The sequence below is a fragment of the Aythya marila genome, assembly GCF_965140915.1.
Source record: "Aythya marila genome assembly, chromosome: 3".
Taxonomy (NCBI): Eukaryota; Metazoa; Chordata; class Aves; order Anseriformes; family Anatidae; genus Aythya; species Aythya marila.
In genome coordinates, this window is record NC_139044.1 from 6,277,821 (window position 1) to 6,421,999 (window position 144,179).

The 144,179-nt window shown below is 38.9% G+C and overlaps 2 protein-coding genes across 7 annotated transcripts; one reads left to right on the forward strand and one right to left on the reverse strand.

The window, feature by feature from the left end:
* Nucleotides 1–31,072: 31,072 nt before the first annotated feature.
* Nucleotides 31,073–60,133, forward strand: FANCL (FA complementation group L). 3 transcript variants are annotated; one of them, XM_082756738.1, is made up of 14 exons: nt 31,073–31,236; nt 33,332–33,385; nt 34,392–34,452; nt 35,539–35,595; nt 37,906–38,003; nt 43,411–43,507; nt 48,331–48,399; nt 56,220–56,370; nt 57,294–57,377; nt 57,997–58,042; nt 58,132–58,213; nt 58,991–59,107; nt 59,458–59,529; nt 60,001–60,133. In XM_082756738.1, exons 1-14 carry the CDS (start codon nt 31,121–31,123, stop codon nt 60,034–60,036), a joined length of 1,140 nt encoding a protein of 379 aa, XP_082612864.1. In that variant the 5' UTR covers nt 31,073–31,120; the 3' UTR covers nt 60,037–60,133. The 3 variants fall into 3 exon arrangements, with proteins under 3 accessions (XP_082612864.1, XP_082612865.1, XP_082612863.1); XM_082756739.1 differs by having other exon boundaries at nt 31,097–31,236; nt 33,327–33,385; nt 34,373–34,452; XM_082756737.1 differs by having other exon boundaries at nt 31,103–31,236; nt 33,327–33,385.
* VRK2 (VRK serine/threonine kinase 2) lies at nt 59,677–106,578 on the reverse strand. 4 transcript variants are annotated; one of them, XM_082756736.1, is made up of 14 exons: nt 106,232–106,578; nt 96,052–96,107; nt 95,459–95,528; nt 94,570–94,657; nt 94,323–94,431; nt 92,812–92,904; nt 83,266–83,398; nt 73,474–73,594; nt 70,420–70,478; nt 67,971–68,149; nt 63,782–63,955; nt 63,282–63,452; nt 62,479–62,570; nt 60,188–60,326 (listed from the first exon to the last, which is right to left on the reverse strand). In XM_082756736.1, the coding sequence occupies exons 1-13, from the start codon at nt 106,353–106,355 to the stop codon at nt 62,499–62,501; spliced, it is 1,449 nt and encodes a 482-aa protein (XP_082612862.1). In that variant the 5' UTR covers nt 106,356–106,578; the 3' UTR covers nt 60,188–60,326; nt 62,479–62,498. The 4 variants fall into 4 exon arrangements, with proteins under 4 accessions (XP_082612860.1, XP_082612859.1, XP_082612862.1 ...); XM_082756735.1 differs by having other exon boundaries at nt 62,479–62,573; XM_082756734.1 differs by lacking the exon at nt 62,479–62,570 and having other exon boundaries at nt 59,677–60,326; nt 63,282–63,449.
* Nucleotides 106,579–144,179: the final 37,601 nt, after the last annotated feature.

The following is a 144,179-nucleotide window of genomic DNA, read 5'->3' on the forward strand; positions in this document are numbered from 1 at the left end:
AAGGACTTCTGTTGCAGCAAAGGGACTTTAGTTTAGGTGTTACTGTGTGGTGCTTTTACTTGGGTGGGCAGCCGAGTTCCAGCCCGGCCGCTCTCTCACTCCCCCTCCTGAAAGGGAAAGGGAGAGAAAATCCGATGCCAAGGGCTCAAGGGCTGAGATAAGGACGGGGCGATCACTCAGCAGGTATCGTGATGGGCAAAGCAGACTCAGAGTAGGGAGACAGTAAGATTTTCCCCCGCCGGTGCACCCTCTCCCACCTCCTCCCCCCGAGCGGCTCAGGGGAGCGGGGCAATGGGGGCTGCGGTCAGTCTGTAGCGCTTTGTCTCCGCCGCTCCTTCTCGGTCGCTCTCTGCCCCTGCTCCACCGGGGTCTCGTCCGTGGGCTGCAGCGTGGAACCCTGCTCCACCGTGGTACACCATGGGCTGCAGGGGGACAGCCTGCTTCACCGTGGTCCTCAGCACAGGCTGCAGGCTCTGGCGCCTGGAGCACCTCTCCCCCTCCCTCTTCACTGACCTTGGCGTCTGCAAGGCTGTTTCTCATTCCTCCCTCTCTCCCAGCTGCTCTTCCGCAGCAATTTTTTATTTATCTTTTTAACCTTTCTTAAATCTGGCCTCTCAGAGGCGCGCGCAAACAACAGCGCTTCTTGGGCTGGCTGTGGCCAGCAGCGGGCCCTTCTCTACCATGGCGCAGTTTCTGGATTCTTCTCACAGAACCCACCCTGATGGCCCCCCCGCTCCCAAAACCTTGCCACGTAAACCCAGTACATGAGGCAAGAGAACTCGGAAATGGTTTGAAAGAGATTTATAGCAGCATGACAGAACATGGCACCTCCCAGTACAAAAAAGACAGCTCTACAGGAAATGATCGGTTGGCAGATTGAAAACAAACAGAAGAATGTGCTTCTTCATACGTCAGGCACGGAGCTGTCGGTCTGGCTGCAGACATGGGAGATGCCAAAAAGCGCCTCACTGTAGAAAACACCAAAAGCTGCACGATGAAGAACTCCTCAAGGGCCGTAGTGAAGAAAGCACCCAAAGCTGCACGATGAAAAACTTCTCAGGGCCTGGAATGAGAGAACAAAAACACCAAATGTTAGAAGACGAAGCACTTCTCAAGGGCTGGAAGGTGAAAACAACACCAACATTGGCATGATGAAGAACTCCTCAGGGAAAACGCGGAGAAGAACCCCAAAGGCTGGATGGTGCAGAACTCCTCAGGGCCGCAGTGAAGAAAACACCAAATGCTGCTCGACAAAGCAATCCTCAAGGGCCAAAGTGAAGAGAACCAGAAAAGCTGCACGATGAAGAGCTCCTCAGGGCCGTAGCGAAGAACACACCAAAAACTGCTCAAGAAGGCACTCCTCAGAGGCTACAGTGGAGAAACACCAAAAGCTGGACGATGAAGCTTTCCTAAAGTGGAAACGTGGTGAAGAGATCCCGAAAAGCTGAACGATGAAGAACTCCTCGTGGGCCGCAAGGAAGAATACGCCAAAAGCTGCACGCAGAAGCATTCCTCAGGACCTAGAATGAAAAAAAAAAAGCACCAAATGTTAGAAGATGAAGCACTCCTCAGGGGCTGGAAGGGGAAAACAACACCAAAATTGTCGTGATGAAGCCCTCCTCAGGGAAAACACGGCGAAGAACCCCAAAGGCTGGATGGTGCAGAGCTCCTCAAGGCCGAGTAGAACAAAAAAACACAAGCTGCACGATGAACTCCTCAGGGCCGTAGTGAAGAAAAGACCACAAGCTGCACGATGACGCATTCCTCCGGAGTCGCAAAGTGAAGAGAAGCCCAAAAGCTGCGCGTTGAAGAACTCCTCAGGGACCACAAGGTGAAGAAACCCCAAAAAGCTCCACAAAGAATTACTCCTCAAGCGCCACAGTGAAGAAAATGCAAAAAGCTGATTGATGAAGCACTCCTCTGGGGAAACGTGGTGTGGGGAAAACCCCCAAAAGCTGCACGATGAAGAGCTCCTCAGCGATGTAGTGAAGAAAATAGCAAAAGCTGCTCAGGAAGACACTCCTCAGAGGCTGCAGTGGAGAAACACCAAAAGCTGGACGATGAAGCTCTCCTTAGAGGAAACGTGGTGAAGAGATCCCGAAAAGCTGAACGATGAAGAACTCCTCGGGGACCACAAGGTGAAGAAACCCCAAAAAGCTCCACGAAGAATTACTCCTCAAGCGCCACAGTGAAGAAAATACAAAAAGCTGATTGTTGAAGCTCTCCTCAGGGAAAACATGGCGAAGAACCCCAAAGGCTGGATGGTGCAGATCTCCTCAGGGCTGCCGCGATAAGAACACCGAAAGGTGCACGACGACACCCTCCTGCAGGGTCACCCAGTGAAGACAACACCGAGAGCTGCACACAGCAGCACTCCTCAGGGGCCACGAGCAGCGCAAAGGCCGCGCCTCGCCTGTGCGCCACCATCGCCGGAGTGCCGCAGCCCCAGCACACCCAGCACTATGTCAGCCACCCTGCCCTGTGACATCTCTGCTCCATCACGGCCAGGCGCCGCCCCATTGGCCGCCTGCCTTGGCGCCTCTGGGCGCAGCCAGTAGCGAGGCCGCTGGCGCTTGTTGCTAGGCAGCATGGAGCTGTGGCAGCCGATGGGCGCCAGGAGGCCGCAGGGCGGGGCTGGCCTCCCAGGGCTGAGGCCTGGCGCAGTGCCTGGCAGGAGCCATGAGGCTTTCCTGACACCACCTCCTCTTGGAGCTCTGCCTCGCCTTGCCCCCGGCCCTCCAAGAGGCACGTTTTGGCGCTAGGAGCACACCAACTGCTCCAGCAAGGTGGCGGCAGCATTGTGCAGGGCACACTGACATTGCCCATCAGTCGATCCCTCCTCTGTCCCCGGTGACACAGAGTACACTGCCCGCTTAGCCGTGCTGCCCACAGACCTGAAATTGGGTCCTCAGTGTCCTGCAAGGGTACAAACCAAAGCCAGTTCTGTTGACACAGCCCACAGGACTAAACTCGGTTAAACCATGCACCGTGAGAATGCCAGTCTCTTTCTTCCTCACCCAAACTGCCCAGTGCCATGTAGTTTTGGCATCAGCTTCTTGCAGAACTGGATCTTCAGTGTTCGTGCAGCTCTGCAAAGCTTCCGCTCTGCAAACTTTTGAGTCTGTGGACTGTGGAAGGACCAAGGCCCCGCTACGCAACTCGCCGTTCGATGTCGTCTTCAAAAGCAGGGGTTCTTATCGATGCAAGCCAGGTCTAGAAAGACTGCATCTTCCTGTTTTCAATTGTTAGGGGTAATCCAAGTGTGAGAAGCCTGTGGAAGCATTGTATTAATGGAGCCGTTACTCCAATAGGTTAAACAGAAGATAGAGAAAGCTAGGCGTTGTGGGGCTCGTTTCCCAGAATTGTAGGGGTTGGAAGGGACCTCCAGAGATCATCGGGTCCAACCCCCCTGCCAAAGCAGGTTCCTTATAGCAGGCTGCCCAGGTGGGCGTCCAGACGGGCCTTGAATATCTCCAGAGAAGGAGACTCCACAGCCTCCCTGGGCAGCCTGTCCCTGTGCTGCGTCACCCTCACCGTGAAGAAGTTCTTTCGCGTAGTGGTGCGGAACTTCCTGTGCTCCATTTTGTGGCCATTGCCCCTTGTCCTGTCCCCACAGACCTCTGAAAAGCGGTTGGCCATATCCCTGTGTCTCCCACACCTCAGGTGTTTCTAGATAAGATCCCTTCTCAGTCTTCTTTTCTGCAGGCTGAACAGAGCCAGGTCTCTCAGCCTTTCCTCCTAGGGGAGATGCTCCAGGTCCCGTATCCTGTCTGTGGCTCTCCGCTGGACTCTTTCCAGGAGATCCCTGTCTTTTTTGTACCGGGGAGCCCCGAACTGGCTACAGTACTCCAGGTGAGGCCTGACCAGGGCAGAGTGGAGGGGCAGCATCACCTCCCTTGACCTGCTGTCCGTGCTCCTTTTAATGCAGCCCAGGATCCCGTTGGCCTTCTTGGCCACCAGGGCACACTGCTGGCTCATGGCCAACCTGTCATCCACCAGGACCCCCAGGTCCTTCTCCGCAGAGCTCCTCTCCAGCAGGTCATCCCCCAGCCTGTACTGATACATGCAGTTGCTCCTTCCTGGGTGCAAGACTCTACCCACTTGGTTTTTTTAAACCTCATCTGGTTTCTTCCTGCCCAGCTCTCCAGCCTGTCCAGGTCTCGCTGAGTGGCAGCACAGCCTTCTGGCGTGCCGGCCAATCCTCCCAGCTTTGTGTTTAATGCTTCTGAGACAAATACCTTCACTGGGTTTAGTTTTCAGAATTGCATGTTCCCTGTCATTACTGTTGCTCCAACAACTTCAGTTAGAAGTGAAATTTTTAAAAACTCTTGAATTGCTAGAAGCCTGTTGGATCCCAAAATATATCATTTAGTCGATAGTATTGTTTTCAATTAATACAACTAAAAGCAATATTTATGTTTTTTTCCAGAGTTAACTGGTAAAAAAAATCATAGAATCATAGAATGGCTTGTGTTGGAAGGGACCTTAAAGATCATCTAACTCCTCTGCCATATACATGGATGCCACCTACTAGATCAGGTTGGCCAAGGCCCCATCCAGCCTGGAAAGAAAAAAAAGAAAAGAAAAGAAAAGAAAAGAAAAGAAAAGAAAAGAAAAGAAAAGAAAAGAAAAGAAAAGAAAAGAAAAGAAAAGAAAAGAAAAGAAAAGAAAAGAAAAGAAAAGAAAAGAAAAGAAAAGAAAAGAAAAGAAAAGAAAAGAAAAGAAAAGAAAAAGAAAAGAAAAGAAAAGAAAAGAAAAGAAAAGAAAAGAAAAGAAAAGAAAAGAAAAGAAAAGAAAAGAAAAAAGACCAACTGGAAATAACCAACAGCTATTCTTTCTTGCATTCTTTATGATAAATAACAAAACCCCACTAATGAGGCTGTTTATGCTTAAAAAAAAATAATAAAAAATCAAGGTTGCAAATCGTTATCAGGTTGACAGGACAACCATTCAATTTGTCTTCAATCACTACACTCAGAACAGTTCTTGTTTATAACAGAAGATCTTACTTCCCCTTCATGTAACGTAGGACAATTTCTTCATAAACTAAGGTAAATTGTCTTATGGATATCCCTGGAGTTGTTCTGGATTTATAATAATGTAAACTATGTACAGAGCTTTAGCACAAATTTGTGGCTTATACCATTTTTATATGCAGTTTTTGCAATTGTGTTTTCACATGATTTGCCACACTCGGAGGGCCAATGGTATGAATGTTGCAGGCAATAGGGAAGTATTCATTCTTCCTGATTTTCAATAATAAACAGAGAATGCAGTCTTAGTGAGGAGGTTAGTCTCCAAGGGCTTCCTGTATAATCAATGCAGAGAGAAAGGCTCCTGCACAGTGACTGAGAGCACCTGGATTAGGCTTTGGTTCTGAACTGCTCTGTGGAGCATCCTTTCACTCTTATACGCAACGAGATCGCCTTCCCCCCATCATAAATTTGGTTCCCAAACTTAGATGAAGGTGAAAAACCTCCCTGGAGAACCTATTTTGTGCATGGTTTTACTCTACATGACTAGTGGGAGAATGCTTTTTTATTTGGGGGAGTTAATTTGGACTACTGTGTAACTGTATTTAAATCTTTTTCCAAGAACAGCCTTTTGCCTAGTGTCCTGAAGAATTTATTTGTTTTCATGAGTTTGTCTCAACCTTCAAGTTATTGTAACAGTTTTGTGTATTTAATATACAGTCTGTGTTAATATCATGGACAGTTTTATAACAGCATTATAACATACACCGTTCCCTCTAGCTTTTTATGGACATCTACGCTTCTGCATTAAACTACTGTAGCTTGTTGAATTTACAGTAGAAATCAAGAATGAAACCTGATGAAAAGCCTTTTAAATTGTGTTGTATACATCCACTGCATCCATCTTGCAAAAGGACTAAAATGAAGAGAACTCTTATGTGATAATCCCTAGCATCGTATCTTAGCAAGAGTACAGAATTACAATTCTGCTGGAAAACCATAAAGGAAAAAAGATTGTAGTACAGTAGGAAGGCTTACTTTATTTTTTTATTTGAAGTTAAGCTTAATTATTTATATTTTCTGGGGAAAATAAAAACAAAATGATAACTATGCTTTCTTTGTTTAACAGAGGTCTCGTTTTAGATTCCACAGCATGAAAATATAACAAATATGTACTGAATAGAAAAATAAAAGCAGAAGAGACCCAGAAGACAGACTAATAGATAAACAGATAGATAAATAGATACCTCCTTCCCTGCCACAGCCCAAAAAAATACCTAAATAATGAGGAATTGTATAATTACAAAGCAGTCTAATTATTTATTGTCCTCTGTACATATATTAATTCTTAATTTGAGAATTCCTACATCATTTTAGTGTAAGATTTATGCCCTTGACAGAAGTTATTATTATTGTTCTAAACAAACAGAAAAGAATACAAAAGGTGGACTGTTATTTTTAACTTACTAATGATCTGAATTTCTACTGAAGAAATATGAAAGATGACACAAGTTACACTTCACATTATCAGTAAATACTACCATAACATCACCACAAGGCAACACAGGTTGTCATATCCAGTTACTATTTTCTTAGGAAATAAATGACTTCTGGTTATCATGGGCCGATGTGACATGACAGTGTAAAATCATATTCCAGTCTGTGGTGAGCAAGATGATAACATATGTCACCACTCTACTAAACCTGTGAAAATCCCTTGGAATTTCTATTTATTAAGCTTCATGTTCACCCAGTGTGCAGTATACAGTTTCTCCACTGGCTACAGTAAAGCACTGCTTACTGTTAATTGCTTATATGTATTCCATTTCAATAGCAATCAACCTTACACAAACTAGTGAAAACTCTCCATAAGTAATACTAAGAGCATTTTTCAAAAGTACTAGTATGCTACCAAATTAACTCAAGGAGAGCTCTACAGCACTCTGTACTTCCTGTTTGTAGTCTACTAATTCAACTAAATTCAGCTGATAATTAAAGCACAGCTGACCCATACTGAAATTATAAAACTACATTACCTGCATTTAGGTTCTATTTACATAACATCTCTTATCCTCTTTATTACTTTATCTCTCAATTTTTCTATTATTTATCTTACTACAGATGTTTTTAATGGGGGATTGTCATACTGAAGAAATAATCTGAAGAAAACTATGACTACACTCTCTATATAATAGATGGAAGCAATTCCTGAAGCATTATCTTTGTTACACCAAAAAAAATAATAAAATAAAATAAATTAAATTAAGATCTCTGTGTTCATATAAAAGTCTAATACCTCTAATACCTCTCTCGACTTTTGCCAAACTAACATCCTGTAGCGACAAGCTCCACAGTGAGAAGCATGTCTTCTGCTTTAAATTTCACTGTGTTCTTATCATACATGACAAGACCCTATCAAGACATTATTTCATAATATTTTATCGTATCTCTAATGTAGCCTTTCTGCAAAGCTGGTGATGCCATTTGTTTCAATATTTTCTTTTCATCCTCTGTCATTCTTGCCAAATATAACTGAGTTGCTTCTAATTTTGCAAAACTTCTGTTTGCAGTTGGAGACCAGGTCCATACATGGTGTGTTAAGTGTGGAGGACAACTGATGTAATGACATTAGAGTTTTTCATATTATGGTCCCTTCCTGTACCAAAATTTTCTGCTGTAGCTACATGCCAGGTGGAAGACTTCATTGCACTCTTGGCAATGCTATTTAGGTCCTATTCCTTTGATACATTTAATTTAGAACTCAGTAAGGTGTAAAAATAGATTAAAAAAAAAAAAACACCTTGCAAAGTACATTAATTTGCATATATCAACATTGAATTTAATCTGCCATCAGGTCGATCATTTACCTAACTTGTTTATTTTCTTCTGAAGCTTCTTATTACCCTCTCTGGACTTGATTAACCTGCATAATTTTGAGTCACCTGCAAATGCCATCACTTCAGTGCTCATCCCTTTTTCCAGTTCATTAATAAATATATTAAGCTATGCCACTCCTATTGCAGAATATCATGGCACTTGGATGTTAAATTCTACCACAGTGAAAACAGAGAATTCAGTTCTTCCTCCTTTTTATGTCTCCTAGTCAGATTGATTCATGACAAGAACTAGGAAACCTTTTTTGACTGCAAGTTACAGGAACTTTGTTGAGCATGAAATTTCTAGTTGTGCCTCTGGCTTTGGGACTAGTTAATTTTATTTTATTTTTTGAGGGTTTGAAAGGTTAGACTTAAATGATTAAGCAGTTTAGCTTTATCCACATTTTATTTTGTTCAATGAGTTCTAGCAGACAAATTGATTTGGGAACATCCTGTTGTAGATAAAAAAAAATGAGAAAAACGCAATTTCTGCTTACCAGATCTGGTTCATTTAAGTGTAGTATTTATATTATACTAATTTTAGTGTCTGTTATTCTGAGAACTTTGGATGTGTCAGTGTGGGTCTTTATTTAGAAAGTTTGTCTGAAAGGGTTATTGAATTCCTTCAGTTTGGGTTGCTCCCCTTATTTGTCATTTACGTTTGAGAGGACACTCAGCACACTTGGAGGATCTTTTAGCCCTGCAAGGTTTCATTTTCAGAAGCAAACAAGCAACCTGTTTCCCCACCTGACATGTAATTGCTCCCTAGGATAGTCTGGCAAGCAAAATCATTACCAGTACTGGGAGGCTAAGTTTCTTGTTCCTGTAAGGAAGGATTTGCAGTTGTTCAAACATAAAAATTCTCTGTATTTCTAACTAGCAGATTTCCTTGGTTCTCTGTCCCTTGAGAGCAAGTTATCAGTTCAATGAGGGCTATAGAATGGGCCATAATACTACTCTGAAAGTAACCAGACTGTAGACAGGTATGTCAGGACTACCTGTCTTTCCCCTGAAAGATGAGACCCTGCTCTGCTGGTGTCCTGCTATGCCTGAAGATGAAAGTGAAATTAATAGCAACTTTGGAGCCTTCCACTATCTGAATCAAGATGAGTTTTCTGAAGCACAAAGATATTTTGGAAGGTAAAAAATTGAATGAATAACAGAGGATGGAGGGAATTACTTAATCCACTTGCTGACCTCCCTAAAATATTCTGGGAAAATTTATTGAGTTTGCTGAAGATTTAGTAGAGGGAGGTGACTGAAAGCTATGAAAGTTTCACTGATTCCTTAAAATTGGAAACTAACCCTCTAAGTTAAATTAGTATTTAATTTCACATCTTGATGCTCTCCTATTCCTTTAAAAGGAATCTATATTATTATTTTATCAGGAACATGATTTACAATGTTACACATGGGATTAACATATCCATCTGGTAATTATGTAATTTTCAAGTAATCCAAGTTATAGAATTTTCTTCCATGAAAGTGACTTTTGGATCTTTTGGAACAACTGAAAGCTCAGTATGCAGAACAGAAATATTTTTACACGAAGGATCCTTTTAAAACGAGTCTCTCCCTCTTTTTGACTAATTGATTGTATACAAGATCACTGCTAGAAAAATTCTAGTGAAAAAGTCGCACATTATTTTTTGTTGCTTCTAAATTCCCTGGAAAGCAGCTTGAAGATATGTAAGCTCATTTTTTTTTGGCCACCCGATGATTTAGGATCATCTCTTCATATGAGAGGAGGCTGAGAAAGCTGGGACTGTTCTGCCTAGTGAAGAGAGGGCCCATGAGGGATTGTATCAGTGTGCATAAATACCTGGCCGAAGCAAATGAAGAATAAGGAGCCAAACTCTTCTCAGTAGTGCCCACTAACAGGACAAAAGGCAATGGGCACAAACTGAAAAGTTTGGAACTTCTAATCTGCTTAACTGATTCTTTTTGAAGTAAATCCTTCAAAATTTCTGAGATACTTTCATACATTTACAAAATTTATACCAAATGCCTCTTCTCTGTGCATAAAATTAGTCCAATTATACAGGTCCAGTAATAAATTTAAACTGCCAGAATCTCAAATCGTCAAATCTATATACCTCTCTCTCTCTTGTGAAGAAGTGAGAAATGAAAAATCCATCCTTTATTAATTCAGCCAGTAACAATTCAGTTACTTGTGTCAATGTAGTTAAATCCCCAAGACATGATTTTATGGGTAAGAATTTAAGAAACACTTCAATAAAAACTAATGCTTCATTATTTTTTCCAGTAAATTCATAGAATAAATTTCTAATTAAATTATTAAGCCCTTAAGTCTTTTGTAAAGACTACCTTTTTCATAACAAAAATGATGAAAATGTTTCAATAATACTATTTATTTATTAATAATACTATTATAGTATATATTATTATATTAATAATACTATTTATTTATTAATGGGATCTTTATCCCATTAGTACACAAGACGTGTTTTTTGATATATTATTGTTCAGAGTATGAAGAAGAGACTTCTCACTTGATTCAAAGCAACTTCAGAGACATCTTGAAAGCAGAACGCAACAGAGACAAGCAATGTTTATGAGCTAGAGGAGCATGTGCTACCAGAGTCAACTTAAATAAGAGGTATCATCTGCTTCTGGTGATGAAAATCTTTCTGTAAGGTGAAATGGGCTACATTCTGTTTCTTTTAATCCAAAGATGAGATGGATTTGAAACCTGGCTCCTTGATGCAAGGACTCGCCACATGAGATAATCTCCAGCACATTACTATTGGCAAGCAGATCTTTCACCCTTTTTTCTCCATGCATTACAGAAAATATTAAATCAGTTTGGTGTCCATAAAAACTTTTGATCCTACAAATAGCCTAGGGTACTATCATTATCTTCAGGAGAACCATTTGTAGATCTTCAGTAGGTAGCACTAATTTAATTTCTTTGCTAGAGAAAAAGTGGCTGATTTTCTAGATCAATATTTGATTGAATATGTTTGAAATGTCAGCAGATAAAGGCCCCTTTTTCTGGCCCAAAGAGTTTTTGAACCACAGAGGTATACTGTTCTAGCTCCCCTGGGATCTGACTGCAAGGAGGTCTCAAAGATCTGTTAGAAACCTTCCTGCTGTTCCTTGTGTTCTTCCAGCAAGACTTTCTAAAGGTTGAGATGAGAAGAAAGAAGATCAAGAACCAAAATGTCTTTATATCCATTTTTTAATCTTTCCTGGTGCTTCTCTTAACTAAAAATAATCGTTTATAACACGAGTTTACAAAAAAACTCCTGTAATAGGATCATGTGAAAGTTAAAAAAAAAATTGTGAGGGCCAGTCCTTCAGATTTGCTTTAAGAAGATGCTCCAACAACTTTTGCAAACCATCGACATTTGAAGGGCTTTTTTCTCTTTCATGACACTAATTAAAGCAGAATATCAATGTATCATCATCTTGAAAGTGATATATTAAAGAGATATGCTCAAGGCTGAAAAACCAGGGCAACGGACACATGTTTTAGAACTTCAGAAGAAAAGTTGCCCAGTTATGTTAGATAACTACAGAAAAGCATAAAAGCAAAAAGATATTCTTAAACAATAGTAAGAAATACTGTTGAAAAGATGGCATGATGTGAGACCCTGAGTTAATATATTCCATATAAATTCATGCCAAATACATGCACACACAGACATCCCCCTCCCTCAGCCCCATATAGAACAGTGCTCACGTTCACGCTGTTCAACTGAAGAGCTTTCTTTAAATCTTCAGCACCAAGAAGTACCTTTTTCAGCGACACAATGAAATATTGTGGATGGAAACTTGTAAAATTGAGATAAGGAAGGCATCTAAAGGGCAAGTCATATTGGCCATTTTGACTACATACATAGTTTTAAGTTACATGATTTACAGTATATGTACTTCTACATAATATGACTCATTCATGGTAACATAAAAACTAATTTAAATAAGAGAAAATTGATGGATATTTCTTTTATAAGATTGTATTTAGATCTTTGATTTTATTTTTAAAACTAAGTATGTTTAACTTTTTAATAATTTGTGTACACGTCTTCAATATAAAAATTAGAGGGAAAACTCTACCAACCAAAGATAGTGAAAGCATGTGGTGTTATATCCGTTCTGATGATAGCAGTTCCCACTCATCTGTAGTAATATCTAATATCAGTTTTCTGCCATCCTTATAAATCTTACATTATTTCCATTGGTCCAAAGCACCATGCTTTAAAAATACCTTAATTTCAATTACCCAGAATTTGAGCAACATAATATACTGCTTTAATTTATTTCACTATGAACAAAAACATATCCCTGTAAGCCAAATATGTGTAAGATACTCTAGTAGCTGCTTTGTATATCATTTCAACAAACTTGGGAGAGACTTTAAGAAATACAGTTTCTTTTAGAAGCAGCAAAAATGCAGCTACATATCTGTATCTCTTGTGAAATACCAAAAAAATCACTACCATTCTTGCACCTACCATGTAATTTAGAAAGCTGCTCTAGCAACACTAATGCCTTATATGTAAATAGAATGTTGGCTACTCATCACTTCCTAAGGAAAAAAAAAAAGGAGCTTTGCCACCCACTATTTCTGCATCATACTGAAATTACGAGATTATATCAAAAACGCCTCATCCAGTTGCTGTACCAGGTTCTGCTAACTGAAACCATAAGCCTCCAGCAGCGAAGTCAGAAACCCAATAGTCTCTGCATGGATCAAAGTAAGCCAAACAAAATCTATGTTTTGTACCTGCTTCCAATGTGTTTGGGAAGCACTGTTAATGAAAAATGAGGTTGATGTACCTATTGCACATTTTTGGATTATTGTTCACTCCCATCAATCTGAAACCTAATGAAACAGAGACCACCTACAGTGGAGGGATATTGTGTCCATCTGACAAACTGCATCCAATTTACTAACTGATGGGATGGCATAAGCTGCCACTGGTCATATGATTTTCAGCTTCTGATTGGTCATACATTAAGCATTAGTAATGGGGCATTGCCATTTCCACTATCATTCTCTGGCAAGAGTAATGGTATTACACAGTACACTGTAATTCTGTGATAATGATAGCATGCAATGTGCCGTTTTCTCCCACTGCGGACACAAAAATTGTAGGAGACTTGGCTTCTACAGACTGTCTTTATGGAATTAACAAAGAAATATGCTTGCTATGACATATATTGAATCTTTTTAGTGCATTTCTGGGTAACTTTATGGGCACATGTGTTATGTATGTCACAACCAAACTCTGCAGGAAGAGATAAAATAATGCACACATCACACAATGGGTAACAACAATGGGCAACCTAGGCTCCAACCTGCACAGAACAAATAAGTTTTGTTTTGTTTTGTTTTGTTTTTCCAAAGAAAAATGTTGACTCTCCAAGTGGAAGATGCCTTTGTTTCTGCACCTGTTTTGCTTAGTATCTTGTTAAGCTGCTTCTGCTTCTACTATTTGTCATGCTAATAGGCAGAAGCAAAATAGGAAAAAATTATGATGGATATTAGTCGATCTTCTTGTTATTGCTAGATGTGATTATTGCTTTTTCCTGCTTGGGTTCCCTCAGTGTACTCCTAACAGAGTGCAGCTTATTAAAAAGCTCTGCTGTTTAAATTTTACTAGCATAATAACCAGTTCTCTCTTTATGGCTGTTCTGAAGTCGATTCGCTGGCCACCTGTCAGTTTGTGAAATAAATGTTAGGTTTTCCTAATGAATATTAAGGTTCTTCATGGATTTTTCTCCCATCATATCTCCCTGAACTTGTCCAGTGCTGTGTTCATGCCTGTGATTTATGCTTAGCAGGTGTTTGTTTGCTATGGGTTTCTAAATGTTGGCTTCCTACTGTAAGAAAGGAATGGGAAGGTGGGAATGGGTTTATTGTATTCTGTATATTGTTCCACAACTGTGAAATGGATTTCCAGCTGACACTCTATGTGCTGCTATGTATTAAACCACAAAACCCCATCTATATCGGCAATATACGAACTAATGCACGGGAATTCACAGTTAAGACTGAAGCTCCATTATTAACTCACTGTGTTGTACCTAGGTATTGCTGTACATATTGTTTTGATATATACCAAAAGCACTGCAATGGGTAAACAAAAGCAGATGAGTTCACAATACAACTTCAGCCTTCGCTATGAGATTCTGTGCTCTGGCAGTTTTATTCAGACCTTTTATACTCCCTGAATTTTATATTTTGCTATTTCAGTTTTTCAGCTTTAAAATGTTTGTTGAGGCTATCTGAACCAGTAAAACATATCCTTAGAGAACTTTTGTGTAAGTAAATACATAAAATGTTTAGCTAAATTTTAAAAAAGACATTATTTATATAGTAGTTTGGATTGGTCTACCATGCTAAAAAATACTGCAATTAGCTAGATTAGAGTGACCTAATTTTAAAATGCATACTAGATATCTGCTAAATTATAAAAGCTCTTGTCAGAGTCGATATGGTGTGTGTTATAAATACTTTTTCCCCTAATTTGTATAGACATTATTCACTTTGGGGAGGATAACTACTGCTGGCAAGTTGTGGATTGTTAAGCATTGCTAACAGCACTGAGCTGTTTTCAATACTGTATCTATACAAACTGTGGAATACTGCAGAAATCATACTTTTCCACAGTGTTATTTCTGAGCTTCTGAGGCTGACTGTGTCACCTCCAAGAAAGTTATCCAAAGACTCACATGTCAGCAGAAAAAAAATGATTGTCTTCAGTGGGCTTTGGACTAGGACACATTTTAATATACTTTTCAAAGATGGGTTTATACATGCACAGTTCCTCTTTTTCCCCAAAGACAGATCCTACTTAACCTCTGAGTTATAATTTACGTATGTCCTCAAGGTGCACCTCTTTTCCCCAAGCTAGGCATTTTTTTCCAGTGCTGCTGACTAAGCATGATCTGGGGCTTCCTTTTATTATTACATTCTTGTGTTGCCATTCATGTTCCCTGAGTAGTCACTGGCATGCTCCAGTTGACTCTTATGGTTTTATAATATTCTAACTTTCTTCCTGGTGACATATAATAGCACTAGTATGCCATAAAAGGGAGAGAAGATATACCTTAGCTTTCTGCAAAATATGTCAACCAACCCACTGCAAGATCCTGCAAAACCTGCAACTGGTTATCACACTTAGTACCATGGACTGGCTTTGATTCACCTTAACATCATGATTATAGAGGTTTAAAGCAGCTTTTCACCTGAAATTGGAGTGAAAACTGAAATCATAACAACAAAAGCACTACACCTAACGGTGCTTGTAGGACTGTATTTGAAGTTTACGTTTAAAATAAAATAACCTTGGATCTATCCTTTGCAGGAATTCAGTTATTAGTCTTTATTCTTCAGCTATTCAGAGAGTGTTTGGGAAGTTGCAACGTGTATCATTTTATTTATCCTACGACTTTGCTTCATATCATTGAGATATACACTAGAGCTAAGATTGGCTGTCATTTGCCAACAAAAGGTTGTTATTTTTGTTGTTAAGTGTCTGTGTGCTGTTTTGACAATAACTCTTCTGTTTTCATGTCTTCTGTGCTTAAACTTCATAGCACATACTAGATAATTTAGTAGATATTCTGAAGACTGCTACTTATCAATATCTGTTGGCTCCATTTTGTAACTCTCATTTGAGGAAGGTGTCATTTGATTTATTTCTTTATTTGGATTTTTACTACTCTATAATAAGAGTACCCAGTCAATGCTCACAGCTCTACTGACAACCTTTTAAAAATATGCACATAAATAAATAGAATGTCCAATTGCCACAAGATCCATCAAAGAGTCCAACAACATAGATATAACAAAAATAATTTGTCCTTACAAAGTGACTGATAGTTGCAATGACCTCTCTGAAACAGAAGCTGTAAATCATTACCATAGCTCCATAATGACATCACCAATCCTTTCCACATGTTTTCTTAGTGGACAGAGAGAAAGAATAGGGCAGATAGATTAGAAAAAGTATGATTTTATAAACCGAGAGAATGTACCTTGAAACAGTTCAGGATCACCAGGGTTTGATATGAAAGTGTATTAGAAATATCTGAAATTGAACGCTAAGGCAGCTTCTGGAAGCTGCTGCTTGTCTGGTACCTGCCTTCCACTCCATTCAGCTGGAGGCCAGACAGATATGAACATTTTCAGAGAACAGAGCTCATTCATTCAGCCTATAAATATGGTATGGCTTGAAGCAGCACAGAAGTGCCTTGCCCATTGGTCCCTCTTTCCAGATGCTGTTACTCTCTTAGGGACACAAATTCTTAACACACACCTTTCCTCTTCACCACAACATTATTTCATCTTCTGAAATAGCACAAGATGAAGTTCAAGGAATGTAAATGGTCTTCTTATGGGATGATTACAACCTCATGTTTTCTACGTTATTTCTTTGCAATAGTTTCAAAACACAGCTCAGAAGAAATCCTTAGCAGCTTGTACTCACAAGAGGCACAGATTTCTCAGCAATTTGCAATTATCCTAAAACTAAAGCTATACGGTAATATTTTAAAAGTTTACAATTTGCAGTCTATTACATTTAAACAGTCTTCTATTAGATGCTGCTAATACCAGTCAATATCCTACACACACATCATATATCTGCATATGGAAACACCCAAGGATGGCATTTGCCCTTCTGATTGTACATTTTTTTCATTACTGTTCATACTACCAATCACATTAAAGCATAAAGAAGCACAGCCAAACTCTGTCCTGTGTTCCAGAGCCAGCCTGTTAGGGCTTTTCAGTGGGGAGAAAAGAGGTCATGGGGTACAACAAATGGCTAAGCATCAGATGGTACAGTGCATTACATGCATGGCATCAATGTGAAATTAAATGATATTGTACTTCACATTCTACTTTATTTCCCACTGTTGGATAGAGCAACTACAGGTGTGGACTTTTTTTTTTTTGCAAAAATACATCTTTTTTTTTCACCCATAATTTCAGCTGATTAAAGGCAGGTAACTTCTGTGCTGGGTACTTCAGTGGAGACTTGAGCCCCATCTAAAAAGCAAGCTATGAAATTGTGTCTATTAGCACAAGCTCTGCAACACATTAAGATTAGTATATGGACTCAGGCTTGGAACTAGTTTGCAGATACAAACTGATTTAGAATGCAGATAAGGGCTTGTGTATGGCTGTAAAATACCATATAGGTATATTGGTTTAACCTCGCTAAGTACCAAATGGATGCTTCTAATACCTGTCAGGCAATTTAAAAGAAAGGAATCTGTAAGTAAGAGATTCTGTTTATGTCCCTCTAATCATTAGTCTTAATCTGGCCTATCAATTTCCGTGGATTTTCCCATAATTTTACTGGCGTAAAAAGTACACAACCATGCTTATAATAGACCTAGTTAGCATTGTAAGAATATTAACATGAATCACCTGACAAACGTAATCGGCATATACTTGCGTGTTTTTGTAAAATCTGAATTCTGGTATTGTACTACAATGGAATCATATTTTTCTCGTAAAGACTGCAATAATGCTATGTAGCTCTTGAGAGAGGAACTTTTTTCTATAGTGTTTGAATCACCTTGCTTTTAAAATGCTGCTAAGTGTGAAATTAGTGTTGTCCCTCAAAGTACATGAGAATAATTGTCAGTAATTGAACATATTTTGGGGGCTAATTATATAAGAATTGATATTAAAAGAGTACTACAGAATTGATTGAGTTTTGCAGTTCATATTTAGTTTTCAAATTACTAGAGTTGAAAGGCTGTGGTAAGAAACAATAAAAATCCATTCAAAGCTGCTAGAGAAAATTAAGGTTTACTAGTCCTTTGAAAGACAAATGGTCCAAATGATATAATGTACAAAGGACAGTAAAAATGCTCTTCGCATTTACCATAGATTTAAAATATCAAATATTTTAGGATGCCTATCTTGAACATAGCTATTTTTTGCAATGAATTTCTGCTTAAACGATTGTTTTGTTTTGTTTTTTAAAAGGATAAAACTTATACTGTCCTGGAAGAAAGGCCTTTTTAAAGTTTATCAACTCCAGAATTTTGTCCAGGATCCATTAGAGTCAGTATGAGAGGTGAGAGGAGTATAGCTTGTCATGACCTTGATCCAAGTTTCTGAATCAAAGCAGGAGATTCGTTTTGGGGAGAGTTTTCAACCACCACTTGTTCTAATTATGTAGCATCAGAAATAAATGGAATCTTGGAAAAGTAGACCAAATGAACTTGTTTCATCCTGGAAGGAACTCTGCAACCCCAGAAGCAATTGAAGCATTCTCCTGGAAGAAGTACTGTAGAAAAACATCAAAAGGGAGGGGAATCATCTACACAGTTGCAAGCCATAGGGCCAGAGTGTTCCAAAACCTGCTGTATATTTCCATGCAACCAGAAGTAGCTGGAAAATGCTGAATAATTAAAAAAAAAAAAACACACACACAACACACACACACACAAAGAAACATTGATCTACCCTAGAAAGATCATAGTACAGAAATATTGCTTTTTAAAACCAGCATCATGAAAAGACCACTAAACAGTGTTTTGCATATGAATATGAAAATGCAGAATATTCTAGATGACAGCTCACACATGGAACTTTCAAAAGACTGAACCAAAACAATTTTATTAATTTTTGCTTTTTAATTGCAGCTAAAATGTATTGCGAGGAAGATTCTATCTTTTTCAGGTCTTCCCTAAAAAATCATTTGCTCTTTATAAACAAATCTAGAGGCTTATGAGAATGATCGCAGATATTTTTCATTTAATGAAAAATGGCAACTCTAGAAAAAACATATTATAACATTTTAAATATTTATAGATTATCTAAATATTAAAAAAATCTTGTAAAAATAAAAAAGATCTGCTTAATTTTGGTTTCTATGTACTTGTTTGGAGAACAAACATCTTACTATATATCATTATGATTTTACAAATTGTTCTTTGTCCAGCAAAAAATTCAAAGTTTACAAAAGCAAATGGCATGCCTGGGGATACACTCAGAGAGCCAAATTTAGATGGCTACGAAGAAATTGAGTTAATTATTCTGTTTCTATATAAATATTCAAACCAGACCCTTGAAATACTAGTTTGCAATGCTAGAAATAAAGGCTACATGTTTGGAGAGGTATGTGAAATACACTAACTGTAAAAATACGAAGAAAAACCAACAGCTACACAATGCTCAAATAAAGTGAGAAAATAAAATGTTCAAGAGATGAAGCCAAACTGTTCTCTCTACAGAGGTGATGCCACTGGCTAGAGTTAAAAAGAGTGGAAGGGGAAACATTCTTAGATATAATAGCTATAACAGATATAACAAATGCATATGATCAAACAAATTTGTCTTCCGAAATGGATGTACAAGCTACAGTTAATGAAACTGATGAAGCTTTTAATGGATTGGGCTGCATTAAATCTATAATGTATCACACCACTATAGGAGCCAATGTGCTTTCTGAAGTAGATGTTCCACATAAAAACCATGTAACATTCAGACATAGAATACAAGTTGAACTCCACCAGAAGGCTGGATCATTTTGTGTCAATTCAGACACTGCTAACTGGGTTCATATCATGGTCATTGTACAAAAACAAACAAATGAACAAACAAAAAAGACAAGAACTTCAGAGATAAGAACGATGAGAATAATGCAGTATACCTAAAGTAGCTCCCTAGAAGATTAGGTAAAGAGGTCGCATCTAGAACTCAAAAATGCAAGAGAGCATTTAGTTTGGGATATCAGCTAAGGAGCCTGCAAGACCAACACTATAAAGAATTTGTTCCTTCAACTCATTTTTCAGAAGAGATGCATAAGAATGCATATGTTTCACAATTCCACCAGCATGTGATTTTTATGAATGTCTTGACTCATATACTGGAGGATGTGGACAGAATGGAATCAGCTAATAACTACTGACCCACTGAGAAGTGAAGATGATCAGATCCCAAATCAGGATGTTTGATTTCTGTAAGGGACACAGAACATTAGATTGAACAGAAACACACTTCTTGGTCAGCCTAGAAGAATTTAGTTATGGAGAAGAAAATAGCAAAAAAGACCCAGACCTGACCCTCTAAAAATGGATTTACATGTATGGATGGAATACCCCAGAACAAGGAGACCTGATAAGGACTGATGGGCTTGTTCCCATACCTGAAGATATTCATCCATAATTTGCTATGGTTAAGAGATTTCTTCAGACAAAAAATTGTGACAGTGAGTTGAATGGCAGAAGAAAAGCCTTTGGAATACAGAAGACACTATTACAGAGGTATCCTTACTGATATTTTTTTGGTATTAAGCAAGATGTGCAATCTCAAATGTGTTATGGAGTATTTTAATACTTATTGACATGAGCTTCTAACGCATATAAAACAAACAGAAACCTCACACTTTTCCTTAGTTCAGAAAGTTTCCTGCCTAATGCCTGAGAAGTCAGGATTATTATAAAAAAAAAATCCCATATACAAATGATTGCTTTCATAAATCCTGCTGTCCTTGCTCATGGTTTATTTTATATTAAAACCTCTGTTTTGAAAAGTAGGTGGAATATTTGATTTTTTCTATCAATCACCATCACTACCATTTTAAAACATGCTTAACTGAGATTTGAATGTTATGTAGCTGGTAAGAATCTTTAGTTCTGTGAACGTTACTTTCTCTTTAGCTACCTTGGAAATATGAGCCCAAGGTCATTCTAAAAACAGATTTTCCTTAATAATAATGCTTCCTTATAAGCAGCTTACACTCATTAATGAGTAGTACAACAGAACTGCAACATTTCCCAGTTTCACCATCAGGTCTTTTGAGCTTTCAGTGGCTTCAAGGCCACGTAGTTTGAAGAATGAAACTTAAAAGATCAGCCTCAAAACCTAGTCCTTCCATATGGCTACACTCTTAGCAAAGCCTCTCTCCCTTTTCTTTGTGATCTTTCATGACTTAATTAGAAACAACTTTAAAAGGCTTTTTTTTTTTTTAAGTATAGTAGTATAACATCTGCATTTTCAGCAGTATGCTATTTAATCACATTGGGTTATAAAGTGAAATTTTTAGTACTTAGTGTAATATCTTGTAGAACCCATGCATTCGGTTGTTTAGTGTCCCTGACTCATCATCTTATAGTTTTTCATCAACATTTTAATAGCCAGTCTTAAAAATGTAATTTGATGGATAATTCTCTAAACCTGTTTTAGTTTTGTTGTTTCTTCAAAAAGTTGTGTCTCTGCATGTTTTTTTTCTGTAATTCCTGTACCTGAGACTAATTCAAAGCATTCAACGATGCAAAGATAAACCCAGGGCTATCATACATTCAAAAGTTGATAGTGCTGGGTGAGATCGGATTGTAGAAGAGTCTGATTCTTAGGTAAGAAAACTTTGTTGAATGTTACGAATTTCACCTTTAGTTGATGCATGTTTATTTGTTATATACTTAATATAGGCTATGTTATGTCAGTTTACATTTAGGCATCTGAATTCTGTTTTAATCATGCCTTAAGTCCCCACATGCTTTATTCGATCTAGCATTTGCTGTCTGAGTTAGTCATTTTGTTCCTATGTAAGTTAGTCACTGACTGAAAATCAGTTATCTGTAGCTATTTTGCAGCAGGTGACTGAGTAGAGTGTTTCTTTATTTGCATTTTCTGTTAATTTGACAAAAATAAAGCTCAATACAGTAAAGTGGGGTCTCCATAAATCTTAAAGAATTCTAGATCAGAGCTCCCCTGAGGAAGCTATATCTGGAGAGCTCTGACATAAATTCCCAAACTATATGTTTACTTAAATATCTTCTCAAGTGACTCTTCTTTTTTGAAAATGGGGAATGGCTAATCATACTTCAACTAGACTGTTTAACATAAGCAAGTTATCCATGAGAGTATATTCCTTTCTTTTCTGGCAACTCACAAATAGTTATCAGAGGAAAAAGGGGACTAGGCTGGTTGTAAGAGCCCAGAAGAGAGCTCCGCTGCTGTATCTTTCCTTTGAGACTTCTGCTAGTTCTTAAAGCACTGGGAAACACTGAAATACAAACTACTCCCTGGACTCTGAGAAAATGCCAAGAAGACGGTGGAAAAACTAAAAATAGTACTGATGTTGAATTATTGCCAACATCTAAGATACCTGAACTACAAAAAGTTCTTAAAAAAAAAAGTTAAAATGTGTACTATTGTTAATGAAATTCCAGAAAGATAAAAGATAAAGAACTTGAAAAAAATAACAATAGCAGGAGAGGAAAGATGATATAAATGCTAAATACCTAGCATCTTTTAGGGAAATCTTTCCCTAAAACTTGAAAAAGTATTTTAAGTCCTGTTTAAAAAGTGACTATGTAGTACTGGTGCTTGCTTATTCAATAGCATTGCATGCTATGGAGCCATATGTGCCTAGCTGGGTTTTTAAACCACATTCCAAAAAATGCACAAAAATGTGATGGGATTTTCTTCCAATATGTGGGATTTTTTTTGTTGTTTGCATTTTGTTCTTTTAAACTGTATTGAAATTTCTATTACAAATTTAATGTTACACCCAGAAATTTCCCATGCTTCTACAGGAATAAGGGAATGAGCTAGGGGAAAAAAATCTAAATTTTGTCTACAGCGATTTGCCTTGCTAAATTGCATTAGTCACAAAAGACAGACAGGCTCTTCTGCAGAGTAATACAGAGCAAGAGCCTATTGTTAAGTGCTTTAAATAACTCATGAAGGGCTGTGTTCCTGCTATACAGACATTAGCTTGACAGTGCTAAGTTACCATATGCCCCCTCTCCCCCTCCCCAAGAATAGGATGGAAGCACTGGAAGCACTGACACTCTAAGACAAAATGCCTATTCTCTATTTGGGTGTTGAAAATATTCAGTCTGCAGAAACATGGCCTTTGCAGATTCTGGATAATGAACCTCTCCTTTGAAGAATTCCACCAAACCTGGCCAACCGAAAGCCTCAAAAATTCATAATACTTCCACAGCAAACTGTGTAAACTAAATTAACCCTATCTATTATTTTGGGCAGAGTGTTTTTTGTTTGTTTGTTTTGTATTTCCTGTATGTGTGTGTATATGCATACCCTATCAGATGACCAGTCCTCATTTCTAGATAGCTTTGTTAGTGTCTCCACATGCCTACCTCACACTTCTTTAAGCAAAATCCTTAGACACTTCCCTTCCTTGAAGCACCATTGGACTGAATATATGCTTTTGACCCAGAAGTGGTAATTATGAAGTCTTGCTTCAAAGGTGGAAGGACTCTGTATTGCAACTTAGGTTACTAGTTAACTCTTTAAAAAGTAATGATCAAAGCCATTGTCTGAACTCAATTTTATTACACATGAGCAAACCGGGAATAAAGCTACTGCAGTCAGGTTAAAGTCAATGAACTATATCAGATTTATATTGGCTCAACTGATATCATAAATTGGTCTTGTAATTGGACCTTTGGTTTTAAATGTAACACTTGCAATTGACTGTTCTGCCCAGGGAACAGACAACTGTGTTTTGGCAGAGTTCTGAACTTATTAGAGATAGCTGGGAGAGGGTGACTACGTGATGAACATCCAATTCTATAAAATGGAGATCAGTACCACTAGAAATAGGGAGGTGCTGAATTTGAGGTAGATGATACTTAAAATCGTGCCCATATTAGCAGCATTCACAAACCAGAAGGAGTGGTAAAAAAACAAAACTGTTGGTAATGAAAGTGTGATGTCCATGTCACTTTTCCTTTTTTTTTTTTTTCTTTTTTTCTTTTTTCTTTTTCTATTTTTTTTTTAACTTTAGACTAGTGGTAGTCATATTCAGTTGACTGAATGCTCATTTGCATCTGGGGTGCATCACAGCATGGTCTACTGGAGTTTAATCCAAAGGGTATTTAGTTCATGTGCTTCCACACCGTGATATGAATCAAAGTACAGAATACAGGGACGATCAGAGATTTGCTTCAAAAGCACATTGTTGATCTGAACTAAAATGACACTAAAAAGAGAGCTTATTTGTAGGTTACACTGAAGGTTTTATATATTCAGTGTAAACCCTCTCCCAGTAAGGGCCTGAGTGACTATCTGTGTTCTTCCCTGAAATGGGGGCTTGTGACTGAACTGCTTTTAAACAATGAGATGAAATGATCTTGTCAAGATCAAACTATGCTTGCTGTTTTTTAGCCAGCTAAAACTAATCATGTCCTATAATAACAGTATATAACAACTCTCAGGACTGAATTGTTCCTAAGAGGAATTATTTGGAAAGGAGCAAGTACTTACTGAAAAAAAGTATTAACTCCTCTGCTGACCTTTAAAAGAAAACATCAGTTGCAGTATAGATAATTCTAGCTCAGATCAGCTAATCTGGCTAGGTCATGGGCTGAAATACGGGTTTGCTCCCTCTTCTGTAAAACCTATTTTCAGTGCACATTAACACCCTAACGTGTTAATAGGCGCTTTATGCCCTTTCCACAGCTCTTCCTTGTGGGCCAAAACAAGTCGTCCTACAAGTCAACTTGCAGAAGAATCCATGTTACTGGACAACAGAAAGTGTTCAGGGGAAGGCAAAAACAGTGAGGAGTCCTTCATATAGACAGACATTCACGTGCTAACTAGACTGTTGCTCACACACCTGCAGCACCTATCTCAGCTCTGGATTTCTGTTTCCAGAGTTTTTTGGAAAAGGCATCATAATTTTCTTCAATCACTTTAATCAAATATTTAAATCAAGTTGAATGGCTTTGCCAGAAGTAGGATCCACTGTGTTTCTTCACCTAGACAAACCACATGAGGAAGCCCATTTTGGCATAGAAAGGACAGTCAGAGGTCAACAATGACCTCAGCATCCAGCACTGCTGCCTCAGAAAGCAGTATCTGGCCACATACTGAGATTAGGATACAAATCTGCAAGTTAAATGTACGCTGCAAACACACCCTAAATGTAATTAGCTCTTTTGTTTAAGAATAAACTGACTCTAACCACTTCTTGGGTATGTGGTTCTTCCAAGACAAAAAAGCAAATAACTCAGTTACATTTAGAAAAATGGCTTTAATGAACAGGAAAATGGCATTTAATCTTTTGGTGCATCCTGCATTTTATGAGTAAATTCTGTGGGAAACTGTGTAAATGGAATGTAATTATTTTTAAAATAGAATCCTTTGTTATTAGCTACATAACTGTCATGTGTACATAAAGAACCCTGCTGTACAGACAAAAGACTGGAAAAGTTTCCTGGAGAGTTTCTGCTATTGAAAGAATAAAAATTGAAGCAGTGGGGTGAACTTTTGGTTCACAGACTCAAACACTGAATGTTAAACCTGGCTGAGAGAAAATCACTTTGTTCTGATAACCGGATTACTTAGAACAAAAATAGAGGAAAATTAAGAACTGAAGAGCAGAAAATTAAGGTGGAATGCAATTTAAAGAGTAAGTAGATGATGTAGGCTTTCATTTTCATCCCCCCCAGTGTCCAGCTAATTAAAATTACAATCAAAATGAAAGTCTAAACTTGTAAATATCTTTAGCTAATGATTTTGTCTTTTTAATCATCTTCACATTCAAAGACTTTATTTTATTCATTTAGAGCTTTACAATAAAATGAAATTGTTTTTCTCTAGTAAAATCCTTTTAATTTTCTTTATCTGTTGCTTTTTACATCATACATTATGTATTTTTCTTTTTTTCTTTCTAATTTCTGCACAGTATTCTCTCTACTTTTATAGTCTGCTCTCCTTATGCATTTACTTAAAACTATTATAAATCTGAATGTAATAAAGTGGATAATGTAAACTTTTTGCTTTCCATAAAAGCACTAGAATCACATATACTGGCTTGAAAAACAATCTAGACAAACACTACATTTCTTCCTAAGGTACATATGCAGATACAATGAATTTCTAAGGCTCTGATCACATTCAACTCAAAATTTAGACAGAATAGTAAGTATTCAAGTTTCTTTCTAAGACACAGAATGGATTTGCCCTGATTTATAGACTTCTATCCATGAAAAATGGCTGGATTTTCTGTGAGTTTTCAGGCAACTCTTTCAAATGGTTCAAGAATTAAATGTAATTAAGGACATCTGTAATATACTAGGCAACATTTCTGACCTTAGTGTTCTTAAAATTAGTGTTTGGTATACTTGCACATACCAACAAAAGGGGAATACAGAATGATTTTAAAGAAGCATATAAATTTACAGCCTTTGTTTTGCATCCTTATTTCACCTTGAAATCTATAAAAACACTTAATTTCACTTAAAAATTTACTTTCATTATGTAAGCTTTCTGAACTCATTGTGAAGAAGCCTTGAAGATATAGACAAATGATGATCAGTGGTATGTCTCTGTCTTCATGACCATGCTCATGTTGGATAATATGAGCATTTTTATCTTATTGTGCTAGAAAACACTGATCACAATGGACGCTAGGGTTGGGACATAGCAAGTCAACAATACATCTTAACACACTAGGAATACAATGTCATTTACTAACACTTCAACCTCAGTGCTGCTTTGATTCAGCTACACTGCAATCTGAGGATTCTGAACTGGATCAAAGCTATCATGAAGTGTCTGTCAAATATTTTGGGGGTTATAAACTTCTAGCTGGTACAATGCAATGTTTTAATCTACAATTTGATTTTCTTAGGACATCAGCATTAGACCCTGTCTTGCAACATAATGATCAGTTTTGTATTTACATTGGCGCATATATATACACACCTCCACTGAAATATTCTCAGTTGACACCTACAAAAGCAAGGCCAGATTTTGGCCCAGAATCTTTTGGAATCTCTAACAACATACATTCCCTGGTTCTGAAAGGCAACTTTCATCTGGCTGCTTGGAAGATCTCCAACAGTTTGTGCTCTGCAAGGTTGGAAAGGGATTAACTGTATACTCTTGTGTCTTTAGAATCAATACAACATATGGATTGGCTTCAACTTCTGGTGTTGCCACTGCCTGCAAAGGGAGTATTTGTACAATTCGAGACGATGGAATTGAGCTTAAAGTGTCTGTACTTTATGCACAGAAGTTAATTTATGTGAATGCATTAATGTTTATACATCAGTCATTTCACTGGGTCATCTGCCAAACAGAGTGCCAAGATTTTGTATATATGTACGAAGATGAATTTGAGCTTTGATAGCCCTCTAGACCTAAGACATTTTAAAATATCCACTGCTTACTTAACCATGTACAATGATTTTAAATACCCTGAAATAAAGTATAACGTAAGACAACTCTACACTAATCACTAGAAATATTTTGTAGCAAAAATTTTGTGCATAAAACAAAGCAAGGGGGATACATGCAAACTGCCAATAACAGGCAGCGTGTCAGGACTGTGGTGTTATGGGAAGCCTGGTGGTTCTCACCTGTACTCTTCTTAGTGGCTGATCTAAGACCTCGCTATTTCCAAAGAGAGTAGTAAAGGTTGTGGATCTGTCCTCCTGATGCTTTCTTCACGTCAGCTCTAGTGCTTGCATCGTAGCTTCAGCAAGCCAGGCCAGCCTAAAACAAATTCATGCAAAAAGCGATCAGTTTTTGATCAGCAAACAAATCCAGTTTACAAGGAAATCAGGAACTGGAATGGGTGTAGGTGAGAAGGGGCTTCACGGCCAGGAACAGGGTGAAGGGACAGAAGTATCTTTTACAACAATGAGCCAGCCATTCAGCTGGAGATGTACAAGAAAACCTCTTTCAAATCACAAACACAGCCTGACGGTTTTGTCACAGAAAGTTCAATCTAGTCCCAATAGCTGCTACCGTGTCTGAGTTGTGCTTTCAAGCAGTGAAAAACTGAAGTTCAAGAGAGGGAAACCCCTTAATCCACTGAGGATGGAGTTTAAATACTATTTTTTTGTCTAGGACCTTGGTTAAGTTTCACCGTTCCTCAGTGGGTTCTGATCAGATACAGATACTTATGCTTCTGGCATAGCTTTTAGACTATCGAGTTGTTCTGACTTCAGTGAAAAAGGCATCATTACAACTGTTGCCACCGGATTTACATGATCACCAGGTAGCAGCAGAGAGGTGCTCTCTGAAACAATTATGTACTAAAATACAGCCTGAACTGTGAAAGTTTGAAAACACTTGATTGACAGCTTTACACTCTTAGTAACATCGACCTTCAGTGGCTTCAAATACTATTGTAATTTTTCAATTTGCTATTATAAAATCCAGATTTCATAAACATATTATTATCTTTCCATTATGATTACTTACTCCCTCTGAGGTCTACAATGCTTTTCTGTAACATCTAAATGGAAATGGGATTAGGATGAGATTCTGTCACTCAGGGGACTTGTGGAAAAAGGTGGGGATATACACAGGTCATATCTTAGGGGCAAGACAAATAAAATGACACTGAGATATGATGAAGGACAGCAATAACAGTATTAGCAATTTTGCATCTTGTAAAATTGATTGGTTTATGATGGAGATACTAATGTGGAGAGTAATGCACTGTTATTTTCTTGCCTTTCATAATATCATTAGATAAAACAAAATTAAACTTAAAAATAATTAATGGAAATCATGTCATTTTCTTAGGTTACTAAGTGGTTTTGCATGAATTATCTTTTGGGAACATACTTGCTGTCTCTGTTTGTGGGATAATTTTACTAGCAAAACCTAGCCTATTAAATATTCAGATAATATTGCTTTCAAGTGTTTGGTCTTCATACTGCATATTTTGTCACTTAAGTCCTTTTTTTATTATTCCTAATAATATTAATTGGCTGAATACTGTATTTGAATGGACAAAAAAAAAAATAATATCTTTTATGATTCTTCAGGGAAACAATGATTGTAATCAGATTAGCAAAGGTGACCTGTGGCTGCAAGATCAAACCAGGACTCTTACCTTTGCTGTAAGAAGGGTATCTGTCATACATCTTTCTTGCTGTTATCTTGTTACTTTCCTGATTTAAAAATGCTAAGGACTGTGTTCCAGATCAAAGTAACATGATGCTTCTCGTAGGCTAAACTGCTTTTTATAAGAAAAGTGTAACGTATACTCAGAGGAAGTTAATGATTGTAATTGCTCTCTGGATCCCTGTACTAATATAACTTTAGGTTCTGATATTATATTTTGTTTTATTTAGACATATTAATCTATAATTGCACTTGGCTAGAGGAGCTTGACATTTCTTTTAATGTTAGACACTAAGATAAACATGGCCAAAAGGACAAAAAAAGTCGTCTTCAGTTTTGCATTTGGTGTAATTAAGAAGTCTTTGTACTTGGTAAAGCATAGACATATTTCCAACTAAATAAGGTAACATCTAGCATAATAGATATTGAGATAAAACAGCTCAAGAAATATTTTGATCAAAATAAAGTTAATTGCATCCTTTGTATTATTTATTAACTATGAAGCATTAACTTAAATGCCTGAGGTGAGCCACGTTGGGTAGAAAAATGGATATGAACTGCTTTAAGGAGCAAACTATGGGCATACAGATTAACGTTATGGTATTTAAAACCTGTTTGTGCATATACTCAAAACTTCTTTTTTTTTCTTGATTTGCTAACTGAATCACACATTGTTCAGAGTTCTCTGAAAGAGAAGAAAAAATGACCACCAGAGCAACCCCTTGTTCTTACAAAGAACTGAACTGCTAGAACACATCTTTCTCAGTAACTGATAATTTGCTGAAAGTCTGGAACTGATCGGTGACACTTGCAAAATGTAAAACTGTGTTAACCAGCATACGTTATAACCTTTCATTAGTGCATATTCTTAAAACATTTACTGCAAAGAATTTAAATGGCGAATCTTGGGATCCTTCTTCCACCTCTCTGTTTGTGCGCAGTACACCTGATGCTCGGGCAAATCACTGGGAGAATTTACATAAAGGACTGGCAGTTTGCCAGCATACAGAAGGAATACAACCGATTTTTAACATCTATCTCAAATGAACAAGCAAAGCCTCATCTTCATTCCTTGCCCTCATGTAGCGGCAGGACTTCTAACAGCCACTATAATGCCGTACGAATTAAGGGAGTTCAAATCATGTCCCCTTTTCACAGATTTATTTCCAAGCTACCCCCACGTACAGCTCTCCCAAGGTAAGGGCCCAAGACCTAGGGGTACAAACACTTCTTTCACTTCTCTCCCAGCCCTGCAGGAAGAGAGCCGCTGCCAGCTGACATACAGACTGGGCAACAAGATGCTGGAGAGCAGCCCCACAGAGAGGGATCTGGGGGTTGTGGTTGACAGCAAGCTGAATATGAGCCAGCAGTGTGCCCTGGCAGCCAGGAGGGCCAACCGGATCCTGGGGTGCATCAAGCACGGCATCGCTAGTGGGTTGAGGGAAGGGATTGTCCCGCTCTGCTCTGCACGGTGCAGCCTCACCTTGAGTACTGTGTGCAGTTCTGGGCACCACAGTACAGAAAGGATGCAAAACTGCTGGAGAGTGTCCAGAGGAGGGCGACAAAGATGGTGAAGGGCATAGAGGGGAAGACGTGTGAGGAGTGACTGAGGGGAGACCTCATCGCAGTCTACAGCTTCCTCACAAGACGGACTGGAGGGTAAGGCGCTTATCTTTTCTCCTTAGCCACCAGTGATAGGACTGAGGGAATGGTGTCAAGCTGAGGCAGGGGAGGTTTAAGCTAGACATCAGGAAGAGGATCTTCACTGAGAGGGTGGTCGCACACTGGAACAGGCTCCCCAGGGAAGCAGTCTCTGCACCAGGCCCGTCAGAGTTTAAGAAGCGTTTGGACTGTGCACTTAGTCACGTGGTCTAAAATTTGGGGTAGACCTGTGCGGTGCCAGGAGTTGGACTCGATGATCCTTATGGGTCCCTTCCAACTCGGGAAATTCCATGGTTCTACAATTCTATCTGCTGTCGGAGAAAAAACTCGCAGCCACTTCTCCTTCCCTGGGCCTGGAGTGGCCGAGCTCCTGCTAACACCGCCTCCCCGACACCTGGCTGAGCCTTCCGCACTTCTCCACAGCTTGAGCTGTCCGCGAGGCCTTCGGATCTCTCCAAATACGTACAAAAAAACTCAAAAAAACTCAAACTGCCCCCTCGCCTCGCCTGCCTCGGGCGGCACCGCGGGCTGCTCCGCCACGACACCGCCCCCCTCAGCGCCGGGCTCCCCTCAGCGCCCCAACGGCCGGCACGCGCCAGCCCAACGGCCCTTCCCGCCCAAACGCCCGCGCGTGCACCGCCTCCCCCCTCACCCCCCCTCCCCATTCCCCGTGTGGCGCCTGCGCCGTGCGGGGGGCGGGGCGCTGCCGGCGGCGGCCGCGTTCGAACGGGGGCGGCGGCGCGGCGCGATACGGGGCGATATGAGGCGATATGAGGCGACACGGCGCGATATGGCGGGCTCGGCGGCGGCTCTGCTCCGGCAGTGCCCGCTGCTGCTGCCTCAGAAGCGCGACGGGACGGCCTACGAGGGCTTCGTCACCGCGCAGGTACCGCGGCTCGGCGGCCGGTAGCCCGTGAGGAGAGCGGGCGCGGCCCCGGGCGGGAAGCGCGGGCAGGGTTTGAGGGGAAGAAGTGAAAATAAAAGTCAGGAACTGGGCAGCGGCACGCTTGCACGCTCCGGAGCGCAGCAGTGCAGGCAGCCCTCAGGAAAGCCTCGCTTTTAACGCCTGGGGAGCGTGTGTTGATGTGCACGCCGCTCACTGATGAGCCGGGGTCACCTCTGAGGCAGATAATTTGTTTTTGGCGATGAGGATCGCAGGGAGGATGAGGCTGGAAGAGGCCTCAGAAGATCCTCCAGCAGCGTCACCTGGAGCGGGTTGCGGTTGCTTTTTGGAGAGATTTAGATTTCACAGTCTCTCAGGCAGCCTGTTCCAGCATTTCACTACCCTTATACTGCTAATATTTTTTTTCATTTCATTTAAGTGAGACTTCCTGTATTTCAACTTCTACCCGCTGCCTGTCATCCTTGCAGTGTGCATCGCTCAGAAGAGCCTGCCTTCACTTTCCTTACTCCTCCTTCCTCAGGTGTTGGTACTTACTGGCAAATCTCATCCTTTTCCTTCCCTGGTCTAAACAGTCCCAGCTCTCTCAGCTTCTTGTTTGAGAGAGACTTCTGGCTCTTAAATCACCTTCACTGCTCTTCCCTGGACTAGCTCTAATATGCCCCTGTCCCTCTTGCACTGGGGGTGCAGCTGAGGACCCAGTGCTCCAGGGGCTGCTCCCACTGCCGAGCAGAGGGGAGGCATTGCCCTCCTTGACCTGACACAGTGCAGGAGTCCCTTTGGCACAGGGTTGGTGTGGTGTCTGCTGGGACCTCTCTAGCTGGTCAGCCTCCCCGATGTGTTGGTGCATGGGTTTAAATCCTCTCCTGCTAAAGGACTTGTCACTTTCCTTTGTTAAGTCTGTGAGGTTCCCATCACCTCGTTTCCCTAACCTGTCGCATCCCTCTGCATGGTAGCATGACCACATCATGTATCCATTGCTCTATCAAATTTTCTGGCCTCTGCAGACTTGCCGAGTGTGTCCTGCTCTGTCCTTCAGGTCACTACCAAAGGTTAAATGGTGCTGGCCCCAGGACTGACCCCTGGTGCGCACCACTGATCCCTGGCTTCCAGCTGGACTCAGTCCTGCCTGGGGGCACTTGTGCCACCTTTCAGGCCACCTCACCGTCTGCTCAGCTCATCCTTCTTCAGGGGGATGTTAGGGGAGACAGTATTGAAGGCCTTGCTGGAGCGGAGGTAAACCATTAGAGAACTGGTCATTTTATTATAACAGGGAACCTGTTGTTCATGCCTTTCTGCTGGATAAATCTCAAGAGTCTGTAGGTGTAATTCAAGGTACACTGAGATGAAATGCCCTGAAATAAAAGTTTTAGGATAAGTGCCTTCTTCACTTCAGGGAGGTGTTAAACCCTCTCAAACCTTCTTTCTTTCAGTCCTATTTTGATCATACTGTAAGAAAGTAGAGGGAGGATCACAAATCAGGATAATTACTGAAAATACAAGTGGATGGTGTTTAGGGGCTGCATCATAAGGATTGCACTAACAAGAAAAATGTATTAATGTAGTTAACATAGTTGCAACGAAACATAACGTAGTTAAGTTTAGGTTTCTAAATCCTTGTAGAAAATGTTTTGTGAATCAGTGCCCGAGTTCTTTTTTAGTGTAGTACTTCTGTGGTAAGTGTCTGCTCTTTTACTTGAGTCAAAGACAGACTTTCATATACTTCAGTATGACTTGGCTTAAAGTATATTTCTTGGTTTTGCCCACATTTGGATAGTGTTTTTATTCTAAAGCTTATTATTTTTGCTTTATGAAATGTGACGTGCTGAAGAGTTCTTACTGAGTATTGTGAGTTGCAGAGGTCAAGAGTATTTCAACTTCAGAATTAAAAACAGGATTATTCCTACCTGTCACTCATGCTGCTTTTTTTCTAAATGAAGAAATTCTGAATAATATTCCTGCAAGTCAGACAAGAGAAACTTTCTTGTTTCGTAGTTGATACTATGGGGAATACTTCCATCAAGTGTCTATTTTTCTTTGCTTGCCTTCCTATTAACTAAGTGCTTGTTTTTAAGGGTAGAGACTTCCATATCCGGATACTGCTACCAGTAGATCATCAACTGAAAGATGCAAGGTAAGATAGTTTCACAGAGAAAAAAAATGTGTAAGGAGATATGAAACCAAGCTTATTTTGATAAAAGCAGTGATGGATATGAAACTGAATTAGTATTTTTTTCCCAGTATGAGCGTTGGCAATTAATTTTTACTGGTTTCAACTTAACCTTGCAACAAAATTGTATAGCATCAGTGTTAATAAACGCTGATAATAAGTGTTGCCCACATCAAAATATTTTGTTGTTAATTAAGTTTGAAACCTGTTGGAATTAATTGGTTATATTTATATATAAACCAATGTACTTGGGGAAAATGCTCATTTAAATCAGACTATTTATATGTCACCATTTGGGAAACAGAAAATTCAGTGCAAAGTTATAAATTAAAGCAATGACTTACTTGAATTTTAAAAAAAGCTGCACTAACCTTATTTTTTTTCTGGTTAATACCCTGTTACTGAACTTTAAAACCCCTGTTCTTAGTGGTGGGATTGTTTGTCAGAGTGATGTTGGGGGTCCTGGGAGGGGATTGTGTGTAGACATGCATGCGTTTAGGCATGCATTCATCTTTATCTTTGTATTGTGTGCTTCTGCCTAGGCCAGCCTGCTGTAAACCGAACTGTTGTGGTATTAGACAGCTTAATTACATTCTAGGTCAGGTAGTTAAAATTGCATTATAGGTAACTTTGACATTTCCAGGATACCATTTTTAAATATTGGTACATTTTATGAAGTCATATTAGCTTGCAAGAATTATGTTGTTGTTTTCAGCAAAGAATAGAGGTTTTTATAGGTAAATGTCTGCTTAATTTTTAATGGGCCTTGGGTATTGACATTTGAAAATTTTAAATAACTTTGAATATGAGTGCTCAAAGAAATTTGAAAGTATTGTTTACTTCCTTTGTGGTTTCTAAAGAAAAAACTATGTTGTTGGACGCCAGACTTCCTGATCCTTTCTAAAAATCATGTACTGTTAATTTAAAATGAATACAAAGTTTTCTTTGCAGTTTTCTTTTGTTTGTCTAGGATAGAGTGTAGCTGGCAACTAAAGAAGATACTGCATGGATATCGGCATATTTTAAAGCAGGTATGCTACTTTTAAAACTGATTCTGTTAAATTGATATGTATAATGATTGTAAAAAGCTAGTACTCGTACACCTATTTTAAGTGTTAAAGAATTCTCGTTTCGCTGCATAGCCAAGATTTGCTATTTTGAAATGCCTGAGTATTTGCAGGCTAATGTGAATTGATATTGATAGTATTTAGAAAATACTTACATTTAAATTTTTTAGCAGTGGTGTGTTTTTTTTTGTTTTTTTTTGTTTTTTTCTAAGATTAGGATAGAATTTTTTTAATGAATTGCAGATTACATCTTACTGGGATTTTCTTTAGCATCTCAGTTAGAAACAGATGTTTTTCCTCCTTTTTTACATATGTAGATGTATAGAATTCCTTATAAACTATTCATAATACGTGGATGAGAAATTACATGAATTATGGATTTATCCAGCTTGTTCTTTGTTGTAGGCAGTCAAGAAATCTAAGTTAAATCTCTGTGTCCACATGAAGCTTTAGAGCAAGGATACAACAGCACTCCAGTCATGAAGAATACTTTGTTTTTAAGAAGGCATCTTTGCCACATGTGCAGGTTGAGAAACTATCTCACCGACTGTGCATCCCTTTGTAGAACAAGGGTTGTGACTATAGAGTAACCAAAGGTAGAGAGCTGAAGAAATTGAAGTGTAAATATCTGCTGCATTTGAAGATGGATAAGGATCCGTTAAACCTCTGCAGCATCTGAAAGCAAATGGCTCTGGAGAGTTCTTAAAGAAAATTTAACCAAAAACCATTCTGAGTGATGCAAAAGCCTCTGTTCTCACTGATGAAGACTGAAGTCTTCATAAATGTCTTTGTAAATACATGAAGTGTGAAGTCTTCACAAAATGTATAAATGTTATGTGACATTATTTGACAAAGGTGGCAGAAAATTTTCACTGAAGTTCCCTATGCTCTGGGAGTTTTGTTCTTTAATTGCTGGATTTTTTTTTTTTTCTTTCTTTTAGTGGCTTGATGATACCAGAAAAGTAGATGGAAATTTTAGATGGATATTATTTACCATTACAAGTTAAGAGATGAAAATGCACTGATGCTCTGTTCTTCTGTTTCCTCCAGAGGCTGCACAGCTGTCCAGATCTTGTCAGTTTTATGGTGGAGCTGAAAACTATTTTGGTAAGTGACAGAACATGTATGTGGGAGAAGGGTTGTTCTCATAGCTTTAGGTTTTACTATGATTTTTTTTTTCAGTTTACCGTTTAATAGATGGATATATATATATTTTTTTTTTTCCATAGGGGATTATGTATGTATGCTGTTCACATAATGCTTGTATAAATATCCTTTTAAGATTTTAAGCTACTGTACTCTTTGGAAATTGGACTGTTGCAGAAAAAAATAAGATTTGGGCAAGTGATCTCAATATGTTCAGCATAGAGCTAGCCTCTTTATAATGATTTTCTTGGAATTCTTGGTGTTGTCCAGATGTTTTGTTTGTTTGTTTTTTAAAAAAAGGGGGCATATAATAATACAAGGGGATTACACGCTATCAGTGGGTTGCTAAGTGTGTTTTCACCATTGTGGGAACTTGATGAATAAATGTAGAAAACCTTTTCTTTAATATTACAGAGATTTCTGTGTATTTTCTGTTAAGAGTTTCTAATCTGGGTTTAGAAGAGGAGCAAAGTCTTCAGTTAACAGCGTGAAACTGACCATTTCATGTCTGTTGCTAAAATATTATAAAAGCGTTCTATGCAAAGAATACTTGCTTACAGCCTACTTAACTTAAAAATAAAACACTAAGTTTTATTCAAAACAACAACAAAAATACTTTTCTAGTGTTTTACTACTGCTCTACAATAAGAATACCTTTCTTCAGTACTGGTTCAATTCCTGCCAAACTGGATTATGCTGAAGCAGGCAAAGGCACTTAGAATAAGACATAAAAATGTCTACATGGTGCTGTTTTGGAGTATTTCACAATAGTTGTTCCAGTCTATTTGCCTGGATACATAAGACCTCAGAAAATGACACTGCAGAGGAAGTATAATTCATTCAAAATAGTAAAGTGTTTCATACCATGAAGTGAACCTGAGCGCACAAAAAAAGTAGTAGAGGACAAACTTGGGAGAAAGGATTGATGTAATGGCATTATTTTAAATTTATTTTATTTAAATTATAACTTCTTGTTTTATTGTAATTTCTGTATTATCTGTGTATACAAACAACAGAAAATAATTTGTTAGCTCTTAATTAAATCATAAAGTTTACCTTATTATACAAGTAAATATCATAAAGTTTACCTTATTATATGAAGACACGTCAAAAAGTCTAAAATACTAAAGCAGATATATTGAAGTTGGTCACAGTAATTGTAATAACAAATATTTTGCTAATTGCATTAGATTTTTTTTCTTGAAATTTCTTGAGATTTTTATTATTTTCAAAGTTTAAAACTTTGTCATCATAGTGAAAAATTGTTCATTATATCCTGTTGGAATACCCATTTTTTCATTTTATGATTTCACTTTCAGTGTTTATCTCGGTGCAGAATTCAGTTTAATAATAATGAAGAAAACCTTGTTCATGGTGACGTTTCAGTGTTTTCCATGTCAGTTAAGCTGTGCTTCTCTTATCCTCTCGTTTCCTTGTGTTTTTTTTTTTTTTTTTTTTTCTTTTCCCTTCCCCTTTCTCTCTTTTTTTTTAATTGTTGGGCCATCTTGCCATCTTTTAGCACAAGGCTATACTGAGACTGAGTGGCACTGGTAGGTGCTCTTGGAAGTCATCATTAATAATCACTGTAGCTTTGGAAACAGCTCTCACTTTATATGACCTGTAAGCATAATTTGAACCAAAGCACACTTCTCAAGAACAAGTAGCACAATGTGAACATGTGGAACATATGGTTTGTTTTGTCTGTAATCTGGTGTTACCTTTTTCATAAAACTTTTTTGAGGCTTTATAACATACCTGATAGGTGTCTATACCAGAACTTATTTTCTGGGATCCTATCATATTAAAACTGAGAAATTGAGTATTTTTTGATTGAGTATGTTAAGTGGTATATAGTTGCTTAAGGATAATGTGGGGGATTTCATATATGTGTCTTCTTTTGTGGCTGTGATGCTCAGGAAACAGCTGTGGGCTTCACAGAACCTTCTTTTAAAATGTTCTTTCAGACAAGATGCTTGGCTTCAAATTTATTAGCTTGAAAAAGAGGCACATTTGATATTTGCATCTGAAGACTATGTTGTCAACATCTGTGTTTTTTTTTAAATTGCAGATGTTTTCATTAGCAGTATCTGAAGTAATTTACCAAACAGCTTTTGTCTGCTTTAGCTGGAGGCTATAACAAAACAAATGCAGTGTACAGTTAATTTTACATAAGCTTAATATTTTTGAATGAATTGTGAAAATCACATGACTAAATAGATGCAAAAATATTGAAATCTCCCTTAATGATGTTTTTAATGTTCTTTTAAACAGGAAATTGCTTTAAAGAACACAGAAGAGCTGCATATACAACGACCACCAGAATACTACTCCTGTCTTGTCAGAGATCTAGAAATACTGGGTTGGAATAAGTATGTTTATTTTGTTACTTTATTTAGAGATTATCTCTAAAATATTCTGTTCTTTGGTATACATGGATCCAACATATTAAACATAATTTATCTAGTTAATTTGTCTTATTCAGAAGCCTTTCTTGTTTTAAAAGACAGCTGCTTTTTTCATTAAAAAAAAAAACAAAAAACCTGTATCAACTGAGAGCATATTTTCAGTATCAAGTAACTGTGCTGAAAGGTGAGAGGCTACTACTAAGCAATTGATTCTTCTTTGACCTATTACTATTGGCATAGTAAACATATGCAATAAAACGTTTGTAGTTTTTTCCATAACTTCTATAGAATTTTGGGTATTTCTGTTGTGTAGTGAAGGGTAACAGTGATGTGATTATGGAGTCAGTTATAACTAAGTTATAAAAGTTCTGTTCATATGTGTTTTTTTTAAATCTATAATAATTTTTAAAGAACAGTTTTATCTTGTCTTCATAGTGCGAGGGCCTCCTTAGACAAAGTGAAAACATAATCCACAAAAAGGTAAATCTAGATTAACAAAAAAAAACAAACAACAGTAGAGGAGATCTTGGAAAACTGTAATTCCAGAACTATAAAACAGCTGTTTCTGAAACCCCCAGAGAGAAATTTACCATGTTTCTTGCTACCCAGATGGATTCAAACAGATCAAAGAAATCAGGGCTAATGAAAAGCATTCCTTAGTCTCCAAAAGGTTTTCTTGATTCAGCTGTGCAGGGAGACCATGTTTGGTGTTTGAGGGAGGTGTGTCCCTTTTGAGGAGGGTTGATTACTGCACAAGTGGAGTGCAAAATTCTGCCACTAGGGTGTGTAGGCTCAGTGCACTCAAGAAGAGGTTTCAGAGGGTACATGCTGTAGTAAAAATTCAGCATCTGTCAAATAAGAGGTGGAAGTTTAAAAACTAGAAGTGAGTCTTTTCACCCACGCTTCAACTGTCATTTAGATACCGTGGGAATGAAAGTCAAATTAGCAATGGATATTATGGATATTTGTCTTTGTTGAGGAAAGAAGTGTACACGTAGCTATTTCTGAGGACCTTCTCATTAGGGTCTTGAATGCATTCAAACAGATTATATTATTCACAGTCCAGTATACCCTCAGAGAAGCTCATTGAACAAACTTAATTTGACATCCCTACACAGGGAAACAAGATTCTTGTAGAAACCTGAAGGAACACAGGGTCAAGTACTCAAGGTCCGTGTGGAAATTTTTTAGAAGTCTGCGGTGCTTCCTCTTTTTGCTGACTTTTAGTAGAAGCTCTAGGAGACTTTTATGGAGTTGAAAGCAGTTTCTATATAGGGAGGCATGAAGGAAACATTCGTGGGCTGTTTTTAGTTTTACTGATAATATAGAATTAATTTGGGTGCCTTCTTTCAATAAGCAAAGATGAAAGTTTGTGTAAGACAGTTTTGAATGAGAAGTTCTGTTTTTGTTTTACATGCTGTAAAATGAAAGCAAGTCTGCTTTTCAGCTTTCAACAAGACAAATCTACTTTTACCTTTGTCTTCAACAGTGATTTACCAAGTGTTTATTTTACTACATGAAATAAAAAATTAAAAAAGCCTGGTGTTGAAGAATAGTTTTTGAGTTTTCTCACCTGAATTTTGTATAAATAAATCATGTGTAATTAACATTAAGTGGGAACTTGCTTTGAACACCCACTTATTTAAAGGTCTAAAACATCCTTGTTAAATCAGCTGAAGCTTTTCAGTGATATGCATTATTCTTTTCAAATTTCTCAGACCTGAGTGTGAGAATATTAGTTAAACACATGGGAAGTAAGTTCTGAATCATGCCTGCTGCTTGCTCCCCACACCCAAAAAAAAATCCTCCAAAAAGCCCATGCCAGCAAAACAGATCGACATACACTAATATACTTATATTTTCAATTATGTTTACTATATTTATAATTGAATATAGTACACATATAGTTGAATGTATGTTATATATAGCAAAATATAATACACTTTTGAAATACGATTTAGTAGCTTATCTCAAAAACAGTATTTCTGACTTGAAATGCATACAAAATATTCAGTAGTTTGCTGTTAAAAAAACACCTCAGTGCTTTATCAGACAGCATGCTTCTAAGACAGAATGTGTTTTCTAGATTAAGATGATTTTCATGTAGACGCACAGCTTATGTTGCGCTTTTGTCCAGCGCAGTCTTGTAATTCAGTAAATGTATGTCTCTTGATTTACTTGTGTTAGTGATAGTCACTAATTTTGGGGGTGGGGGGTTGATTATTGAAGGGGCTAAGCTTTATATAAGTGATAGTATCTGCTTTAGGATGAGTTGGAGGGAGGATAATCTAGAGAGACAATTTGAAGTGTATTAGCAAGTTACACCTCTAATTAAAAATATAATGGACTGCAGAAAAGGCTACAACCTAGACTGATTTGGGATTGCAGGTGCTGTGTGTTTGCAGATTAAAAACATGTTGGTATGGTCTTTAAGCCGGAAACTAAGCCTTCCTACAGCCAGGAAGCCTCAATCACCGCTCATACCTTAAGAAGCCTCTGGCTTTATTATTACTCCTTTTAGGAAAAAGAAAAAAAAAAAAAAAAAAGTGGCTTGTTGTGGATGCCAGGCTTTTTCCTAGTAAGTTTTGTGTCATGCTGGAAGCCAATCCAGATCTGACTGCATCCAAATTCATCTTGAAAAATTTTTGTTTGAAAGAGAATCGAAGCAATAGTATATAGTCCCTTACCTCTGAAGTGAGTAAAGAAGCTTTTAAGAATAGCACAAATTTAGTGTGTTTGAATAATCTAAGAAATATGGGAAGTTTCTCAAGCACAAATTGCATATAGTACCTGGAATGATTTTACTCCTTTTTCCTCCCTACCTGTTGAAAGTAAAAGCAGTAATGAAGGTTGCAAATTGGCTGGCTGCTGTGATTAGACATCACTTCCTCTGTGATATGAAAAACATAATTCTTTGACCTAATTTAAGTGTGTGGCACACATTGTGTCATATTCAAATACTTGGACACAAAAATCCTAGTTGGATAAGTTTTAAAGTTTTACCAAATTTCCTCCACCAAGTGCTGCCCTCCTAACAGCTGGGGAATTCAAAGAAGAATTCTTCCTTCATTTTAAGCAGATCAAAAAATCCTGGTGCAAATGTAATTAGTTGAGGTGGGAGAAGGGTGCATATGAAGCAACAGTAATACTAAAAAAGCTTTTTCTTTATCTCATAATCACACTAGCTGAGTCCATGACAGTGCCTCAGGAAGGTAGATTCTTGACTATTAAACATCGGTAGGACTTGTTACCCTCACGTGGGTGCATAAATGTTGCTAGCATCTCTGGAGTCCATGGTGTGTGAGTCATCATCCAAATTTTCTCAGGTCTCAATGACATTTTGATTTCTGTTTGATATTTGCCAAGTTTTTTTCACAGAATGTATCTTCTTTTGCATCCTCCCTTTCCAAGGAATCCTGCCTTGTCATGTGCCTCCATGAAATACCATTTGTGTGTTATGCTGAATTACAGTACTTTGGAGATTTAACTGAGGCTTTCCATCTTTATGGTCATCCCATTCTTTTATACGTGATAAAATGATGGAGCCTACTGAGGAATAAAGGTTTATATAGCTGAAATATCACCTATCTAAACAATTCCTTCTTTTATTATACACTCGTAAGAAGTTCATATGACTTTTACAGACTTGTCCAACTTTCTCCAGTGCTACAGAACTCACTTTTTCATCTTTTCTTATCCAAACACTGGTAGAGTGATGTTGCAGAACAAGTAGCCACTGAGCTGTTGAGTTCTTTTTTTCTGTCCTAAATGGAAATTTGAATCCTCCTTCATTCCACGGAGGCAGTTTATTGCTTTTTACAGTCTGTTGAGAAGAAGGAAGACCAGCAATGAATTTTTTTTCTGGGCATTTCTCAACCCCATCTGCAACAGTAGATGGAGGAGTGTATTATTAATTAGTTTTATAAAGATAAGAAACTTTGTGATATAATTTTGAGGTGAAGTTTGAGAGAGGTGGGAGTAATGATTTGTCCTCTTAGAGGAGGAATGCAATAAATCTCTCTAAATAAATTGTGTTTGATTGACTGCAGTTTTATCAAGACTTCTATTTCTTTAAACTGTTGTAGGAAAAAGGAGTGTCAAAATACTCCCAGGAAACTGTAGGACAATTTAATATTGCATTAAAATTATTCAGCATGAAATGTGAAATAATATCTCTTTCCCTATTTACTATCATGATAGCTTTTTCCATATGTATTTTTCAGTTCCCTCGTATTGAGGCTGTGTATTCATGGAGATGATTTTCTTCTTTTCGCTTCTTGCCTGGGAATGTGCATGTCTTTTGGTCTTTTGGTGCAGGTCTACTTTTTCTTGTATAGACTTCTACAACTGTGTATCCAGTTTCCGCTGAAAGAGAACCATTTGTCCCAGCATGCTGGCCAAAGTGACTGGGCTAGTATGTAATAGTTTAAAAAAAAAAAAATGTTACTTAGGTCAGTGAGCAGATGCTTGGTTTGAACTCTGATGGGCCTTTCCATCAGTCTGGGTGATAAGTTGTGCAATAATCTTAGACTGCTTTTTATCTTTACACAAGAATGGTATAGTAAAAATGTCAAAATATCCAGATATCCAGTTCACTGATAAATATATTTTTTAAATAGAAGTTTGAACCTTTTTGGCAGTTGCTGAAGCTACTCAGCAGAACGTATTTCAATACAACAATGTATTTTACAATGGTATTCATCTTCATTGTTGTGGGAAGCACAAATCAGTGACATCTTAAACAAAAAGTCAGTGATTATGTCATAAGTTTTAAAACTTATTTACATTTAGTATGTACTTGCTACTTGCTTGGGTGCATTTACACTGTGTAAAACTGTCATGAAACAAAGGCAAATCATTGTAAATAACTCATTTTGTACCTGTTCCAGTACTCTTTTCTGTAGAAAATCAATTTCAGCATATGAACCAATATCCACTGAATTTTCCACAATAATAATATTGATAATAAAAGAGAACTTCATTGAAGAGAAAAGCAAATCAAGAGCATAAAAGTCTCATACTGTAAGAAACTGCAGAAATGGATCAAAGATTTGACAGGAAGTTTAATGTGTACATAAGTAGAGGCTGACAGGAACATGCTGTGCGTGTCAAAGGTTCCAGTGATGGAAAACTGAAACATAGCGCTCACTGACCACAGCATGAGCCTTGACACACATTGTAAATAACCCAAAGATATATGACTGCATTAAGCTGTAGACTGGTGTATTAACAGCAGTAAATCTAGAACAGCAGAAATGGTTGGCATATAGGACTTCCTCTGATTAATATTTGTAACAGACTAATAAGAGTATTGCAGACCTTTCAAGCTGTAATTCTTAAAATACTGTTAGAGTTTTCTTTTCTCTTGTAGAGTTGCATATGTGGATACTAGTCTTACTACAATCAAGCTAAAAGCTGAAGACTCCTGTGGTCGACAACATCTGATCACTCTGAAGTTAAATGCAAAGGTGAATTTATATGGGAGAAAATATTTTAAGGCTTCCTTGAAAAAGATGGATTTTTTAATTTATAAGGATTTCAGAGTTGGTTTGTTTGTTAGTATGTCTGTTGTAAGCATAATGTGTTTTTTGCGTCTTTTTTTGAGAAATTATTTTATAAAAAATAGAGTTTTCAGACTTTATCTGCATTGAAAATTTGTAATACATTATGCTTATTCCGTAGGAATCTTTCTATATGAGGCTGTGCATTATATGAAAAATCATTTATGATATTGCAATTATTTTTCTGTATCACAGACAAAACAACTTGGAGACTTTAATTCATTATTACTCAGTCCAGAGACCGAGCTTCTGACAAGAATAGAGGATCTTGGGTTTCTTTTTTAGCAAGTCTTACTGCTTCAGCTGTAGAGATTAAGGTTTATGATAGACTGACTACAGAATTGAGGTTCTTATATTAAAAAAAAATATATTTTTTTTTAGTTTAAATAGCTGGCTGATTTTGACAATGTTTAGAAACCAAATCCATGGCATGCGTGGAAGCAGTAAAATTTTAATTTTTCCTGATACCTGCAACAGAACTCAAACTGTAATATTTCTGTGTAGAATTTCTCATTTTAAGGCATGAATCTTTAACAGATATCCAGTCTGTACAATGACAATTGTATGGTGATTGCTGTTATCTTCAGTTTAGGGAAAAAAGTGGATCCAAACACTACCTGAATATTGAGTTTTGGAACTACCCTTGATCCATCCTGTGGAACGGATCTTGAAGGGATGAGGACTGGGCACTGTGTTGTGAAATTAAATTTCACCTTCACAGACTTCCTATTTTCCTTGGAAAAATGGAAAAACAGGAGTTTTTTAGTTTTATATAAGACAAGTTATTTTACCTTAAAGGGAAAAAGGAAATGTGGTTGCAGAAAAGGACTTTTTTTTTTTTTTTTTTTAAGTATACTTAAAATATAATGTGTGTATATTTACACATACAGAGTAGTGAATTAAATAATTTGCTAGTCGTTTAGTTGTTAAATACATTATGTTAATAAATGATGGAAAATATATGCCAAGAAATGAAATTGTGGTCTATTTAGTATGCAGGAAGAAAAACCAGACTGTATTGTCATCGTTTAGAAGGGAGCTGTTACCCCCATACTTAGTATGATATTAGAAATGAAATGCAGCCTGTTGCCCCTAAGCTTTTTCTTAAGTTTATGGTGACTGAAGTTAAGTGAAATACTTTTAACTGTTTGTAAATATAGACGTGCAGAAACAAAATACAGTCTAATACCCATTTTTACCAGGTAGCTCAAACACTTTTACATGTTGGTTGGTTCTGTTTATCTTTAATTCATCATTGTTCCATAAGGAGAATTGAGATTACCTCTTTTCTGTTCTCCTTAAAACTTGCACATTTTCTTTATAGTAATAAAATCTGTGAAGTTGAGACTCCTAATAGCAGAAAAAAGCACCTTCTATCAACTAAAGATACAGTATAATAAAAAGACTAGATTATCCAACTTGTCTGCTGTTACAAGTAATCATCAATCTTTTCTTTTTTCCCAAGTGATTTTTATGATGAAAGGATCAATTGTTTGTCCTTTTTAAACTGTCTGGCATTTAAACTTGCCACAAGAGAAAATTTATATGTGAAACGTGGTTTTGTTGACATGGGGATTTGATTTTCCTTGATATATGTATTTCATTCATTTGAAAAAACTTCAAAGTATTTTTTTTAAGGGTTTTCTTTTGATAACATGCTTTAACAAAATTATGCTTATTATTGTTATGTTGTTTCTTTGACTAAGGTTAGCAAGAGAGCTAAACCTCTCCCCCAAGCATATGTTGCTGGCTCTTGTATGTGTTCTGGCAGGTTGGTTCGTTCAGCCTTGTCCTTGTGGATGCCATATAATAAGAGGAGTTTGTAAGCATGCTGACGATAATTTCAAGAAAAATCTATAAGTGATTTAATAAGTTATTTTTCATAAAGTTATGTATTCAGGTATTCCCCTAAATATCCCTTCACTATCATTCTTAGTGGTTTGGATGTGTTTTGAGGACTTTTCTTATGCTTTGTCAAATGTTTCCACTTGTTGTATGAATGTGCTTTGTGTTAGGAATTGTCCTTTAAAACACTTGCTCTCTGTAATCTGCGTTTGTAAAGTATCTAGGAAACTTGGTGCCATCAAAGTAAATCCAGAGGAATTGAGAGTGTCTTATCATAGGTATATTTGTCAAGTCATCTGCTATGAAGTATTGACTTCTGTAAATTAATAGGACTGTCATAAGAGGATATATTGTCTAATTCTCAGTTTACAGTTTCTGAAATAGTTTTCAGTTTAGTTTGGCTGAAAATGTCTGTTGCGGAAATCTTTCTCCATTCACAGTTTAATTCATAATCTAGAGAAGTTGTCTGAAAACGAAGTGTGCATTTTTGCAAGGTATGAAACCAAGTACATTTGTTTTATTTATCAGATTTCCTTTTGCATTGCACGAGAAACTCATATTTTAATTCTTGGAAGTGGGTTGGGTGCTTGCCATTTCAGATCCCAAGAACTCTAATAGCCTCTGCAATAATTTGCATGCCATGTAGTAAATGAGATGCTTTGATGGTAATTAAGTGAATGGTTTGGCGAGGGTTATCGAAAATATTTTTTCTAGATAAATTCAGCTGCGTGCTCAAAAATACAGAATATAAATCTTTGCTTTAATAATTGCTTAAATTGGTTTGAAGAATAATAGGATGATTTCTAACATACAAATTTAAATGCAACTAATGGCACATTATGCCATTGATATGCTCTGGTATACTGTTTTAAAATACTGTCTTCTGGGGAGTCACTTGCCTTGTTTTATACAGGATTTCACCCTGCATGGTCTAAAAGCATTACACTAGACATGTGTACAGAATCACTATTGCATGGTGCTTGGCAATTAGCTGGTGCACATTACAATATTATAGTGTTAAGCAAAATTTGACTAAGAATGCAGATAAGGTGCCGTAGGTATTTAAAAAAAAAAAAAAAAAAAAAAAACATTTGTAGAATATGTTAGCAACTACTTGTTCAAAGGCATCTGACAAAAGAGTACATAAATGAATTTACTTATCAAGAAAGTAAGAACATAATTGGCTAATGCTGCTGGTATTTTAACTTGGGTAGCTCTAAAACTAATCCTACAGAGAAATTGGTCTGTCTTAGTTTGTTCTAGACATACTTTTATGTATTGAAAACAGGTTTATTTTTATGCAAGCACTGAAGTATTTCATGAAAAATGATACCAACATTACAGTAAAAGAAACTGTAATAGCTTTTGTGGCTGTACGTTTCTAAATTGTAACTGCCTCCTGTCCAAATTAGTTGTTTCAGCTCTCTTGCTCTGTCACTGTTATTTAACTTGTCTGCCACCAATCTGATAAAATAGTAAATATTCAGGTAGTGAAGTTGTCTTCAGAAAGTGGATATCTAACAAAAAACAGAAATGAAGTTGTACTAAAAAAAATGCATGTTTAAACAAATTTCTGTGGAATGCATAAATCCACCAGACTATTATTAAAATCAAGTGCAGAATGGATGCTCTGGGGAAGCTATGTCTTTTTTGCTCCTTGCCATAGAGGGCAATTGGAAAGTAATTACTGTGGAATTATACTGTATATAAAATGAAAAAACTTTTATAAGGTTCCAGTAATTGTCAGGTGTCTGGTATATAATGACATTATCTATACATATAAATTTATTTTGGGTAGAGAATGGTTATGGGAGGCAGCATAGCTAAACTTAACTTTGTTTTTATTTCTGAGGAAGTTGGGGCTTTTTTCATATTTCTCCCCAAGTAAGATTTTCTATAACGTTCTCTTGCTTTGTCAGTTTATGCAATACTAATACAATTTTTATAACGCTACTGTGTCTGTCATTGGTACAATTTGAAAGGTCACATAGGACTAAAAGAGGGAATTTCTCAGATGAATAAGATTTTGTGTAGGTGTTATTTTTAAAAGACACAGTTTGTTTGTACCTAGATGGTTCTTTCCTTTGCTGCTTTCGTTTTCAGAAAATACTTTTTCTCCACAGGGTTGATATTGGGATAATGAACTGTAATATTTTTACACGTGTAATGAATGGTAAATGGTTATTGTTGGATTTATCAAACCTTTTATTTTTGTAGCTTTGATTTGCTTAACAGAACTATTTGTTCTTTTCCTAAAGGATGCCTTTTAATTTGGGGCAGGCAGAGTGAGGGACCTGTTAGTTTTAATTTTGTGTGTATGTTCATTCATCTTTTTCTAAAAAGTTTTGTGCTTATTTTGCTTTAAGTTTCAAAAGAAAAAAAAAGCGTTCCAATCAGAACAAATATTCTAGTTCTAATTATTGACTCATTAAGGACTTTTTTGTTGTCGTTGTTTTAAACTTTTATACCCACTACAGGTAATTGAGGAACAAGAATGTTGCATGGGTAACATTAAGCTTCTATTAAAAAGATGCCGTCAAGATATCAGGAAACGTTGTAAAATTTTTTTTAGTATTTGGTCTTTTTAATTTTAAGTTCTTTTTTAATATATCTTTGCAAACACTGAACACAGGAAACTGTGATTCTCCTGCCACTATTAAAATCTGTTATAAAAAAAAAAAAAAACTGTTTACATGTAGTTTTCTTTAAATGATAATTATCATTTATAACTATTTCTGAAAATTCCTTGCATATTTTTCCTTTGAGAGCCAAGTTCGCAAGATGCTCAAAGTGCTCATATTTCATTATCATATTTGGCAGCTGAGTATTGGTCTGACTTTAAATCACATTTTAAAAAAGAACTGTATTTTTCTTCTGTTCCTCAGTATCCAACAGAACCACCAGATTGCCTTGTGGATTTTCCTGTTCAGTTTGCTATTTCCTGGATGCCACAGGTAAATTGCTGTACTATGCATCCTTCTTTAGTAATTATGATACATATGCGAAGGTAGGTGGCAATGATGTGTTGGACTTTGTAGCTCCAGATTTTTTTCCCTATGTGTTTCCCCTTCATACCTGCTTATGTAAAATTGAACTCCATATTCCTTCTGATACTGTTTTTAGTATTTTCATTGCCATTTAGATATACCTTGCATGTTTTATACTTTGCACTCATATTGGCTGTTTTTCTCATAAGCTGTTCATACAGATGAAAATTCATATCTTTAGAAATTATATTGGGTAAATATATGTACAATAAACTTTTTATATAGAAAGAAGCACCTTCTAAAGCTGACAGCCTTTTAGAAAATTGCCAGTCCCCCAGTTCATTATCCTATATAGTTTCCATGATGTAATAAAACTTCCTCAGTTATAGTCAAAAGAACAACAAGAAAATACTTAATAGAATTCCAATTTCATAGTGTAACAGTTACTGTCAATACAGAGAACCAAGAGCCATTGTCTTTTTTTTAATCTTTTTCTTTATTTCATTTATTTCTCTTCCTTAATAGAGCATGTGTACTTGATTAAATGGATTTAAATGTGACCACTTAGTTGTAAGTTAATTTGAATTATCTGTAGAAAATAGTTGATGTTTAATTTCATTTAGTTCAGGAAAATAGATTTTATATAAGTGATGGTATTTCATAAATCTAACTCTTGTGAGGATTTCTGACCATCAATAAAGCTTGCCTTGGTGCTATTAAATTTATATAGGGAACATGGTTGAAAATTTTGCAATAATTTTAAGATGAGCATATAATTTTTACTGCAAAGCTCAAGGTTTTGTGTATCACCTTAGATCCTTCAGTTTGAGAGCTTGAGGAAATAATTTCAAGAATGAACCATTGCAAATGAAAAATGTGCTTGTTGTCGTGTGTCATTTTAGTTTTTGATTCTGTGCTATGGTTTTGAATGATTTAAATAGATACTGTTTTTCCCTTAGATTGTACTGGATTTCATGTACTACAGGCAGGATTTCAAGTACTGTTTCTTACCTCCAGTGTTATCCATATATCTAATATTATTTTATTAATTTTTATATCAATGCAATATATGTTGCCTCAAATTAACAACATTTCAAATATCCTTGACAGTTGTTGCTGCTCTGAGTTTACTGTTAGTAATTTTGAAGCTACCGGCTGGATTTATGTCTTAATAAAATGTTCTTGAAAAACATAATATGAAGCAGCATTCTTTGACAAGTTAAAGATGTAAGCAAATACATTAATATTGACGCTATAAGAAAGTAAAAATCTACTGTTAAAAAGTGGCATTCCAGAGCTTGATATCTTAAAATCTTTATACAGTTAGAATTACCTATGGGTAATGTGTTTGAAAACACAAACAATAGGTGTAGGTATGTAACTGAAGACATGTTCTGAAATCATAGGATACAAATTCCAGCTGCAGATAATCTGCTATAACGTGGGACCAAATACCAACAACCTGTACATTATGTTGATAATCTTGTTTCAGTTGTCCAGTCCTTTTTCAAAATTAACCTTGTATGTGAGTGACACGAACCCAACACTTAGGGAAAAAAAAATAGTTGTAACAATTGCATTTCATACACCATTTAAATTTGATTTATTCTCAAAATGCATGGAAATCATTATAGTGAGCAATCTTCATGCCATGGTAAAATAAGGGTTAAACTTGGATAAAGCAATTTAGCATGTCCTCAAGTGGTTGATATATTATTTTTTTCTGTTCCTAAAAGGGAAACAGAACACACTATACATATCTTCCAGTAAAATAACATGAAGTTTTGATGGGTCTTTATTTTTAATATTTGTTGGTCATCTTTAAGGTAAAGATTGACAAGGCTTAACTGGAATTGTGCAATTGCACTATTATAATATAAACTCCTGTGAAAGAAAGTATAAATAGATTTCAGGTAATTGATTTTTTTTTTTTCCCCCTGCTGTTGCCTATTTCAGGTTCTTTTCAGTGCTCATGGACTTTAAACTTGAGGGGTTGTTGGGTGTCTCTTTTTTTTTTTTTTTTTTTTGGTATAATAATAGACATGGCTTTATGGCATCCATATTAAAAATGGGTAATTTTCCTTATGGTCCCTGTCTTCCTGCTGGGTTGATAATGTTTTGATGTATTTTTCTTTTGCTCTGATGAGAGGTCTGCTGCTGCTGCTCTGACATATTCATTTGGATGAATAATTATAACTTGCACAATGTCAAGCTGAAGATGGTAGGGTTTTGTGCGTCATGACAAGCCTAGTAGCCAGTGCAGGTGTCTCACAGCATGATCAGCAACAGCCAGTGTATTCTGGCTCAGAGGAGACATTTTAGAGTAGTAAGAAATCAGCACCAAGGGCAATGCTGCTGCTGCTGCTGCTACTGTTATAAGTGCCAAATAAATGCAGAGTGCTTCTCAATGACAAGTGCAAGAACATCTACTTATTTCAGTTACATTCTTTTTCTAAATAACCAGATAAATGTGCTGTCTAGAGATTTTAGCATAAACGGTAAGCATGGTTCTGCAGTTTCAGAGCATCTATAATCTGCTGCCCTCACGTCAGGGTATTGTTTCTATACTGACCACTGCCCACCTGGTTTGCTACATGAAGGTCAGGAGAGTGGAAATTAATGACTAATGAGGTCATGCAGCCAGCCAGCCAGCAATGAAACAGTAATACAAGATTCAGAAGGTATAGTGATATGAATGAGATTATTCTTTAGTTATTTTGATGGAAACACAGTAGAATGTATCATAATGCTTTTTTTTTTCTTTTAGCAAAAGAGCTTCACAGACCTCAGTTTTCTATGTATCTATCAATACAAAAAATGGAGATGGTTGACAAGTCACTTTATAAAGATTTGAGAGTGCTGTGTCTCAGTTGGATTTGTGCTAAAAAGGAGGAAAATTGCTAAATTTCAATTTATGAGTAATAAATAGTAGTCCAAACAAATCTAAAGAATCATACATTGCTTAGATAATATAGGCGATCCCTTTGCCAGCCAAACACTGTTCACTTTATTAAATTTTATTTTATCTGTGAATGCATAGAACACCTAAAGTTTAGGCTGCTTTACATTTCCCATTAGGACGCTTTGCAGTTATTTTAATTTTGCTGGATTCCTAAGGATAAGCAAATTTTGTGCTAGGAAGAATTAGCAAAAAACAACCAAACAGAAAAAAATCCACCAAACCTCACAGTAAAGATAAATCATATTTGTATATTTTTTAAACACAAGTTTTATTAAAATGCACTGTGTTTATCTTAATTTGAACATTCTTACTACCATTTGGTTAGAATTCAATCCATCCAGGATTTGGAGTGGTTGTTTAAAGTTTGGCAAGAATGTTACCATGTATCATGTAGCACTTCTTTAAAGTTATTGGCTCTATAAATAAGAACGAAGAGTAGAGTGACTTTTTTTTTTCTGTTCCTTCTTATTCATTTAATTGAAGGGAAGAGTGTAATTTAACTCTAAGTGATTGATAAGCTGAGTCTTACAGAGCAGTGGTTGTAAACTTGGGGAAAGTGTTTGAATTAGAATAAACTAAAAGAAAGAATTAGCACGAGGACCAGTGATGAGATGGAGATGAGAGTGCAGAGGACAGGAATGGGAACAAAACCACTGCAGAACTACATGACAGTTCACTGGTAGAAGAGAAGTTATTATGATGAGGCCAGTCTGCAGATGCCGAAAGGACAAAGCTTAGGGGTAAGAGGAGCAGCAATAGAATATGTTGCCTTCTAGGTAGGTCCAGGATATCTGATTTTTACTGACCAGAATAAGTGCTTCATCTCCTACCAGTTGTTGAAATAAACGGAGGATACGTATAGTCTGATAGGACAAATAGTAAAAGTTCGGTCAGTTTTCTAAAACTGCTAGGGAACCATGTGAAAGTCAGTATGTTTACATGTCTGCTTTCCTGTAAAATAACCAATTTAGTTAGCCCAGTGTCTACACCTACCTGTTTTCAGATGTTAAGAACATAGAATCATGGCCCTATAAATTAACACTGAATTGTTCAGTCCAAAGGATTGTATTGGTGCATTGTGTAGCAGTATATGTCAGATTTTTGTCTCACAGAGCCTAGTATAACTAAAACTTTGAAGCTTTGTTGAGAGAAAACTGGCTGCTGAGTCACACTGCATTCCTATCATAAGTCATCACTGATTGTATTATTTGTTTTCTATACTCACAACTTGATATGTGAAAAATCTAGAGAAGTGTTGAGTGTTTGCAGCTATGACTATGGTCACTGGAGGTGATGCTTTAATGCAAAGAATCCTTTAAAGCCTGCTGAAGGGATTTCAAGCTGAGTATTCCAAACTAAGGTTTTCTCAATTTCTTATTTTTCTGTATGGAAACTCAGAGCGAGGTTTTCTAATTATGCATTTTGCTGGTAAAATCAGTAATGTTTTTGGGCTGCTCAGTTTCTGTGGTGGTCATTAAAGAGAGCTGAAGGGAGCTGGATCATTAAGTCATGCAGTATCTCTCTGCCAAAAACTGACCAGGCTCCCACCTGAAAGTAATGGGGTGTCCTGGGACTGGAAGGCATTGCCAGGACCTCAGTGCTGCGAGGGAGAGGAACCCAGCTCTAGCTGTTGGCTTTGTGTGAGTTCACATTTGATGGGCCTTCCACCAGCTCTAGCTCTAGCTCCCTTGTACAGCTACTGTAATATAACTGTGGATAATAATCACATCCCCTCTTAGGCTGCTTTGCTAGTCAAAGCAAGTGAAACTTTTGACTTTTCCTAATGATGGACTCTCCATTCTTTGTCTGAGAAATGTTTTGTCTTGGATCTGATTTGTTCGTAGCTTAAGGCAGGAAGGGACCTCTGGAACCCCTTTCTCAAGCCGGGTACCCGGAGCAGGCTGCCCAGGACCATGTCTGGGTGGAAATATCTGTTTTCTTGGGAAGATCTGGTCAGAATCCTGTGCAGTGTTTCAGCTTGAACTGTGCATTCACTAGTGTCTTCTGTGCTGACTTCATAAATCCCCTGTCACCCTACAGACTGAGGGAGCATAGCTGCAAAGGGATCACTTTCCAGCCAGTGCAACAGATGTAGGCAATCCCATAGAAATAACATGGTTCAGTTAAAGACTGTGATATCCACTTGCACAACAAACTACGTTTAGGTTTTGTGACTGTTCTCATGCTGGTAATAGTCCTAACCTCTGCTAGCTACTAATTACTGCTAGTGTGGGAAACGGATGTCAGTGCCTCAGTAGTTAGAAGTAACATGCAAGGTTTATATTAGACATTAAAATTATCTTCATTTTGTTTTAAGCTGTTGTGAAAGATTAAACTGCCACAATGTTCTTTATGTTTTTATAATGTATGTTTTGCCTGACGGCCATGGAAACCTAATAATTACAGAGGATGGTGTAACTAGTTTAGTTTTGCTAGTGATTTTTAGAGTCAGGTGGGTAGCCAGTGATGACATCCTGAAGTATGAATGTCTTATTTTTCAAAGAATATTTTACATATTTCATACAAATTCTAAGGCACTTGTACAAAGGTTACCAAGAAACTGAGAGTTTGTGCTGTGTAATATTATTAATGACTATCTTGGTGATGTGTAGATAAAAATAAAAAAATAAAAAAGCATGATAGTATTTTAGAAAAGAGTGTTGAGCAATGACCAAAGATCAGTTGGTTAATCAAATAAAAAGATAAAAAGGAATGTTACAGTTTTCATGGTTTGCATGACAAACATGTGATGTATTTAAATAACTATAGATGCATTTATGTATATAGCAGGAGACAGCTGGCTACATCAATGAAGCATGCAAATAAGATCAAATGAACAGTGCATTTAAAAAAAAGATTTAACTACCTTTTTAAGGAACATCATTGAAAAATTACAATTAGTATTAAAATTAATTGGATTTTAAAACTTATCTGTGGGTTATAATCCCTTGATGTTTCTTTTTTCTAGTGAAACCCTTTGAATTCCCAGAAGATAAAGATAAAAATGATTATTAGAGGATTTATCTGTATGTGATATAGAAAAATGTAAAAAATCAAAATGGAAAGCAACTGTTGCAAGTACCAGAAAATTATGCTATTAATTTAAGTGTCATCAGAGCACAAAAGATCACATTTCAGGACTGTGTGAAAATTATTAAAATACTGGAAATAATAGTACTTAAGATGAAGATATTATACTCTAAGATGTGGTTAAGTGACTGACACTATTATATCACTTCAGGTATTATAAAAGTAACAAAATGCTTTTAAAGATAATAAGCGTTACATTTTGAGATTGGCAGTATTCACACTTTTCTGCTTAAGTGCTTTCCTACTTTAATTTAATAACAGCAGGAAAAAAATGTAGCATTTTATTTCTAAGCTGCACCATTTCTTTCTAGAATATGTATGCATAAAATATAAAAACTTACTACGTATAAAAATCATATTTTTCCGATGGAGAAATAAATAAATATATATATATATATATGTAATTACTTCTTTCTGTCCAGGTGAGAAAGGTAGAACATAATCATTAAATATTAAAGGAGACAATTTCATGTATATTTCCTGTTACTGTTATTTGTAGAAAAATACCTCTTCAGAACTGATCGTTTAATTTTCTTTTTCTTTTTTTTTTCTTTTCTCCCTACTTGATCTCCCTTCAGTGTCTTCTTTTACCATTTTTTTGACACCTTCACTTTTTCCTGTTGTAGCTTCATCTATCTGTGTGAAGCCTTGTTTTGACTGCTTGGTCTGCTCCCACTGGTCTGTTCGTGACACTTCCAAATTCCTCCACTCATTCCATTTTACATCAGACTCTAGCTTACTTCAGCTCAAAACCTGTATGGAGTTTTACTCCAAATAAAACTCATCTCTTGCCTCCTTGCTTTCTTCACCTGTTCTTGGTTCCATAAATTCAACTTCATGTTTTGTACCTCTAGGCATCTGCATTTTAAAAGGTGTTAACTTGACTGCTGAGTGTTTTCTCTACTTGAAGAAGCCATTTCCTCTAGAAATAATTACTTATTTTTTGCTCAGTGATGTTTAAAAGACTTTTTTTTTTTGCATTGCTGTTCTGTCTGTTGTCCTGTATAATCACAGATTTTTTGATTCCATCTAATCCACTCTCAAATATTGAAATCCCTTGAGTGTAATCCTCTGATTATTGCATGGTTTCTCCTTCTCTTACCATATTTACATGGTTTGAAATCTAATGTTAAGTACCTGGCTTAATGCTGTTTAATTCTGAGACCTTTATGACGTTATTTGGCTATATATCATAGCTTTTTTTTTTTCCCAATCTACCTTAGTGGGCATTTCTTTGTGTTACATCCTATTGCTCAGATGAACCAGGGACAAACTATCATAATATTAGAAGTGTAATGGTAGATTTTTCTTCTTAAGTAAAAATCAGCTGATTTTTACTTAAGCTTTACAGTAGTTTGTTACAAGTTATAATGGAAAGGAATAGTTGTTACCATTTTTTAGAAAACTTTCCTTAAAAAGGGAGTCTAAAATACTTTCAAATCCAACTATAATGTATGCATATCACAACGTGTTAGAATTACCAGGATTAGCGAAATTATTTGTACTCAGGATACAGATACACTTAATTTGTGGTATTTCGATTAAAAGAAAAAAAAAAAAGCATTATTATATAAGGTTCAACATTTTTGCTAACATACTATTATTGGATGGATACTAGATTTTAACTCCTGTTAAATTACCTACAGGTTTTTTGTTAGTTTGTTTGTTTGTTTTAATGTTCTGTATATCCATAGGTAGAAACTATATAGTATGTTTAAATTTCTTCTTTTCATAGAACTCCTTAATAGACATCCATAATCAGTTCCTGGCAGCGTTAGAATCACTGAAAGAATTCTGGGATGCCATGGATGAAATTGATGGAAAGACATGGGTGCTTGAGCCAGAAAATCCCACACGGAGTGCTACAACAAGAAGAATTGCAATAGGTACAAAAAGATTTGAAGGAATCACATGGGTTTTAGAAGTAAAACTCGGGCTGTTATTTGCTCTGCTTATCTAATCAGGTTACGTAAACTAAAAGTAGGACTTAAATACAAAGTTAAGAGTTGTGTTATTTAAAAACAAACAAAAAACCCACATTCTATTAGAATACAGAGCCTGCTTAGAAAATTGTTACAACTTTATGGTGTTCAATATAAAGGAAAAATTCTGCAGGAAAATATTGTGTATCTGCAACTTATGAGCACCTAGCTAGAAAAAATGATGACTTTTGTGACACCTCTAGGAAATTAGTATTTGTAAAAATAGAGCTTAAAAGAAGCCCTTGTCTCATTCACAAATTCCAGCATTTAGACAGACTTACTATATTAGATGGATCCTGTCCAGGAAGAGTGAAAGGAGAATTAGAAGGAAGTCCAAAGGCAGAAAAGCTAGGAAGGTGGGTTAGGTAAAGAGTGAGGTGGAGAGATTTACTACATTGAATTTACTGCTTAAACTCCTTAATACTGGCTTTGCTCTTGTCTTTTTGACTATAAAAGATGATGAGGAATTAATAACATTTACATCTCTATTACCTTTAAAACATCACTAATACTTCAAATTGATTATAACATTAATTTAATTTCATTATTCAAAAATAAAACTCTAAGTGTTAAAACTAGTCTTATATTTTTTCAGTAAGTTGATATTTTTAATTATAGTCCACTGAAATTTAAATAGAAAAACTTTATACTGATGTTTTGTACAATTAATTTGGATACCTACCAACTTCTTAATTATTTGTAGTAATGAAAAAAAAAAAGCCTGAAATAACTAATTTAAAACTTTTCTAAAATAGTTAATGTTTCAATTTTTAAGTAGTTGATTGCAAAGAAAAGCTTCACATATGAATTGCTTTCTCTCATTTTAGGGAACAACATTTCAGTGACCATAGAAGTAGATCCCAGGCATCCAAACATGCTCCCCGAGTGTTATTTTCTTGGAGCAGATCATGGTAAGCCAGCAGACACACGCTGTTCATTTCACTTTTAGAATCTGATCTCTGGTGTGCAGATACTAGTGCAAGCTATTCCGGGCTCCTGGGGTAAACTCTGCTTAAGCGGAGCTAGGAATTAGGCTATGTGCATAGGAGAATTTTACACAGTAGATGCTGTCTGTTTTTTTAACAGCCTAAATACCTGGCATGCTGCTTTGCACTGAGTGATGCTTTTCTCAAGTGCTTTCCTAACACAATTCACAGGGAAATCTTTATCCTACAGATGATTACCCAACCATGTTTATATTTTAATATAATTTTCTTTATAAAAGAATCTACTACATATGTCCTAGTATTATGTGAACATATTTATCTTTTATTCTACTTCCCACAGTTTTTTGCCAACTTCTTACGGGGAAATAAATAATATCTTCAATAGTATGATATTTTAAAGGCTAGTATACAGAATTTTTAAAACTAAGGGCAATCATTGACTTAGGTGTCTCGAGTAATTAAAAAAAAAAAGCCAACAACAAAATACACCTTGCCCTTCAGTGCTGAAACATGAGGTAGAATTTGGCAGGGGACAGAAGAGGATCCTAAAGATACTATAATTATTTATGTACATTTTTTGTAGTGGTTAACCCTTTGAGAACTAAGCTGAACAACAACATGCACTTGTGGTAAGCATCTTTAGTAATACAGGTTTAAAACTAAAATGGTGTTTGCTGTTCTTAGTGCTGACTTTTTTCTCCCTCTCTCCCATTTGCAGGGACCCCAAAATCAGTTTATTACAGAACTTGAAAGACGTCTTAGAAATTGATTTTCCATCTCGTGCAGTGCTAGAAGAAAGCGTAAGTTGCTTTTTGTTAATGAACAGTTGTTATTTCTGAGTAAGTAAAATTTAAATGGTCATTTTATAACTGCCAGCAAAAATAAGAGACTTAGAAGAGAGGTAATTGGATTAATATATTGTCATAAGGACTTCTGAACTTCAAGCAACAATTGTCAGAGCTTGTTAACCTTTGATTAGAGGTGCACACTTTCCTGTGGCCTTCATAGCAGTAAGGCGATTAATAACAGGCTTCACTATTAAAAGGGAAAGAGGAAGTTCCAGAGTAGCTAATGAGATGTGGAAAAATCCAAACATTCTGTTATGGATGTTGATGACTTAAGTTCTAATTAGGTAGAGCTGCTTAGAGGGGACAAGAGGCCATCCAAATACTGGTGCATTTCAAACAAACTTGGAATTAATTTTTGACAATGCTGTAACACTGGATTACTAGCTTGGCTTTCACTCGTGACATTTTTAAAGTAATATCTGACTGCAAGGTTTTGTGTCTAAAGCCCAAATACAAATTGTGTTTGATGAAAAAGAAATGGTAAGGCCCAAGAGCATGAAAACACTTGTCAAACTAGATGTAATGCAGGGAGAAGATAAAATATATCCAAGCAGTCTTGTATGTCCAGCAACTACTCTAGCAGTTAAGACCATAATGTTGTAAACATGTTTAGTGATTCTAAATAACAAAAAATGCAAACCCAGAGCCAGATAGATGAAAATGTTTCTCTGTGTTCCATCCCTGGTTCTTCCTTTCCGTTCTACTGTAAACTAACATGTGTGTTTTAAGGATTTTACTAAGGACTGTGGAATCTGCTATGCCTATCGACTTGATGGCACTACTCCAGATCAAGTATGTGATGATCCCCGATGTGGACAACCTTTTCATCAGGCTTGCCTGTATGAGGTAATTAATGGAACAAGCTTGTTTGTTAACACACTGACAGATCCTAAAAAATAAGCATTTCACACCTCAAGTTTCAGATGAAGCAAAATCCCATAAGGATTGCTAGAAAAGCCACTGTGCTTTCTCTTGTGTTCTAATCCAAAATCATAAAACAAACAAACAAACAAACAAACAAAAACCTCGCTGTGGAAGGGAACCTGCCCTGCTTTATGGTTATACAGACTGGCTTGGCATGCACCAGGTCAGATGTATATAAAATGAACTCTATTTGCAAAATCCTGTGCTAATAGACAGTTCTTAAATTTGATATGAAAGAAACGTGAATTTTAATTCACTTACTTGTGTTACAGTGGCTACAAGGTCTTCCATCGAGCAGACAGAGTTTTAACGTCATCTTTGGTGAATGTCCATATTGTAACAAGGTAAGGAAATCCGGTGAAAATGAGTGACTGAATTAAGAGATGTATGCTAGCTTTGATAAAATCAAGCCATTGTAAAAAGGCTTTTGTAAAATACATTTTGCAGCTTTTATCTTCCCTTTACTCAGTGGGGTAAAGAGAGAATAGTTTAGACTTCCATGCAGTTAACGCATTGGTATTTAACTAAAGATCTTTGGAAACAGAGAAAAGATTTTATGATAACAAGTACTTTAGCAACATACTAGTTTTATAATAATCAAATACTACGCTGTTATCTTTAATGATACTTCTTTTAATGTTGCTGTAGCAAAAAATTAATTTCCAAAAAAATGAATCCCAACATTCATAGTACAAAACATCCCAAAAATAGTTTAGTGCATATGGAACTCTATTCAGTGCAGATTTTGAAAGTTTAGGGTAACTTGCTTTTAAAAGATGTATTTACGTTATTATTTTAAAAATCTATTTTCCAAGCCCCTGACACTGAAATCTTCCATGAAGAAACTTTGAGAAAAACAGCATGATGGGAATACTGCTGCACTTAAACAGAAGACAATGAAACAGTTACATCAAGTAAAAGACAAAGAAAGCCATATTAGAAACAGAAGCGCAAGTATAGCTATACTGTAGTGGTATCTTTCGTCAGTAAATGCAATTCTAAATATAGTTGATATAGAAAGACCAGGTTCTTGCAATGATACTGGATGATCTGTAGTAAACAGCTGATATTGGTTGTTCTTTCTGAATTCTGAGAATGTTGCTTGGGGGTAGAGTGGTGGTAATTCTCTTCCTGTGTCTTTCTGCAGGAAAAAAAAAAAAAATACAACCTTGGTATTTGAATGAATGAGATGTGAATCAGATAAGGGAAAAAAAAAAAAAAAAAAAGATGCCAAAGATCTGGGTATTTAAATTATTCTGAAGAAAGCAATGCAATTCTGACAAACTCTTAACTCTTGGATTTGCAGATGTATATTAAGTGTATAACATTAAGTATGGTTAAACACCATTTAAAGAGAGAGACTCTCTCTTAATTAAATTAACAGCTGAAAATCTTCTATATTTATTTTCCCAAAAATGTTAATATATTAAAAGTCTTTACAGTGTTCTTATTAATAAAGACTGGAAACCCAGCCAATACTCTGAAATTTGATTTGCTGTTTCAACTTGTGTAACTTTTTGCATTTTATAGTGAAGCTACACTTCTCCTGATTTATGATAGATGGCATAAATATCCTATTAGCATGTTCTCTGCTGCAGTTGGATAGGGTGGTTGGATTTTTAGGTCTACGGAAGCAATGGTATCTTTAGCTTACCGTTTTGATTTTTATCTTTGAAATAAATCCATAAACACTACTATTTGTTCTGTCACGAATCCAGAACTTTAAATTTTACCTTTATTTTCCACTGTGTCTGAAAAATGTCTACCTTTGGTTTCCTCTCCATGATCTCACTCACAATATATTATTTTTTGTGAATACATCCTGCTTAATTTCAACTATAGCAATATAGCTTTGTTGGTGAACATTTGTAATCTAATTTGTATTTTTCTATTAGAGATTTCCTGTCTTCATTATCAGCTGCCTTATTCCTCTTTCAGATTAATGACAGACGTGAAAAAATGGGCACCCTCTGATAGACAGATACTATGGTGTCTGACATAACACTAGCTCATAAGTTTTTTCTTCTCTGGTTTTTGTTGTTTCTGTATTCTTTTCTAGACACTACTTGTCTTTCACATTCTCTCTTTCCCAGTTTGCCAGATGTCCTGTCTCTCACAAGCATCCTACTCTTTTTGTCCTACTCCTCTCATTCAGGTGTTCCCCTTGTGGCACAGAACTGTTTCTCCTTATTGTTTATACCTAAACTGTAAGGGCTTTTCAGCAGCATCTTACAAAGCAAACCCACTCCATCTTTCTCATCTTCTTGTTATTATCCGAGCAGCTATCTGATGTTTTACTGAATGTACTTCCCTTAAAAGATAAAACAGGGAGAAACAACTTTCCCTCCAAGTTCTGTATTCAGACCTTTACCTGCACCATCTACTACTATTAAGAGCAGGGTGGCCATCCCATCCAAGCGTCTAGGCCACAGCAAGGTCCCTGCAGTTAACTCCTCCAGGTGGGTGCCTATCAAAACTGCTGGGATTTGCTCTCTGGAGAACACTCGACAGACACTCATTACTTCAGCTCCTACATTAGCCATTAGTTTTTTTCCCTTTTGTGCATGAAGTATCCTCCTGAATTTTCATAACTTTACAACTATAAAATACAGTTTTCCTGTACCAATCCCCAAAATTACATGAAAGAAATTAAGAGGAGGTCTGCAATACGAGACTGTCAATCCTGCCCCTTTTTTTCCCATCTCCAGTTTTTCATTTCAGTCTCTTAAATGTTATAGGACATCCATTTTAACTACAGAACTATTCTACATAGATGAAGCATTATTAATCATACTGGAACAGTGGATTTGCTTTTAGAAAGGCTAAACCAAAATGCAAATAATAATCTAATATGCAAGACCTGTGATCAGTTCAATTTCTGCAAAATGTATTTTTTCTTCTTCCCATAAAGAGGGAAACACAAATCCCCACGTTACACTCCAGTGTGAAGAGCTACAATCCATGTGGTGTGCCTGCTGTTCAAATGAACAGAAGTTACAAGGACACCAGCTCTTTTTTTTTTTTACCCTATGTAATGCTGTAAAGCCAAATGTGCCTCTCTTTCTGCATCTACACCTATCTTAAGGAGTAAAAGTAGCTTTTAAACAAATTATACAGGAGGAAATGCCACCTTTTTTCCTTAATATTTTTAAAAATTTTATACTTAAGAACCATGAAGCAGCACTCAGAATATCTTCACAGAAACAACGGTACTGTGTCAAAACTCCAGAGACTTTTCAGAATCTGACTACCTTGCTACTAGCCAAGACATCTCCAGAAATTGTTCTGCTCACCACTTTACTGCCTGATGCTCTCAGGTACAGCTGTGCTTTTTCTGCTTCACTCTCCTAACTTGTACCGGAGTCTCCAGGCAGTGATCAGCAGACTGCTTGAAGCAAAGAATTTTGTATTAATAATAAAGCTGTATCAAAAGTTGCATTTTTGTGCTTATTAGAACTTGTCTTCATTTAACAGTTTATTTTCTCTATAGGAAAGAAACAAACAGCTGAATTTGCTAAGATAAGCTCTGTAGAAAACAAAGGAGCACAGTATGTTCATTAAGATGTACCTTATTTTGCACTAGTTTTTACTAAAACCTTGATTAATATTTTTCATTCTGTAGAAACCCATTCAATACTTTTATGCAGTAGTTACTAATAATATTTGAAGTGAGTCAGTTAGCTTCTAAAATCCTCAGATTAAAAAGTCAGAATTCAGGAACTTAAGACTGCTATTAAGTTTTCTACTATGTAGAAAACGTAACTACTAAAAGTTTCTATCAAGAAAAAAACAGGGACAAAAAAAAAAAGAGATTGTTTCCCAACACTTGTATCTGTTGGGCATGCACACTGTTCCAGTGCTTTACTACAAAGCTATAGAAAAAAAATAAACAAATGTTAATTTAACAGCTGTGTGACCAAGCAACCACACACAAACTTCTAGTGCTTGTGGCAAACATCAAGTTTGCATACACTTAGTTTCGGGTTTGTGTGTGCTGCTGGTTTTGTTTCTTTGTTTTTTAAACTCTATTTTAATAAAGCTCAACCTTCTTTCTCCACATGCCACACCTCTTCAAAGGTAAAACCAAAAAACTCACCTTTTCTGGGTCAGGCTCCTGAATTGTGCTGTTCAATTTAATTGGCTTCTCCTCAGCCTGGAATTGCCTGCGTGGAGCTTGGGGCCTGCTTGGATAGTTGGAGTCTTCCTCTTTCATCTTGATTTGCTTCTTTTGCACTGGTTTCCGTGAAGGCTTTGGTAGGTGAACCTGCTGATGGACAGACAGTAATTTTGTATGCTGAAAAAAAAAATCAGCAGGATTTACCATTTTTACAGGTACCACTCTGATATTTGAAGGTTGGAAACAGGTAAGGATAGCGTCTTGACTGCACTTACTACCTGGGCTACATAAGAAGCTTCCAAATGCTTCAAATAATACAAGCCATTAAGCATATGCCAGCTTCTGCTGGTCTGGGACTTAATGCTTGGCTTTTCTCAAGCACTCTTTTCCTCTGCCCTTCCCAGGAGCTGGACACTGAGCTAAGAGCACACGAACTCCCAGAAGATACCATGCATTTACAGCCATGCCAAAATCCTCACCTGCTGAGGCTCTGGTTGGGGAAGCATTCGGTGTAAGTTACTTGGCTTTTCTTCATCTGGGAGTCGTCTGCCTGTTACCGCAGTACAGGCCTTGTTTGGGCGCATGTATTCGTTCCCTTCCATCTTTTTTTGCTTCTGTTGAACTGGTTTTGGCACAGGCTTTGGTAAGCAAACCTGTTGATGAACAGACAGCAATTTTGTTTAGTAAAAAATATCTCCGTATTTTAAAAAGAAAACCGTTCTAACTTCACTTCAGTCCTGAGAACACAGAATGAGAATAAGCTTATATCTTTCTCAGAAGAATTGTTTTCAGCATTTTAGTTATCAATAAATGTCTTTTCCAAGCAGTACAAAGTTAGAGCTATGCTGTATTTTGGGAAGTACAAAATAAACTTGAGCTATACATTTCAAAATATTCATTAATAACCTTTATTGGGAATGAGGCCAATAAGTCACTGTTTGTATTATTAAGTAGAGCTGAATGCATTTCATATCACTGGATTGAGTCAAATGCAAAACTGTCTAAAAGATAATCAATAAGTCTTTTGGCCCAGGTAATCTAATTTAAGAGTGAAGTCTTATATTCTACAGTCTTCTGAAATGTAATTGGGAATACACAGTAAATAGTTGCTTGAGTTAATGCAAGTTTTTCATAGTGCTGCTCTAAGCACTGGGTATCAAATGATGTCTGTTTTTGGCTTTTGTAACTTGGAAGACAAATGTAGCCAAAACACAGGCTGTATGCCACATGCCTTTGGTACTTCTGGCACGCTAATAACTCTGTAACTGTAATGTTTGCATATGGTCCTGTGTGCAGCAGCTGTATCTCAATATAGCAGCTAGAAAAGAAATAATAGGCTTCTTTTTCTTACTGCAAATTAAATACATGTAGGAGATAGAAATTGCACAACCCAAATAGCATTGAAAGTGCCAGTAGGCACTTCATAGAGCTGAATCCAAAAAACCTTTTGAGAAAAAAATCCATAGTTCTATTCTGTGAAAATTATTAATGTTTAGAAACAGAAAGGTGTATCTGTTCTGAATGCCAACTCAAGCTAGTTTCAGTCAGTCTACCTCAGCACATAACACTGTCCAGAGCCCTGAGAAAGGGAATTACATAGGCAAGGCTCAGAGCCACACTGACAGTTAGCTGGGTTTGGGTGCCCAAGCTGTTTTCCCTGCATCGTGGCATCATACTGCATCGTGTAAGAACTGCTGATCTTGTTGACAGCTAACCCTGCTATCTCTACAACATACACATACTTTAAATTACAAAATCGCTTTCAAAAGAGGACTTATAGCACTTCTTAATATTTATTGTATGCTTAAAAATTACCATCGTCCATTACTAGTAAAGTGACAAGTCAGTATTGTAATTATTTTTTTTAATATGAAATTTACGGGATCTAGCAACTAGTCAGCTGGCCTTACCATACTTCATTTGGCCCTGATCCTAGCACTTTCACTGTAGGTGAGAAAGCTGAGAATATTTATCCAGTGCCAAAAACTGTGGTAAGGAAGTTTGAGAATTAACCTAATTAATATTTTATCATCTTTTTGATATGTAACTGAAATAAAGTGCTAGTATGTGGCCACTGTTACACCTTTTATGTCACTCTAAGACAAATTTGATGTACTATACAGGAGCTACATCTTAAAATTCAATTCTGTAGCAAGTCCTCACATCACCTTCAAGGAAAGCTGGTGTTACAGGATCTTCTTGCTGGTACTTACGGGTGTTTACTGGTCCTCAAAAGCGGATTAACCTAAGATCACCTCTTTCCTGCACCAAACAGGTACAAGCGGAATCAGACAGGTTGTCTACAGTCTGATTCTGCTCATAAGCAAGAAGTGAGGAGCCAGGGGTTGGTTTGTAGCAACTCCCCCTATTTTTAGGTTGCCTTTTTAATAGGAGGAATATCTGGTGAAAAAAAAGGAGAGGTGGAAAGAGAATGCAGAAGTGTGAGATGAAAGGAGTCAGAACTGGAATAACTGCAGACAGCGTCACAAGGAGCTGCAGTGGGAAGTGCCCGCCTGCCATCGAACACTGTCAGGACTGTAGCACCAAAGTGCACCAGGCCTTGAATACTCTCCAAAGTCAATAGCTACAGATTGAATATTGGATTTTCTCAAAATAGCAATAAATTTAGAGAAAGTTCAGTTACCTGCTCTCTCTACTCGTATTTAAGTGCCCTTTAAGTCCTTTGAATAACCCTAAAAATTTCCTTTCTACAGCTGTTTTGCAGTGACTGTTAGGGGAAGCTTTTCCATGTAAGCAGCACAGCTGGCTGAAGAAACATACTCGAGGAAAAAGAATAGGTGGTCACTGGAACAGCACCAGAATTCTTATTATTCCAAAAAGTACAACAGTCAACATAAAAAGTTCTCTGAAAATGTGATGATAGGTGTCAAGATCTAGCAATATGCAGACTCTCTCCCAAGTCTTGCTGGCCACAAGAAACAATTCTGCTTAAGCCTACAGCACCAGAGTGCCAGGAAGTGACACTCCACAGTCGTGGATTTTTCAGTAGGGTTGTGCACTTGCAAACAGTACGTGCTACAGCAGCTTTTACAGTCCAGAGGTTTTATCTTTTATGCCACCATGCTGAACAAGTCTTAGACCAGGCAATGAGAAGAAAACAGTTTTACTATCCAGTATCCAGCCCTAAGGAATCAAAGATATGTGCACCAGAGATCCAACCAGATCCACTGGAGATCAGTTATCAGATACCTGATATTTCAATTAACTTCAGAAAACAGTACAAACTGGAGAAAAAAAAATCATCTCAAATTAGTGAGGACAACATGGTCACCATCACAGCAAGGGAAATTCTGTCATGGAAATAGCTTTTGGTTTCGTTAAAAGACAAAAGTGGTAAAAACAGAAAAGTCAATAAAATTGCTAAAATAAGTATCTGTAATTACCAAGATCAAAACCCAGTGCCTTTTTATTAAACATGAACTTTTGTCCTGCCTTCCGTAATACGTAAATAGTGCTGACAATTGGTTTGTGAGGCACTTGCTACAATAAAATGTAATTGTATCATGAGAGAAAGGTGACAATCAGGAGATCATGAAAAAATTACATATTCTCACTGGTGGTTAATTAGCCATGCAAAACCCCCTCAAACAGATATTCTCTTCTATTAGGAATGATTACTATGCAGGCCTACAGATGTCAATACCACAGTCATTCAAATACTTCTTTCCCTACTAATTGAAGGTTGTAAAGCTCTGGTGCCAAGGTTTTGCTTCCAAAGAGCTAATTTATGACTAGAAGGATATTTTATGTCTTCAGTTGCAGCAGCTACAAAACTCAGCAAATCAGAACCATCTGTGCACTGATACTTGAATCACCATTCATCTCGCAGCCTATCAGTCACATTAGTTTGCATCCTGCATTCTTGGCTCACGTATACTTGTGATGGTCCAAAGTTCACCAGAAATATTAAAAATGAATGGTACCCTGACCCTGCCTTATTGCACACGCATCGGAGACAGAAATGGGGCTTTTGCATACGGGTAGTTTCAAGGCAGAGGTATGCCGGGACTGACATTTCACAGCAAGTCCAGTAAGACTGCTAATTACCTCAATCTCCACTTATTAAAACACGGTGTTAGTAACCATGTAGCTTCAGACTTAAAGGTACAAAAGGAAAACATAACACGATAGCTGTCAGTTTTCAAATTCCACGTTAGTGTATCACTGCATACCAACAACGCAGTTAAATCCCAGAATAATACCTCCTTCACATTAGTGGCTGCAGGAGTATAAAAGCAAATGACAAAGAACAGCTTGAAAGTAAGAAAATGAATTAAATGCTTTCACTAATAAAGGTAACTTTGCTTTTAATCTGGAAAGAAGGAAAAAACTGGCATTCAGGCTTTTCTTCAAGATGTTGGTGAACAAAGTCCTTGACTTCCCCATTATCCTGAAAGTAAATCATTCTCCACAGACCTACTACTTTGAAGTGAGAGGCCGTAGGTCAAAAGGACTCATGACAGTTCTTCCTCCTTAAGGGTTGACATCCCACTTTTTAGCAAAGCCAGGGGAAACAGGAATTAACAAACACGATGTATTTAAGGCAAAAAGAAATGCTGTGTCAGTCTCATTTTGCAATATTAAACTACTTCCTCTTCTACAAAAGAAAAGGCAACAATTTCGGAAATAATCCCAGAACTCTCTTACTTTTGACGCTTCAGCAGTACGATTTCGTCTGCATCCTGCAGTGGAAAATTCCAGAGGGCCATCGTAGCGAGTTCCACTTGACTCTAATCCATCCAGCAAGATTTTCTTGAGCACTTCATACTTCGGCTTTTCATCATAAGCTAAGTCATAAACACATGCCAAGAACTTGGATAGTTCACCTGTGGAGTGTATTTTAAATGTAAATTTCACTTGGTGTAGACCTAGAACTTCAAAAGAATTTAATTCCAAAATGGATGCCAATCCTATGCTGCCAAACAAGATGACAAAATTTCAGCTGAAGACAACACTCAAAACAGAGCTGACAGTATCTTGTCTTTACAAGATGAGAAAAGGAAAAGATAGACTTGGATAAACAAGCTAACCCTTAAGTGCTATCTCTTGTTATGCATATGCAGTAATTTGTGTGGTACTGAAAGTTATCCAAACATAATTAATCAAAACACTTCATTGACAAATACTGGACAGTTCTGTATAAAACAGAAGCAGTTTCTATATGAAGGATCGTAATACCACTTTAAATATTAAATACTCTCAACAACTCTGTTTTAATCTGCATAGATATTATTCTTAGAATACTTTGGAGAATAGGAGAATTTTGTTTTTACTTCTAATACTCTGACAAATAGTGGTTTTGTTTACATACTAATACAGTCTAACAGCAGCATTATTTTGCTATCACTATTGAGTGGTTCTAGAAACAAGGAAACCACTGAATGTGCAGAAATAATGCTATTAGGAAAACATGGGGGGGGTGTGGGGTGTGCGGGTTGTCAAACTTTTATTTCAGTTGAAGACCCAAGTGTATCCTAAAACTGAAGTGCTTCACCAGATATTAGCATCTGGTAAAATCCCAGAAGTAAACATTTACTAAATATGTATGTACATCGTGAATATATTTTATGTAATGTGCCCTGCATTCCAATCATTCAAATACAGAAATGTTATGAAAATAAGTAAATAAACCTAAATAGATCCTGACCTTTGAAGGAAATGTGCTGTTTTCCCTAAACAAAAAGGGGTTTTCCCTGGACTACTTGTGTATTTCACTGAAGAGACATACAAGACAAACCATGCCTTCATTTGCTTTTTCAAACTCAAAATACTACGCGATAAAACTTTTGTAGACAGTTCCTTCTGCTGTAGGACAGGTACTGGTTCCTGACACCCTGGATTTCATGTGGCTGAGATCTTCTAAGTCACTCTATCGCATGCATCACAGATGAGATTGATTATGATTTTTGCACTGCCACTCACGAGGGCTGAAAATTTAGCCCGCAGTGCCTGTATTATCTGCTTAGTACTTGCTTATGGGACAATGCAGGAAAGCAGCAACAGAAGTTCCTGCAATAAAAGCATTAAGTATCCTTAATCACTAAGTATCATTAAGCATCAAGAATCATTTATTGTAGAGTGACCAGCGTTCAACTCATCCAGAAATTTACTTTTTGTCCCTGCAGTAAACAAGCCTTCAGGTTAAAAATGCTTAAAGTATAATAAGCTTGTACATGAAGGGCACGATCCACTTCCACTGAAGTCAGAATTGTTAGTCCAATTAAATTACACCCTAAATTAATGAGCCTGACATACAATCTAACAGTGAGTATTACATAACTACCCTGTTATCAGCTAAATACAGATACAGCAGGCTGAATTCTTATGCTGGACATACATGGATCCACAGAACTTCCACTGTAGTGCCAGATTTTACACAAACAGGATAAAGGAAAACTGCTCCAAACGCCTCCATTCACGAATTACATATATTTTGTACTATTTGTTATCTTAATACCCTATTTAATACAGAACATATCTTTGAGCATTGTAGAGATTTCTTTACTAATTCCCTCGTCCCTCAGCTTTTAATGCTCGTTATCAAACCTTGTATTCCTGGATTTGGCAAGGGACATATCCGAACCTCGTAAAAAGTTGCTAATAGTGGAAACCTCACCCTGGTCTCTTCCATGTGCAGGAAAGAAGTCACAGCTACCTTCTCCTCCGAATTGAACTGGCTCAGCAAGTAAACACAGGAAGACAGAGGAAAGAGAGGGAAGCTTAGTGGAGGAGAGTAAGGATGTGGACAGGACATCAAAGGACTTTGGGAGCAAGAAAGGAAAGGAGAAGCTGAGCCCCGAGTTTGATTTCTAGGTTAGACAGAACTGAGCTGCACGATAGGAAAGTCAGGTGCTACTGACTCGGATACTCTCAGTTTGTCCCCAGATCAGAGACTGGTAGCACTGCGTGACTCATCTGAACACATCTGCCTAAAGGTGCAAAGCATAGCAATGAAGTTTAATAATTGAAATTCAAGAGTTGGTTAAATTTCTGTTACTTTTATTTTTCTTCTGCTTCTCCCAAATAGAGTAAGACATTTAAGTCTTTTTTGTAACAGACTGAAAAGCTATATGGTAGACACTGTAAGCACACTTACTACAGCTGCTTCCAGAAGAATTCCATTCCATCACTGAATCTGGGAGCTCATCCATAAGTCTGAAACAACATGAGAGTGCAACAATTTAATGTGGTTTTGGAGCAGGTGATTCTTCATTTGGGATTTAGGTAGACAGCAAGTCTCAATTCCAAAGGGAGTGGACCTCCAGGATAGCTAATGATTCACAGTTCTGCTTTTAAAACAAGATCTCCCCTTACCAGCTATATTTTTAACTCTTTAGAGACTGCTGATTTCAGCAAGACCTGGCCTGCAGCTACGACTGCACTTTTAACATTAAGTTTTCCTTCATAGATGTTTTAAGCTTTCTAGAGAGAGAAAAGAAATTCCTTTGAGCTGAAATAGCTTGTTCTGATTTCAGCTTAATGATTAATATTTGTGTTTTGAAATTTAAGAAGCAGTTCTGGTCTGCCTAGTAGTAATTTAACATCAGATTCTTTCTGCCATATAGGCTCACTGGCAGCTGGGTGATGGCTGTCAAAATTACAAGCAGGCAAGGCAGGGACAGAGAGAGGGAGAGGGAGGATAAACCTCTGTGAGTCCTGTGCAAATAAAATAAAATAAAATAAAATAAAATAAAATAAAATGCAGGGGCATAGATCTAATTCCTATCCAAAAACAGATAGCAAAGAGAATTGGAGCTCAGAATGAATCACACCCTAAAAGATAGGTGAAGTAATACCAGCTCTTATCTTTGAGCAGGCACGCACCCCAATTTCCTAGCACCTGGAGGAGCCTGCAAATACACCAGCCCTCTTGCTCTGAGTGAAATCTATTAGTGCAGCCTAGCTGCTGATGCTGTTAAAGGATCCTTTGTTTTGTTTTGTTTTGTTTTAAGGAGTCATAAAGGTCCACCAACAAGGAACAGGATACATTCTGAAATGCATAAATTGGGGTACATAGGCTAATAATCTTCAGTTCCATAATCTGGTCAGCCAGGCATTTCAAATTAATTGGTTTGGCATGCAACAGCTTCCCTGAGACCCGAACTTCAGCCAAGCTCTGCCAACACACCCCTGAAGGATGGAATCCACCAGGCACGCCTTGGTCTGAGACCTGCTTCTGTGGTAACGAAGGGATGCTGCCAAGGTCAGGCCTGTGAGTCCCACCCCGTGAAGCTATCTCTGTAGGCTTGGCATTTTGTAGCAAACGGAAAGAGGAATGGGATTATTTAATGTACAGCTCCTTGGAATGCACATCTCCACACTGCAGTCACTTTGTTTTCCTATGCAATAAACACAAGTAATCTCAAGGAAAAAATTACACAGTTCATTAAAAAAGTACTTTAGTTCCTTTTCTTATTCTTAAGACCTTGCACTCCTGACAATCTTTCAAACCAGGATCCAAGGCTAGATGGACCTTTAGTCTCACCAGGAGCTGTTCTTTAATACCAGAAGGAGGTTTTTCAATTTGGGGGAATTATATATTTAAATGTACACATTTTCCTTTTATTTAGCTTAAATTCTAATTCAAATGGAGACTCCCCTCCAATTGTGGCACGAACATTTCTTATCTCAAGTACACCAGGAGTCCTTAAATACCCTCTTACCCATGCACAGCGGCCTCATCACCCCAGGTACTGGCAGCAAAGACTTAAGAGCCTGTTAGGAAGGGATGAGACCACCAGTGGACAGCAGAATTTGAGGTCCTGCTCTGACTCCTGCTTTCCAAATTCATCACCCTTCCAGGCCTAGCCCTGTCTTCATCCCAATCACACAGACTCACAGCAAAGGGCTGGTGTGCTCAGAAGTGATCTGCCTGTGCTGGTCACGTACTTAGAAGTGATCAGGTAAACACCTACACAGTGATGACTATTTCCAGCCTTTAAAAACAGCACAGGCACTCAGAAATAGGTAAGTTAAAGGGGAACATTACCTGATACCAAGGAACTTGATTCATTAAACTAAAAGGATGTTACTGCTAAATCTAATCTATCATTTTCTGTACATTTCCTCCTAAGAACGTTTGCCTGGCATCCTGAGAATGCAAGCAATTGAAGGGTTAATTGCACAGGAAGAATTAGCGAAGCAGCTTGATTGATTAAATTGATTTAACATTGAATTGTATAAGTGTTACCTTGCAGGGGGTTGTGTAATGATCAGAAGTTCTAAAGGAGAAATATTAAACATAACATACGATGTCAACATTTACAGATGCAATCTGTATTATCCACAGTCTGCAGGCTAACCTTTTTCTCTGTTGAGAGCTGATGCCACACTGAATTTGCAGATTGATTTCTGTGGATCAGCTATCCCTATTGTGTACCTCTGTTGTGACTTGCCCTACTTAAAAGTTTGCTGCCTTCTCCAATTGTGATGTTACATTTATGGATAACTACTCTTCTGTATAGCCTTCTACAGGCAATGCTGTACCACATACAATTAACTCTCTCAAGTCCCGACTGTGAAAGCAGTGAAAGAAAACACTAATACACTCTGTTGCTTTAGTAAGCTCTAACGAGTCATGCTGGGAAAAAGAAAAGATTTTAAGCAAATTCTTTAGTATTTTGGTATTTAAATGTTTGTAACATCAGTAGGCTTGTATAACATTAAAAACCTACACAAAAACATCTAAAAACCAGGTATCAAATAGCAAGTTAAATATATTCAATACACATCTGAAAGAAAACTTCCAAGAGATTTTTGTACCACAGTCTCTACAAAGCACCCAAGAACTTCAGCGGAAACCTACAACATCCTTCCGCATGTGCAGTAAGGCACGCACTTGTTCACAGATGTGTGCTTTAAAAAGAGCATTGAAAAAATACCTGGCAGACAAAATGACTGAACTCTGCAGCTGAGTTTCGTATCTCCGCAGCAGTACAACGTAAAAATGTGCGAGAGGGTCTACATGCACATGGAGTTCACGTCTTTAACTGCTTCTTACACCTCCCTGTTCAGGAAAATTGTTTTAGCTCTCTTGTAAGGTGATACTCTACAGGATGTAAATTGTCCTTTTCAGACCTGTTTTAAGTGATGAGGATGTTGTAGGGCTCTGGGGTGGTACATGCGTGTGTACGTGTGGGTTTAGTTTTACTTTGTTTTCGCAGTCTGGACAGCCACGGGGTCCTTCAGGTTCTGCTCCCAGGGTAGTTTCCCACATAACCATTGCAGCATGCAGTAGCCAAGGATTTCAAGGTCACCTCGTCTGGATGGGGCTAAAACAGAAAGGGGGAGGAAAAAAAAAAAAAAGATGAATAATAAGAACCTCTTCTTAGGAAACAGAAAAGACGTTGATTGAACTACTGTCGATGAAATATGAAAAAGCCAAATGGGCAAAGTGTTTTGTTTGTTCAGCTGTATTAGGCCTAAAACGCCCAGGCTTTTGGCCACAGTCCACAGACAGGCAGTGACTTGTTGCTGTTGAAGTAAGGGTCACTTTCCTCACCTCCTCCAACTTCATCCTTCCTCAGTCTGGCCTGTCACATGGACTTGATCCCCATGGCCTCTGACATGATCCAGACAGCCCATAACTGAGTACCAACACTTTCTCAAAGAGCCAAGCAGTAAAACAAAGAAATAAATGTCTGCTGCTAAATTGCTAACACATGTTCCAGGAAGTCCATGGGGTCCACATTGGTCATGCAGGGACCCCGTGAGTGCAGACTAAACACTGATGGCCTTTCCTGTTCTCCTACAGAGCTATTTGAACTTGGAAGATATGACAAAACTGCCATCTAGTGTACGTTTACACACCAAAGTTGTCTGCTTACAAGTACTGTGAACTGTTTGTTTAGAGAGAGCTGTAGCCCAGGCTCAAATACACTTATGGTTTAGCAAGTCCTGGGTAAACTTGCCACTACCTGTTTCTAAAAAGGAAGATATTTCAGGAAGAACTTACTCTCACCCCGCACACCCCAAACACATCTATTAACTACAGAATAAAAATATAGTAGATATAATTCAATCAAAAATTAGCCCCATCCACAAACATCTCCTGTGCAGAAAAATAAGTAACTGAAGTTAATCTATATATTGACTTTTCCAAGGGAAAGGGAAAAAAATGTGATACTAACACATTTGCTGTTGCTTACTGCTAGTCAGAGGAAGCCAAACTTGAAAAATTTGAACAAGGAGGATTTTTTGCAATGTTTCTGTACACATCTGACTTACAGCCTATGGTTTGCAGGACAAGACAACACGGAACCTGCAAAAACACAAACTGTTTATCAAGACTAAAGACAGACAGATGTAGAAGTTAAATTTATGCTTTTCCAAAATGAGTTTGAACTTTCCAGGAATGAAAGAAGATTTCAGATTTGCTCCACACTTCTTGCCTAGAGTAAAGACTGGTAGTTGAGCACAGCGCTGCTAATCCAGTTGTAAACAGATATCATATTTTATGGGCCTTCATTAAATAAATTCCAGAAAGTCACTCAGCAAACTTATCTTTTAATTTAAAAAGTCATCTGCTAAAAGCTATGGTGCCAACACATCATAACTGTTTCTTGTTACCGTACACGCATTATTGTGAAAGCAGAAGATAAGTTCTCATGCATTCTCTATCTGAACTGCTATTAGACCATGGGATTATTAAAGGCCCTTCAATCTAACAGAATGCTACACTGTCCCTCGGGGGTCGTTTATTTTCTGCACTAGATTCAACAATGTCCTAATGCAAGACTTGGCTCTCGTATTAAAATAAAAACGCAATCTCTACCACTTGCTGTTCTGTAGTGATTTCTTCCGCCATAAATCTCCTGTTAACCGTGGAACAAGTCCATTCATACACATGTGTTCACAACTCCTTTTTCCATTATGGCAATTCCAGATTAGAACCATATAAGCTAGCATTTTTGATTGCAGATCCTCTAATTTTCACTCGGTGCTTTTCTGGCACCTGCTTGCGTAAGATGGGCTACGTAAAGTGGCCTTCTGAGAAAAACTGTCAGAATTACAATAGGACACTGCTGTCCACTGAGGGACTAATTGATATAAATCTGTAAATAATGCTAAGTCAATTAGGCTTCAGGAGCTAACCTAAGGTTTTCTGACAAAGCAGTCCCCAGAGAATAAAGTTTACTTCCCAGTCAGAGTTTGGCCACGACTAATTGCCATCTTCCTCCCATCCAGATCTTCCAGCCCTTCCCCAGATAATGCTAGAGCAAAGCGACCACCAACGGGGAGATGGGTGCAAGTAAACCTTCGCCAATACGTTCCTAAAGCCACGGCACTCAGCTGAAAAAAATACACACACACGTGTAACTGAGCCATACATCACTCGAAAATAAAAGGGGAAATGTTTTACAGAGAGATGGTAAATTCCCGTATCACTTTATCTCCCAGGTCACTGCAAGTGTTACTGCATAAAGACTTTTACATGTGTTTTTCATAGATCCACATGAAAATGTCAGCATTTGATTGCTTGGTTGTACAAGCTTATTCTTTCTCTCTGCTTCTTTCCCAGCTCAGTACTAGAGATGCTAACTTCCTCAACTTTTTAAATCATTTTGATTCTAGTTATAAAAAAAAAAAAAGGTATTCAAACAGCTAATTTTAATGAACTAATATGATCTATAACCGATGGAATAATTAGATTTTCACCCAAATAAAGCACTGATCTATAAATTTCAACTATACGTTTACTTGAAAAACAAATCTGCTAATATAATTGGAGATTACAAGAACCCTTGGTAAACATCAACTGAGAGATGTGAATCTGGCTTCATTTTTAAATGCAATAGCCAGGCAAAAATACAACAATTTTGCTTGATAACTTGGCACCATTACAAGAGCATATATTCAAAATTATATTTAAATCAAATTATGTTATTTCACTGTAGACTAAAAATCTGTAGTTTTTTCTTTCTGTATATATACTTGATTTCTGGTTTTCTATTAACTAAGATTTTTTATTATTATTATTTTAGTCTCATCTGAAATACTACTTAACAGGAACATGTTGGCAGTATTTTATTTCACAATATTTTATAGTTTAACTTTTTAATTTGAAGATTTAAGGCCAGATTCTGTCCTCACTCCTGCCAGAATAAATCAGGAACAACTCCACTGAAGTTAATGAATTAACAACCACGTCAATGAAATCAGAGTCAGGCCATAAAAAGTTTTATACACACTACAAACATATACTCAACATGCAGGCACAGGGCTGAACAATAACTCAGAATAACGTAACTGAAGCAATTCACCCTGAGAAGAAAATATATTGTGTATCTTCGTATGCTGGATTTGGCAGCTATCTGAGCCCTAATATAAATTCAGATTACTATTTCAAAATAGAACATAAATGATACCACAGCAGCCACGCTATGCTCTCAGTGCTACACTGCTCCCAAAAAACTCATCTTAAACCCATGTAAAATGGGAGTTTTCCTCCATGGCCCTTATTTAGATAACTTTGTCAAGCCTTTTGTAGAGATCTAGGAGGCTAATGAACAGAAGATGAAATGTTTTTTCTATTATTTTAATTAGCACTGTTACATTTTACTTTCACCATTACTGTTTCTTTAGATTGGGAGCTTTTTGTAAAAAGGATCGTTTTAGTTGCTTGCATTGTGTCTGCATGCAGTGGAATCTCCAATTCCCACTGGCATTACAGCACACAAATTCATATTAAATCACGAACAAATATAACTTATAGCAGAGCCATTAATCCAAATGCCCATAAAGGAAAGGAGCATTAACATGACCATGGAGAAATATAATTATGTTAAAAAATGTCTCATCATAACGTTTTAATAAATGAACTGCGCGTGGTACCATTTATTTATTTTTTTAACTTGAAGGTGAGAAGATAAAAACAGACAAACACAAGATTTGCCAAAAATCAGTTCCAGTATGAGTGGCAGGTGGAAAGAGGAGCCCAGAAGACGTAATACCGAGGTAACGCTTCCCCAGCATCCCGGCCAGTCTCGCGGAGTTCGTTGCAGCAGTACAGTGAATTACTGAATTGAGTGGATAGCTACAGGAAAAAGGTTAGGTAAATACAGTAAAAGAAAGAAGTTAAATGAGTTTTTATGCCTGCAGGCCATTCTATAGGGAGCGAGCCAGCGGGGGCCGGGAGCAGTCCCTCCTTGCCTCATGTTCAGTTCTGCACCGTCAGCTTGGCGCTTTGTTCAAGCACTCCCCGACAGCAACCACCACCATGCAACGCTGGAAAGAAAAATAAATCCAGTGCAAACACAGCGCTGCCACAATTGGACTACAACCCTTCCAGATAACTCAACCTGGGGCATGGCAATGAGCAACTTCCTCTGTGCCTTTGGTCCCTGTCCCAAACCCGAATCCCGCAGCTACACGCTCAGCTGCTTGGATGGCTGACCGGCACGAAGCGTGCTGCAGTGCTGGCAGGAGCTCCTGAAGCTCTTGGCCCACCATGGGTGGTCAGAGGGGCCAAAATCAGCCTGGCAGTCCTGAGGGTTCACGTCCTCTTGTAGCTGGAGCACAGCTGGCCAGCAGCCCCGGCCTCGGGATGCTTAACTCGCCTCGGGAGCCACGGATGCAGCAACACGCCTGCTCTGCCCTGCCGCGTCTGAGCTCACGAGCACAGGACCTCACTGCAGAGCCTCCTAGCTCCTCGTGCACTGCTGGTGTCCGTAATGCTCTGCTGCAGCTGCAAGAAGAGAGCGTGGGCAGGATCCTCCTCTACACACAGGCAGGGAGCGGATTAAAAAGTAGGACTGGTGAGATGGGAGGTGCTGAAGAGGGCTGGGGTCCTGACTCAGGGATTTAGAAGTTTACGTAGTGGGAAGATGTTGGGAACTTCACCATCAGGTCTGAGAGGGAGACAAAATGCTGGTGGCAAGAGGTGGGCTACCTGGTCAGATGGAAGAGGTCCCAAGGCTGCACTAAGGAGAACGCATGGCAGGGGCTGGGGACGGGAAGCTTTACTCCTTCTTTACATCTGTGTGGAAAAAATATATCACACAGGTGAGGGGCTGGCAAGCAGCCGTGAGGTTCACTAACTATTTGAATTCCTGGTGTAGAGCATGAGAAACCCAAACTAAAGAAAACAGCCAATTCCAAGCCACGCTCATCAGCTGTGCTGGAAACAGTGATGCTCATCTTATTTTTGCTACTTCTGGCCATTCTTGGCAGGACAGATAAGCTTGCAGAGGTGGTTTCAAGAACCTATTCAATCTTTTCTCTTCTCCTTGCTAAAGCCTGACTCTTCTTTCACTTAGAATGACCTTCTGCTCCCTCTTCTGCTGCAGACACATTTCCAATCCAACATTCAGAAACTAAAACATCTTTTTATTTATTTTACACTGCAAAGTTTCACCCATTTTTCACCAGACCAGTTATATTTTCCTTTTATTTTTGGATTTACAGTTTGTCCTGCACACAGTCTTCAGGAAGCACATACCAAATTGCAGCAAATCAATAATTCATTTGACCGACAAAAAAATGCAGCAGGCTCCCTCTGACTCCTAACTGTACATGGACAGGCGCCAAATAAACCTCTTGATCCAGAGCCACTTAGAGCTGAAGTTCCCTAGAAGCCATGCAGGCTCAGAAAGAATTTGTTTCCAGGCAGAGGTGTTTATATTCCTGCACATCCTTCCTCACAAAATGAAGCCTGCAGGTATTCCAGTCATCCCTTGAATGTAAAAGAAAAGTGAAAATGGACAAGCGCTGGGCTGTGTTAGTATCAACAGTTCTGCCAGACCAGTGGGAAAAGGAGAGCAAGAACCGCCGGGCTTGCTCCTCGATCAGCCCGATGCCTGCACACCCCGAACAAACACAGCACACGAGCATCTGGGGGGACCTTGAGGCACGTGTGCTGCAATAACCCCATGTGAAGGGCACAAAGAACTGGCTAAAATGTGGCATCACAGATAGCTGCAGCTGCCTGCCCCGAGGCAGGACATGAAAATACACTGAGACACCTTTGTCTCAATGAGAGCCACTCAGAGAAAACGTATTTGCCAACCACCAAAGTAGCCCTTACTGAGGCAAACTTCTTCAGATGCTCTGCTTATCCTTAAGCCTGTCAGAAGGCACTCCTGCTGTCTGAAGCAGCTTTTGCTATTTTAGATGTCAGTATCAGTCCTGCAAGGATTTTGGTAGGCGCCCTACCCAACTCAAGAGATGGCAGAACTACTAATAGTTACTGTGAAACATTTGTTAAAAGGACGGGCAGAGTTATCCCGAAATCTACGGCAAACAGATATATGCAGGAGGGTATTCATAGACAGTTCATACTTTTATGCTCATCAATGATAGCAAATTAAAACTGGTCTTACACACTCAATGCACAGGACTAGAGTATTTAAAAAAAAAAAACTCAATATGTTAAGCGCAGTATATCTCCAGAGAAATTAGGTATTGACTGCATGCCTCAGTGAGTAGAAAATCTACAAAAATCCATAAGAGGCATTGATCCAAATATTACATTTTAACACTAACTATGTAACAATTTTTTAAATGTACATTGGGTGCAGATATAATTCTCTTTAATTATCAATCAACAAACAAAAATGTAATACTGTTTATACAGTATGGTCTTTAAAAATGAATACAATGAATACGCTAAAATACTGTGTGAAAACTAACAATGCAGTTGCACCGTAAGGAATTTGCATCAAGCTAAAAATGGTTTTAACCTAAAAAACCCTGTAGAATGATGCCTTATTTGGTGCCACTTACTGGCCACACGTTTGCGAAGAGACCCAGCCACTGAACACGGAGAGCTGATGGTGTGGGATGGCAAAGCCCCAGCCTGGGCCCTGGCCTGGCACAAAATGAACCATGGGTACGGGCAGGATGTAACCGAGGTCGCGGTGAACACCTGCAAACAGGTGCCCTGACACGGGGCATGTGTGAGCTGTGCAAAGCTTGCAACACAAAGGACGAGCCAGCACAAAGAGCCAGGACACGGCAGGGCAGCTGCTCCCAGCCTCTCCCAGCTCGTGGGACCCCTTCGGCTCCCACCCAGCCAGCAGCCCCAGCAGCCCACACCAAGCTGCCCTGGCTGCAGATGCAATTCACATCCCCCTCGACCCTCACTGGAGGCTGTCAGATGAGCACAGACCCAAAAGTGAAACTTTCTGGGTCTCGGTGGACTGCAAAACTACAACCAACGAGCTCCACGGCGAGCTTGGGGAACAGACACGAATGCAGCTGGGTTAATCTCTCGATTCAGCCACGGAAACTCGTTTTGATTTAAATCAGTGAGAAGTGGTTGCGTTTGATTGGCGTTATGCAAGGAGGTTATCATACTCAAGCATTGCCAAGAGGCACTTTTGTAGGCAACAAATTCATAATTTTAAGTTTCAGCATGTACCACAAATCCTTGTGTATATTCAGGTAGCTACTTTACCAGGAAAACCAGAGCAAGTCAAAATGTTCTCATTTGTCTAGCTCAATACAGAACTGGTACTGTATAGGGGTTTTGAGGTTTGAGACATATTTATGTTGCTGCATAAACTCAGGAAAACGCCCCCTGGAAAGGATCTCATTTATATAAAATAACATTTAAAAAAATTTGAACTCTATTCCAAGAGCATTAAAATAAATAATATTCCATGCTGAAAATTTGGGTAACAAATTTGAATTAAGGTTGCCTACGTGGCTGTAGTTTGCCAACAGTGATGCAGTCTTCAAACACTTCAAAAGAGCACCTCGTCTCACTTTGTACTGGAGACTGTGCTGAGACTCAGTCACAAGTCAGGAGTACAGGAGATTGTTGAGAAGCCCTTACAAAACTGTTGGAAGATTTTTAGCATCCTAAAACATCTCTGCAACTCTGAAGCTCACAAGAGATGAGATGTGGGAAACCAGTCACTGTATTTTGCCATCTGGGCCCGTGTAATCTCTGACAGAAGTCACTGCAGATGCAGATTTTCCCCGGGATGTTGAGAGACCTGCTGCAAATGAGAAACTGGTAATTTGACCTTAATGGATTCAGGCTGTTACAAAGTCAGAGCTGAGGCATTCAACATGCACAGTTTGGATTCTCTGCAACATACCAGATCTGAAATTGTGTTCTGCAGGCTTTTCTGACAGGAACAACAGAAAAATCTGCAGATATTCTGTTTGCAGCTATTAGCAAGCATAAATTTTTCAAGTGTAAGATGGGGGAAACCCCCCTCCTGGCAGCTACTTTGCTGAATATTTTGTGTTCTGGAGTCCTTTAACTTGCAGCAATTTCACCATGGCTGTAGCTACTTGAGGGGGGAATCTAACCCCGCAGCTTACTAAAGAGAAAAGCTTAACTTACAGTTGAATGTGCACACTCTTTGTCTCCCACGTCTGTTAAATTTTCCTATTTTTTCAAATAAAAAGAATTACCTGGCTTATAATCATAGATTTCTCAACAGACACCTGTCTGCTAGACAAGCTAGCTACTGTAACCATCCGACTGCTGAATCCCAAAGTCTCCAGCCTCCACCTATTCTTCAGACAGTGCCCACATAAAACGCTAGCACCTAGCCACATCCCTCACTACCAGGACAATAAGCCACTGTCAGAACTCCAGAAAATGCACGGGATGCTTCGGTGGGCTACAAGAGGCTGGAACAGATGCCCTCTTCACCACTGAATGTTTTTTTGCAGGTGAAATCATGCAATTGTCTTAGCAGCAAATACTTGACAGTCTTATTTCATTTTTCCTAATGACCAGAGTTAAACGATTGCAGGTTTTAACAGCGCCGGCAAATTATCAAGACCCTCTACATTACATGGTCAATGGTCCTTTTAATAGAAAAAGCAATAATATACAGTTGTTTGTGCCAACTAAAACTCGTTAGAAAGTATTAGTTTAAGGTAACAGTTCAGCAGCTATTAACAAGCACAAATTTCTACAGTTATCACTTGTGACACTATGATCCGAGCCAAACTGGCAACAGCAAACCATTCCTTTTGTTTTAGAGGATCTTGGGGTGGAGAGGGGGGAGTAAGGGAAAGAAAAGTTAACAAAAACACTGTTTCATAGCAAGAGTCAAAGTTTTTCAATAATCACCATTTTTTCACTACCATAACATTAGAATTGACTTTTTGTCTTGCTGACATAGCAACTAAGAAAGTTGTGTTGCATTGACCATATTGATTGTGAACAATGCAGCCATCAGTGGGACTTTGCACCATATATTTTCGATATTGACCTCCCATTCCCTTTTCCATGGCTCTGTGGGTCTGCTATTGGATTTGGACTGCAGTGTAATAAACAGCTAAGGTTTAATTAATGGTAAATGAATACAAGACATAGGTTATGACTTTAACTAATTAGGGAATTGTTGAATTAAGTCTGCCTTGGAATGCAAGGCAGTACAATCAATATCCAATAAAAGGACTATGTATGTAATTTACCTGCAAATGTGTTTCCAATACCATCAAAGTGAGTTTAAATAAGTAAGATATATGAAAGGCTACTGGAAAAAGATTTCAAAAATTTAACACTTTATGGCTTCCGAGAAGGTTTCTCTCCTTGCAGAAGGAATGTCATCTTGAAATATCCCCTTATAACACAGATGGTGACACTCAGACACAGCTCTCCCTAAAGGACAGTGCAGACCTGAAAACGTTTTTCCTTGATAATACAGCATTAGCATGTGCTGCCTCTGCAGAGGACAGCGAACACAAACCAGTACTCCCAACGTGAACCAATTAAGTTCATCGGCAAGCTTTTCTTAGGGCATCTTGGTGCACCTTCCAGTAGCAAATGTGCAGTGGCCTTTGGGTTTTAGTCGTGCTGCCCCCTTCCCCAGCAGCACTGAAGAAGCGTTCGCAGGTACAAGAGGAGGTCACCACACAAGGGCCCAATCAACCTCACGCAATCCCCAGGACTACTTCTATTGTATACATCAGCTCTCACAGCCTGATTACTCATGCTGTAATCACTCCTCTGAAATACAAAAAAGAAACCTACCTACTCCCTTGTGGGCATCTATGCTGGTAAACTCTATTGTCCCATTATGGCCCTTCCTAGGATTTTCCTGATACTGTTTGTGGTTCCCATTGGGACAATATCTGTAGGAAAGTCCATAATCTGCAAGATAAACCTGGAAGACATGAACAGACAAATGAATAATGCTTTTGTCCTTTGAAAGTATAACCTTTATAATTAAGTCTTAAGAAACTGATAGGTTAAGGACAGCCTTAGATCTAAATTTTATTAAACCAAATGGTGCCTTAGGATAAAATATGTACAACTAGGGGCTATAACAGCTGCCCTCCCCATTTAAATCCTTCCACTACCATACTCTTATCTTATCCCAGAGTCGAGCACAATTTCAGTCTTTTTATTTTGTTCCTAAGCTCTCTGCTCTCCAGGTGGGCATCTAGACATCATAAAGCACAATATGCCTTTTATGTATCCTCGTGCTGCTTATGGGACCCCTTTCTCTCCTCACTTAAAACATGCTCACACACCCCTCCTCAGATCTCCCATCAGCTGAGACTGTACAACTCCATGTCAGCAGCACCACACGAGAGCCAGGAGCAGCGAGAGGCTGCAGCTCCCCAGCACGCAGGACGCCAGCGCTAGCAGGGCCCGTGGCCGCGGGCTGTACCTGACTGCGGTCTCCTCTTCTTGGATGTCACTGCCAGCAGCTTTGTGCTGGCAGCAGCTATCTAAACAGAGTGAGTACAATAAAACAAAGCAAAACAAACCAGCCTTGAAAGCAAACCTAGTAAATCACTCCTGAATTTAAACTAAACTTGAAGAAGGCACAGAGACAAACTTCACTCCAAGTTACTCTGAAGCAAATCCAGAGGTAAATCAGTGTACAAGTGTAAAAATAAGAGAGCCCTCACTGGGTATGAGGTAGCACACCAATGCATCCTGCCACACGTTCACCTTTCCATCCTGGCACAGGTGATTTTTTCCCAGGTGCTTGGCTATAGCTACCTAAATAGCTCTGCACTGGGAGATGCACTTCGACAGTCGTAGCACTTCACTGTGAAGGTATCAACTGACTTAAAACTTACAGCCACGCTCGCTTCTGTGGTGTTTGAAACTGAAAACTGAGCGGCTCAGGCGAGCTGAATTACAATTCCTGCTCCTCTGCTGCCTGTCAAGACAACCCCGAACAAGTCATGCGGCTCCTGTTTCTCTCTAAGCATAGCGCATCCGTGTCAGTTCTGCCACTTGCAGAATTTAGATTAAGGACACGTGTCCACTCTGTGAAGTTCAGATTAACATGTTCTACCCTCCAACGGGGGTGGACTTAATACATGCACATGGTCAATTACCGCAGCGCAGCTGACAAGCAGGAACTTGTTGAAAGCAGCTGGAATTTAATCACAATCTGTCCACCCCATAATACCCCATAGGTTATTTTCTCACTCTGTCGTTTTCACACTCCCACCTGGCCTTTGACCCCTTTCATTGACCAGTTCTCACATTAGGTAATTGCTTTAAAAAAAAAAAAAAAAAAAAAAGTTAAAATAAATATCCAAGTATGGTACTTTCACTGAAAAATAAAATAAAAATGTTACAGACTGCTGTTACACTGCCAATGGAACTGAGCTCTGGGGCAGAAGCAGAACCACCTGAAAGCACAGAGATCATTTCCACTAAATCAAGTTATAAAGAAAAACTTTTTCTTACTCTAATCTTCGTTTTTGTTCTCTTCAGCTAAAAGATAGTTTATCCTATAAAAGTCTACAATAAACTCCTCTAGCACTCACTTTTAATTTAATTACATCACTCCTGGTAGAGGAAAAACAAACAAACAAAAAACCCTCAAGAAAACACAACACGTTATTTTGTAGCACATTCTGTTGAATTACTGATTCCTGTTTGTGCTCCAGGCAGCTTCAAATCCTGGGATGGCTGGTCTCTTGGTTTTACTGTTTCTGCTGCAGGATCTGTGCTTATTTGGAGCGTGTAAGCTGGGATGCAGTGCTTGCTTCCTGCAGGTTGATGGCTTTTAAGATTACTGATGATGTTTTTCACTTGACAGACTATACAAACCGTGATACAAGATTAAAGACTGTATGCGTATTGAGAAAATCTGGGACAAGGCATAAACTTTGTTGGGTTCACCAATTTGATTTTCTCCTGCGTTTACTCTCCTGCATATTCCTGATGCTCTGGTACCTGTCCTAATTGAGCCCACAGCCCGTGTGAGAGAACTAATTTAAAGTACCATAAAGCCAAGTTTTGCAAGACTTCTGCCTCCTTTGTGGGCTGGGAAGGAGAGCAGGCCAGGAGACGTATTCTTCCCCGGCTACGTAGCACATTTTCGATTTTGCTTGACTACCGATTGCTGGCATGTACAGCCGATCAGGTACAAGAAGATGAAATCCAGAGGGGGATTTGAACCTTTACAAAGCCAGGCTATGCCTTAAATTCAAATGAGATTTTAACCATTAGAAGAAAACAGCCTAAGAAAAGCAGCCCTGACAGCTCTCTGCTGCTGCCTGGGCTGCGAACGCTACACAAGGTGACAGACAGCAGCCCAGCCTTGGTGGGCTGCAGGAGAGTAGCCACAAACACTTGCTAGTTAAACCTGAACCTAGTAATTAAGTTACCAGGTCTCATCCTAGTAACTACATACCCTTGATCTGCTTTTCAGCAACAGATATACTTAAAAAAATCCATCAGTAGTAGTATCAGCAAAGCAATTTTGAATTTCTACTGAAAAAAAACCAACAACCCTAAAAGCAGGAAGTAGTTTTAGATTACCCTGTCTCGACTGAAGGAGGTAAGGCATGGAAACTAAGCAGCAATGACTTCTCGAAGCCCTGCACAGGCAACACCTGGGAGTGCAGCAGTTTGCTCCTGAAGCTGGGCAGGAGTGCCATGGCTCAGCGTGCTTCTGGCCGAGCCACGGAGCACTGCTCCAGCTCTCAGGCCAGAGTTTTTTCCATAATCACACAGTGCTGGTAGCCTCTCAAGGGAAAGCCCCCGGCAAAATGAAACCCCTTTCAGCCTGCACAAAACCAGCAATGCCCTGCTACAACCTTGCCACAATCGTTATTAGAACGTCTACATTATTTTAAATTACCATTAATTTCATTTCATCAATTCTCATTATAGCCCTTTCATCATTAAAAAGATATATAGTTTTTTATAGCTAGTTGTCACTTTTTGATAGTGTAACACTGCGTGCCCTTCTGAATTTGCTCAGAACTTGGTGGGTAGGGGTAGCTGAATAATTTGTGTGTGTGCATTTTAAGGAATATAGGGAGAGGGAAAAGAAGATAAATATTAAAGAACATTGAGAAAAATGAAGTCAGCATTAGCATGAGTTTCAATAACAAATATTTTCATCTGCATGCTTTTTATAGTAACAACAAAGCAAATAAAAAGAAAACAAAACATGCAGAATAAGATACATAAGACACTTCAAACAAGAAATTATATCAAGGATGATGAAGGTGCAAGTGACAGAAGCCTCGAACAGCTGGTTTTAGCTGTGTTACATTAGACACTCCTACCCCCGCACTTTCTTATTTTATCTCTGTTGATTTTATTCACGGCTTTTGTTTGTTTGTTTTTTAAACGCATCCCAGTTTGCACTAGACTCAGCAGTGCCTAGCATGGTCTGTTATTAATAGATTTTGTTATAGATTAGGAGCCAGATTTCTAAACTCTTCGCACTTAATTTCATGCAAACATGAACGTGCCATCTTATTCAAGCAAACAGCCACACAGGCACAAGTAATTATTTATGTACACAAGCAACCAGCTGTAGATTTGGTGGTCTTCTTGTCCTTTCTGTGTGTGACTCCCTCACATTGCTTTAGATGTAAGGTGCTCAGTACCTGCTAGACACACAAAATTCTTAAACTTGTGTATGTTATAACACAACTGCACTAATTTGGGAAGCCACAGGACCCATGCTTTGGATTCTCATGGTGTATTCTTTATCTGGCAGTACACATATCAGGAGCTTCATTGCTGAACAGCTGACAATACAGAGATTTTCTTTGGATGGTTTCTTCCCACTGGTTCCATCACTAAGTTTGTGCAATGCACTGCAAGTAACTAAGTAGATACCAGCTAATATGATGCAGATTGCTGATGGCCAGAGAGCTGTGAGCTTCAGCTGGACCCTACACTACAAAAAGATGGGCTAAAGCAGGTCTTCGGACTGAAATCCATCTTGGGATAGGAAGTTTTAAGTGTAACAATTAGGACAGAAAAAAAAACCAACACAACAAGGAAGGAGGAAAGACAAACATCTGTGCCTGTAGAAGACCACTTCCAACTCTCCTCAGCCTGTTTAATTTCTATATTCGGGGCCTAGCATGTTCTCCTGCTTAAAGAAAAGGGTTTGGAGTGAGGAAGGCTCATTGTTTTTTTCTCAGCTTTACACTGTTGCGCACATACACAGAATGGAACCAGGCTCTAGAAGAAATACAGGGAGATAGAATGGTAGAGAAATGTACGTGCACAGAGAAATCAGAATTTATTTTGGCAAAGCTGTAAACATAAACCTAGTGCTGCGTTATACAAGGTTCCAATGCTTTGTTAAATGTGTCTGAATCTTGCCAAGTTGTAGCAGGTAAAGTTGGAAGAATGTTTTGACTAGAATGGTGTTTATTGCAAGTTTTAAATAAAAAGAAGTCAAGTAGACTCAGAGGACTGAATCTGTTTAGAGGGAAATATTTGCAATGGCTCATCATCTCACAGGCTGGACTAACACTAAATCCACAGAATAGAACAGTAATGTCAGGGGCTTTGTACAAGCTTCAGACTAAACAATTCAAAGACATCCTTCCAGCTGACTACACCTCTTTCAGACTTTAAGGAGTAAGTGTCAATTCCACCAATCTAAATATTTTTGAAATACCTTATTTTAAGAATACATCACGCTCACCATAACATGCTGAAATTGTGCTTGAACCTATCCTTAATTTTAATCCACTTCTCAAATCCTATCCAGGAAACAGCTGCCTTTGTAGACCCATTTGGCCACAAAAACGTTCAATGACACTGCCAAGCCCTCCATGCAGGCCAAGTCTAAAGCTGTTTCTGGGGTGCCCAGTCTAGGTTCTTGGCTCTCCTTTTCTTCTGTACCCATGCATTTTCATTCCATGTCTTTTTTCCTCTTTAAAGCCAAGAGGAAACAGAGCTACAAGTTCCAGTGCTGAAATCAATTCAAATCCAAGATGTCTGGGCCATAACCACCAGAAGAAATTAAACCAGTGTGAGCAACTTACTGCTACTCCAAAAGTAGCAGTAAGAGTGATGAAAGAAAATTTAGGGCGTCTCATTGCAAAGCTACATCTCAAATCAGAGGAGTAGCCAATGTCTGTGTGTCAAGCTCAGCTGTTTCTGTATACCTGGGTACTGTATCCTTCCTAAAAGGCATGAAGGGGAACAGAAAAGATTTCCTTTTTTCTCAGTTCACCTGCTCCTTAGCAGATCTGTCATGCTGGACTGAAAAGCAGGAATCACAGTGATTCATCTCACAATGAAAAATAGCTTAGAGTTGGAATTGTTTTCATGCATGTTTTTTCCTGTATGATCAATGCATGAGCTTTATATCTTCTGCACTGCTCCACTGAAAGCTGGTCTTAAATTTAAGATTTTGAAATGTTTCTTTATTCTTCCTTTTCCTTCAAGACCATCTATGATTAATGTCTGGGAGTTTTATTCTGTAACTATCATGTCTAAGAAAAACTTAAAAGCAAAACTGAGGTGCAAATCTAATTTTAAAATTTACAGCTTGAAAATGCAAATACATGACTTCTGGTAGAGTCTTGAGAGTCTGCAACACATCTGCCCATACGCTGCATAAAAAAGAAAAGCTACAAGAATTGTTTTGAATAGGCATTCTTCCAAGCCTTACTTCATTTATTAAAAACTCCAATTTTAAGCATTTCCCTCGTGACCACTTGTCCCTTTTAACAGTATCATAATTTAAATGTGTTTAGTGGATTCATATTCCTCTTTTAGAGTCTACTCCAGTAACGCTTGTTCTGTTTTATCATACAAACAGTTCCTACCATGCACCAAATCATCTTCAGCTCGCCACAACACAGAGTGCTTCACTTGTTCTGTAATTTATAGGTCTGATCACTTCAAGTTTGCTTTCAGGCCTCTCCTAGATTCATGGGCTGTGTACTTCCCTCAGTACATCACTCCTATTCTGTCAGTCATTGTGCTGGGTCCATGTTCAGAAACATATTGACTAGAGAATTGATCTTTTGACCTGTAACTCGCTGAATGGCCTCGCTCCCTTCTATTGAATAGATCTGCAGCTAGCTGCTCTTTGAGGTCAGTTGATTCTGATCTTCTAACTATTTCTAAACATCATTTGGAGGTCACAGAGTGACAGGACCTTTACTTTATTTGTTTCTCTGCCGTGCCACACAAGGTAAGGGATAGCAATATGGATTTCACATGTTATTTCAAAAAGGGGACTATGATATTTATTGACAGTGGTGTAAATTCACTAGGTTAATTTATAGGAGAGACAGCGTAACAACAGCAAGTTTAACACAGAAAAGTAATCTTTTCTGGAACTGAAGGACATCAGTGGCAAATTTGCATCTAGGACACACAAACAGACACTAAATAAACAGAAGCAAAGTCAGGCTAAAGGTACATATGCTTTTTTTGAACAGATTTCTGTCTCTTCACCAAAACAGAGAAATCTGAATTGTATTTCCGTTCCTTTTTATATATAAAAAGAGATTATTTATGGGTTCCATTTAAAAACTAATATTTCTGTAACTGACAGCACACTTCAAATTTATTTTCTCTTAAAATCCTAAATCCTACAGAGCAAGAATCCCCTCAACATAAAATTCATAACAAAAACTCACCAGATGAATTGTTAGCTCAGACAGCTTTATTATACTAACTTCCCCAGGAGCCAGAGGTCTCCCAGCTTACATTCTCTTCCTGAGTTGGAGTTTGCCATTGGCAAGATGCTCCCACTCAATATGAAACTAGCTTGACCACGTCACCACCCAGATCCATTGTTTTAACCAACCAGACCAAGGCTATCTAGCTATCTACCATTTTAACAGAAAGAGGTTGGATAAAAAACACGCTTCACAAGCATTTTGTAGCAGTAATAGCGTTTGAGGTTTTCTCTAAAGTCTCTAAGATTGATACAAGATTCCCAAATACAGCATCTCTGACAACAGTTTGGAAGATATGGGTCAGGTTATTCCACATTGTTGTCATATTTAGTCAGTGGTAGCGCTCCACAGAACTTCTAAATACTGTTCTGGTAAATACATAACAGCCTCAGCTTACCAGCATGTTATAAAGACAGCTTGATTTATAGAAAAGATTGTCACAACACCATGAAGCCTTACAATAGGAACAGGACAAAATTTGGAATAGGATGAAATGACTTTCATATAGCAATTACAGCCAAATCATTGGCATGTGCATATGGCTAAGACCTAACAAATGCAGAATCACGTGTGCAAGTATACACACACTTTGAATGCCCACGTCTGCATGAGGATATTGTCTAGGGCTGCATGTGCCTGCAGAGTAGCATGCCCAGGTAAAGAAGTACGGGGCAGACAGCACATCAGCCAACAGTTCCAGGGGCAGGTTTATTGAATTACATTACAACATCTAACTTGAAATTTTACCTGTGGTGTTGGTGAGATTATTCCTTCTCCTGCCCCACAGAACATACATGTTTGAAGATATATGGCGAACCAATTTGCTTTTATTTGTCCAAAACCTGTCCCCATTAAGCCGTCTGTGCTGCTGCGTAAGCTCAATTCAGCACACATTTCCTTAAAAATACATTTACAAATAATCATCACACACACACATGAACACATTGCGCTTCCAAGCTCTGTGAACATGGTTCTGGGCTGGTATGGTATAGTTATCATGGTTTCGGTGAAACCAGCAGACTTGTGGCCACTTGCAGAATTTCAGGCGCCTGTGACTAGGGAGTTTATTTCCATTCAACCTCACTTCATTTACTAATATCTGAACAGCTCTCAGTTTTCTTAGGCTAATAGAAATGCAAGTTTAATGCACATCTTACTAATGAAAGCAAATATGAGAAAAATTTTCCTCTTAACTATTCTAAATAGGAATGTGATTTTATTTATTTTGTTTTACAGAACCACTTCAGTGGAAAACACATTTTACCATAACAAAATTCTGAACAAGAAATCTCAGCAGTAACTTACCGTTTTTACACTTCAAGCTAGAAGATACTTAAGTTGGAATATCTATTAATATTTTCTGTATTTATTAAGTTACATTTCCACCTTAAAATTCTGTCCAGTAATTCAAAATTACTTTAATCTGTCAATGAATTTGCTACTCATGAAAACTAAATACTAGTATGCAGACAATGTGAGAAACAAATCGGATCACCCCAGAACCTAGCTAACTCAAAAGCAGCTGATCAAAGTCAGCTACGTCTTAAAATTTTATGATTACTATCAATGGACAATTCCAAAATGATTTCAATGTGAAAAACAGCAACTTATCTTGTTGTCATAAAAACACACAATAGCCAAGACAAAAAAAAAAAAAAAGTCATTTGAGTTATGTTGATGGAATTGGGTAGCAGATCATTTTGCCTCTAAATAGGCTTCTTGGATACAGCAGGCTGGTAAACATCATAAACTGAGATTATGTACTGGCTGCTACCACTGTCTAAAAAGACGGCAGTTTTAAACAGTTGTGATAGTTCTTAAACTATGTATTTTAGAAAGCTGGAAAGTTAATTTTGAATCAACCATTTAACTTGAAACTTGTAGGAAAGTAGATAAAGTTTAACGGTTCGACCTTTAATGGCAGCGAGCTGTTTCGTAATATCTGTTTCTTCATCACTGTGGTAGAAAAATATAAAAAAAAAAAAAAAAAAAAGGGAGAAGTATTGCTGACAGCTAATTACATTTAAGTGAAATTAGATTTTTTTCCCCTTATGAAAAAGGCATACTTAAAATGTATTGAGAAAAAAAAAAGACGTGGTACAACCATACTGAGTATGACAAGATCAAAAGGTTTGTTTCACAATGTTTTACTGAAATGCTTCAATTTCAAGCCTAGCTTTAGGGTATTAGACAGCAGCAACCTTAATGCTACTCATCTGCCATATCCAGTACAACAAGCAGGACATAACAGTTAGTGGTATGGAATCACAATTCATGACGATAATAGAAAGCTAGAACATCCTAAAAATGAAAATACAAGGGCCACATCCTTAAACTCTAATACTATACTTACACTAGCATAATCTAGAACAGGAATTGCGTCCTCTAACTTACCCTGCTGATTAGTTTACCTGTCCCTTACTACTATCCCAGTTAACAGAGCCCTAAAAGAAGCAGCAGAATTTTATTCTTTCTCAAACAAGGCTCCACAGAGACACTATTGGATTTGTCATGAGAGAATGTGAATATTCATGCCCAAACCTCTCTTTTATTAATACATGAATTGTTAACACAGAATACGCGTAACTAACTATTAAACACTTAGGAACATATTCATGTAACAGTGTAGGTAAGTAAACATGCTTACCTCATGTGGATTGGTGTAGCCCAAAAGCAGATTTGCTGCTTTAATGTCACCATGAACATACTCATTTTCATGTATATATTCCAGAGTATCCAGCTAGGAAGGATTAAAACAGAAAAAGAAAGCAAGCATCATTATCATCTCCACTTCTTCACCTTAACCCTACCACCAAATATTTCTCACTTATGCAGTGAGCTCAAGGGCTACACAAACTGAGATAACATTTGTTTTGAGTTAGAGCACAAGGACTGCCCACTCTTTCCACAAAGCCTGTTCCCACCATGCACACTGCTGACAGCAAATATTAAATAGTTGTACTGTGCCATGAGTACCCCCGTCTAACTACCATATGAGTCCCAGCTTCTTTGATTACAAAGCCAAACAAGCACTTTATAAATATAGGAGGAACTGCTAAGAACACCAAGCTCTTCAGAAGAGCACACAATCAGCCCTGATGGTTTGTAATATATTTGATCCTGTCAATTATTACATGGCCCACATTTCACATCATTGCCCCTTTCTCATTATCATCTTTCTTCAGCTCTGCGCTGAGGTACTACAACAGCTCTGTTACTGGAAATAAACAACACGTGCACCTGTCAACTCAAACAAAGGACAATCCTGGCTGCTGGAGAACACAGTGTTACAAGTTAGTCAGTGATGCGACTACAAAAGCCGTTCGCTTTCTTTTATTATTATTTTTAGGTTAGAAGCGAACATTGGAGGTCTCTAGTCTAAAACCCTGCTTCAAGCAGGGATAATATGAATTAGATCAGGTTGTACAAGAGACTAAACAGTCAAGGTTTAAAAGTCTCCAAGGATGGACATTCCACAACCTCTGGGATGCCTGTTCCAGTGCCAAGCCATTCTTTCTGCAAAAACCTTTCCTTTATATTCAGTCAGAAATCCCCTTTCTTGCAATTTATGACCATTGCCTCTGCCCCCACTTGCTGTGCACCTCTCTTCAGTAATAGCAGTCCTTCACAACACAAGTTATAATGCAAATGAAATCATACATAATTTTCTGTTAGAATATGCCAATCTACACATTTGAAAACAAAACCAGTATTTGCAGACTAGCCTAATCTCAACCCGTACTACCTGTGCATTCAGCAAACACTCAAGTTTTTGCATTCAAGCATGCAGTTGGGAACTTTGACAAATATGGATGTCTAATACAATACCTTTCAAACACTGAAAAAAATCAGTACATGCTAAAGCATGAGAATGGGCTTACAAATCTCAGTCCAGACACACATTTTGAAGTGTATGATCTATGTTTTAACCAATTAGAAAAAGTTGGGTTTGAGCCTACCAACTTCGAGTTTGCAGAGGGTCTCGATTTTGCACTTAACATTCATTTTATAAAGGATGAAAAACAAGAAAATGCATAGAACTTGCATGTGTTTAATTCTAAATTCAAAAGCTAACTAAATAAACTTTATCTTTTAAGAATAATGATCTTATTCATTGAATTCATGAACTGTGAGACAGTTTTCTCTCTGCATACATACCATTCGTGCTCCAAGTTGCAGAACAGTCTCCTTCTTAAATCTACTTCCACAATCTTTAAAGATTCTTTGAAGGTCTTCCCCCAGTCTCTCCATGACCATGAATCTATAGCTATCCAGAAATACACAAGAGGGAGGAAACTTTAAAGACAAAGCTACAAGTTTGCGTCAGGCTGAAAGGAGGTAGCTCCATTTTGTTGAAAAGGGATTTTCAGTCAATTTCAAGCTTAATTACAATTCATCTTATTACCTTTTTCCCTTGTACTCAGTCAAGCCTGATCCCCAGAACACTGGAATTCCTAAACATCTTATTTTTTTGAGATTCATCCATTTTCTTACTGCAATAATAATACAGAAAATATAATACTGGGTTAACTAGAGAATTTCAGGAATTAGTCTATTTTTTAGCCACCAAGCCAAGACTTTGAACAAAACAATAAAGCAAGCATAACTTATTTGGCAGTTACTGTACCAAACAAAGGATTGTAGATTTACACTGAAGTTCTCTACGTTCTCCAAAACAAGAAGCATTTTTTGTTCTAGTAATTTGAAATTTTGTTCCATACAAAGGCAGATACAAAGTTATCAGTAGCTGACGAAATAATGCCTTTGGAAGCTCTACTTTATTTCATACAGAGTACTTCAGCTATCACAAGTGCTTCTGTCTACCAGCCATCTAAGTCACCTGAAGTCTTTATGACAGTTCCCAGAATTAAATCACATCCATGCTAAATTGTCTGCAGAATCAAGTGCCTTGATTACTACTAAATCCTGTGATGATTACACACATTCTTAATTTCGTACACGAGCATAGTTACTAGCAGAAGTACAGTTGCAAATCAGTCCATGTAGTACCTCTGTTTTAAGGCTGACTTCTCTCTGTAGTCCATACATTGCTGTGCACTTTGAAGTGTGCACCTAACAAATGTCATTCTTCTGATCAGAAACAACAAGGATGACATCCAAATAAAGAAAATTACAGCAAACTAAAGCTATTACAGCACCAGCTGTATGTGAAGTGAGTTGGTTATCAAGCTCTAAAGCATTAGTTCTTCTCAGAAGAAATGAAACCTAAATTAGTCCTTAAATCTACCTGAGTCAGAATTCAGTGGTTTTTATTTTGTTGATATGTTACTTACTCTGCTCTTGTTTTGCAGCCCTCTGGTAAAATTTCAGTTCAGAAAATAAGGGCCCATTTTCAAGATATTCCTATTGAGAAATAAACAAACTTAGCATTATAAAATACTAGGCACTTGTTTTAGAGAAACAACAGTTCCTAAACAAAAGCATAAGATAAATTCAATAAATTCAAAGAGGATTAAATCCCCTTTTTCCCATCTCCCTTATACCATGCCATCAGAAATACAATTTTTCTAAGTAGATAAGAAAAAAAGTTGTTTGGCAACGCACTTTCATACAACACAGATTCTTTCAGGAATTATTAAAGATGCTATTTTCCAGAAATTCTATAGATCAGACACGTTTAAGTTCATAGTCTGATTTTCCTTATGTAACCATTCAGGGCAGAAATCAAGGAAAGGAAAAAATAAAGTCGGGGAAACACTATGAGTCGTGGAAGTACCAAGCATATACCCTAGCAGGGAAAGTATATCAAGATGTTAAAAAAAGCCACAAGCATGCAATACATACTCAATACTGAAAATAAGGATAGATAATTAAGAGAAAGCACTGCATACAAGTTAACAGCTTAGGAATGAGATCTCCACATTACCACTTTAATTACATGCACTGCATCATCTTCTACAGGAACATCAGTATGAGGGGAAGCTGCAAAATGAGAAAGAGATGGATCAAGCTGTACGCAACAAAATATAATTGCAAAGAGGAAGCTAACATTGCATAAGGTGTTCAGTAAAATATATGACACACAACATTTTGTCTGAATTCCAGCTTTTAGAAGTCAAAGACTTGCCGAGTTAAAAAACAAACCCAACACCACAGAAGCTGTGATCAACAAGTAGAGCAGCAATTTGAACCCACACTTTCAGAACTCCCTCTCCATGGTAATTAAGCAGTAAGCAGGATGTCCCCATTGCACGTTGGCACCACAATGAGGTATCCCATTATAATAGACTATGTTTAAGTCATTCCAGTCAATTGGATAACCTCTGTATTTGGCTCCCGTCAATCCACTGTCGTGACAAAGACACCACTTAAAAGTTATGACCTACATTATGCCTCTAGACAGGATTGCCAGTTTTCCTCTATTACAAATTAATTTGGCCCCAGAACCTTGATTTCTATTCTGACATTATTTAGACACTGGCCTAAGTTAGGGATAGCAGAGCCATCACCTGCCTAAAAGGGGAGATGAGGGATTGTGCCTCTTAGTGCAAGCAGAAATTTCAAAACAATAATTGACCACATGTGCCAATTACAGCCCAGGAGACAGAACCTCGCTGCACAGACAATGCGATTCTATTTTCTTCTGACCCTGAGAGAACTATCAGTTCTCTCTGATACTACTGAGGCTACACGGAGCTATGCCGGGATTAAAATTTAATGAGACTAAATCATCTTTTAGAATCATCACTGAGAGAAAAACTAAAAAGAATACAGTTCCTATGAAATAAGTGTCCCTTTCAAACTTCTTATAATGATCAAATACCAACAACAGTCCAGGTGTGAAACACTTCAACTGTCAGCACACACAAAAACGGACTACTTTTATCCGCATAATAAAAATCAAGTAAACTTGGATCTAACCAAACCATCCAAGCTTACATTTTTTGATGGTCAGGGCATAAATATATATATATATATATATATTTTATTTTTTTTTTTTTTTTTACAATGAACAGACTCCAGCTGCCATCTTCCTTCAACTCTGCACAGTCTCTGGGTTCTCTGGGTTCAAGGAGCAGCACAGACACTTGTAGCTGTGTGCCTTCAAGCTTGACACCCTGATATCACTGGTTTGGGGCTAATTGCGCATTAAGATAAAATGAAGCTCTTCCAAAGCAGTAGGTCTGGAAGGTGTGAACTATCCATGGACTCGGGTGAGTAACAGTCACATTCAGAACACAATTCAAAACTATTCTTCCAAGCAGGAAGGAAATTTTGATAAACTTCCTTCTTACCATTTCCTTGTACTGAAATGGGAATTAAGGCAAAGGTGCTCTGGGCTTTATCTTTTTTATGTTACACGTAGACTGTGCGTTAATAGCTGCAGACATTAGTCTAAAAGAACACATCCCATGTGTTTTCACTGTACTCAATAATGTCACATTACCCAAACAGAATGAGATGTGCTCTCTTACTGACACAGATCAGAAAGGAACCTGTGTATAAGAAAATGTATTTTAATTCCAGATTACTTAACAGAGGCTTGATAGGTACAGAGAAGTATCAAATTTAAATTTATTTCAAAGAGTCTGATCTAACTTCCCTGCAGACATCTTGACATTTTATAAAGAGAGGCCTCATTCATGTAATCTGGAACAGACAGTAACAGCTGTCAGGGTAATGAAGAAGAGCAATTAACGGGAGGTAGCCCAGCAAAAGGGCCTAACCCCCACGGTTCTTACACTATAACCATGTGGATGCTTTTTGGAATAATACTGAAAGAATATCCTGAAGAAAAATAAAACCAAACCTAACTGCAAAATGTTACAATGTGAAACGAAAGAGAAATCAGACAAAGCTCAACAAGATACAGAAACAGATGCTCCAGAAAATGAAATCATGACTTTCAAATACGCAAAAGGAGAAATGGTATTACCATTTTTACTACGCGTGCAAGAAACAAAGCGCAACACACACAATGGATAATACTCTACAATTCTTATAAAGCTCAATCGTATACATACGGGTAAGCAGAAGTTGCATACGGGCCTTTTGTTGCATCATTTTCATTGACCCTTCCTATAACAGGCAGCAATATTTTAACCACAGCTCAGATATAAGACAGACTATTTTTTGTCCATAAATATACATAAATGTTTTTTAAAAAATGGTCTCATTACTATGTATAGTTACTTAACAGACTGGAAAGGCTCCCAAGGTTTAACAAACAGTCTGATTACATACCTCATAGACCACCACCACATACTCTCCTGCGAGTTTAGCTCATAGTTAATTACTGTATACTCGTAATTAGCCATGTGCTAGCCTCGTTCTGTGTGGTAGCACATGGCTATTTATAATATTACAATCAGTTAAGTGCTAGACTGCAGGACAGTAAGCAGAGACCCTGCAGGAGAGCAATGCTGATGTGCAGGAAGTCTCCGATGGCGTCTAAGTACACACAGAGTACCAGGAGCACTACATGGTGAGATTATGTTTGCTAACGGGATCTTAAAATAGCATAACAAATGCAAGAGTTCCCAGCTTACAGTTTGTGTTGCTTTTATCAACAAGAGATGCACAGTTTCCTTACATTTGGGGGTAGAGGTGTTAATGTATGCACACAGTCAAAACCATTGTCTGCATAATTGCTAGCTGGGAAGACTGGTGCAAGGTGAATCTGTGCAGGGGCTGTGGCCATTCCCACCTTGTGCCAAGAAAAGTCTAATAAAATATTTGCAAAGGGCACACCTTTATTTTCTCTTCCTCTCCTTCATCCCACAATCACAGCTACCATGCCACTGAAAAGTATAGAAATGTAAAATGCACTCTGAAATAATGGCAAAGAAGATGCCACACCGCCTACACAATAACCTACCTCACGTTACCCCATGTCCAGAATTCCCTAGTTTAATCCAGGCACAGCAGTTATGGCCTTATCATCCTCTTTTATCGTGAGTCTCATCCGTTTTGTTGCCGAGTGCCACAACCTTAATTAAGGGAGCTTTATAAATGTTAATATGACATGGTAACAAAAGAGCGTTTCTGGATGAACTGCCATTTCCTACAACCACTCCGCACAATTGCATGCAGTCTGACAAAGAAGCGTGCCAATTCTGTTTGCCAGTTCAAACGTGCTTGTTGTAGTTTTAGCAGTTAATTTGTGGCAGTCACATTTGGAATATGGTGAAATATTTTCAATGGCTCTCACAGAACCAGTTTTGTTGACAAAGTTTACACAGTGGAAAAGAAAACAGCATTGATTTGGCAGTTTGAAAAAACATCCCTGCTCCTGTCCACAGCTGCTGTCTTTGCCACTGCCGGGTATTTTGAGGATGTATTTGTTTTGGAAACACGAACGAAACTATTTTCAGGAGTTCTTGGGTTGCTAGCATTTAGTTTTTGCCTTGTTTCATTGGATAACTAATCCTGAGAGTGATATTGTCAGCTTAGTTTTTGCAGAAATAAAACCTAACCTTGAAAATACCACACTCCAGTGTTACAGGCAGCCTATAAAAATGCTGGAAAAATTCTGACCCCATCTAAAGTCAAGCCAGGAGCCGTTAAACTCAGCGGCTGAGAAACGGGGGGAAGCCTTGCTCAGAGTATCTAACAATAGAAAATAATCCAAGTTGCAGGATTATAGTTTCTAAAAGCAAAATGTAAACAAATAAATCAGAAGTAGCATCTGCTAGTTAACACAGAACTTCAAATACATCCTACATACGGAGAGTACTAAGGCAAAGGTTTCAAGGAGAGCAAAGCATGTGGCTTCCCTGCTATCCTCCCTCCCAGCCCACTTCCCAATATTCAGGATTTCCCCAAGAACTGAAACACTCAGTGCTTCAAGTGTATGACAACGCATCAGTGCTTCCTGGATGGACCCTCTTCTGAGAGAAGTGTTTATTCATATAAAGAGAAGAGCATTTATTCATAAACACTCTAAGCAGTGTTTAGGAATATTGTTTCTAGATTCTTCTTCGAGGTATCTCTATGAATTTAGTTTTATTACACCAATTACATACACATGGCCCTCTGCTGTGCTTCTGAAACATCTTCCACAAGATGCAAGTAAATGGTTTTCAGTGGAAAATTGTGCTCAACTGTTTTGCAGATAACTGCAAATGCCTCCAAGTTAAGAACACTTAGTACTGCTAGGAAATTTCACTGTACTGCTTACTCATCTTTCTGGGAAGCCTTCGTGATTCACTAGAGCCAAAGTTTTGTATTCTACAGCAACGGGAATTTGACTTTCAAAGTTAATTACTCTAAGCTGGAATAGGTACGACATATCCTTTAACCCCAGGCAGAAAAGCTACGCATGGTCTGCTCTTGCCGCACTCTCAGATGGGAGGCCAGGCCTCTAATATTTAAAACTTGATGCACAAACTGTTTTCTGGCACAATTCTGCTCTAGCCCATCTGCTAGTTTGACGCACTGCCCATCAGAAGACACGATGCCAGTTTCAGTAGGTTACAGGTGCCAAAGACGGCTGAGGAGAGTGCCCTCCACAAGGCAACAGGTGCCCTACCTTTCATCCGCAGCTCTTCCTGATGACAGATAACACTGCTCAGAAATACCTCCTTCACTGAAGATAAAAATCAAACCTGCCCTCTTGCCTTTTAGCTTTGCTTAGCACGCCAGGGTCTTGGTCCCTGACCAGAATTCCTGCAAGGTGGACAAATAAAGAGCAAAACAACAGCTCCCAAATGGTAAGTCCATACATAGGTGTGAAAAAACAAACCAGAGTGTCAGAACACTAAGACAAAACAGCAAAGATCTCAGCAGAGTTTGTAACAGACTTTAGATTGCTGTGTAAAAATGAGTTATGCTTTAAAAGTTGCATCTTTTTGCCTCCAAAGCCTACCAGAAAAAAAGAAGAAAGAAGATTCAAGAGGAAGCAGTCACCAGCAAGAACCTGTAGAAGAGGGATTTTTTTCTAGGTGAAGCAGTCTGGTCCTGCTACACATGGCCAGTCCTAAGTGATCACTGAATAGCAAAATCAGGCTAAATTTATGATTTAATTTGCCCACAGATAGGGTGAAACATTATAAATATAGATACAAGGAGATTACCTAGAGTTTAGTATTAGTGACTAGATAAAAAGACTCTTTCCTGAGGTGATGTTTGTCTGGCAATGAATTTATTTTCACACTCAGGTTCACACCTAGAGGTACAATGAGACCTTTTTGAAATGCATTTTAACACCTGAAGTTGAGAGAGATCCAGCCTTAACCAGACAGTCACCTGGTAGTGTTTTTAATTACAGCTTTCTGCTATTAATATTCTTCTGCTGAATTCATAAAAATCATCTTTAACATGTATCTTTAGGTATCATTTTTTACTGCTTTTTTAATTTGTTTGCTGCACTAAAGCAAATATTTTAGCGAGGCTAATTTAAGCAACTGTTGAAGTACTTAATTTCTCTAAAACCAGTTACTAGTCTGCTTCCTTAATCAAACCAAGGAATGAACACAGTGGCAGAACATGCTTCCGTCAAAGCTCCTCTTCCCTGATACACATGCACCCCTGCTCAAGGCTATACAAATTATCCATGGAACAGGACATACTCTTTCTGAAATGGACTTAACCTTTCTTTCACACGTCAGCTTTTTTCCCAGAACCCCGGGTCTCTGAGTATCAACAGCAGAACGCACCACGACCCAAGCCTAAAAGCAGAGGAGGCCAGCATCACACCTCGTCTACCTCCACCAGCCACCCCTTGGAAAATGGGGAGGAGAAAAAGGCGATGCAGGTAGCAAATCTCCAAGCAGGACGCAAGTATCGGTGGCTGTATTATCGATATTCGTTATCAATCTGCCCTTTCCTCAGCTTCCCATTTCGTAACACCATCTGCAAACATAGCAGTCAAACAGCAACACAAACACCTGCTGCAAAGCCAGCTACAAAAATTGGTTTCAAAACTTTTAGTTTTCACCTATCAAAGTTTCATCACAATACACAGATGTAATACAGTTAGATCCCATTTACAACGTAGCATGTTATAGCATAACAGACACGATCTAACAAACATACACGAAGACGAGCGTTCGGCAGAGTTATCAGTTTTCATCAGAAAGAAGCCTGAGAGCAGACAGTGGGCTCTTAACAATGGGATCTTAACAAAACATTGTGTGACCTTTCTGCATTGAAATTTTCAGTCCAAATTGTGCATTAATAGAGTCCTTGCAGCAGGACTAAGGAATGATTTATATAAAGACTGGTGTTAATTACTGGCTGTGATCAGGAAGATAAATGAGAGAACGTAGGGCTCTCAGTAGCACCCTCCTCGACTCTCGCTTCCTTTCCACATGTACTGCTGCTGTTCTCCACAGGGCTACAAACTCTTTGTGAGACCAGCAATACCTCATGTCCTTCCCTGCACGCTCCCCGTTCTGTCCCCACCTTATCAAAGGGGTAACAGCTCTGTCTGAGGAGCCTGACAACTAATCAGTACAGTACCAAAAAATGAAACAGCATGTAACAGCACAGGTAGTTCCAGCTTGTGATCCATACTGCTGTCCCCGTGACACAAGTGACATTTGAAAGAACATCTCTAGGTGGCTCCTAGATGCTGCTTCTGGCAGCAGAAGGTCTGCTCTTCGGGAACATTAGGAGGAAACAGTATTTGTGAGCCTTCCGCTGCTGGATTTGTTCTGGTTGAGGTACAAATGCAAAGGGAATCCAAGGGAAGGAACAAGTCAACAAAGAAATAGACAAGATGGCACACAGACAGGAAAGAGAAAAAAATAGCTAGAAAAACAGGGAAAATGTTCATGGGGGAGAACCAAACTTGTAGATGTTGGAAACTTTCACACACATCATTAGAAGCCCTGCACCTGAAAAGCTGATTAGCATTCTAGGGCTCAGGGTCAGCAAATGGCTTTCAGAGGCTTTGATTCAGTGAACCTTCCAAGGAATGCATCCCTAGTAAATATATTTTGCAGAGATACCGTAAAATTTCTCAAGTACGTTGTTACAGATTAATGGAGTATGGAGTACCCTTAATGGGAAATTAAGCTATAACAACGCACATCAAAATCTTTACACCACCACTGTAAAAATACTTATTAAAAGATACAGCCAGCAAAGTTAACCTTTACTTAGAAAAGGGCTGTGCTGTTCGTATCTGGCAGGCAGTCGAATCTGACTCCACTCTTCCGTCTTGCCCACCTCTCTGCAGTTCCTTCTGCGCTAGTTTCTCGCTGAAAGTTTCGTGGTCACTCTCACATCTCGCTGCACGTATGTTAAAAACTGGGCTGAACAGTGCACGAAGTCGGTGCCCTTCAGCAGCACACATGGGAGTGTTACTCCCAAAGGTTCATCTCTTCCTTCGCTCCCCTGACTCTCAGGTGGCTAAATGCTTCTGTAGGATGAAGCCTCAAAATAGCTACCGAATGGTGTATGTTACATAACATAAACATGCACCTGACCAAAGGAGATGGACAAAACAAGAAACCTTCAGTCAGGATACTTGAAGGAAATCTTGCTGATTTCCTCTTTTATAATTAAAAGATCAGCTACAAAGGGAGCAAGGCCTTCAGTTCACTGCTACATGTAACATTCACTGTCCTTCTGAAAGAAGAGAATAAACAAACAAAAATACCATTAAGTGGCAGCTGTATTTCTTCCCCTATGCTGTCACTTGTTAAAAAACAAAGAAGCAAACAAACACAGAACTGCAATACCAAGGGTCCCAGATTGTATTCTCATTCTCAGCTAACCCACTGACTGCTTTCTATGTCAGTTCAGTGGGAGTCAAACTGCAACAAACACCACAGTATAGGAAATCACCTCAGTGGTCTGCGTGATCAGGCAGAAAACTAATCAAATCTGCATGAAACTGTTTGAATCCCATGTGCTACACCACCTACAAGGTCCAGTGTGATTTGACTGCAGAAGTAAACGACAGATGTATTCTGATTCAGGAACATTTTTTTGTGTGACTCATGAATTACACCTACAACTACAACCTTGCATTCTGTGCAGCACCCCCAGCTCTCTCACTCCTTCCTTGGGAGCCTTTTATAAGTTCGTCTCCCTCTCCTTTGGACCCTGACCCTGCACCTCACATACCTCTCCCACAGTTTATTCTTGAATGACAATAGCCAGAGACAACTTCACTTCCTAGCTCATGCTAATCTTTATTTTCTTATTGTACCAATTTTCATATATTCTCTAGGCCCAGCATCCCTCAAATGAGACCAACTGATGTTTCAAAGGCCATAAAAAGCTATCTAAATATCAAAAGCATAAAGAATGTAAATATTATGAGCATCTAACCTTTGACTCTGTAACTGCCGTTTGCTGAAACCCTTATCATCCCCACTGGTTCAGCTTGCTGACTCGAGCATGCACAAGCTACAAAAATTCCCGAAGAAACAAAACCAAAACCACCACTACAGAAGCCTAGCAGATGCACTCCAACTCTTAAGAGAAAGGTAAGGATTCAAAATAGTTTTAATCAGCCTCAAACCACATAGTTGCTGAGGAAATTCTGTGCAGCAGACCACACCAAACCTAGTCCAAAGTAAAACAAACCCAGAACTTAGATAGAGGGTAGATGTAGGGCCATAGCTACCCGCTGCTTACACTGACTGTGTTTACTTCATCTGTAGGAAAGCAGAAGCAGTGGCATTGAGGTTTTACTGAAATCTTTTTGTTTCATTTACACAGCCATTTGGTGGAATAAAGTGTGTTCTCCTCTTCATTCCAAAAGCCAGTTCACACCATGTTCCCCACCCCCTCAAAAGTTTATCACTCAAACTTGAAGTCTCTTGAACTCTGACAAGTCCAGATGCATACGTAAAATTGTTCACCCTCCTGCAGCCATACGTTACTAGTGGGAAGTGCAACTCTTGGTGCCTGATCCTACAGTTTGACACTGACAGACATCTTCACCTTCATGAAACCACACTGAATCTAGCACAGCCTTGCACATTTGTGCAGAACATCTTTTTTCATACTAAAGACAAAAGAATTGAGATGCAGGACAGGATGCTTACTGTAGTGAAAACTGGTCTCCTCATAAAGAAATCTGGAAATCGCACTAGGTGGAAAGTTCATGCTGTATAACATTTTTTTTTTCCTTGATGCATCACTCAGTATGAAGGAAATAGCATTAAGAGATAAAGTGGGGGAAAAAACAGAAGTCGAAAACAAATGGCACTAGCAGAAGTAAAGAAAAATTTACAAAAAAAGGCAGCAACTGTATTTTCCAGGGCAGAAATACAGAAGAAAGGAAAAACTTTTAAAAATATAGCTGATTTATACATAAAAGGAAATCAATTTAAGTATTAAGGTGGCCTGCTCATCATTTTAAACACTACTACTCCAAATACTGAGTTAACGTACTTTTAACTTGATAGGATCGTTTTTGGCTCCACAGATGATGTACTAAACTGCTTCTAGGTAAGTCTTTACCACTACCTTAAAACAAGTACAAACCAGTCCCTGACAGATCACTACGGATAGCTTGCCTGTACCTACTGTACACAAGCAGTGCAATGGAGGGAAAAAAAGTTCCTAATACTGCCTTGAAAACAGCACTTGCTCTTTCCTAAGGACCGGCAACACGTCTCATTATCTTCTCCAGTGACCCAGAACACTTTACAAACTGCCTTTCGGAACAATTCATTGCTTATAAAACACCGACCAAGTGAAACGCAGCCGCTCCTTCTGAAGAAAATACGGCAACATATCTAGGAAAGCACAAATGAAGAACGGCACTCACGCCTCTGGTGCAAAATAAAATTCTAATCCTGAGGCAACACCCTGCTAGCTTTTGCTCTTGTTATGTTCCTTTGATGCAAACTGACTTTAAAATTTAGCAGGAGACATTTCCAGAACCCCGTCACGCCTGACGTGGCTGCTGGCAGAAGCTCCAGCCTCACTGCACAGCATCTCCAGGCGTGCCAGCACACCCATGGGCAACGTGGGGGTCCCCCAAAAAACTTCTGAACAAGGACACCCCACAGAGGGGGGCAGAAGCCAGCCAGAAACCCCCCTGGCCGGCATGGAAACAGCAACAAGCTGTGTAAACCTCGTCAGGTCAGAAAGTTAAAAGCAAATCACGTCGCCCCTGTTAGTGACCGCCGGCGTTTTACCTAGATAGATCAAACCAAAGCCTCCCTGGCCGATCTGGCTGCCCAGCCTCCAGACTTTGCCCTCGGTGTCTCTCAGGACCATGTCCCTCGGCAGAGGAACCGGCAGCCGGCCCCTGGGCGGCATGGCGCCCGGACAGCTCGCTGCCTTTCCTCGGGAGAAGCACGATCCCGGCTCAGCCCCGCTGCACAAGCGGCCTGACAGCCGAGGGGGACGGGGACGGGGACGGGGACGGGGACGGGCAGCCCCGCAGTCCCCTCGCCCACCCCGGCCGGCCCCAAGCCTGAAGGCGAGGAGCAGCCCCCGGGCGGGGCCCAGGCTCCCCGCCGTGCCGCTGCCTCCCGCGGGAAGCCCCGGGCCGGGCCGCCAGCAGCGCCCGCCCTCCCGTCGGGCGGTCCCGCCCCGGCTCCCCCTCATCCCGCCCGGCCTCCCAGGGCAGGAGGGAGGGAAGGAAGGAAGGAAGGAGGGCAGGAGGGAGGGCAGGACGGCGAGAGGGCACCCGCAGCCCGGCCGGAGGAGCTCGGCCCTGACGGGGCTGGAGTGTGGAGGCTGCGCTGAGCCCGCCAGGGCAGCGCCGCTCTCCACGCCTCCGGCCGCACGCTGCAAGTGAGGAAACTTTTTTTTTTTTTTTTTTTTTCTTGAAGTGCTTTCACAATTATCGAAGTAGTTGGTCAGTCTGCGCCCCGCCCGGGGAAAAGTGAGCTCTGACAGGGCGGCAGGGGCACGGTGAGCACTTAAAGGCTGCACCAAAGGCACAGCGCTGTGGCGGTGCCAGCCGTTCAGTTTTACCTCAGGATGGGTCCACGGGTGTACCCCGGCCATACCCCAGGATCCCTTTCACACACAGAAGCAAGGATACCTACAGAAAATAACCTGCGATGTGGGAAAAGGACATGGTCACCTCACAGAGCGCAGGTCATCGCTGCAGGCAGGGGAAGCCAACGGGAAGCCATGTTGTGGGCCAGACCCATCACCACTTCTGAGCTGGTGGACATTAACTTTTTAGTCAGAGGACACTGAGCCATATATATATATATTTTTTTTTAAAAAAAAAAAAACAAAAAAAAAACGTTTTGCTCCCAGGACACACCCCTGACCCCAAGCAGACATTTTGTGTGACCTTCGCTTTACTAACAGGGCCCACCCTGTCAGCACTCTGCATGGAAAGCCCATGGCAAAAAAATGTGATCTTTCCATTTCCTTCTCCTTTTAGAAAAAGCTTTCCTCCTCAGCTACAAGTCCTCAAAGACTAAAATACAAAACAGGTCTGTGATAGGCAGCAATTCAGGTGGAACTCTGTATTTATTACCACAATAGGCTTGAACATACACCTTAAAGTTGAAGGCCTCAAAAAAGCTTTTCCTTGGGCTTCACTTAGCCAAGATCTTTGTACTATATCATTGTAATCCACCCAGCCAGCCGCCCCTTGGTCTTCAGACTTCATTTAAGTAGAAGAGGGCCCTGAATAGCTGTTTAACTGCACTTCTAGCTGAAATGCCATATCTTCCAGGCGATGGCTCCATTTTTTTTTCCCCCCACTAACAGACCAGGGCACTTTTTGTGATGATTCCAAGAATTCAAGAAAACAAATTCCAGAACGCAGTAAGCTGAAATTTTGTAATAAATTATGGCTACAGAGTATGTTACTGTCATCAGTAGAGCAAAAGTGAAAATAGGAAAGGGGAATACCAGGGTATGTTTCATTGTTAGTGAACGTAGTATATGCTATATTGGTCTTTTTGAGAGCTTCAGGCAGGCTACGTAACATCCAGTTGACTCATGCAACAAAAATACAGAATAGGTGGCTGAAACTGAAGTACTAGAAAAGATAGCTTTCAGCTTCAAAGCTGCAGAAGCCTAGAAGAAATTAAGTTTATAACTCAAATACTATCCTGAGGCAAGACCATCTGAAGTCTTGTGTATCTTTAGATATCACATGTTTTAAAAACTGTGTAATTTAATATATAACATAAAGAGACTAGTAACATATATTGTACAAGTCATAGAAAATAGATTCCACAGCAGAATTGTGGCTTTTTTTTTTAAAGAAAGATTTTGTTTAGAAGTTTAAGCTTTTATCATTATTAGAAGAGTTAAAAGCCTTTAGAGATAAATGCATGGAAATATAACAGGAGCTACAGAAATCACAAACAGAGAATGACTTACTAAGAAGAGATAGCTTCCTAGATACATCAAAATCCTGAATAATAAAATTACCTGAATCCAGGTGCTTATTAATAAAAAACATAGCTAACAAATCAATTAACAAACCCACAAATTTTGATAGTGGCTTTTTCACATTGCTTTTTTTTAAATGTTAAGCCTATAACTTCTGAAAAGGCAACAAACTTCAATAATTTTACCTGAGAAAAGCTCTGACCAAATAATAGGAGGCCATCTTTACCCTATAAATAGGCTATTGCTGTGCTTTGTAGGAGGGACTGAGAAAATCTCATTTCCTGTTGGGCCAAACTGGAGACAAGGCTTCCTTTTTTTTTTTTTTTTTTTTTTTTTTTTTTTCTACTTATCATCAAGAAACTGGCTGCTCTTGGCTTGGACTGGCATAGGCTTCGTTGGGTTAGAAACTGGCTGGATAGCCGGGCCCAAAGAGTCGTGGTGAATGGAGTCAAATCCAGTTGGAGGCCAGTCACTGGTGGCATTCCCCAGGGCTCGGTGCTGGGGCCAGTCCTCTTTAATATCTTCATCAATGATCTGGATGAGGGGATCGAATGCACCCTCAGTAAGTTCGCAGATGACACCAAGTTAGGTGCGTGTGTCGATCTGCTCGAGGGTAGGAAAGCTCTGCAGGAGGATCTGGACAGGCTGCACCGATGGGCTGAGGTCAACTGCATGAAGTTCAACAAGGCCAAGTGCCGGGTCCTGCACCTGGGGCGCAATAACCCCAAGCAGAGCTACAGGCTGGGAGAGGAATGGTTGGAGAGCTGCCAGGCAGAGAAGAACCTGGGAGTGATGGTTGATAGTCGGCTGAATATGAGCCAGCAGTGTGCTCAGGTGGCCAAGAAGGCCAACGGCATCCTGGCTTGTATCAGAAGCAGTGTGGCCAGCAGGGCTAGGGAAGTGATTGTCCCCCTGTACTCGGCTCTGGTGAGGCCGCACCTCAAGTACTGTGTTCAGTTTTGGGCCCCTCGCTACAAGAAGGACATCGAGGTGCTCGAGAGAGTCCAGAGAAGGGCGACGAAGCTGGTGAGGGGCCTGGAGAACAAGTCCTACGAGGAGTGGCTGAGGGAGCTGGGCTTGTTCAGCCTGGAGAAGAGGAGGCTCAGGGGCGACCTTATCGCTCTTTATAGGTACCTCAAGGGAGGCTGTAGCGAGGTGGGGGTTGGTCTGTTCTCCCACGTGCCTGGTGACAGGACGAGGGGGAATGGGCTTAAGTTGAGCCAGGGGAGTTTTAGGTTAGATGTTAGGAAGAACTTCTTTACTGAAAGGGTTGTGAGGCATTGGAACAGGCTGCCCAGGGAAGTGGTGGAGTCACCATCCCTGGAGGTCTTTAAAAGACGTTTAGATGTAGAGCTTAGGAATATGGTTTAGTGGGGACTGTTAGTGTTAGGTGAGAGGTTGGACTCGATGATCTTGAGGTCTCTTCCAACCTAGAAATTCTGTGATAGAAATTGATAGAAATCAGACAATTAACAGCCCTCCCAAGAAACATTAGTCAAGTTAAAGACTCCTTTTCCTCTTCTGAGTTGGTTCAAATTAACAGTTTAGGAATGTGATGTGAGGGAGAAGAATGGCTAAATTAATTATAGGTATATATGGGGTTTGTTTGTTTGTTTTTCAGGAAACCCTGACTATGGTGGAAGCTTCAAGTTTTAACCAGCATTACTGCTAAATTCAAGAATCCTTATAGGAGAAAGGTGTGTATGCTAATAAGAGTAAAAACATGCAAATCCTGCTAGCACACAACTGAGTGTGACCTGTGTAGTCAGGAACAGTTGTTTTCTGTGGAGTATTTTTTTTGTTCTGTTCTTTTAACAGGATGAAGGAAGAAATGTAAGGCTTGCTGTTATGCTGGAGTATTGAATCTGAATGAAAGGTAAGGGAAGAGGTTTCCCTTTCTTCTATTAGTGTGTATTTTCATCTATTAAATATTTACTACTGTAACTGCTGTTTATTATATTATTTTTGGAATAAACTCATGTTCCTTAAAGGTGTTAGTGTTGGAGGCTTAAGACATAGGCCCTGAAAATGAAATTACTCTTACTTTATTTATTAATGTTGCATCATTGCAAGCAGCTGAAAGCCACAGGCCCTACTGGTGAGGAGTCAATCCTTCATGCAGCTCAGGTGGGTATTTTCCAGTTACTCCAAATGATATTTTAGAAGTGGTGTAACAAACTGTTTGGATATTTGCATTAGCAGTTGTGTATTTTCAGGATTTTATTTTTTTATTTTGTTTACTGTATGTGTATTGATGTGTGATATATGAACAAGTCTTCTGTGCTTCTCTGCAGAGTTGATACGCGTATAGTTATTATTATGCTATTGCAGAAGAAAGTGATGGTGCTGTGCTTTCTGTTGTGTTTTGTAACTACTACTAAAGCTCTGGACTGGTTCTTCAGTAATGTAGACATGGTAGTGTACTTTTGAGGTAAAGATGCAATTGTAAATCTCTTCAAATCTTGGATCAAGTTCATATTCACAAACAGCTTTTAAATACATGGTTTCCCCAGTCTAGCTGTATGTTTAGCTATATTGTCCTGTTCAGTGTCTGACTTCTGGAATATATAGGTGCCTAAGAGGCATTTTAAAAGTAGAAGGAGCAAATTTGAGTTTTATCCTGGTCTGGGGCTCAAAAGGACCGGTCTACTCCTTTTGCTAGAATAAGTTTCAGAGGGTAGAAAAAAAACACATGATGTTAGTATCAATTGCATTTTCTGTGTCATGACATACTCCCAGAGTAAGCACTTTCTTTAAGTACTTAATAATACAACAAACTATTTTAGCGGTGTCCTGAAGCTATATTTGTTTTTACCTTTGTTTCAAAGTAGTATAATCTATATTTTAGATAAGCGTTCCATTTATTTTTTCCTCTTGTTCTTCAAATCTGAAGTTGAGTATAAAAGTAAATTACGTGAGATCTTGTAGCTGCACACACAAATCTCCTTTAAGTTGTTACGGTAGGTGAACAACATGTAACTTCTCTCACTGTGTCACTGAGATGCTTCTGTGTTACTTAACATTGATGTTTTAGTACTTCTAATCACCCTACATGTCCTTGTTGATTAAAATATGATAGCTAATTTTACATTAGAGTTGTAATATCTTTGTATTAAGGCCATTGACAGCAAGGCATCAAACTTCCCAAATTTCTGCAGAGAAATCCATGTGTGTTTGTGTATGGGTACACAGTCCCATGCTCTTGCTGTGCTTATTCAGTTGTTACCATACTTGCTGCCAGTTTCTTAGAACTCTTAAAGTAATTACTTTTTGCAGTATCAAGGGATCTTCAACATCCAGGGGGCATGTTGCTCAACTCAGTCACTGTCTAGGTGCTCTGACACCCATTTTAAAGATTCCTGACACTATTTTGTGTGACTGGCCCCATGATTGAGATCACATAATTACAATAATTAGGAAGCTCACCTCAGGATATTATCAGAGCAACCCACCCAAACCTAAGTCCATATGGTTTGAAATAGCTAATGAGTCAGTTAATGTGCTATGTCCAGGAGTAATGGACACTCAATATGGATGACATGAAGACATAATTTACCAACTTTCTGACTGATTAAGGTTTTCCACGTAGACAGTTCCTGTATTTTGCATCTCACAATAAGTTCAAACTATTAAAGGCTTTTATGTGTTAAACAGAGCAGAAGAAACAGCTGAGACTCCTAAAAGGCAGGTAGGGAATCTGCTTTTCTCTAAAGAAAACTGAAAAAAGCACAGGTCTCAGAACTTTCCATCTTAAATACAATATGCAAACAAATTATTTGAAATGCTCTATTAAAATAGAGGAGATGACAATGGCAATACGTGACATTTGCTTTAATGCCAGGTAGCCTGACTGAATGAATGACTCCTGTGTTGTCCTTTGCCAGGCCAGAAAAGAAAGTCCTAGGGAGGCTGCTTTAGTCTCTGTAACTTGTTTACCAGTTCCTATCACTGTAACTAGACATTCAGACCCTGGGTGTGTTCCCCATCTCTTTAGCATGTCAGAGGCTTTACTGCTCATACCTTTAGAAAGAAATTATTTATGAGCATTGAAGGAAAAAAAAAAAAGCCACATTTATTTACTTTCAGAAATGTGCAAAGAGTTGATGTAAGTTTATTGTGGGAATGGATTGGATTTGCAGTGAGAGGAGATCATCTGCTGTTTAGAGAAGAGAAGGGGATCAGCAATGATTTTCCTTATGGGAGTAGTTCTAGAAATACTAATCCTGGCTCTACTACTGGCTGACCTTATAGGAATAATTTCATATCTGTCTCATTTTATCCATCTGAAGCAGTATGGGTGGCTTGTTTTAAGGTGCTTTGAGAGTCACTATGTATGGATAATTGCTATTCTCTGATGATGATTCACACTTACCATGAAACATGTAATGTATTAATAAGTTTTTCATATGGGCAGCTCAAATGTATGTTTTTCTTTCTCTTGTTCTGATCTTTTTATTTAGGTCGTTCCCCTCCAAAACAAAACGCTTATAGAACACACAAAAATTGCGTGAAGTTGAAGTTATCATAGCCTTGCAAAGAAAATAAGGATGTTTGTATCCACTGGCATTCCTGTACATTTTTTCCCAAAGCATTGAAGTAGAGTGATAATGCTTGGAACAGCCACGAAAGATTCCTCAGTTTCTAGCTCCTTTTCAAGGGATATCTAGAAATGGAAATGAAGAAATTACAGGAATGCTAGCAGTAGCACAACAGTGTTCTTGGCGTATAGGAGGACCTGAAAGTCTATAGGTTTAGGTCTATAGGACTTCTTGTTTTTCTACATAGCAATGTATGTGAAAAGATGTAGGGGAAAAAGGAACTTGGCAAAGCACTCAGGGAGAAAGGTGTATAGACTCATTTAGTCTTTCCATTTCTGAGATTATCTACATAAAGCTGTTTGAGAAGGGAAACTCATCTGTCATAGCATCCATTATTCACATATCAGTGTTACTTTATATATATAAACTTAATTATTATGATGGGATATATTAAATATGACTCATTTTACTGCAAGATTGATTTTTTTATTATTTTTTCCTCTGACCTAAGAATAAATATTGATCTTCGTGATCTTTAAATGTAGTGCAAAGGTCATTATATTAATGGCATATTAATAGAAAGTAGTTCTGACCATGCAATATTAATATATTTGCATTGTTATTTCTCAGATCACATCCAGAATGAAAGAGGCAGGGTGCTTATACCTTCTTTCCCAGGAGAAATTAGGAAGCTGTTGCATTTTAATGACTGTTCAGACTGCTTCCAATTCAGTTTTAAAAAGGAAAAAAAATTAAACAGTGGTGAAGTGGCAAATAGACTGTATAATAAATCTAATAACATGGTGATATGCCATTTTTCCAGCAGCATGAAAACCTGACAGTGCTCCACCACCCATAGCCATGAAGCCAATTCCATGAGCAGAGCCATAGCTGTGAAAGGAGACTGATAGGTTAATTTGGTGATGTTGGTTAGTATGTACAGTATCTGGGGCTCTGGTTTCTCCAGTGATCATGTTAGCATTTTCCGCAACAGATGATTTTGAAAGCAGTTAACTTATTCAAGTGAGTCTTTGCTGTGCTCATGTGACATCTTAATATATAGTGTTTATAGTAACTCTTGGAAACGTGTTTAGAAATGCTGTTCTAATGGCTGGCTGAACCAGGAAAGACCTGTTGTTTTAAGATGGTTCTTAGAGTAACTGCATATGACTCTTCTTTGACAAGGAGGGATAAGAGATCTTGCATTGATATAGCCTTTAAATAATCCTGCATAGCTTCCAGAGGGTCCTGAGAAAGCAGTGCCTACTTAGGTAGAGGAGGAATACTTGTATGCCTTTTTATAAATGCTGCTTTGTTAGCATTCTTTCTGTTTAATACATGCTTTGTGTATTTTGTTAGGTGACATAGGTCAACAACTTCTATAGTTTACAGACAGCAAGGAAAATAAATGTTTAGTGTAAAACAGTGGAAAAATGGGCAAGAAGTAACAAACTGAAAGGGGAGACTGGATGAAAGACTTTATTTTTCCCCCTCACCCCTAGGATTTACCTCTGGACCTGTTTAGTTCATTATTTCTAACTTCATGAGCAACAGCGACAAAGCAGACATCTCCTTATACAATTTGCTGATGAATATAAAGTTGTGAGGCACTGGAGTATTGATGTAAAAGATACAGAACAAAATTGTCTAATTTTGCCTGAGTGTAGAGAAGTTGATTCAAGGGAATGAAAAAGCCTTCCTTACAAAAGGGTTCAAAAATATTATGCTAAAAGGCTTACAAGGTTAAATAAGCCAAATTAATAGGAGATACAATTACTTTCTAGAGAATATATAGAAACTATGTGTAGAAAAGATACAGAAGTGTATCTATAGAAGGATAAACTTCTCCACCCATCTATTTTAACTTAAGCCAAATGTATGCAAGCTGGCCATGTTTGTGCTAGACTCGTTCATGAGATAAATGTAGGTCTGCATGGCCTTCCAGCACGAGCTGCAGAGATGGAAAGCAGAATGCCCTTAAGGCAGACTAAGATGAAAACAATATTCTGACAGAAAAGGGACCACAGTATTGAAGATTGAAGGTGGCTTCAGATCTTGGGCTGTTGCTCTTTAGGTCTAATGTGGAGAACTGGAATTCAATTGAATCATATGTAACAGTCCTCAAACTGAAGACTGTCCTGCAATATTTGTTGTTTGCAATAAGTATTCTTCTGGAAAGAGGAAAGAAAGTCAATAATAGAGTGTGCTGCCTTTCAGCTGGCCCAAAGGGCTGCAGCTTCACTAAAGCTGATAGGGTTGAAATGTATTTTACCAGCTAAGGATTTCTACAGGTCCATCTAGCCTTAGTTGTACTTTTATGGCAAAATTCAGAATACATATTTGGCAGTCTTTCATTGTGAATTCATATTTACTGTCTTCTATATTCCTTAAGCATTAAATCATGAATGGTATCTCGAAAATGATGCAGGCAGAGGGCAACGCTCAAATTCAGTTTTCCTGTGGAAAGCAGAGCTAGATTGACAGTGAATTGAATTGGAAAAAGACCTCTTCTACTGGAATCAGGTTCCTGTAAGAAATATGTATGAAAATAAGTTAGGAAGAAAACTCTTTCCAGAGGCAGAGTAAACAAAATACCCCTCCCCACTCCAGAGAATTGGAGCCTTGTGGGGTAAGAACAAACAGAAGCTCCTTTGCATGAACAGTAGGTAGTTGGGAACTAATTAATTTGATGGGAGCTCAGAGGAGAATAGAAAGGAGATATTTGTTTTGTACTTTGTGGAATAACATCAGAAATACTGTGAGAGGTAATAATGAGGCCCAGGGTAATATAGTGTGAATTATTTTAGGGTATGCAGGGTTAGATTTTGAAATCAACCTATCTTTCCACTTCTCCATGATGTGAAGACCTATTACTTGTGTATACTATCATCCCATGCTCAGGAAAGAAGGCAAGAACTGCTGAGTTCTGAGAGAATTTTCTGGAGAAAGATTGCAGCCCAGAGAAGCACCATCATTAGTTTGGTGTTTCTGACATAGTGATACAATAATGGTCATGCACTAGTCAAGTAAATTAAGAAGACATCATTTAAATACTATTTCAGTAGCATCCTGCACTCAGTTTGTCCCAGAAGTTTTCAAGGGAACATCTGACCTGTTTACTTGTTGACTTAATATTTTGCAGAAACTGTAACTTTTTAATTTCTCTGATTCTTAAAAATTTGTAACTACGTAATCTATATGTTAGGGACATCACCAGAAGCAGCTCATATGTATTACTGTACACATAATACATGGTGTATGGCACTGTTAATTTTCTTGTTTGTATGTCTGTCTGCTCTTTGCATATATACATCTATGGATGTGTGATATTTTATTGCAACACATATGATTTGAAAAAGCTGATTTCCTGCTGTGGTATTTATCCTATATAAATTCGACATTAAATGACGAATTTTAGGCTCATCAGTCCATCCGTTGAATTCCTATTTGTATTATTACTTTCTAATGAATTCTGTACTACAGCAGGTGTCAAATCATATCTGTTGTTTTGCAATCGAGTATGAATAGAAGATGTATTGCTATTGCAAATGAATCTAATATGAATCTAATGAGCAGTAATGAGCAACTGTTTTGTCATTATTGAGGCAACCACTGTGATGCTAATAAACGCTCATTTCTGCTCTTTAGAAAAAAGCACTGACCAGGATTTATAACATGGCCTTAATGTCCCAAAAGCCTGAGGCAAAAGAGAAAAGTGGAACCCCTAAACTGAGCATAATTTAGTCATTTTCTGTGTGGCAGTCCTCTTATTTTCTCTTATTAAACTAAACCTGGTTAAGTCTTTTGAGCTCCCTTACATTTGAAAGGAAAAAGATGAAGAATGGGCCTCTATTAGAGGAATATAAAGTTAAGAAGATGGGCGTTCTGCCTTAATTTTCTTTAATGTAAGTACTCTAATTCTATACTTCTACATCTGACAGTGCTTTTGTAATAATAAAGGCAACTATCTGCAACTGTTTTAAAAACAGTCACTTTAAAAGTAACAGGCCGTTAAATCAATATAGAAATATAATATATGTTTTGGGAAATATCACAACTGTCTCTTAATTGAAACCTCATTTTTTATTTTTTTTTGTCATCAGTGGATTACAAGACTGCTGAATAAACAAAAATACCTTTTACACAATAGCATCAATAACTTACTACATAACTGATATGTAAACGAGTTCTGACTCCTGTGTGGCTCTCCCTTTTCCAAGTATAAATAATACATAGAATGATACATAAAGCTGTGTAAAAGGGACAGCTGGGTACATGGTACTTACAAGTGGAGCACAGGAAAACCAGTCAGAACTGCTTTTCTAAAAGCTAAGTACTATAGTTCCATCAAAAAATAATGCTTCTGTGTATATAGTCTTCATGGACTCATCTCTCTGTGCAATAAAGCTAGATGCACTGTAGAGATTCATTTCGGTATTTCATTTGGAGGTTTGAACTATTCTGTGCAGGGTACAGCTGTTTGTTTTACTACAGTACACTTCATACTTGCTTTAACTGCTGAATGGAGACTATATTGCCAATATTTAAGGTATTATATAGACACAGCAGTGAAACTGAATTTGTGAGCAAGCCAGGGGATGGGCATTAGGACAAATTACAGCAGTCATCTCTCAAACTTGCAAATAGGGTGTCAAAAGGTTGCATGAAAGCCATAAACTGTTCCTTCCATGCTGGGGCATTAAAAGGACTCCTGGCCTGCTGGGCTGTAGCTTGAACTAGTTGCCATTCACTGACATTTCAGTTCCATCCCAGCTCTGCAGAAAGGAAGGGAGTGTGAGTCGGGACTGCTGGCTTTCTATCAGTAGCTCTGCCAATGCTGTGGTTTTTTAAAGTGAGGAAATCATTGTGTCCAGCTTTTCTCCTCCTCATCAGTAAGATACGGACTGTTTTTTTCCCACCCTTTAGGTATATCAGTGTTAGTTTTTATTAATGCTTGATGTACAGAGTTGGAAAAGGCAACTCCAGCATGAAAAGCATCAGTACCTTAGAAGTCACTAGATATATCCTTCAAGATATGTTTGCATGCATTTGTATATTTACATGGCAGAAGAACTCTGGTTGCTCTTGGAATAACAGTGCATTCCACTGAAATCAATGGAAATTTTGTAGTTTACTTTAATGATCTCAAGTCCTCACCTTTAGTTCAAAAACCTCTTTCCCGTCATACATAAAGGGTTCAATTTGAAGGTGTAAGTTAATATTGCACAATCCTTCAAAATAGTTTATATTTCACTTTGGTAACTATCACTTCACAATCATACAAGTTAGGCCAAAACGGACCTCTTCAGGTCATCTGATGTGTACCCAAGGCAGGGCCAGCACTGAAGCTAATTGAATTGCTCAGGGCCAGGGATTTCTTGTCACTTGAAAGCTGTGGTAGTTTGTAATTGAATGTCTGGCAGTTTTATGACAATTACATTTTTTCTGATTGCTTTCATCCACAATAACAGACATATATTACAGTGGCATTCACAGCCCTCTGTTAGGACTGGAACTTTCCACAGTAAACATGGTAAAAATAGAGAAGCAGAAGTGGCTGCTCTCTGAAATGTACCATGATAACAAGATAAAGATGTCTTTCTGGTGGTAGAAACAAACTTTTTTTGCTTCTGCTACAGCACCTTAGTCTGGATCTGTGACTCTGGCTAATCTGTGTGGTATGTGAATACTAAGGACATGTAGGATAAAAAAAACAAAAACAACAATTCACCCCAGCCAAATCTCACACACTGGAACACTTTTTGGCATTTCATCCTACCAAAAACAATAGATGCTTGCAGGCTACTCAAGAAAAACATGTACAAGAACTTTATTCAAATCTATGCATGGCAAGCTAACAGTGCATATATTACTGTGCATCTTGTATCCATCAGTTTGTGTGTTATGACTTAATGTGAAAATTATTTACATTTCAGTAGGGGTCCATATCTCTTTTTTTCTCAATATCTCTCAGATATTTAGATACCTACAGCTTCCAAAAACAACTTTAAACTACTTATATAATGTCTGTATTTTAGCATCACTGGGGAAGATGGACTCAGGATATTAAAAGCACATTGCAGGAACAGTGACCCAGAGGTAGCTAATGAATGGACTACAGAATTTTATGCTGGAGGCAGTAAGTGTGAGGGTCTGTTCATCTGATAGTCTCTTCTTTGGGTACTTAATTTTTCTCACATAGGTAAAATAATTAACTCTGAAACCACCTTGTCATAGAGTAGTAGAAAGCTTAGCTGAGTGTTTCCTTGGATATTGTCACATGTTTGCAGGGCCAGTTTCATTTAGCAGTAAGCAGCCATGCAGTAGCCATTCGCATGCTCTCTGGCCACAACTCTGGAAGCTCTGGATAACCTTTTGTCTCCTGTACTTTCTGCAACACCAAAACAAAGCAGAGTTGTTGCTTCAGGGAGGCTATGGAGGTTCAAGGGGACTTGAACAATGAATATTCAAAGGAGGGATTCTGCTCAGAGTCCAAGTGGCAGAAACATTGATCACATACCTGAAGATTAGCTTGGCTCATGAATGAAGAAAGGTTGGCGGAAAGGAAACAAAGGAGAGATTGCTGTGCTTCCTGCAGTATTCACAAGGACTTACGTGGTGGCATCATCACTAGTATCTAGGTTACAAGAATATCCCTTTGCCAGAGGTATGGAATCAAAAGAGCAGATGTTCAAGGCTTCGTTTTCCAACTTGCAGCCCATGTTCTGGAGTGGCCTGTGGTTAGTGTGGCCTTGGAAGGATGGAGATTGCTGCTGAAATATGGGGCAGGGCTGGGAAGCGGTTGTAGTTCAGACCATCTTTGGATTCTTCAGTAATGCAGGCAGCTTTCCAGCAGTTCTACCAATAGTGCACAGACTTTGTCTTGTTGAGTGTACTCCTTGCAAACAGTGTCAAGCCCCACTTGGGAAACTGCACCAAGAGGATAAAAGCAGCTCCAGAATAAAGTGTTGTAACTGAAATAGCTAGAAATTCAGCTGAGATCACTACAATTTTTCTGCTTGCTTAGGATGAAACTGCCTTACTGTCTTGTATAAGTGCCTGTCCCTGACGATGTTACTGTATTGCTGCAGTGACCTGCTGTAGCTGAGAGATTCATCAGATTGAGGCTTTATGGAAAACGGATTGTCATGGGAGGGCATTTGATGAAATCCCCGTAGGATATAAATATCACTTGAAGGAATTCAGAGATGGCTAGGAAAAGAAAAACAAAACAAACTCTTTCTAAGAAGCTGAATCTTCATATGCTACTGCTACATAAATAATGAAACAGCTGTTTAGCATGACCATTGAAGGCATGTAGTAACTTTGTTTGCAGACCCACCAAACTCTAGACAATCTCTGGAGACATCCTTCCTTTTGCCACTGGCTCTCTTCTGTTCTGCTGCCTCCTGTGACTGAATGCCAACAACAGATTAATCAAGGGCTCATTAAGCTCTAATGGTCTGTCCCTGTCCTTCCTCTTGTTCATATTGCATGTGGCTCTCTTGCTTTCTTCATGGGGCTGGAGCAGGGAAAAAATACTTTCCCTTCTCCCCTGTTATGCCGCTGCCTGAGTGCGCGTGGTGAATCACTAAGTCTTCTCCCGTGTACCCTTCCCATCAGTGTGGCTCAATTCAGCACCTCAGAGCTAATGCTTCTTGAGAGGGTGCCAGAAACTAACTGGCAACCTGTGAATTTTGCTGAGAGGTTTTAGCAGGCATGTGGCTAATGCTCTTTAGAAAAGGTGGGCATGAAGGGAGAAGGTAGTATCTTTAGCTATAGGATGATTGCATGCAACATGGCTTTATGAAGTTATATTGAATTATATTTGCACTCTTAGGAAAGCATTATAAACACTAGAAGAGCCATGTGTAAACTGGCAGCAGTATCACCATGTAGATAACTTCCCATTTAGACTTGCACCTCTTCTCTGGTAAAGAGCTGACCCTGCTCTTAAGGAGTGAAGGGCACCTGAATCCAAATGAGAGAGAGAATATGCATAAAGAAAATGGAGTTACATTCCCTGTTTTAATAGGTGGCAGAAAATCTATAAAGAAGCTCTTTGTAAATTTGTCACAAGATGTGAAAAAGCAGTAATGCAGCCAAGGTGAATGTTCCCCACCTATACAGAAGATGAGCTTACCCGGTACAGGTATAGAAGGGCTGTATGGACTGGGCAATGTGTGTAAGGAGCACCACAACCAAAACATGATGGCCTGCAGGGAACCCTTGCTATCAGCTTCAATCCAATCCTCAAAAATATGCATTTTTTCTGGTTTCATAGCTATTGTGCTCAGTAGTTTAATAGTTTAATTTTTGTAATCTAAATAGAAATGTAATCAGGCTGTTTTACTACCCTGCAGAAGGTACTCATTTCCTAGAATTAGATTAATTAAGTTACTTAATTTTCACAATATTTTCTTTCTAACTTCTTGGAATTTCTCTCAAGTTATCGGTGATCTTGTCATTTTCTAACTCACATACTTTGTTCCTTGACTCTATAGTAGAGCTTCACTGGAACTTTTAATTTTTTTTAATGGCTAAATGCAATAGGGAGTAAAGTTCATTTCTTGTTATTGGGAGATATTTATTTTCTCTAGTTCTCCTGTATTATTACATGCTTACACTATTGTAACAGGAAGACTAAGACAATTTCAAACACACTTGGGGCACTATTCTGCATTTCTTGACTCCTTGATACTGTGATGCTTTTGTATTTGTATATTGCAAGGCTTTTATTTCGTAGATGCTCTTATGCAGGCTTTCTGATGAAAATAAGAGTGTACAGCTGGTAACTGCCCAGCCCACCCTCAGTCTGTTTTGAGCGCGGTCTCTCTAGAAGGTTTTAGGAGCACTGAGTGTAAATTTGGTATCAGTCCATGGCTGAAAAGTTACCTTGCCCTCTGGCAACCCCCCAGCTCTCTCATTTTCACTCATCACCTTTAGTGAGCAGTTGCTGTCAGGAAGAGCCTACTGCTTAGTGCAGAGATCCTTAATGCAGCTGTGCTTGTGATTCCTGATGAGCTTCATGAGGGACTACACTGCAACCCCCGGAGGAATTTGATTCTTCAGTTGAGCTCTATCCTTCTCACAGCCATGCTGCCCTAGATGACACTGTGTTGCTGATGCTGAATGTTGCTGTAATGCAAGTGTGAGGCAGGCTGATGAAAAAGTAAATCTGCCTTTTCTAACCAAAAATTATAACTTAAGCAAGTGTCGAAGTGTTAAAAGATTCATGTTCTTCTCATCGTCTCATCTGAGAGGTTCTGTACAAGGCCATTTGGTAAAGTTCAAGGGTAACTTAAGTTTGAAATTTTTATTCTTACAACAAAGGGAGCATGTACATCCAGATTAAAAATAATAATAATAATAAAAAAATATATGTAGGCATAATACAGCTCTTTTAAAATATATTTAAGTGATGAAGGAGGAGCATTGTGGACTATAGACAGATCACCTCTAACCAGAGGAAGTATAAACCCATCTCACTGTTGAACTTGTGGTTGGGAATAAAACAGCTTTTATGAGACAATCCCACAAACAACAGTTACTCTGATAAAGACACAGGCTCAGCCTCTGCAGAATGGTTTTAGTGATAGTTATTTGGCTCCTGCCAACCCTGTAGTCCTTGGAGAATCACCTGACACAGGGAAGCATGTTTACTCTGTGTAGTTCTCGTAGCAATAAATGACATGATGGTGTTTAATGAAAGACAAGTTACAGTTATCTGGTGCACTTACTTCAATTCACTGATCTTCCTTTCTGCCTAAGGGGGCCTGGACAAAACAAAATGAAATATGACTCTGTGACCTTCCGTATTTAAGCTTGATGTTAGAGTTGGAGTAGCCATTGGAGAAAGCAGCTCTTTCCAAGCTGCACTGTATTCACTATACATGGGCAAACCCAGCAGGTGATTGATTTCTTCTTCTTTTGTTTCATATATGGCATTTCCAAGTACATCCTGGTATAATTGTACCCATTTAGTGAATATGCCTAATATTGAGTTTCCACGTGGTTCTCAAGTTCTGTTACATGCTATAGACGTCCTGCTACAAACAGTCAAGCAGCCTGCTGCCCAAGTGGCCTGACCACTGTCAAGGTGCTCATTAATAACACTGTCACTTCTAGAATTTGCCTTGCCTTGGCTCTCTTGTCACCTCATGTTCAGCTCACAAGGAGCATCTTCTGTTCATCTGCTTCCAAGTAAATATTCTCGAATATCCGAACTATGATGTGGATGCACTTCCAGCCACAGCTGTCATTCCTAGAAGATCTCCCTGGAAATATCCTCTTGTGGTTATATCTGTGATGGTGACATAATCTGAGTTTGTCATCACCTTGCAGGCGAGGGTCTAAGTTTTCTAGCTGTTGGCTGGGATCAGCTAATTAAAGGAAGAATATCTCAATCCAAAGGCTTATAAACTGGTGGATGTATCCTAACCTGACCACCTGTATTTCCTCTCACAGGAGGGCACCCATATGGAAGCAGGTCAGGCAGTAAAACAGGTGAGGTCTTGATCAGACCGTTTGTATCTGAAAACAGATTTGAGGTGATAAGATTCTGCTCCCACAGTGGAGCTGGTATGTGCAGTGAAGTCCAGAGAATGGGAGGCAAGGTCCAAGTGTAGTAAATGAAAAAATTATAAGTATCGTACATTCCAGGTTTGAAGAGATTGGAAAAAGAACTGAAAGAGAATAAGAAAATGTCCAAAAGAATGAAAAGCTAGGTTAAGAATGTTGAAGACTTCTGTTACTTGACGAAACTGGTTTTTTTTTTTTTTTTTTTTTTTTTTTTTTAACTACTGAAATGATTTTTCACTTTTTTTTTCCCCAAGATGTATTTTCAAGGTGTGGTGGACAAACACTATTACTTGCATCTTCTCTTTACAGCTTTCTGTTGAGAGCACTGCCATAAATGCACCACGCATACAAAACATCTGTCAGGACCTGACATTATCTTCTCTTTATAGCTCAGAGTGGTTTTTTATTAATTGGCTGTAAAATGAAAATATCAAAAACCATGTTCAAAATGCACAGTAAAAAAAATAAATGCTTAGAGAGATTTGTTTATACGTGTGATTTTCCTGCTGACATTTGAATGAGCCATGAAACAAACACAGACGTAGTGTTGACAAGTCCCAGAGTTCAGTGCATTGTTCTTCTGCTCTACTATTTAGCATTTAGGTGTGCAACAAGCTTTCAAGTTCTTCTTTGAAAGAAAAAAGACCACCACCTTATATCTTAGAATACACTGAGCTGGTATGTGAAGGACTGTCCCAAGTGACATAACGCTCACATGTGAGGTCATCTGAGGATTTTGGAGTTTTGCAAAGGAAGCAATGCTTTGTAGTTTATGCTAACTACTAACTTACAGGAGCAAGTCTTTTGTGTGTATCAAGCATAAGACTATGGACTATCATAAAAAGAAATCGTTTAAGAACTTTTACTGCTTTGAAAGGGGAAGCAGTTAAAAGCAGAGTACAGGCAGTTACATGATTTTACTGCTGTGATCACAGCACTGAGATGGGTCCTAGAGTTCAATAGAATCCAGACACATCTCAAGTCTGCTTCACTGAGGTACAGCAATTGGTCTCGTGACATAATAAATACCTGGCAGAAATGTGAGGTATCACCACCCACTTTCCACACAAACAGTTCTGCAGTAAGTACAGCCTGTATGAGCAGCAGGACGTCCTTCCAAGTGGCTGAAGCTGCTGATGTTTTCCTGTGGGGTGTAAGTGTCCCTGTTGTCACTTTACATACAACAAAAAGTCATGCATCTTCTCAAGTCCCTCAGGAAATCAGTAGCAAAGGCTGGGAAGATGTGCGTACAGCTGGAAGGCCTCCTCTTCTCACACCCATCCCAGCAGCCCTACCTCTTCTCCTTTTCTTCTACTCATCTCATTCTTTCTGCTGGCATTTTCACTAATCTTCCTACTGATCCATTTGGCTTTTCCTTTCCAGTTGCACTCTGCTCCTCTTGGAAAAGTCACACCTTACCCCTCAGTTGTCCATTTCTAGCCCACGCTCCTTCCTCTTCCTCAAAACTTCCTGTGAAGAAGTGATCCTTCTTATGCCGAGCGTTAGCTCTTCTGTCCAGCTGCAAGGCCATTTTATTGCGATGTGAGATCCAGCGGGGGCGAGAAGGCTAAGGGACAGCTACGGTGCCTCTCTGCTCAGAGAAGCAGAGTGTGGTCTCCTGGTGCTGAAGCAGAGCTGCAGGGGGATGTGGGGCTCAGGCTTTGGAGCCTTGCCTCAGCAGCAGCATCAGAGCAGCAGTAGGGGCCAGCATCAGCTCTCGCCAGGTGTGGTGCCACAACAGAAGGTTTTAAATGCTCTAAGGACTGCGTACAGCAAGCGGTATGCCTGAAGTTTGGGGCTGCTCTGAAATTAAAAGGCAAAGCACAAATGAAAACTCAGCTGAACAAAAGCTGAGCGTAGAGTGGAAGTGTGTTAGTTCCAGGTTCTGTAAAAAGGAGCTGCTTTGGAGTAAATCTGACCTGAAAGTGACCTTCGGAATAGACTGATCTTCCCAAAGGAGCTTCCTAATTTGTACCTATAATGAACACATCATCTATATAACAGATTCCTGCATTTGAACTATGCCATGTTTGTTCCATTATATGATGAAATACAGATGTATTTCCAGACACACCAGGAAGCTATTTCTAAATCATCTTTTGCCCCACTGCTGACTAAATAAAGTGATTCCAGGCTTTCAGGATTTAAAACAGGTTCACATCTAAACAGTTGTTGAGAGTTGCTTTACAGTTCTTGTAACTGCAGGGAGAGTCGTGCTATTTCACAGGATACTCACCCAGCATATGTACAAAATTACAGAGTTAATAGCTTATGCTAACCATTTTCTCCCACAGTTTTTAGAAGCTTTATTCTGCACTGTAGCATGCACAGTCCTCACGCTGACAAAGAAACTGAAACCTGTCCCTTTCTAACCATATTGTCCTTATGTTCTTCCTAGCAAGGCAAAAGCCTCGTATGTATGTATTTGTCTCCTAGCATTGCTTTCTGAGGGGTGGCCCTTAAAAAAGCTCAGACAATGGAGCAACTACACCTCTAAAGAGGAAACAGGGACTAACTTCATCTGTAGGTAGTTACCTGGAGCAACAGATTTCTGTAGCTAACTTCTGGCTGTGAGCAGTTATGTCAATGTAGTAAAGTCTCGGTGTCCCTTGCTTCTCTAGCCATCACGTAGGTGTTGACCATCGATCATCCTGTAGTTCTTCTTCTGTAGTTTTTCCTTCGCCCTTCTGTCTGAGACTGCCCTGAGCTGTCCAGTTGCATTGAAGTAGTTCATGGTGAGAGCTTTATCTCAAGAGACAACGGTCTTCATTGTTTTATTTTTTTTAACATTTAAGTAATATTTATGTATCATATCGATGCTGCCAGAAATGCATGGAGTATCGTGTGGCTGTACAGTGGTGTGCCTCTTCTGTGTTCTCACCATTTACATCTTTTATAAGCAGTGTTGCTAGGATAATTGCAGAGATCTCTTATTTCACTGTACTTATCCTGAGCAGTTAAATGATGTATATTTTGAAGTCCCTACACCCATCCCTTTTCTATTATATTATTTATTATGTGAAAATTGCTTTGCTATCTGTAAAGTCATTAACCATAAAACTTCTCAGGAATGAGGCTGGACATTGGCATTATCATGACTAGGTTTGAAAAGCAAATTAGTTCTCCAGGAGCACTTAGCCTAGGTATGCTAAATTACTGCAGAAGGTGGCTGTTCCTTTCAGAAGTAGCAAGGGTTTCTTCTCCATCTGGTGGCGACAGGAGCAATAGGATGATTCTCCTGGCCTGATCCTGGTTCTGTACCAGTTCTGTGTCTCCCCAGTCGGCAGTGTGAGCTCAACTTTGGACCAACAGCAGTCTGTGTTCATGGCTCTGATCTTTTTCTGATACCTAATGTTCTGATTTGTACCCTGGTTCGCGGGCCTCTTGTTGAATCTGATTGTATCACATTTTATTGGGGCTTGGAGAAAATATTGCTATCTGTTCCCATAGTAAGTTCAACCCTGCATGAAATGTATAAAATAACAAGGAGCTGAGGCTTTCTTAGTGATGGGTGGCGCGCTGCCGACCCAGGAGTGTCAGGTGCACTTCTGTCTGTCGCTTCCTTGGGCTCGCGGCGCCTGCCTTTACGCTGCCTGCTTCCCCTCCTCGCCCCCTCTGCACCAGCCTGGAGGCAGCAGCGCTGACCTCCAGCATGCTCTCGGCAATGTGCTCTGGACATCTGCGATTTCAGCTGTCTGCTCTTGCAGGGCCGTGATCTGTGCTCATGTTTGTAAGACAGGTTTCTGCAGTGCTGTTTTTTGGGTCTGTGTAAGCTTTTGCGTTGTGTATAATGAGGTGTACATACCTGCAGACTCGAACCCTGAATGCTGTAGCAGGCATGTGTACGTTGCACTACAGTGAGGACTAAAGAAAACAGCAACCAACTTCCTTGAAATGTGATCAGAAGGGGATAACATACACTTCAGAGTGCATTAGGCACATCGTGAACAGAGGCAAGAGCTCGGAGTCTTTTATAGGCAGCTTTGATATGCTGTAACTACATTCACCCTTTTGCTCCTCAAGGCTTAGATCTTGGCTGAAAAGGTTCTGGCTGAGCACCCGCAGGAAACCCTAATCCACCACCTCTGAGTCCAGCGCTGTCAGACACGGGACCAGGAGGTGTGCTCAGCGACACATGGGTGAGCCAGCTCTGCTGTGGTGCTCCTAGAGGAGATCGAACGGTGTTTCTTGGACTGCAACATTTGCTTAGGAGAGGCGCTAGTTAGCTGTTGCTGAAGTTTCATCCTTCCTTCACAGAGTAGTTTGAGAGATTTACCCAATTGCTTTTGGCTTTCCAAAATCACTTGGCTTTAATGTTCATGATAATGATGAAGAGTTGGAAGGATGAGGTTGCTGAACGTAAAGATGAAACTTGCAAGTTTATCAAGCTGTAAATTTATTCCTTTTACAGTGCATGATTTTAATGTGATGGATCAGATGAAATAGATGAATGAAGTATTAAAAATCAAATTACGTAAAATCTAGAAGATTATGTACCAGCATGGGAAATCTATCTGTTCTCTAAAACAATGATGGAAGAAGTCAAAAAACAAAAAGTGACCACACTGCCTAGAGCTTCTTTAACTAAACTTTATGCAAGCACAGCCTTGAATGACCTGTTCTTAGTGTTAGCCAAATTTTCTTTGAAATTTCCTATTGGAGTATTTTCTTTTCAAGTATTCTTTTCAATTGAAGCTTCTAAGGTAATTCAGCCTGACTATGTAACAGTTTGGGAATGTTTAAAACCACACTTCTTGTTGTGTAAGAATTATTATTCAGTACACCTTTCTAATTAATACACAGCAGTAGCACAATTGTAGACTTTCCACATAATTTGTATGGACTCTGCATTTGGTTCTTGTGGTAGAACATAATCCATCTCCTCTCTTCCCCCCCGCCCCGCCAAAAAAAATAAAAAATAAAAAAATACAGAATTTATAGACATGTTATAGACATGTTGAAAAGAAGGGTCCATAGTTACTGGACTGTAAAGGACTCTTCTGAACTATCCATGTCAAAGCTCTCAGTGAAAATAAACAGATCAGACAGCATGGAGGGGGAATGAAGCATGTGTATCTATACGCACAGGGATGTGCATGAGATTAAGGTTTTTTTTTCTTTGAGTTTAAATAGTGAGCATTAAAGTTCAACTTCACTTTTTCCTGATAAGACTAACACCACGTGACCTGAGCTGAGACAGCCCCCTCCACAAATGGTTGCGGGGAAATAACTAAGCGTATGGTCATCAGCTCATGCCATATTTTCCTCACAACACCATCAGCAAGCAGATGCTGTATGTAATCAGAAATTCCTGCTTACTAACAGAGAAATCACAAATATGACACATTGCCCAACATTTGGGCTCTTTTATTACAGGGTGGCTACAAGAATTTTAAATATGTAATATAAGAGCCTGGTGAGCAAGTCTGTCTTCTGTGAGTTCTGTCAATAAGTAACATAGAGCTTCCCTAGTCACCATTTACAGTCTTTCTCCTGTCTCATTGAGCCCATATGCCTCTAGAATAAGGTCATCAGTTGTGTGTACTCTACTTCTTTGGCCTTGTTGCCTGTGTGTTTCTCCAAGTCAGCTGTGAGGGCTCACCTGACCCATATCCCCCTGCTTCACAGGTCCTGTGACCTCTCCGTCTTGCTCCACCATTGCATTTTCAAAACTATTTTCATTGGATTTACTCTGAATAATAAAAAGTCTTTGCCAACTATTTTTGCATTACTAATAATGTGTATTCAGAACTCTTTCTGAGGGCCAAATGCAAACTGCCACTGCGCATAAAGTCAGGTAATTTAATATTACACATCCTCTTGTACCACCCAGCTCATAGTAAAGTTGGCTGGTAAATGGAAAGCCATTTTTTCTCTCTGATTCCTTGTATGTTCTTTAATCTCTTAGGATCAGAAGTTTAAACACTTACCTATTGGAGATGCCAAATGTTGACTGCTAAGAACATTTGGAGCACTCTGAAAGCTGTGGTTTGATCTGTTATGGATATGCAAGAATAGAAAAAAAGTTTATCATAATTTGTTCACTTATGGCCTGAAAAAAAAACAGCTTTTCCTATCTTGAAAAGCACAGACAGACATGACCCCAAGCTTATGACTGTAACCTTACCTTGGATCCCCATGAGGCATACCAAATTTCGAGGCAATTTGAACAAGTATGTGGGTTTTAAAGCACTTAAAGTGTCAACCTTTAAACAGAAATAGGTACTCAACCTTGGAGTGCCTGCACTCCCTGGTAATTAACAGGAGGATTTCATTTTTAAACTCTATTGTGGGAATGTAAAAGCTCTTTGTTGATATTATTAAAATGGAATTTTCAAGCTATGTCAGACTTGCATTAGAATCTGTAAAAGCAAAATCTATAACGCTGCTCAGAATATGTCAGAGCAGAGCTCTCCTTTAAGTATCTTTACCCACTATATTCTGGAACTGTCATAAACTGCACTTTGTTGCAGGTCCTCAGAAACCATTTGCATTTCCTGAAGAAAATGGTCTCAACATGTATATTTTTTTCTAAGGTTGACTGCAAGTAGTGGCAGATGAAAAGAAGCAATCTAACCAGTGTGGACACGAGCATTCCTCCCAACAGCTCTGCAGCACGGTGTGTTGCAATACTTAATTTCTTAAGCACAAGAGCATGTTGTGGTGGTAACTACAGACTTCGTGATCGTTCCCACATGCCCACCAGCTGGTCAGATGGTCTGTGTTAGGGAGCACCAAGTGCTTCTAATAGAAGTCAGGTCCTTACAGTGGTGAGTATGGGGGTGTGGGAAATTCCAATTAAAAATGAAAGTAAAGGTGCAGTAACAGGAAAAACAGAAAGAGCAAGGAGGCTGTGATATAAAGAGAATTCAGCTCCTTTTTCATACCTGCATGCATCATTGTCTTTCCATGGATTTGCACTCTGAAGTGAAAAACGTTCACTTATGTAATTTATATTTCAGCACTAATCTTAAATCTCACCCTTCACAGCACCTGGTATCTTGCCCATTCTTCAGTCCTGCATCCAGCTTTCCTAAGCACTGGAACGACATGGCTAGCAATGCTGCTTCCCCTCCTCACCCCCCTTAATCTTACAAATCTTGGATAACTAATGGGATTGTGCGGTCTCTTCAAGCATGTTTTGGTTGTAGTCCAAACTGTAAGTAAAGATTTCTCTAAAACAGGAGGATGTTTAATCTTATCTGATTTACAATTGTGCATGCATGCCTTCTGGCTGCTCACAAACCATGAATGGAGAAGTTATTTTCTCAACCCTTGCTCAAATTTTGGAGACTGACTTACAGCTGGTATAAGCAGTCAAAACTTTTTTATTTTTGCTGCTGTTTTCTTGGGTCTTCCTTCACCTGCAAGGTTATCTTCTGATGGAGAGTGCAGTGTATTCATACTTAAGGTAGTTTTGTTCACGTAAAACTAGCCTGCATGTGAGTAAGAGCAAGTTCTTCATCCCCAACGTGTCTTCTGCATTCACACGTGTATGTTGGGCACAGTCCAACCCTTCCAGGCTTCTGCATTTGTCACTCTAGCACTGTTGTTGTGTTTTTTTTTTTTTTTTTTTCTTGCCCATTATTAATATGAATGTCAGACAAGCACAGGTCTACCTCAAACCTTCTGGCTCCCCAGTAGGTAGCAATATACTGGGTTGAAATGTGTCAAGTATCTATCATTACCCTTTGCTTGCAGACCTTCTAGCAGCATCCTTCACTACCTCTGGCAGACTGTCTCCTGCAGGCTGTCCTGACAAATTAATACCTAGCTACTTGGACAGGAGGGCTATGACATAGATGTATTAAATACTTCTCTCAAGAGCTTTTTGTGCACTGTTTTTGTTAAATCAGGAGTGTTAATTCAAAAATCACAGATACTGTTTTGTTTTATTTCTGGTTGCTTGTTGTTCAGCATTTCTCTATCACATCATAAATTCCTATGCCCAAGTTGCGTAGTTAATGTCACAAGTATTTGTGTCTATGTGAGTGTGTATTATGTGCACACATATAAAAATCTTTCTAGTATGATTTCATCTACTTAATCCTACTCCTCTGGACATAGCCTTTTACCATCAGAAATAGTAATTTTTTCTGTGGGAAGAAAGTGGCGCCTGCTTTGCTCACTCCAGTGACAGTTTGCTCTTCTGGAACAAAAGCTACATGTTTTCATTCACTAATGAAGGTAAATATAAACTGAGGAACATCCATTTACATGAATTAACTGAAATTATACAAATTAAAATCAACTAATGGAAGTATAAGTGGAGGTAAAATATTAACTATTTTAAAACTGAATTCACAGGCAGATTTATCTGGTAAAACTGCTAAGCCTTAGTAACTGGGATATTTTTTCCTTAGTTGCTCAGTGCATGTCTTTTTTAGAAGATTTCCTTAGCTTGAAAAGAGCTGTGGAAGGAAAAACCCTTTGGCCTGTTGGCCTGACACCGGAGACACAAGCTTGAATATCACATCAGACAAGCTAACTTCTTACTGGTCTGTCACCTCTGGCAAGTTCTTTGTCTTCTAAAATGTGGGTGTTTTGGGATGTGGAAAATTACCTTGTCTGTACTTTTCACAGCCATGTGGTATTAAAAGACAGTAAAAATAGACAACTAACAAGGGAACATCTTTACAAGAGGGCAAAGAAGCATTTAGACCTGTGGGAGATGACTCTCCCTCGCTTTTCCTTCCCTTCCCTGGCACGCTCTCAGGCACGCGCGCGCTCCCACCCCGAGAGGCCAGCGATCAATGCCCCCGCTGGGCCCGGCTCCTGCTGAAGAAGCCAGCGAGCCCTCGGCACAGCTGCCTTCGGGGCCTCCCGTAGCATGCTCTTCAGGACAAGGCAAGCACAGCCACCTAAAATCATGTTTTGTTTGCATCCAAACTGAAAGAGCATTAAAGGGGGAAATGGGAATTCAGAGCTGCCAGCTACACTATCTCTGCTATCAGTTCACCAATAAGGCCTAGCACAGACCCGCAGAGCCTCTGGATAAATTGTATTTTCCAAGGGTTAATTAAGCTGTCTTGAGCTTCTGCATGAAGGGGAACAAACTGGCACTTGCAGCGTTTTCTGAAACCTGCTGTCGACATTACAGTCCCTGCTGCTTTTAGCTGTATCGATCCGATGCCTGACCTGTGAAATCCTTGATGGCTGCTAACACTGGAAGCTTACTGGAGCTTTCCAAGGGAGCTTCAGGACAGCTTGTGTAGTCAAGTACAATTACCTGTCCCTCCAGGAGAGCCAATTAGTTCACAAAGAGCTGGAGCAGAACAAATGTTTTGTGTGTGATTTAGAATCTTTAAAAAAAAAAAAAAAAAAAAAAAAAAAAAAAAAGCTGGCTTCTGTCTGATTCTTTTGTTTCTAATTTTATGATTATTGCTCCGTTCATGACAATCCACACTGCATTTCCTTACATGTCTCATAAAGGACTAGTTGGGCATGAGAAAACAGATTTACAGTTATTATTTTTTAACAGAAAAGTCTCATGTGTAATGCGAAAGCCAGCCTTAGTAATTTTAAATATCATGGGCCTGAAAGTAGAATGCTTACATACTGAATATTTTCAGAGCCTTGGATTAATTTGTTTAAAACTGACAGCATATGTAGATATTTGTGCTGTAATTTTTATAGCACATACATATATGTATATATAGTTATGCACAGATCTCACTTAGAATTCTGGGTCTTTTCTGAAAGTGAGAAGAGAGCAACTGTTGTACAAAAAAAACAAACCTCATAAGCGTAGAAATTAGAGATCAGCAGGTATAATGTCACCTAGCTATTGCTGTATATACTATCTCTTTTTTTAAAATAGAAATAAAACAGTGAGCCCTATCTTGATCTCCATTATTCCAAACAATCTTACTACTTGGCTGAAGTTGTGAAGGGGTAACAGTGGCATTGGCTCAGTAATAAAACCTCTTTAATTAATCTGAACTAATAGTTCAAATAAATAAGGACCCAATAATTTAAGTGATCGTTTAGAGTGGAGGGGGTCCAAAATGTGGTGTTCTGCATATAAAGTGGTCTATAGTAAAGACTGTTGCAATACAAAAAACTTTGGGTGGTCATCAGCCAAACTTTGGGTGGTGAGAGATGCCCTGCGGTCAGCAGATACGGGTTTTGTAGGTATTGTGCAACTCATAGCCTGTTGCTGTAAATGCAATGCTTTTTACTTTTTTTTTTTTTTTTTTTTTTTTTTTTTTTTTTTTTCTCCCCTTGGAAGAGTAATAGAGATCTCATTGGCCTCCAGTTTAGGACTCAGGATTCAATGACTTACCCATTACGTTTGGATCCCTTCCAGTCCTAAAAACTCTTGGCATTGCTGCTCCTGAGAAACGCAAGGAAGGGAATGGGATGTGGACCCTTTTCATTTCAAGGTCGCTGGTTTGATGAGGTCTGGGTTAGCAGTGACCAAAAGTTATTACTGCACGATGACTGTTTTGGTTTCCAGTGTGAAATGAGATGATGATCTTTTAGTCCAATTCCCAGCTGAAGAATGTTGACAGTACAGAAGCCACCATTACAGCTGACACTAATTGGCACTCTGCTTAGCACCCAGAGCAGGTAGACCAAGCACTGAATGGGCATTAGAATGGATTTGTATTTTAATTCTTTGAAGTCCTCCTTCCAAAGGAGGTTTGAAATGCTCAAGACACAACTTGCTGTTGTCTTTCTGATGCAGGTGCCTTGTAGGGGATGCAGGATTCCATGCTATCAAGCTGGCAGTTCTCTCATGTAAGAGAAAAGGTAAATTTTTTTCCACTGAGCAGATAACAGCAACATTTATTTATTTTCACCAGAGTTTGCATTCTATCCCGGTGTAATTTACATGGGAAAACAGAGAGCACTTAGAGCCATGGTTGGAAAAAAACGTATTGCGTCACAAAAAAAGGTGTTTATGATCATGCACTGGTCAGGACTTTGTGAAAGTTGTAGTTTTCATGTCTTGCTCAAAAGCATGAGCATAAACAGGAAATGGATGTTGCTTGCTCAATTCTAGAGCTAAGTCTTAGTGTTGCTCTAAATGTTACTATGTCACAGGCATCAATTTAGGAGAAAATCTAAGTTTGGCTTTTTAAATGCTTTTGTTAGCATCTTCTCTTCAGGTTTGGGAACTTGCCTTACCTCTTGGACTCGATGTGTTCTGATACCACAGGACATTAAAGAGCCATTGAGAGAAATCCAGTGGGGGAGCTGCTGAAATTCCCTGTGTAACACAGGGTGGGCATCTCACTGACGCCTGTGGTCCCTGAAGCTCTGTTTAGCATGCCCAGGTCACATCACCATTCCCTCCTGTAGCATCTGGGTGTGTGTGTCCATACTTCATAGGTACGCAGGGAGGACTGATGGCACATTTAAAAGCAACCTTTATGGCTGAGATGGAATTTTTTCAAAGATCTCAGATGGTCTCATGCTGAGGCACAATGCCTTACAGCAGTAGTTGGGCTAAGGCTGTGTCAGGCTAATTCACGGCAGCAGGGCCGTCTATAGCAGGAAGGGTTGTAGCAGCATCTCCGCTTGTTACACTTCTGTTGGCTTCTCTGACTCCTAGATGCTTCAGTGAGGGTGAAAAGCACGGGCCATGCAGGAAGTTCTGGGGCTGACTAAATGGCATTGCATAAAATCTTAATTTAAGATTTATAAATGTGCTTGGTGAACCTTCAGGATGGTGAGACACGGTGCTTTGCATTAGAAAGGACACTCACTGATTTTTCAAAGATTTCCAAGAAATCTGCTGGCAACGGTAGAGCAAACTGCAGCCAATAAGACTTAGATAATCCTGCAGAGGGTAAGATGGTTTGCTCCATGAGCATCTTTTAATAGAACCTAAATTCCCACAGCCCTATTCAGCCCTATGGTCTTAGCAAATCGTGGGTGAAGGAAGGACCCATACAAACAGAGTTCATTTGGCTTCTGCTGGATTCCCTGCATACTGACCTAAGCAGCAACAAATGCCTGGTCTTTTGTGCATCACATGTTCTTGTAGTATCTGTGCTGAGCTATAAAAGCGATCAATTATTTATATGGGAAGCATAGCAAGTCTGAGTGGCATTTCTGTAACCTGGAGCTTCACAATTAATAAATAAAACCATATCTTCTACTGTCAGTGGCCTGTATCCTTGCTTGCTGAGCTGCATGCTGGGCAGCCAGAAGAGGAATCGTAGGGGCACAATGCTATACATTTACTTTGCTGGTGTAATTACTTGGCAACATTGTCAATATTATCTACCTTGCTTAGTAGAAAAAGGACATTACTGTGAAAATATCTACAATAATATTAAATGAAGCCTTGCTTAATCGTTTGCTAAGAAGGCATCATGAATTATATTGTAGCAAGGCTTTATAGCAATTGCGGTGTGTGGTTTTTTTTTTGCCTTTTTTTTTTTTTCCTCCTTTCTTTTCTCCCTCTTTCTTCCTTGCTACTTCATACTGAGTCCAGGAAAACTCCATGATGCGATGGGCAGAAAACACAAGGTTAGCAGTAAGGAGTAAGTGTTAACCACCACAAATGCTGCAGTATTCCTTGCAGCGTAGTTGTTTCTGTCCTTTGGGTCAGGGTTAAGCACAGTACAGCAGCACTTTCAAACTGCCTTAAGAGTATGAGAAGCTGAAGAGGAGGTCATCTTGTGAAGGGTCAGCAAAAGCAAAATAACAAGGTATATCTGTGTGGGAGGGAGGCGTTTGATGTGTTGGTGGTACAAGTAAGAGACCGAGTGCAATCTTTTTAGGTGTAACATTCAGCATCCAGTCCTGGAAGTTCATTTGTGCCTCTCCAGGTTTCTGATTCAGGTTTTCCTTAGCACTTCAAGCAGGTCATATTTTCTCTACCGTTTAAGCTGTTTGGTCATCTTTTTATTCTTTTACTGCAAGAAAGAAAAGCAGAAGTGTGTGTATATATTGTCTATAATTCCAGAACTACTTCTTGAATATTTCAATAGAGTACCTGACTGTGGTAATCTAAGATGGTGCTAAATAGCTTTCTCTCATGGAAGCAAAGTTGGACTGAGCCGTGGAGAGGGGTACTCAGGGCACATACCTATCTGCTCAGTAGTGGCTTGCATAGAAATTGTAAAGCACGCAACAAAAAAAGCCCGTACACCAAGAATGGGTGGTGAGCTGAGTTAACTTACTAATTAACGTCCTTGTTCATCCCTCAGCATCAGAACAGCTTGAGCTTTTCAAACAGAGAATATTTAACTCCATTTATCCACAATTATCATGTGCTCCATGGCCAGAGAGTCACTCACATTAAAAATAAAATTGTAAAATCCCATCGCGTAGCCTACGGTATTTCTACCCATTGTTGCAGCTCTCAAGTTGTCTTCATATAAAGCAGACTTGGGCAAATTATAACTATTCTTCAAACATCTGAAATATCACTATCCACAATATGTTGGATATGCTTTAATTGTTTGAAATTTCTGTCTTGAAGTGATCCTTCTAAAAATGAGTTTGATTTTTTTTTCTTTTCAGTGTAAGCAACATTTTTATGGTCTTAAAGAAAAAAGAAATCCTACAGCATTGTCAGAAGGGCTGTGTTCCACTTTATGAACCCTGAAGTAATGGCTCTGCAAAAGTACATGCAGAAATCTGCTATTGACTGCAAAGACATTCGATCAATTGACTATGAACTAAAGCATCATTTTCACACTCATACCAGCATCAAAATAATATAATATTTGAACCTCTGATTTGATTGATACATCTCAGTAGCAGGACACTCAGGCTTTTATGTCATAAAGTGAAAATGAAATATTTCATGTCATGGTATACAACAGCCTGGCATGCAGTAGTTAAAATTCAATGAAGTTCCAATCAATCCTGCAGTTACTAAAGCTGTTCTTCCTGTCCTGAGAGGGCTTCCAGGAAGACGGGGAGTTAGAAGGGTGAGTAGTCAGTATGTGTACTTCTAAGGCCCTAATATTTCTATCTTGCAAAGTCTGCTAACTATAGACAAGCAGTTGTCTGAACAGCAGCTTGGAGTACAGGAGATCCAACTTAGCCATTCTACAAACTGCAAACTGTATTTTCTAAGAACATTTACCTACTAGTATTCAGGCAGACACATTTTGCTCTTTGCTCAACTCAGGGTTCTTGTTTTGCAAAGTCTTTCCTAAAAAATTCTTTTAGTAATGTAGTCTTTATGTAAAATGCATTTTTTTTTCTCATTTAAATTGAATCTGAATTCTCAAGTTTTGGAAAGGACATGTCTGTATTAACCTAGAAAATATTTAATTTGAACACATTCTCTCAGCATTGAGGTAATTCACTGCTTGTATTTTTTAAAGAAAAAAATGTAAAGGTTGTTTCAACTTTTTATATGAAGTGCTCATCTTGACAAGTTCTTAACTTCAGTATATTGTGCCTCATTAGTACTTTAAAACCTGCTGAAGCTAAACTGCATCTTACTTGCCTATTAGTTCAACCTTAGGCCCATCAGTAGAGCATTACCCAATGTCTTGGGAACAATTAAGGCATGCCTTCCCTACCAAACAGTTTTTAAGTGGACAAAACATATTTAACAGTAGAGTTTGTGGCGCACAGAATGGAAATGCAATGAAAACTACTGGGAATATGCATTAATCCTAATGCTGAACAAGTTCCTAATAACTCACTTGAAACTCCTGGGGATATAGTATCAAGTATGTACTCTCTAAATGCTACTAATGAAACATTTACAGTCCACAGTGATAAAAGGAAAATAGAAGAGACTGTGGCCAGTTAAAGGGCTACTTGAACAACATGCAGAATGCAAACTTCAGATGTATGTGATTATTGATCTTTTCAGCAAAAAGGCTTTATGAATAATATTCATACCATACCATTAGAAGCTAAAGTAGACTGGGAATTAAGCATCAGCAGGAGAGCAATTGATGGATTTAGACAGGTCAGACAATGTCATTCTAAAAGCAGCTAATCAATATGGACAAATGTGTCAGAAAGGTGATTTGAAAAATGACTTTATAATAAGGCAGGAAAAAAAAGCCAGGTTCCTTAGGTCCCCAATTTTTCCTCCCTCAGAATTATGTATTATTGAAGCAAGGTTGCTAACTGTTTCACATTTCCAGAAGCAGCAAAAAGAAATTAAACTCAAAAACTCAAGGACAAAGCCATGGTTTCCCCCCACTGAAAACAAACACGTAGGCTGACACCAGGGGAATTTTGCCCAGTGTAGCTGCCGAGGTGTCCCTGCTGTCCAATTTCACAGCTGGGCCATACGTTATCCCACCTCGTTTTGAATCCTCTTTGAAGTTGCAAACTTAGCACCAGAATCTGTGTAGCATTTTGTTGAAAAGGGTTGCTCCAGCACTCCTGAGGAGGCAAAACCTTTCTGAGCTGGATTCTTTTTGCAACAAAAGAGCTGTGATGGCTTTAACTTGATGGCTTAGGTAGCTTTCCAGCTGCTTTGTTCTCATTCAAGTGGTGCAAAGTGGTCAGAGAGATGCCACTTGATTTCCAGTTGGACTTCTTCAGGAGTCGACTGCCAGCCATTGGATATTGTTAAGCTTTTGTCTGTCAGATTAAAAAGTGCGCTACATTAAAGTGTGATGTTATTTGCTCTCGCAGTTCACCGTAACCTACCAGCTGCCTGAACAGCACGCGCTTATCAGAGCCTGCTTAATTCTCGACTCACTCTCCGAAACTTCTCGCTGGCTTCTATTCTTCCCAAACCATGAAGAAAACCCGGTGGTTAATGCTTAGGGCTGCAGGTTAATGCTCGGTAACTGTTTCTAATTCTGACAAAAACTTCCTGCGTGACCTCTTGGACGCACAACCAAACCTGTCCTTTGCTGCAATTTCCCCACCGGTAAAATAAGTAGCGTAGTACTTCACTGCTTGAGAAGTTTATACTCCTGAACTCCCCTGAGATATTCCAATGGAAGGAATAAAAGAAAGGGTTTATAAGTACCCAGGGCATTGTTATTATTTCTCCTTTTGTCAAAGACAAGGCTGCCTTCAATTTATTTGAATCTCAAAAAGTAGGGAAAAGATGACTGAAAGGCAATGGTTGTGGAAGTTCGGAAGAAATTTCTTGTTTGTATCTTTCTCCACTGTCTCAGAAAACACTGTTAATTGCATCAGTCCCTCAGAAATCACATCTTCTGTGTGACTCGCCTCTCTTGGATCCAACAGCTAAATATGTTGTGGGACACAGTATTTTCTTCCCTGAAATAACCTTTCTTTTTGAGGTCCATCATGACAGGACATCTGGGTAGGCTGAAATCAGTTTGCATATTCTGAACATCCTGCATCCCATCTGAGATTCTCACCATGCTCCTGGAAGAAGAAATATTAACTTGGGTATCATGGGTAACTTCTCAACAGTTTTTTTATTGCCCTTTGAAAGCATTCTCTTGTCACTGCTGTGGATGAACACGTTCAGGACGAATGTGGTACCCTGTGGGGTGGCAGAAGGCAGGGCTCCGGGGGAAGGCTGCCCACTGCCACCCCCTGGCCTTCAGGGAGGAACAAGGGGAGGCGTTGTAACACCCTGCCATCTGGAAGCGACTGGAGGCAGGGTAAGTGATGAGGAGCAAGGCAGCCAGATTCAGTCAGCTCGGCTTTGTGTAGGCACGCAGTCAGCTGATGGCAAATATGGTCCAATGTGTAAGATAACAGAGCAGTTGGGGATTATTTACTAACCAGGACACGTGTATAGCACGCTGATGAGGAAAAGGACTTTGTGAGTTGCACTGGGGCAGTAAAAAAAAAAAAAAAGTGTTGATGCTGTTGTACCAATGTGAAAGAAGATTTCTGTAGTCATCACTCTACCCTTTTGCCACTAGGTATGTTTTTATTACTGAACCACTTTCATCTTGCAGCTTTTGATAAGAATATTTTTATACCTAGTCACTGCATTTGGTTCTTTACCAGGTGTCATGAATACCAGCTGGACATGTGAGGTTTCTATTGACTTTAAGGCCACAACCTGGTAGACAAATCCTGGTTTTGCATAAATCATTGATTGTTCTGCTGCAGGTTTCTGAGAGGACCACGTTCTGCTGTGGAGGATGCGGGGCACAGCACAGAGGACCCTGCATTAGCTGGGGCAGCAGTGAGTGATGGTGGGGAGCCGAGCACTGGGCTGCCAGCAGCCACCACTCGCTGCTTCTGAGAGCTGGGTGTTTTGGAGGGCATGGCACTGCGCCGTAGGCATATGTTGAGTCTTGGTTTAAGGACTTGGAAAGATTTACTTGTGGTGAGGTGCAGCTTAAGCATAGCCTTGGTTACACCCTGGAGAAGAGGCCTTTCAGCTTGGGATCTGAGCAGGAGCCTAACCCTAGGGTTAGCTCATAACCCAAATCTGCTCCCTTCCCCTCCTCTTCCATTCCCTCCCGTAGATGAGTTCAAAAGGTTTGGCTTCAAAATTCCTATTTTTCCTCTTACTGCTGGTAATTATTCAAATGACAGCAGATCCCCAGGATGTGCAGTATATACCTTATTTACTGGCAGATCATCAGTTGTTGGTTGCGTTAGTTCTGTGATCAAGTTCAGAGAAAAAGCCTTTAAGAATATTAGTTTTTTTCTTTCCTCCATAGTCCTGCCTCTTTGGCATGGGTGCTCACAGCAATTCCCACTAGCAGGATAGGTACCAAATAGGGTTTTTTCTCCCCTTAATGCTACTTCAGCAGCACAAGGTCAATGCTGCTTTCCCTCTGGTTTTCCCACCTCAGGAGAGTAACATTTCTGAACAGCAATCCCCAGTGCTTAGAGCTACCGTGTCCCCAGTCCTGAAGCTCGTCTTTGCTGCTAAGAACAAAACCATATTCTCCATAGTGCAGCGTGCCCACGATATTAACCCTGTAACCCGCTGAGCTCCCTTTGCCATCTGCAAAAATAAATCTGGAGTCTGTTTACAAATCGTAGCTATTTTCCCAGGGATGCTGCATTGTAAAACAACAGTTTGTCTCGAATGTGTTTTGATTTTTCAAAACAGTTTTATCTTGAAAGCGATCCTGTAAGCCTTATCAGGCAAAGCCCCAGTTCCAGTGTAGCCGATTGCTGAATTAAACAGCGCTAAACATTTAACATTCTAAATGAATTAGGCTGCGAGATGTAAAGAAAGCTGAGCTTTAAGATGAAATGTAGGACAAACTCAAAAGGATGTTTTGCCTGTTTCATTCGGCATTAGTATCTTGCCTATAGGCCTCCCTTTGAAATAATCTGTGAACATGGTTACCATATAATTAGCTGAGCAGTAAGTTAGGTGTTTAAAAATATTTTTTCAGGTGCTTTTTTGTATTCATGATAGCTTCTCAACACCAAAAATCAATCTCAATCAAAGCTGCTACTGAGTTTATCATAAATTATCATGAAAAGGTTTTCTACTGAGTAGATGGTTAATTACTATCTAATTTGAATAATTTTGCATATTAATGAGAAATGAATGAAAATCATTTTTAGATTTTTAACTTCAGCTGAGAAACCCATGGAGATAATGGCCCCCTTTTAAGATGCATGTGATCCTGTTACTAAAGGAGACTGAGAATTTTTTTTTCATTTACCAACTTGTTTTAAATTGATTAATGGATTAGCGTTTTTGTCATTAATAAACTATATCCAAATGAAAGACAAGTTCATTATTTGACTGTGTGGCCTTATATCTGCTGCCAGAAAAAAAGTAACTGGCTGAAAACAGATTAAGGCTTTGCTCAGGGAGTGCGTAGCCTGGCACAATCCTTTGTAAATGCCAGAAAGCCAGAAAACTGCAAAGTTACGCAGAGCTGGCTTTGGGTGGGTAGCAACCCGCACGCTTCACGAGATGAAGCATGAATAGGCATCGCAGGCACAGCCCCCTGTTCCTGCTCAACACCCACACCTACCTGGGGGGAGAGCCCTGCCCGTGGAAAATGGGGGATGCAGCAAAAAGCAACAGCAATGTTCTGCCGTGGCACTTACAGCCTAGCTGGTGGAGCAGCCTTTGTGCTTTCAGTAGGCTCCTGTGAGGAGGAAAAGGACAAAAGAGCGCTGCCTCAGGGCTTGCTTGTAACCCATCCTTATCCACCAGTTTACAGGGACGTCATCCGAGTTACCGCTGCCCCGTTGCTGCACTGGATCGAGGCAGTTCTGCCTCGAGAGATGTGAGACTCAGAATGCAACACAGCTACGAGGGTGTAAGGCCATTGGAAGCTGGGAACTGAAAATGCCATTAGGTCTCGTCTCCTTTATTTGTGTAGGGTCTTTAGGGAGGGATCAGCCCTTTGCAGAGTGCCTACCATGCCGTAGCCCTCACTGACGATGGTGTGGTTGGCCGTGTGCTGCAGCCGTACGAGTAACAAATTCGGATGAGAGGCGCACGCCGCTGCGTGGAGCCACACGCTTCTTGGGGAACGGCTGGTTAATGCTGCAGCCCCTGGGCTGTGGGATTCCTCCCTTCTGACTTGCAACCACGCAGTGTCTATAATATGAGCAAAAGGAGCTTTATAACGAAATTGAAAGGTTGTACATTAAAAATGAGTATACAATGCACTCTTAGAATAAATAATTAATTGCCAGAAGATATCAGTGAAGCCTAAAGAGTGACATTTATTTAAATATAACAAGACTATCCAGATTTCTAATTGCAAATATTTAAAGACAGGAGGAAAAATTATTGTAGGGAAATAAACCATCCTGCTTCAGAGCATATGCCAGACATTACCTAATGTGAGCTGGGAAGCAACTACGCGTGCATATTTTGGTAGATATTTGACTTCTTACGGCGAGGAGTCTTCCTGCAGCAACTGGTAATAACCTATGTCCAAAACAGCTTAGTAGGTACTAAGCAGGCCAGTCCTGCAGTCTGGCCAGCCACATGTAAATATCTTTGGAATTGTTTTTCTTCACTTTGGTAAAATGAAAATGAGAGTTTATACTAATTCTTTTATCTATTCCAGCACTTCTTCATCTTATTGTTTGGGGGAGTGAGTGGTATGGTCCTATATGCTATGTTTGTATTTTTGCAACACTTTAAATGTTGTTTCAAACACACAAAATGTTTTGAGGATTAGAATTTTCTGTTGACAAAAGCTTCCTTACCTCCATTCCCCTCCATTGTCTCTTTCCTTATTTTTACTCCCTTGAACTACCATGTGTGTAGCTAAATGTTGGTTGGATTAGTCTTGAGAGAGCTCTAAGGATAAGCTGCAGACTTCAGACTGTACCACAATTAAAAAATGGTATGTCAGCATGTCAAAAAAAAAAAAAAAAAAAAAGAGTCAAGATGGGAACGGTGTGTAAGAAGTTGGTTAATTAACATAATTTCTGTAGTATAGCAGCATTTAAAAAAAAATAGGGCTTGAAATGAAATACCTTTAGAAAATAAATATTGAACTGAACAATAGGAGAACTTAGTAATGCTCAGTATGCTTCCCTTACTCACTAGTAGGGCACCAATATGTCCAAGTGCACCCGAACATAATGTTCTCTCTTGTTTAGATCATCACTGCAGTCTCTGCTAGTGCTGATGAAAGAATCAAGGACATAACTCAGAACAGTGTATGAAATCTCCTACGTTTCACCAGTGTGCAAGCTAATAAGCATGTGGCAGGCAAAATGTTACACTCTTTTCCCGGTATTAAGTCATACTTCACTGATGCTTATATCAACATATCTCTCAGAAATGATTTGGCCCAATTCTTACAGTCTTTCTTCAACACTCCAA

Coding starts and splice junctions, on each gene's coding strand:
- FANCL (XM_082756737.1), top strand. CDS start 31,111: ATGAGGCGATATGAGGCGACACGGCGCGATATGGCGGGCTCGGCGGCG. Junction 56,371..57,293: donor AACAAGAAGAATTGCAATAG/GTACAAAAAGAT, acceptor CTCTCATTTTAG/GGAACAACATTTCAGTGACC. Junction 58,043..58,131: donor AACAACAACATGCACTTGTG/GTAAGCATCTTT, acceptor TCCCATTTGCAG/GGACCCCAAAATCAGTTTAT.
- VRK2 (XM_082756733.1), bottom strand. CDS start 106,355: ATGCCGCCCAGGGGCCGGCTGCCGGTTCCTCTGCCGAGGGACATGGTC. Junction 95,529..96,051: donor CAGTGCATGTAATTAAAGTG/GTAATGTGGAGA, acceptor ATTTCTCAATAG/GAATATCTTGAAAATGGGCC. Junction 60,327..63,281: donor AGGAGCCTGACCCAGAAAAG/GTGAGTTTTTTG, acceptor TTTTTCCTGCAG/AAAGACACAGGAAGAGAATT.